The sequence below is a fragment of the Fusarium coffeatum genome (assembly GCF_003316985.1).
Source record: "Fusarium coffeatum strain FIESC_28 chromosome Unknown BRIP53273_contig_152, whole genome shotgun sequence".
Classification (NCBI taxonomy): domain Eukaryota; kingdom Fungi; phylum Ascomycota; class Sordariomycetes; order Hypocreales; family Nectriaceae; genus Fusarium; species Fusarium coffeatum.
The window spans coordinates 1-134,618 of record NW_022157945.1 but is presented as its reverse complement, the minus strand read 5'-3'; the positions used below and the strand labels follow the sequence as shown (position 1 = coordinate 134,618).

At 48.7% G+C, this 134,618-nt stretch overlaps 43 protein-coding genes across 43 annotated transcripts in view; 19 read left to right on the top strand and 24 right to left on the bottom strand.

Annotated features, from left to right (window-relative positions):
- The window catches only part of FIESC28_07073 (translation elongation factor EF-1 alpha), a gene marked incomplete at both ends in the record, with an annotated part of 1,776 nt that extends 611 nt beyond the window's left edge, over nucleotides 1-1,165 (bottom strand). The window contains 4 exons of the mRNA XM_031161215.1: nucleotides 1-498; nucleotides 552-690; nucleotides 931-993; nucleotides 1,094-1,165. The exon at nucleotides 1-498 is cut by the window's left edge and continues 611 nt beyond it. Of these exons, the coding sequence (XP_031014761.1) occupies nucleotides 1-498; nucleotides 552-690; nucleotides 931-993; nucleotides 1,094-1,165 (772 nt within the window). The remainder of the gene's footprint in view (nucleotides 499-551; nucleotides 691-930; nucleotides 994-1,093) is intronic.
- Nucleotides 1,166-5,217: 4,052 nt separating this feature from the next.
- FIESC28_07072 (uncharacterized protein) lies at nucleotides 5,218-6,682 on the bottom strand (the record flags this gene model as incomplete). Its single annotated transcript, XM_031161214.1, has 3 exons — nucleotides 5,218-6,280; nucleotides 6,346-6,557; nucleotides 6,611-6,682. The coding sequence occupies 3 exons, from the start codon at nucleotides 6,680-6,682 to the stop codon at nucleotides 5,218-5,220; spliced, it is 1,347 nt and encodes a 448-aa protein (XP_031014760.1).
- A 1,155-nt stretch (nucleotides 6,683-7,837) lies between these two features.
- FIESC28_07071 (uncharacterized protein) lies at nucleotides 7,838-9,599 on the bottom strand (the record flags this gene model as incomplete). The annotated part of the gene is made up of 3 exons (XM_031161213.1): nucleotides 7,838-8,877; nucleotides 8,928-9,198; nucleotides 9,249-9,599. The coding sequence occupies 3 exons, from the start codon at nucleotides 9,597-9,599 to the stop codon at nucleotides 7,838-7,840; spliced, it is 1,662 nt and encodes a 553-aa protein (XP_031014759.1).
- An 8,930-nt stretch (nucleotides 9,600-18,529) lies between these two features.
- FIESC28_07070 (uncharacterized protein) lies at nucleotides 18,530-20,107 on the top strand (the record flags this gene model as incomplete). Its single annotated transcript, XM_031161212.1, has 1 exon — nucleotides 18,530-20,107. The coding sequence occupies one exon, from the start codon at nucleotides 18,530-18,532 to the stop codon at nucleotides 20,105-20,107; it is 1,578 nt and encodes a 525-aa protein (XP_031014758.1).
- Nucleotides 20,108-20,486: 379 nt separating this feature from the next.
- Nucleotides 20,487-21,182, top strand: FIESC28_07069 (uncharacterized protein; the record flags this gene model as incomplete). Its single annotated transcript, XM_031161211.1, has 1 exon — nucleotides 20,487-21,182. One exon carries the CDS (start codon nucleotides 20,487-20,489, stop codon nucleotides 21,180-21,182), a length of 696 nt encoding a protein of 231 aa, XP_031014757.1.
- An 880-nt stretch (nucleotides 21,183-22,062) lies between these two features.
- FIESC28_07068 (uncharacterized protein) lies at nucleotides 22,063-24,075 on the top strand (the record flags this gene model as incomplete). The annotated part of the gene is made up of 1 exon (XM_031161210.1): nucleotides 22,063-24,075. The coding sequence occupies one exon, from the start codon at nucleotides 22,063-22,065 to the stop codon at nucleotides 24,073-24,075; it is 2,013 nt and encodes a 670-aa protein (XP_031014756.1).
- Nucleotides 24,076-24,603: 528 nt separating this feature from the next.
- Nucleotides 24,604-25,585, bottom strand: FIESC28_07067 (uncharacterized protein; the record flags this gene model as incomplete). The annotated part of the gene is made up of 3 exons (XM_031161209.1): nucleotides 24,604-24,622; nucleotides 24,671-25,448; nucleotides 25,513-25,585. 3 exons carry the CDS (start codon nucleotides 25,583-25,585, stop codon nucleotides 24,604-24,606), a joined length of 870 nt encoding a protein of 289 aa, XP_031014755.1.
- A 1,308-nt stretch (nucleotides 25,586-26,893) lies between these two features.
- Nucleotides 26,894-28,673, top strand: FIESC28_07066 (uncharacterized protein; the record flags this gene model as incomplete). The annotated part of the gene is made up of 2 exons (XM_031161208.1): nucleotides 26,894-28,287; nucleotides 28,337-28,673. 2 exons carry the CDS (start codon nucleotides 26,894-26,896, stop codon nucleotides 28,671-28,673), a joined length of 1,731 nt encoding a protein of 576 aa, XP_031014754.1.
- Nucleotides 28,674-29,822: 1,149 nt separating this feature from the next.
- On the top strand, nucleotides 29,823-30,920 carry FIESC28_07065 (uncharacterized protein; the record flags this gene model as incomplete). Its single annotated transcript, XM_031161207.1, has 1 exon — nucleotides 29,823-30,920. One exon carries the CDS (start codon nucleotides 29,823-29,825, stop codon nucleotides 30,918-30,920), a length of 1,098 nt encoding a protein of 365 aa, XP_031014753.1.
- Nucleotides 30,921-31,237: 317 nt separating this feature from the next.
- On the bottom strand, nucleotides 31,238-32,649 carry FIESC28_07064 (uncharacterized protein; the record flags this gene model as incomplete). The annotated part of the gene is made up of 2 exons (XM_031161206.1): nucleotides 31,238-32,148; nucleotides 32,199-32,649. 2 exons carry the CDS (start codon nucleotides 32,647-32,649, stop codon nucleotides 31,238-31,240), a joined length of 1,362 nt encoding a protein of 453 aa, XP_031014752.1.
- Nucleotides 32,650-33,432: 783 nt separating this feature from the next.
- FIESC28_07063 (uncharacterized protein) lies at nucleotides 33,433-34,286 on the bottom strand (the record flags this gene model as incomplete). The annotated part of the gene is made up of 2 exons (XM_031161205.1): nucleotides 33,433-34,163; nucleotides 34,214-34,286. The coding sequence occupies 2 exons, from the start codon at nucleotides 34,284-34,286 to the stop codon at nucleotides 33,433-33,435; spliced, it is 804 nt and encodes a 267-aa protein (XP_031014751.1).
- A 750-nt stretch (nucleotides 34,287-35,036) lies between these two features.
- FIESC28_07062 (uncharacterized protein) lies at nucleotides 35,037-36,909 on the bottom strand (the record flags this gene model as incomplete). The annotated part of the gene is made up of 2 exons (XM_031161204.1): nucleotides 35,037-36,353; nucleotides 36,406-36,909. 2 exons carry the CDS (start codon nucleotides 36,907-36,909, stop codon nucleotides 35,037-35,039), a joined length of 1,821 nt encoding a protein of 606 aa, XP_031014750.1.
- Nucleotides 36,910-39,222: 2,313 nt separating this feature from the next.
- On the bottom strand, nucleotides 39,223-40,848 carry FIESC28_07061 (uncharacterized protein; the record flags this gene model as incomplete). The annotated part of the gene is made up of 1 exon (XM_031161203.1): nucleotides 39,223-40,848. One exon carries the CDS (start codon nucleotides 40,846-40,848, stop codon nucleotides 39,223-39,225), a length of 1,626 nt encoding a protein of 541 aa, XP_031014749.1.
- A 1,119-nt stretch (nucleotides 40,849-41,967) lies between these two features.
- FIESC28_07060 (uncharacterized protein) lies at nucleotides 41,968-44,615 on the top strand (the record flags this gene model as incomplete). The annotated part of the gene is made up of 4 exons (XM_031161202.1): nucleotides 41,968-42,445; nucleotides 42,500-42,982; nucleotides 43,401-43,544; nucleotides 43,609-44,615. The coding sequence occupies 4 exons, from the start codon at nucleotides 41,968-41,970 to the stop codon at nucleotides 44,613-44,615; spliced, it is 2,112 nt and encodes a 703-aa protein (XP_031014748.1).
- Nucleotides 44,616-44,730: 115 nt separating this feature from the next.
- On the bottom strand, nucleotides 44,731-46,769 carry FIESC28_07059 (uncharacterized protein; the record flags this gene model as incomplete). Its single annotated transcript, XM_031161201.1, has 2 exons — nucleotides 44,731-45,842; nucleotides 45,890-46,769. 2 exons carry the CDS (start codon nucleotides 46,767-46,769, stop codon nucleotides 44,731-44,733), a joined length of 1,992 nt encoding a protein of 663 aa, XP_031014747.1.
- Nucleotides 46,770-47,827: 1,058 nt separating this feature from the next.
- FIESC28_07058 (uncharacterized protein) lies at nucleotides 47,828-48,854 on the bottom strand (the record flags this gene model as incomplete). The annotated part of the gene is made up of 2 exons (XM_031161200.1): nucleotides 47,828-48,643; nucleotides 48,693-48,854. 2 exons carry the CDS (start codon nucleotides 48,852-48,854, stop codon nucleotides 47,828-47,830), a joined length of 978 nt encoding a protein of 325 aa, XP_031014746.1.
- A 4,771-nt stretch (nucleotides 48,855-53,625) lies between these two features.
- Nucleotides 53,626-53,893, bottom strand: FIESC28_07057 (uncharacterized protein; the record flags this gene model as incomplete). The annotated part of the gene is made up of 2 exons (XM_031161199.1): nucleotides 53,626-53,719; nucleotides 53,772-53,893. The coding sequence occupies 2 exons, from the start codon at nucleotides 53,891-53,893 to the stop codon at nucleotides 53,626-53,628; spliced, it is 216 nt and encodes a 71-aa protein (XP_031014745.1).
- A 1,938-nt stretch (nucleotides 53,894-55,831) lies between these two features.
- FIESC28_07056 (uncharacterized protein) lies at nucleotides 55,832-57,250 on the top strand (the record flags this gene model as incomplete). Its single annotated transcript, XM_031161198.1, has 3 exons — nucleotides 55,832-56,008; nucleotides 56,054-56,762; nucleotides 56,811-57,250. 3 exons carry the CDS (start codon nucleotides 55,832-55,834, stop codon nucleotides 57,248-57,250), a joined length of 1,326 nt encoding a protein of 441 aa, XP_031014744.1.
- Nucleotides 57,251-57,440: 190 nt separating this feature from the next.
- Nucleotides 57,441-58,110, bottom strand: FIESC28_07055 (uncharacterized protein; the record flags this gene model as incomplete). Its single annotated transcript, XM_031161197.1, has 2 exons — nucleotides 57,441-58,018; nucleotides 58,074-58,110. The coding sequence occupies 2 exons, from the start codon at nucleotides 58,108-58,110 to the stop codon at nucleotides 57,441-57,443; spliced, it is 615 nt and encodes a 204-aa protein (XP_031014743.1).
- A 686-nt stretch (nucleotides 58,111-58,796) lies between these two features.
- FIESC28_07054 (uncharacterized protein) lies at nucleotides 58,797-61,761 on the top strand (the record flags this gene model as incomplete). Its single annotated transcript, XM_031161196.1, has 3 exons — nucleotides 58,797-58,868; nucleotides 59,004-60,029; nucleotides 60,076-61,761. The coding sequence occupies 3 exons, from the start codon at nucleotides 58,797-58,799 to the stop codon at nucleotides 61,759-61,761; spliced, it is 2,784 nt and encodes a 927-aa protein (XP_031014742.1).
- Nucleotides 61,762-62,118: 357 nt separating this feature from the next.
- FIESC28_07053 (uncharacterized protein) lies at nucleotides 62,119-62,486 on the bottom strand (the record flags this gene model as incomplete). Its single annotated transcript, XM_031161195.1, has 2 exons — nucleotides 62,119-62,241; nucleotides 62,298-62,486. The coding sequence occupies 2 exons, from the start codon at nucleotides 62,484-62,486 to the stop codon at nucleotides 62,119-62,121; spliced, it is 312 nt and encodes a 103-aa protein (XP_031014741.1).
- A 509-nt stretch (nucleotides 62,487-62,995) lies between these two features.
- On the top strand, nucleotides 62,996-66,783 carry FIESC28_07052 (uncharacterized protein; the record flags this gene model as incomplete). The annotated part of the gene is made up of 3 exons (XM_031161194.1): nucleotides 62,996-63,259; nucleotides 63,315-64,869; nucleotides 64,919-66,783. The coding sequence occupies 3 exons, from the start codon at nucleotides 62,996-62,998 to the stop codon at nucleotides 66,781-66,783; spliced, it is 3,684 nt and encodes a 1,227-aa protein (XP_031014740.1).
- A 1,558-nt stretch (nucleotides 66,784-68,341) lies between these two features.
- On the top strand, nucleotides 68,342-70,144 carry FIESC28_07051 (uncharacterized protein; the record flags this gene model as incomplete). Its single annotated transcript, XM_031161193.1, has 2 exons — nucleotides 68,342-69,416; nucleotides 69,468-70,144. The coding sequence occupies 2 exons, from the start codon at nucleotides 68,342-68,344 to the stop codon at nucleotides 70,142-70,144; spliced, it is 1,752 nt and encodes a 583-aa protein (XP_031014739.1).
- Nucleotides 70,145-70,300: 156 nt separating this feature from the next.
- FIESC28_07050 (uncharacterized protein) lies at nucleotides 70,301-71,335 on the bottom strand (the record flags this gene model as incomplete). The annotated part of the gene is made up of 1 exon (XM_031161192.1): nucleotides 70,301-71,335. The coding sequence occupies one exon, from the start codon at nucleotides 71,333-71,335 to the stop codon at nucleotides 70,301-70,303; it is 1,035 nt and encodes a 344-aa protein (XP_031014738.1).
- Nucleotides 71,336-71,747: 412 nt separating this feature from the next.
- FIESC28_07049 (uncharacterized protein) lies at nucleotides 71,748-73,123 on the top strand (the record flags this gene model as incomplete). The annotated part of the gene is made up of 3 exons (XM_031161191.1): nucleotides 71,748-71,942; nucleotides 71,999-72,137; nucleotides 72,195-73,123. The coding sequence occupies 3 exons, from the start codon at nucleotides 71,748-71,750 to the stop codon at nucleotides 73,121-73,123; spliced, it is 1,263 nt and encodes a 420-aa protein (XP_031014737.1).
- A 333-nt stretch (nucleotides 73,124-73,456) lies between these two features.
- FIESC28_07048 (uncharacterized protein) lies at nucleotides 73,457-76,814 on the bottom strand (the record flags this gene model as incomplete). The annotated part of the gene is made up of 4 exons (XM_031161190.1): nucleotides 73,457-74,899; nucleotides 74,948-75,180; nucleotides 75,227-76,470; nucleotides 76,522-76,814. The coding sequence occupies 4 exons, from the start codon at nucleotides 76,812-76,814 to the stop codon at nucleotides 73,457-73,459; spliced, it is 3,213 nt and encodes a 1,070-aa protein (XP_031014736.1).
- Nucleotides 76,815-80,185: 3,371 nt separating this feature from the next.
- Nucleotides 80,186-80,689, bottom strand: FIESC28_07047 (uncharacterized protein; the record flags this gene model as incomplete). The annotated part of the gene is made up of 1 exon (XM_031161189.1): nucleotides 80,186-80,689. The coding sequence occupies one exon, from the start codon at nucleotides 80,687-80,689 to the stop codon at nucleotides 80,186-80,188; it is 504 nt and encodes a 167-aa protein (XP_031014735.1).
- Nucleotides 80,690-80,928: 239 nt separating this feature from the next.
- On the top strand, nucleotides 80,929-81,876 carry FIESC28_07046 (uncharacterized protein; the record flags this gene model as incomplete). Its single annotated transcript, XM_031161188.1, has 2 exons — nucleotides 80,929-81,064; nucleotides 81,119-81,876. 2 exons carry the CDS (start codon nucleotides 80,929-80,931, stop codon nucleotides 81,874-81,876), a joined length of 894 nt encoding a protein of 297 aa, XP_031014734.1.
- Nucleotides 81,877-82,407: 531 nt separating this feature from the next.
- On the top strand, nucleotides 82,408-83,257 carry FIESC28_07045 (uncharacterized protein; the record flags this gene model as incomplete). The annotated part of the gene is made up of 2 exons (XM_031161187.1): nucleotides 82,408-82,534; nucleotides 82,593-83,257. The coding sequence occupies 2 exons, from the start codon at nucleotides 82,408-82,410 to the stop codon at nucleotides 83,255-83,257; spliced, it is 792 nt and encodes a 263-aa protein (XP_031014733.1).
- A 1,873-nt stretch (nucleotides 83,258-85,130) lies between these two features.
- On the top strand, nucleotides 85,131-87,904 carry FIESC28_07044 (uncharacterized protein; the record flags this gene model as incomplete). The annotated part of the gene is made up of 5 exons (XM_031161186.1): nucleotides 85,131-86,717; nucleotides 86,768-86,912; nucleotides 86,964-87,351; nucleotides 87,404-87,828; nucleotides 87,888-87,904. 5 exons carry the CDS (start codon nucleotides 85,131-85,133, stop codon nucleotides 87,902-87,904), a joined length of 2,562 nt encoding a protein of 853 aa, XP_031014732.1.
- A 3,192-nt stretch (nucleotides 87,905-91,096) lies between these two features.
- Nucleotides 91,097-92,623, top strand: FIESC28_07043 (uncharacterized protein; the record flags this gene model as incomplete). The annotated part of the gene is made up of 4 exons (XM_031161185.1): nucleotides 91,097-91,346; nucleotides 91,402-91,844; nucleotides 91,891-92,410; nucleotides 92,463-92,623. The coding sequence occupies 4 exons, from the start codon at nucleotides 91,097-91,099 to the stop codon at nucleotides 92,621-92,623; spliced, it is 1,374 nt and encodes a 457-aa protein (XP_031014731.1).
- Nucleotides 92,624-93,516: 893 nt separating this feature from the next.
- On the bottom strand, nucleotides 93,517-96,254 carry FIESC28_07042 (uncharacterized protein; the record flags this gene model as incomplete). Its single annotated transcript, XM_031161184.1, has 3 exons — nucleotides 93,517-93,699; nucleotides 93,758-95,761; nucleotides 95,811-96,254. 3 exons carry the CDS (start codon nucleotides 96,252-96,254, stop codon nucleotides 93,517-93,519), a joined length of 2,631 nt encoding a protein of 876 aa, XP_031014730.1.
- Nucleotides 96,255-96,681: 427 nt separating this feature from the next.
- FIESC28_07041 (uncharacterized protein) lies at nucleotides 96,682-98,173 on the top strand (the record flags this gene model as incomplete). Its single annotated transcript, XM_031161183.1, has 2 exons — nucleotides 96,682-97,040; nucleotides 97,096-98,173. The coding sequence occupies 2 exons, from the start codon at nucleotides 96,682-96,684 to the stop codon at nucleotides 98,171-98,173; spliced, it is 1,437 nt and encodes a 478-aa protein (XP_031014729.1).
- Nucleotides 98,174-98,928: 755 nt separating this feature from the next.
- FIESC28_07040 (uncharacterized protein) lies at nucleotides 98,929-100,868 on the bottom strand (the record flags this gene model as incomplete). The annotated part of the gene is made up of 3 exons (XM_031161182.1): nucleotides 98,929-98,939; nucleotides 98,992-100,241; nucleotides 100,297-100,868. The coding sequence occupies 3 exons, from the start codon at nucleotides 100,866-100,868 to the stop codon at nucleotides 98,929-98,931; spliced, it is 1,833 nt and encodes a 610-aa protein (XP_031014728.1).
- Nucleotides 100,869-101,269: 401 nt separating this feature from the next.
- FIESC28_07039 (uncharacterized protein) lies at nucleotides 101,270-103,290 on the bottom strand (the record flags this gene model as incomplete). The annotated part of the gene is made up of 2 exons (XM_031161181.1): nucleotides 101,270-102,614; nucleotides 102,671-103,290. The coding sequence occupies 2 exons, from the start codon at nucleotides 103,288-103,290 to the stop codon at nucleotides 101,270-101,272; spliced, it is 1,965 nt and encodes a 654-aa protein (XP_031014727.1).
- Nucleotides 103,291-106,541: 3,251 nt separating this feature from the next.
- Nucleotides 106,542-107,665, top strand: FIESC28_07038 (uncharacterized protein; the record flags this gene model as incomplete). The annotated part of the gene is made up of 6 exons (XM_031161180.1): nucleotides 106,542-106,551; nucleotides 106,701-106,893; nucleotides 106,942-106,984; nucleotides 107,035-107,114; nucleotides 107,171-107,540; nucleotides 107,594-107,665. 6 exons carry the CDS (start codon nucleotides 106,542-106,544, stop codon nucleotides 107,663-107,665), a joined length of 768 nt encoding a protein of 255 aa, XP_031014726.1.
- Nucleotides 107,666-108,831: 1,166 nt separating this feature from the next.
- FIESC28_07037 (uncharacterized protein) lies at nucleotides 108,832-108,987 on the top strand (the record flags this gene model as incomplete). The annotated part of the gene is made up of 1 exon (XM_031161179.1): nucleotides 108,832-108,987. One exon carries the CDS (start codon nucleotides 108,832-108,834, stop codon nucleotides 108,985-108,987), a length of 156 nt encoding a protein of 51 aa, XP_031014725.1.
- Nucleotides 108,988-109,633: 646 nt separating this feature from the next.
- On the top strand, nucleotides 109,634-110,281 carry FIESC28_07036 (uncharacterized protein; the record flags this gene model as incomplete). The annotated part of the gene is made up of 1 exon (XM_031161178.1): nucleotides 109,634-110,281. One exon carries the CDS (start codon nucleotides 109,634-109,636, stop codon nucleotides 110,279-110,281), a length of 648 nt encoding a protein of 215 aa, XP_031014724.1.
- A 748-nt stretch (nucleotides 110,282-111,029) lies between these two features.
- On the bottom strand, nucleotides 111,030-111,626 carry FIESC28_07035 (uncharacterized protein; the record flags this gene model as incomplete). Its single annotated transcript, XM_031161177.1, has 3 exons — nucleotides 111,030-111,211; nucleotides 111,268-111,495; nucleotides 111,554-111,626. 3 exons carry the CDS (start codon nucleotides 111,624-111,626, stop codon nucleotides 111,030-111,032), a joined length of 483 nt encoding a protein of 160 aa, XP_031014723.1.
- A 1,660-nt stretch (nucleotides 111,627-113,286) lies between these two features.
- On the bottom strand, nucleotides 113,287-114,515 carry FIESC28_07034 (uncharacterized protein; the record flags this gene model as incomplete). The annotated part of the gene is made up of 2 exons (XM_031161176.1): nucleotides 113,287-113,994; nucleotides 114,093-114,515. 2 exons carry the CDS (start codon nucleotides 114,513-114,515, stop codon nucleotides 113,287-113,289), a joined length of 1,131 nt encoding a protein of 376 aa, XP_031014722.1.
- A 777-nt stretch (nucleotides 114,516-115,292) lies between these two features.
- FIESC28_07033 (uncharacterized protein) lies at nucleotides 115,293-117,688 on the bottom strand (the record flags this gene model as incomplete). Its single annotated transcript, XM_031161175.1, has 2 exons — nucleotides 115,293-117,377; nucleotides 117,464-117,688. 2 exons carry the CDS (start codon nucleotides 117,686-117,688, stop codon nucleotides 115,293-115,295), a joined length of 2,310 nt encoding a protein of 769 aa, XP_031014721.1.
- A 1,958-nt stretch (nucleotides 117,689-119,646) lies between these two features.
- On the bottom strand, nucleotides 119,647-123,123 carry FIESC28_07032 (uncharacterized protein; the record flags this gene model as incomplete). Its single annotated transcript, XM_031161174.1, has 5 exons — nucleotides 119,647-120,656; nucleotides 120,735-120,831; nucleotides 120,883-121,816; nucleotides 122,384-122,831; nucleotides 122,886-123,123. 5 exons carry the CDS (start codon nucleotides 123,121-123,123, stop codon nucleotides 119,647-119,649), a joined length of 2,727 nt encoding a protein of 908 aa, XP_031014720.1.
- A 2,810-nt stretch (nucleotides 123,124-125,933) lies between these two features.
- Nucleotides 125,934-128,466, bottom strand: FIESC28_07031 (uncharacterized protein; the record flags this gene model as incomplete). Its single annotated transcript, XM_031161173.1, has 2 exons — nucleotides 125,934-126,034; nucleotides 126,090-128,466. 2 exons carry the CDS (start codon nucleotides 128,464-128,466, stop codon nucleotides 125,934-125,936), a joined length of 2,478 nt encoding a protein of 825 aa, XP_031014719.1.
- Between the last annotated feature and the right edge of the window lie 6,152 nt (nucleotides 128,467-134,618).

The following is a 134,618-nucleotide window of genomic DNA, read 5'->3' as shown; positions in this document are numbered from 1 at the left end:
TACCACCAATCTTGTAGACATCCTGGAGGGGAAGTCGGAGGGGCTTGTCGTTGGGTCGCTTGGGGGGCTCGATGGAGTCAATGGCCTCAAGGAGGGTCTTTCCGGAGAGCTTGCCAGACTTGATCTCACGCTCCCAACCCTTGTACCAGGGGCAGTTGGTGGAGGGGGACAGCATGTTGTCACCGTTGAAACCGGAGATGGGGACGAAAGCGACAGCCTTGGGGTTGTAGCCGACCTTCTTGATGAAAGAGGAGGTCTCCTTGATGATCTCCTGGTAACGGGCCTCAGACCACTTGGTGGTGTCCATCTTGTTGATGGCGACGATGAGGTTCTTGACACCAAGGGTGTAGGCAAGGAGAGCGTGCTCACGGGTCTGGCCATCCTTGGAGATACCAGCCTCGAACTCACCAGTACCGGCAGCAATGATGAGAATAGCGCAATCGGCCTGGGAAGTACCAGTGATCATGTTCTTGATGAAATCACGGTGACCAGGAGCGTCTGGAGCACATGTTAGCATGAGAAGGTAATGAGTGTAAGTGATGACAACATACCAATGACGGTGACATAGTAGCGAGGAGTCTCGAACTTCCAGAGGGCGATATCGATGGTGATACCACGCTCACGCTCGGCCTTGAGCTTGTCAAGAACCCAGGCGTACTTGAAGGAACCCTTACCGAGCTCGGCGGCTTCCTATTGTCAGGTGGTTAGTGACTGATTGACACGTGATGCGCGAGACATGGGTTTGTGGGAAGAGGGCCAACGCCTGTCACCCAAGTAGCGGGGTTGAAACCCCACCAAAATAAATTACGGTTGAACCGCAAAATTTTGTCCTCGAGCGGGGTAACAGGCGCATATTCACTTGTCGTAAGACTGATTCGACTGATGGATCGGTGGGTAGAGGGCGTGCGATCGAGGGAAATGGAAACCAACCTTCTCGAACTTCTCGATGGTTCGCTTGTCGATACCACCGCACTGGTAGATCAAGTGACCGGTCTATACAATCTTGTCAGCAGATATCCAAGTTGAAATTACCCCGCCACGAATGGCGGGGTTAAGGACTGCTGATAAGCAGATCATCGAGGGTAGTACTCACAGTGGTCGACTTGCCAGAGTCGACGTGGCCGATGACGACGACGTTAAGGTGAGTCTTCTCCTCCTTACCCATTTTGACGGTTGTGGATGATTTGTATGAAGGTTTTTGATGTACGTGCTGTAAAATTGTCAGCGCCCGAAAGAGACGAAGCGAGAAAGGCAAGCAATAATCAAGAGGATCGTGAGATGTTGCAATAAGGCAAGGGATCCTGACGATGCTCTTGTTCAAAGCCTTGAAGGGTTGGACGTACAAATTCGCAGATCGGATGCTTGAACCGGGTATGCGAGACGAGGAGGGAAGAGAAGAAAAGATTTAAGGGAAGAGGTGGGAGGAGGAGATTTAAAAAGGCCACGGGAGGGAGGAGGGGTGGGGTGGGGTGAAAGGCAGGTGCGGCGGCGCGGGGCAACCAGCTTGGGAAGCCCTAACAGCAGCGAGGTTTTTTTTCTTGAGGCATGTGGGGTCCTCTCGGCCAATGACTGAGCTCCAAAGTGTAATGACGGCAAGTGAGCCAGACCTGCTCAGTTGAGGAATGGTATGAGGAGGGACAGAAGGAGCTTGACAGAGGTCACAATATCAGATGTTTGTCATTGAGAATGCTATGTGTGTAGAGTTCTATAGAGCTGTTACTGGAGTGCATTCTATTGTTCGGGTAGGTACCTAGGTAGCTGGAGGTTTAATGAGAGCTGTCGAGGTGCTGCTGGCGGTTCTCGTGGTTGATATCAGCGTATGAAGCTGGGCTGATACAGCACAAAGGCGATACGTTTGTTTCAACAAGCTTCGGCAGACACTCGAAGAGATTACAGAAAGTGACACCACTACCATGGCAGAAGCACTCAGTAGTACCTCCAGCAGATCTATCACCGGCTCAATAATCTCTATCTTGACTTGATTCCCATGTCTGTCTATCACCAAAAGCATTGTCGACCAGATTGACAGCTTTGTGTGAAGGTACCTCGCATCTGTTAGCAGATACATGCGGGGCACAATTTTTTGCTAATCTTTGTTGTGCGCAGGCATCGCCGCCCAAAGTTTAGAAAAATTCTCTCTTTCGGCCTAAAGAAAAATTCTATCATGGATGCTTAAGCGGTCGAGGCTCGGTGGGTTCTTGCGTGTGGTGGATGCGCGCGTCCTAGATTGTCTGGGGCCCTTTTTGGGTCTGCTACACCACGCCGTGGGACTCTTCTACACATCCCAGCCAGTACGTGAAGGCTACCTAGGATTAATTTTTCCCTTGTGCCCCTCATTTTTGCATCTGTTAGCCCAACGCAACAGCGGCGTGAGTCACCTTGTGATCGTTACTGTTGTTACCTACTATCTTGTTTCTCTTCGTTTTCGGCGAATTTGTCATTTCCGTATAACATTCACAGCTCTCGGGCGCTTTCAACTCAAGTCTGTTGGCTGTGCTATTTTCCTCCAAGAGGGAGGGGAGCTTCAAACTGCCCCTCTTCTCTGGCGCAGTCAGTTTCTGGCTCAGATTCCCTGCACGAATCAACGTCATGCTCCACCAATACTCTTAGCGCCCATGAGTTGCCACCCTAGCCACCGCCGCTGCGCGACCAGTGCACGGAAGATCTGGGCTTGGCTAGGATGTTATGTTGCTGTGAGGTGGTGAAACAGGAAGTTGATTGTCGCGTATCAGAAAAATTTTCCTTATTCTCGTTGGAGGGGTAAATTTGGACCGCACATCAATAGATCTGCCATGACATCAGGAACAAACTTGTGTTATACCACCTGATACAGTACACTCGATATACTGTAATTGCTGCGTCCTACAAGGTAGGAAATTTGGTAGGTAGGTAGGTAGGTAGGTAGGTAGGTAGGTAGGTAGGTATTGTTGACTGATAATGATAATACTTGCCGCAATCTCCGCCCGTTGTTGCATTCTCTTGTTTTGGCAGTGTCTCATGCAACAGCTGTTTACTCATCTCTTGTGCCCCTCCCCCTCCTTCTCAACAAGCCCCTCAGGTGGGTGTCAGAAGAATTGTCCTTCAAGTTAGGCTACAGAAATAAAGTAGCCTACTTGCTAGCCTAATCCTGCATAAGATGGCTGGTTTATTTCGTCTCTTATGCTCTGCGGGGCCAATCCTTCTGACACCCCGAGGCCCCTCCATAAGAGTTCGGTCCAAGCAAAGAAAAGTCCATACTAGCCCAAGGACAGAACGCGCCAGGCCAGGAAAAAACCAACAGGAGGGGCAAAATCCAGCCACTGTGGAGACCGCTGCAACTCACCTTCGTTCGAACTTTTCAGTGGAGGTCGAAAAATGAGATGCTGATGAGCGAGGTTTATGGCGATTTCATGCAGCTTCGGGTGCCAGCTCAGTGTTTTCTCTTGCCTGGTCTCTGGCCACTCTAACAATACTGTACCTTCAGCCATTGAGATGACATACTGTAAAACAGAAAGTGAAAACCGCTGCAATTCATCTGTTAGACCCAGTTGTTAATGTCATAAAGGTGTCGCCATAGCGGCAAATACGATGCTAAATTCGTCCATAATTGATGAGTTGTCGCGATGCACATCATCAATCTCTTGGCTCTGTCTTGAATTAGGCGCATACTGGCATGTTTACGGCGGCTAGACCATGCTCCTCTCGTCTCCATTCTACTGTATGCAAGGTTTTTCTTGCTGTCACATTGCCATTATGGAGAAGCATATCTGCAGACTCCGAGAGGTTTGTCCACTGTGGGCATGGTCCATCTCCTGCATGCTTCGCTTCGCTTCGGTTCCGCCGTGATTATACCTCAATTTTATCATTCAACGGAAGATGTCGTGAGTCTATAGTGGAGGAAACGGCATCTGCGAGAATTGCATGAATCATAGATGAGAAGGGGGGGGGGAAATCTGTTCGTATTTTCAGACCGCTATTGTGAAAATTCTGTTGAGAAAACATCGAAGACTTGCCTTTCATGTTGTGAGTTTAGGGTAGCAGAACAACTTGGAAATTACACCAACCTTATTCTTGATAGCTGGTCGATACCTTCGTTTACTATTATTACCTTGCTAGGCTTGCACAAGCCAGCCAAGCTTCTGTCTATCCAAAGGGGGAATATCTATTATGAAAGTCTATGCAGGTTTATGACCAATAATTGTGAAATTGAGGGTCGCTATCACGTCCTTGCTAAGCTTGACCTATCCTGGCGGCCAAGCGGAGCCATCCCAAAAGCCTTATAAAGTCATCACCCCCCTGACTGCACTGCGTTACACATGGATGTCCCCATTGAGGGCCGTAGGCATGTCGCAGTTTACAACCGCCACTCGAACCTACGTCGAATTGGTCAAAACTACCAATTAGGAGCAATCTAATTAACAGATTCGATATCAGCTATCACTTCACGAACTACGAATACGCGCGGCGCTTTCGACGATAAACCGGATCCACGACTACGAGGCACGATACATCAACTATAAACTACAGCATCATAACGACGAACCAATTCCACAAGCAGTACGACCTACAGCTACAATATATCCTGCGTAGCCACAGTCCGTTATTCATATTGCTTGATCCAATCGCTGTCCGCCGACCTGCACTTTCCCGCCTGTAATTCTGCAGCGTCCCGCCAGCTGTTACCAACAGGCAAACCGCCCAACAGGATATAGACCGAAATAACAATCACCCCCCTCAACAAGCGACGACCGAAAAGACCTCGTGGCCGAACGGTTAAGCTCTTCGAAAGCCCGTATAGAGTAATAGCAACTCGTTGGTCTCCTATATCAGTGTAGGTGATAGCCAAGGATCCTGGTGCAAATCCGGGTACGGGTATTTGTTTTGTACTTTTTCTGCCCTTTTCTTCTAAAACGGAACCAAGATCAGGCTACGCTTTTTGTTGCAAGCAGCGGGATTCGAAGCGCATCCCCCTCTGCCTATTGCCTTGCCTCCTCGTCCCTTGGTTAGGGAGGTCGGAGTGGCAGAATAGCAAGCTGGCAAGCTGCGACACGAAGAAGCCAGGTTGTGTTTCGCCAAACCCATCAAAGAAAAGCCAGTAAACTTGTAGAAACTTCCAGTAGATGTAAAAGATAATGTTCAGTTGTCTAGACGGTTGTACTATAAGGTCAAGACCAGCTCAACCGTAGAGCCCGTTATATACAAAACCCAAAGTCGCTTCAAGCACCACCCACACCAGCCTTACTGAGCCTTGCCCTCAACTTTCTTTCCCTTGATATCCATGCCTTTGGGAGTCTTTAATCCCCCAAACACCGCGGCAGCAACAACCGCAATACCCGTGGCACCCATACCATATGCGACCTCACGGCCAGCCCACCAGTACACGCTTGTGAACAAGATGGGACCAAGACCTCGACCAAGCTGACCCCAGCTTCGTAGCATACCGAGCTTGTTGCCGCGCTCGTCCTCGTGAGCCTCAAAGCTGCTCAATGCGTTCAAGCCAGTGACGACTGTCGCGGATGTAACAGCCAAGCATGTTGCAGCGAGATACAGACCGCCAATCGTGTTAACCTGTCCCAGGAGGATGAAGGACGCGAGGCATGCAAGTGTGCCAACTCGCACAGACATCAGTGGTGGGAGACGTCGCGTTACACCACCCTGGAGGATGGAAGCCACAAGTCCGACGTAGCCCAATAGCCGTCCATTCTTGCCAGAGGTGAACGAGAAGAGTTCGTATGTCATGAAAGAAAGGGAGCTCTCCATACCGGAGAAGAACAGCAGGAAGACGAAGTGGATGGCGTTCAGAAGGAAGTGAGAGTTGGTTCTCTCGACATTCTTGGGCGCAACCTTCTTCGCATCACCCTTGTTCCCAGCACCACGCATCGAAGGCAGCGTCTCTGGAAGACTGAAGTACAGATAAACGGTCTCAGTTACGATCAAAGCCAGACTGAAGCCAGCAGCCGCAGCAAAGGGGTTTGCAGTGAATGTCGAGAACGTGCTCAGCCAAGCGCCGAGTCCAGGACCGAAGGTAAAAGCGATTGAGAAGCACGCGCCAATCAAAGCCATGGTTGCACCACGAGACGACTCGTCCGAGATATCACTGGCCATTGCGGTTGCGAGCTGGACATTGCCTTCTGACAGTCCACCGACGACTCGACTGGCGATAAACGTTCGGAAATCGACGGCAGCTACCCAGAGCAGGACTGATAGAATGTTACCGCACATAGAGGCGAGGAGAGCCTTGCGACGGCCATAGCGATCGGAAAGGGCGCCAATAAGAGGGGAGGCAATGGCCTGAAGAAGTCTGTATAGTGCAAGATTGTCAGCTTGCGTCTCTACAGTTACTAGAAGGGTGTGCAGGGAACATACGAGAACAGAGAGCCCAGAGCTCCGCCTAGCAAAACGATATCATGTCGCGACTCGATGGGGCGGGAGAAGGAAGCCTTGTATCGATGGAGACCGGATAGAACATTCTGAAGGAGGGTTTGTGGCGCATCACTATCGAGAGGAACCTGGCCTTCGCGATCGCGGTAGAACTCGAGAAGCTTCGGGAACAAGGGAAGAATGAAAGTAAAGGAAATCTAAGTCGAGTTTGTTAACAGATGACACGTCTAGCCTCCAATTTTCTGCATACCAAATCGAGGAGTAATGAGACAGCAATGACACGGAGGACTCGCTTCCTCGCAGTAGGATCGAATGCAGCCATGATGGCTAAGGTTTGTGTATATAAGGACAGATAACACAGGCGGTAGAAGATAAGAAAACAAGATCAAGACGTAGCACGACAAATATATACCTAGGCAGAAAATAGGACAAGAAGAAAGAAGGAATCAACAAAAGAAGTGGAAGAAAAGCTCAGGAGACAGTGGACACTTGATCGTCTGACGGCATCGAATCTCAAAGTGGAAAACGTGGTGGTTTTGGTGGCTGCTTGCTTTGACTGGCGCGATACTATGGAGCCGTAGAAGTCCAGTAGCTCCGTCACTTCAAGTTCCCGGCCCTGGACGGTCTCAGGTTGTGTCCGGGTGGCATCCACCATCAGCTATCTTCCCCTGTAAGTTAGGGGCTATTTCTGCAACATCTTGACGACAAGAAGCTCCACTGCTATTTCGATGATTGTTAATTAAGTTAACCGGGTACGTAGTACGTATAATATTTCTAAGCTTTCCATCGTACAGAGGTAGAACTGCCGTAAATGTTTCAACACTAAGCCTGAGATCGGCATTAGAAGCGAGCCGTTATATTGCAGAGTAGCATTCACAAGAGCGGAGGAAACATCGTGTTGAGATAGATAATATCTGTATTTTTTTGGTTCATTCATTTTGTTATTTTTAAGATCTGGTGTTCTTTCCCATAGGTCATATCCTATGAACCAGTTTCCTAGTTCTCGAGATATGAAAATAGGTCAAGTCAAATCTCGTATCGTATTCTTTTGCGATACGACGTTTGCATAATTTCATCCATCGTATCTTTCGTGACGAAGAAGGTTAATTAATCTCTTGCCAGTGCGCCTTCGTTGACGATTCAGTATACCGGGAGTGGTTGAATTCCCCATCTCCAGAAACACGGTAACCACGAGGGCCAAAAGATGACCTTCAATAAAAAAAAGAAAAGCAGGGGAAAAGAAACATTGCAAGACATAGAAAAAGGCACGCGTGTGCCGTATCATATAAACATAAACATGAAACTCATAGCTTTCTCATGACATGATAACGTAGTTGGTTTTCGTAGAAACTCATTTCCATCAAAAGTTCATATAAATAAAATAAAAAAAGGACAGAAAGGCATTGTGGTATCATAAAGCAGAGCAATGGAAGATACCTGTACCTTGTATTCGTAAGAGTGAAGTGCCCAAATTCACTTAATAGCTTTCGAAGACGAAGCGGAAACCTTCCGATCCCTTGTATGGGATGGGCATGAAGTAGTCGGCGTCAACCTCACAGTCTCGGACTCGTGTCTCGAAGATGCTGAGGTAGCCGACATCTCCGACGCGTTGGTCGCCGTCATCGCTGCCGAACACAACACCGCCGCTTCCCCATCTGCGGAAGAGCTTGGCCAGCGTCAGGTAAAGCTCGGCGTGAGCCAGTGCCATCCCAAGGCAGATACGGGATCCGGAGCAGAAAATGTCGAGGTACTTGTCGAGTCGCTCACCATCTTCCACCCAGCGTTCAGGATGAAAACCTCGGGCGTCGTAAAAGATACTCTCATCCATGACTGTCTTGTAAGGGCTCATGCCAACGATGGATCCCGGGGGAAGATTCCAAGCCTCATCGTTCTCACGATCGTGATAAACAAGAGCCTCGTCCGGTGCCACACGTGCGAGACGACTGCTAGTTCCAATGCCGAGTCGCAGGGCTTCTTTAACAACTCCCCGGAGGTAGGGAAGCTTCTCCAATCGAGACAGTGGGATAGTCTCGTAGGCGTCAGGCATAGCAGAAAAGAGTTCGTCACGCAATTTGCGAAGAGTCTCTGGGCGATTGAGAAGATGGAAGGTAGCAAGAGACATAGCCCACGAGGTAGTGAGAGCGCCACCTTGAACAGTAACTTGGCTTTCCTGTGTCTGGCGTGATACACTCTTCTCCCTTATAGAGCGAGACTTGGTCGACAGCATGGTAGGGTGGCCCCCATCCATCCGCCATTTACCGGTGCTCTGAGGGGGGTCGACGCTGTGAATTTGCTCAAGAATATCGTTCTTCATCTTGAGGAAACCGCCCCATCCTGGCATGCATCGGTTCGAGATAGACTCAGGTAGAGCATTGACAAGGGTAAGCACCCAATCGAGTTGTTGCACACATGGTCCCATATGGGTGCCGATGAGAAGGTCGTTGGTGACCTCAGCACCGAAATCCGGTTTTTCGACGAGGTGGTCGCTTCGGGCAAAAGCATATTCGTTGATGACGTCTGGGAATACTGTTAGACATGGGAAATATCACAAGACAGATGAAGCTTACCATTAGTAAAAGCCGAATAGGGATACATGACATCAAGAGGTTGTCCGTTGGATACTTCGGCGTAGTTCGTGAACGCATTCAGAAGGGCTTCCACTCTCTCCTCGATCACCGGCTGCAGTTCGCGCACAGTCTGAGTTGTATAGAAAGGGTTCAGCGCACTTCGACGCAACTTGTGAAGGCTGTGGTCGATGGCAGCAAGAGAGCCTTCAGTCGCAGGTTTGGGACCCGCGAGAGCGGTTGGGTGAGGGACCTGGGTACGAGGAGCTCCGGACTTTGTTCATGTCAGCATTGGGTTTTGTTTTGAGAAGACATTGTGTTTACCTGTTGGGTGTAAAACGTCCACTTATCCCTGCGTCGGCTAGGCCCAGAGTAGAGGTCTGAGAAGAACTCAGGGTCTCCAACATGAACTTCCCAGGGGTTGATGCGAACGATGGGGCCGTAACGTTCATGCATGTCGATGATCTTGTAGGTGTATTGTCCCCCTAGGACAAAGTCGTAATAGAACTCATAGTATTGAGTCAAGGCCGCCAGCTTGGGGCCTGGGATATGGGCCAGAGGACTGAACCATAGTCTCCAAACCACAAGGGCGACGATATAGATGAGCCAGATACCTGCAAGCAAGCATCCGGTTTGCTGCCAGGTGAGGGCAGCAATGGTCTCTTGGACCGCCATGATGGTGTTGGTAGCCATTCATGAGCGACTCGCCCTGCAGGACGGTATTGTCATTGAAGGAAGTAGAATTAAATATGAAATAGTGGAGTGGCCATGGGCTCTCCAGGCTGCAGAGCAGAAGCCTTTGAAAAATGTCCTTCTGGCATGAGAGATGGCGCTGCATTTGTATTTCAAGCATTTCAAGCACAAGCCTTCACCGCATGGACTCTCGATCAGCCGGAGCGGATAGGCTGAGAGACGGGGAACACTCTCCCGGGTGCGCGAGCGGGCCGCGTGGGGACGTTTCGATGGCGGTGAACGACAACTCGGGAACCCAAGACAGGGGAGGCGCCAGCTGTCACCGCCAGTACTGTAATCATCGTTGGTCGAAAGGCATTTGTGCCTCATCCCAACAGTCTTGGTCGCGTGGAGGGCCAATGGGTGGTGCATCCGGAAGCCGGGGAGCTTGCAAGCATCGTCAACGCTTGTCTTGAATGGGAGGCGCCATTGGATCGCTAAGACGTTTGTGAAGGAGTTTTCAGGAACGAATTTAGTTCGAGGCTGGGAACCCCAGGGGTCCAAAAAAGGATTTTGGAAGTTATTTGATGGTTTTTTACGGATAGAGAAGAGTTCGATCAGAGCGAGAGGTTGGCGGTTGTGAAGGGCGAAATAGCAGGTTGCTGATGGAGGTTGGAAGTCGATCGGTGGTTGGTGGTTGATACCTTCCTCAAAGGTTAGACAAACCAATCAGCGCAATACAGCGAAAGCGGTGATGTATGAAGGCCTAATGGTGTTTCTGATCGGTTGCATCCGAGCTAAATTAGATGCAATGCACTTGATAAAAAAAAGTGGGAGATGAGATGATGAGAAGCATTTGACAGCCCAGGCTCGGCCATTCTATGCAATGTGGTGCATACGCAGAAGCAGAAGCAGAAGCAGAAGCAGACAATGGCTCACGGGCCATACAATGATACCTACCTTAGTCCCTACCTAGGTACCTTTTACATGTATGGGCCAACTTGACGGCAGATGCCAACTCGGCAGATGATGACATGCAGCAGAGAAGCTCAGAATAATATGATAGATTGTAATACGCAACAAGTATTGAAAGGAAATTAATAGCGATTGATGAAACAATCTATATTAACCATTTTGGTCCTACAATATCCAAGGTTATACCTAGACGAGACTTTTCACTTGCTGCTCATCTTTTAGCCCCTCCTACCCCTCATATCGTGTAAATGTCCATCCATGCCTACCCTTGATAGCCACCCTATACTCTTCTCCATCCTGTTGCACTAATTCATGTATCTTGACCGACAACTCGGGAATACCATGTGGAAACACTAGAATGCTGAAACAATCGACTTGTCGCGTGTTCTGGATGCCTCGGCAATACTAATCCTTACGTGTAGAGTTGGCTGGTACGACTCAAGGCGGTGTCACTTCATACTGAAGCCATTCACAGGTGACTGACATACGCTGTGTACCAGCGGCTACAGAAACAATCACTGACCAACTTTAAAATGCCCGAAAATCACCGAGCGAGTAGCTCAGGAAAACAAATGATAAGGCCAAAGCTTCCTGTAAATGATTGTAAACCAGCCCCGTTCCTACGCTTCACATGTCAGACCACCCGGGCATATTGGGCGCTGGAGAGTAAACATCACGATGCTTACTTGCTGGAGATAACGAATATGCAGACTTAAGCATGTCTTCGATACTAAGGTGAGACCTTTGAGTCTGGAGCATGGTCTAGCATGTGGTGATGCAAGTGAAGCTCAATTCGACCATCACGATGTTCAGATGATGGATGTTTCGAGACGCTGCACCTATGGCGATAAGCCACGACCTGAATATCCATCAAGATCAATGCTCATATTGTACAGCTGACACCTTGTTATTCGCCAAATACGGATGCTGCATCTGATCTCATGCATCAGCACAAGGTCACTGCATTGGAGGGCAGAGAAGAGCGAGAGGGTTATAAATGGGGTTGAGAAGTTGACATCCCGCGTTCAAATGCTCCACCCCCACATAGAAATCCGGGGTAAATGCCTCCATTTATTATTAGTTCCAGATATGAGGCAGCTAACCTTGCCTTGCCTTACCTTAACTTAGTAGACATTGATGCTGGGTTAACGTTGACGCTGAGAGATAAGAGAGGTGACATCTGCCCCTCATTTTTCTTCTACATGTTTAATTGTAGGGCTGACTTGCCTGTAACGTTTTGTTGTGTCACCTACCTATGTCTCTGACTGGTCCCTGCTTCGGTTGCTTCCGCCTTGTCGATAGCCTCATTTGACTTACACGCTCACAGGCTTACACGGGTAATCACTTCATATCACATCGCATCACGTCACATCACATGCACGGTAGGAGCTCACAGCTACCTGTCAAATAGCTGCACCATTGACATAAAACCCAACCTTCCGTTTTCAGCCAGGCCCTTCGGTACTTCCTTAGCTTCCATTCATATTAAAGTCAGCGGCTACCCCAAGGTAATTACTCTCAACGTTGAAAAGAGGGGAAGGAAGGGTCGCGCATTCCTTCCCTCCAGATCTCAACCGCTGTGGCTTGAAAACGGGTTTCAGATGACACAATTCTCAACCCTGATTTTCTTTTCCTTCATTCCACTTCATTGATTCTTTTGCCACATACCTCTCAAGGGCTTGAGAGAACGCTGCGAAACTGAAATCAGCAAGCAAACTTATGCTACGGATTCCCTCTACCTACTGGGAGGCTTCTCGACAGGGCCTCAACAACGACAGGATTCTTTCCGGGATGCCCCTGGGTTAAACATCAGTTAGCTTTTTCAACCATTACCTGGGTTCCACCAGGTCCGTTCATCTCCACCAGCCCAGCGAACCGGTTCGAGATCACGATAGTCCAGACTATACTCGGTAGGGCTACGACTGATGCAACAACGTTTCTATCCCTCGATTCGATAACCCACAAAACGGTTACACTATTGAACTTAACGTCACGAAGCTGTCAACTCTGATCTGACTGGGCTGGCAAGGCAAGGCAAGATAATGCTAATACTAATAATGTTTCAAATCGTATTCCAATAGGTATAGGTATCAAAATATTAAGTCGGCCCTGAGACCACACGCACTCTTATGTACGTTTCTATAACCATGTTACCGTTTTCCCTCCTCTTCTGACAATCCCATAGATAAGATCATGATCCGAGACCTGAGTATTCCGTCTAATAGTACTTTTCCGAACCGTTTCCCAAAGAAGATGAAAGCATAACTCCACAAACTCCGTCATCCCAGAATCCCTTTTTATTTCGATCGGCAGTCGATATCATCATCGCTAAAGCAGTGCGCATGTCGTTGAAACAAGCATGTTGGTTGGCTTGATTTTACATTGTGGCCCTGGAGGAGGGGTTAGCATTCGAGTTTTACAATCTCGACAACCAGGAATACTGACCTGAGGCACGCTGGCTCATAACAGAGGTCTAACCGCAGTGCTTGCATCGTCTTATTGCTGGCGAACGAGCTGAGGGCACTTCTTTCCCTTTGGGGGCTTGGGCGCATTGGGCTTGACAACGCCGGTAGTGTCGTAAGGTCCGCGAGGCATGTTGAAGGTTGTTTGGGTTGTTTTGTTTTCTGGTTAAACGGTGCAGAAAAACAGGTTGGTTGTCCTTGAAGAAGTCGGGACAAGATGAATATGCTGATAAGTTGGCAGAGTTGTTGGTAGGTTTGTTGCAGGTTGGTTTGTGTGTTAAGCAGCAAGCGAAGAAAGGCAAAGCTGAATTGGACTGAACTGAACTGAGCTGAGTTGAACTGAAAGACAGGAATCCAAGGGCAACGCGCACAACGGGATATTCTTAAAAAACCAAGAGGAACTGATCGCAGCAAAGAAATTGTGACGGGGACCATTTTGTCTTAAATTCTTGGGAAAAGCACCCCCGAAATTTGGAGGCTCGCGTGGCTTCTACGCACCGATACTTTCAGGTCTGGTCATAACCTGGCGGTCAGCGCACCAACACCCCTGATAAGTTGTCTTCCTAGCCCAGCTTTCGAAGACGCCCCCTGTGCCTGGTATCCCAGCAGACCGCAGGCCTAGCTGTTCACTGTTCCAGTGCTAGGATCTGCAGGGGCCGTGAGTCTCTCTGTCAATTAGCACTGGACTGGCGGCGGAACGCCAGCTCAAGTTGCCGGGCCCTGGTTTAGACTGGCCTGGGGGATTATCCGAATGTGGCAATTGTTTGTTACGGGGATCGGGAGTCATGTTTGAGGCGGGATGGTTCTTGAATTGGAGTTGCTCAACCCAGCTTCAATCAACATGACTTACATACTCAGAGGGCCAAAGGAGAGGAAGCTCCAGACTCCAGTCAGTCGATAATGTACCTCCGTACTGTGCTGTGCTGTGCTGTACATACATACAGCAAACGCAGGGCGAGCGAGATGAACCAGATCAAGGGCGTTTGATACAGGCCAGGCCAGGGGTCGACAAAAAAGTTCAAAGTGAAGGGATGGTGGACACCAGACCAAGCTTGTGGGGAATTTCAATCACTATCCTGACCAGGATGAGGCTTGCAACTGGGGACTTTTATTCCAAACAGAATTCTAGAAGAGACGCCACGATGGATTTTGGGCTCAAAAGTCACTATACGTTGGGGCGCAAGGGGAAGCGAAGAAAAGAAAAAAAGGGACGGTGAGCGACTCAGCTGGGCTATGATGACATTCAGATCCAATCTCGGTGTGGGAATATTTGATTCATTGTGACAAGTCGCTACGGTTTCCGTCAAACGACACATCATTCCTGTTGAGACAAGATCAGAAACAGGGAGACAACAAAGGCAAACGCCATTCTTTTTTTTTGGTCAATCAATCCATTAATTTTTTTTAATGAATGGCAAAAAACACTGATTCAATTAAAAAAGCAATAATTAAAGCAGCATGCGTAGGCACGAATTCGCACTTGTTCTGCTTGTCTTGCCCTGTCTGGTGTCCGTCATCATACCACACCGACAGCTGCACATGAGCGTCAAGTACACGTCTCCCCGGCTATTCAGGCGTTGATGCATAGGATTAGGGTCGATAGGCATATCTGTAGGGTCGTGTACATACAGTAGAGGTGACGTCTGTTGTGTGTTGTATTGTTTTGTCCACCGCTTCGGGTAGACCCTAGCCTTGGTACCTTACCTTACCTTACGTTTAGTTTTAGCACGTATCAAGTATTAAGTGACAGTTGGTCGGTCGGTCTGGCTGCACTCCATATCAAAAGAGCCCATTGTGCCAGTTCATGTCGATGTGGACTGCAGACCGAATGGATACATACTGCACATACATACATATGGATACTGTAGTAGTCTAGTAAATGGATATTCAGATGTATCTGTATGTATGTCTGTATGTATGTGTTTTACAAGACCCCTTTCTGTGTCTGTTCTCCATTCTCCCATGATCCATCCATCCATCTATTCTTCCATCACCCAGCCAAGAATCTCCTTCGCACGAGCCAGTTCATTTCGTGAGCCACGTTATTATTCCAAGAACAGGGTCTACTTTTTCCATCCTCCACTTAGACTAGGAACAAGAGCCCGGCCGTCTGTCACAGCCCTGTCAAAAAATCGAACCAAGCGAAGTATCAACGGCCAGTCCTTAACCTTGGAGTTTCCACTACCCGTTGGTGCGGTGCCATAGAACAACAAAGTTCCAGTTCCAGTTCCACGGTCCCGTGTCCTCTTTTTCTCTCTTTCTCTGCCGATCGGTTCGGATGATGCTTCCCAAGTTCCGGGAGGGATTAATTGATTATGATTGTCATGGCTCCGGTGGCAAGGGAAGAGCTTCCCGAGTACGGTAAGTAGGTATCAGTGTCAAGTGTAAGGATGAAGATTATGGGTATGGGCATGGGTAACTGCATTGCATTGCGCTGTAATGTAGCTTTCTGTATTCTTCCGACATTTTGACAGGTTTCGGATGGGGGAGGCAAACAAAAGTGCGACACGTCAAAGGCTGAGATTTTAGGGCGATCGTTTTTTTTGCTGCAGCACCAAGCGATTTCCATGACATACGAGGCTCAAGTTGACGCACAGGAATTTTTGATCAGTATTTTTGTTCATGATTACACAGCATCCAATATTATCTGAAACTCAGTGGTTGATTTTTTATCTCACAATTCATCTATACAGTAAGGTAAGGTAATTTACTTCACCTCGAGGAAATGCCACCCGTAATAATAGGAATAGCAAATTGACAAAATCACCAGGACAAGGATTCATGAATACGAACCACACAACAACTACATAGTACGTATAAACAAGAGAGTTTTTATTTTACAGCATCTTATTTTATTTTTTTCAAACGGTCCTCCGTTGATGAAGAAGGGTCTGAGGGTTGAACATCGCCAATCGGAGCCCGTTCCAGGTGGACGGTCCTGTCTTAGTGCCCTTGGAAATCAATTCCGAATCCTAGACTCCTTTTTTTTTTTGTCCCTTTCCTTTTCCCACCCCCAATCCATCCATAATCCTCTGCCAGCAAGCAACCAGAACAGTGCAGTTGTCCGACTTTTCCTGTGGACTCTGTTGACGTTCCACCGGTACATGGAACCGAAATAGTCGGATCACCGGGCGGATCCTCTATCACGCTCTCTCTCTTCTGGATGGACGGTTGCAAGAATCAGAACCCATCTATCCCTGTTTGCCATGCGATCAGGAGCGCTTTGGACATCTGACAGAACTAGATGCCGTACAAGTGCCGCTTCCAAGGGCTCAAGGGAGGAACACAATGTTGGGGAAAAGGGTGTGCAGCAAGAACAAGTCTTTATGCATAGAGGTCTTATTAGTCGAATGCATGTATATGTAAGTGTCTGCCAGCCATACATCTAGTCCCTTTGCGACTGTACACCTCACTACACACGCTGTCTTCGTTGTCTAGCTCGGCGAATAGTCCTGAGCCCAACCCCAAACCAAGCCAAACCAAACCAAACCAAACCAAACCATAGGAAAGCAAACCAACTGGCAACTGGCAACGGATACGGTACGGTACGGAACCTGGAAGCAAGCGTTGTCCGGACTGCAGGGGTCATATTCCCCGTAGTCGTAAACTCACCCTAACACCCCCGGACGGCGGCAGCGTCAGAACCGTGGCTCCGGTGCCGACGCTCTAATCTAAGGTAGCTTCTAGCCTCGCTCTATGTACAGTACCTACGTATCCGTACAGTACAGTACAATACACTACAATCAGTACCTTAGGCTAGGCTAGGCTAGCTCGATTAGCTGCTGCTGGGGGATTCTTTACCTGGGCAGGGTTTCAGGACCAAAACTCATCCACCTGTAAGCGCCATCGAATCGGCGACACTGACAGCATGGCACAAGCAAGGCTGGCCTGGCCAGGTTCGAAATTTTCGTCTGTGTAGGGTTGCGAAGCCCGTGATGGAGAAGTGAGCTAAAGTCGCGATGGGATCAAACGCCCCCCAGACCGCTACATATACCGGCCGAGCTGTCATGTTAATGGAAGATCCGCTTTGGCCAACGAGGCTCCCAAACGAAGGGCAAGGACCATGAGCACGGTGATTTTCCAGGCGGTGGGAGAAGTTCCAGAAGGTTTCCCAACGAGTCAACCCTGCAACCGAGCATTGCATCAAGGGTACCTGAGCCGAGAAGCATAAATAGGAGTTTTGTCTAGTCATAGAGGCAATGCGCTATGAGGTGAAACGAGTCGGTCTCGACTCACTTTCATAATGCGGTGGGTAAAATGGATGATGTTTCAATATCAGAAAACCTTCCACCGACATAATAGCCTCGGCATAACCGCCATATATGGTCCTATGAATGGGGATGGTGGCTCTTGCTTTGAATCCGATATAAGTAGGGGTCTCGGTATAAGCAAAAGGCATTTGTCGGTCTGGTCTGCAAGCCTATACTGTAGAGGACATCTGTGGATGCTTGGTACACAAGATCTAGTATGGAATATGATCGCTCACTCCGATGAGAGATTGAGTACTCTGTACCGTAGTCTAATCAGGGAATATTGATCGATCTACATGAGACAACTCATGACAGGACAGAGAGACACCCATGTTTCACAAGAGAAGAGAAGACAGGAGAAGACAAAGAGACGAGAGACAAGAGCAATCAGCCATTGTCGCAAAGTGACATGGAAAGTGCAATTGTTTGGCGGCTACTCATGCAGTTCAAGGGTCCAAGTCAAAGCTGGTCCATGATGTCTGCATCTAAAATGTTCCGTAGTCGCCCTGTGCTGTAAGTCGATCTACAAACTGCAGCCAAAAAAGCAATGTTGTTGCAGGAGGCCACGCGCGACCAACAGCCTATCATGTCCCAGGTTTCAGCAATTGTCTGACTGACTCGCAATGTTTCTATAAATTAAATTGAGTTCGAATCATGAATGTTGCAGTAGAGATACTGCCTATCAGAGGAAATATACATCAAGCATACTTGTGCCTGGCAGCTCAGTAAAACTAAACGCGAGTCAATGAGTACTTACTTACCGTAGGTAGACTCAAACTACAGCCCACACCAGAACTACCTACTAAGTTGATGTAGTACTTGTGAGGTAAGTTACAACTCCACCGCCGTCTATCAATCTACCAATCTACATGCTCTCTCTCTCTACTCATCTTGTATTAATCTTAGGAAACCATTGCTTGCTCGTTAATTAAATCTTGTCCTTCTGATATCTACCTTAAGCCACATACGGATACCTCCATACCTACCTATGACATGACTGTTTACTCTTCACGTGACCTATAATGTCTGCCTTCCACATGCGTCTAGCGCTCTCGCTGTGACCCCATCTTGGGAAGGAGCCAAACGCGCCTCATCTCGAAACAGCTCAGCTTCATATTGGAACCTCCACTCTACCTACTGTACGGCTTTAAGTGCCTACCTTACCTTATCTTGATGACACACACAGCAAAACATACATACAGTCACAGTCAGTATCAGTACCTGCTTCCATAAATAAGTTGCTGCAATGCCTGCCTGTCATGGCTGTCGAGTGCGCAAGGTCAAGTGCGATGATGGAAATCCCTGCTCGCCGTGTCGTCAGTTCGATGTCCAATGCATCAGATCGACAGCCCCGAGGAAACGTCAGAACCCCAAGCGAGGGCGTCTAGTAGCCCAGGCCAGAGAAGGCAATATCCAACAGCAGACGGCTCTTTCGCCAAGTGCTTCAGTGTCTCCTTCGGCAGTTCATTCAACGCCTCATGCAGCTAGCGAATGGCCGCCAGGGAGTAGCCCTGGTTCTGCATCAGGGCCATTCTCCCCAAACTCCGAGGCCTTTACCAATGGCTTCTTTCACTCGCTGCTGCCCGAGTTCGAGAAGGTCGTTTACCCTTTCAGTCCTGCAGTTACTCCCGAGGATATCCTTGCCTCAATATCCATGATGCATCATAATCCTGAGGACGCAGCTTTGGTATACGCATATGCAGCTGTCACCACATTTTTGTCACAGACGGCGGAAAACACACACGGTAGTGTTGCAGCGCAAATAAGCAATCTGGTCTACCACAGTCTCGACGCACATCATCGTGCCGGCATCAGTAGTCATGGCCCAGGACGTGTAGATGAGGGGTTGCCTCACAGCATCAAGCGCATCGTTACATGTATCTACCTCGAGATCTCAACAATGGGGTTAACTCGTCTCGACCGAAGTTTCAGCTTCATACGGGAGGCTATATCGCTAATTCAGGTCATGGAGGCTCAGCAACGGACGTTACCAGATCATACGCGGACAACGTATCCGATGGCTCGATTTCAGCAAGTGTACTGGGAGGTGTATATCCACGAGAGATTTCTCACCATTGCCGATGGATACCCTAGCATCATGCCTCCTCTTCATACAAACCTTTCAGCTACAGATGCTTCCACCCCGGAACACATCCGAGTTGGTTTTAACTGCTTAATAGAACTCTTCCTCATTCTGGACGAGACGTTCCTCGCATCTTGGCAATCGCAAAGGGGTGCAATTGGTGGGCTAACGGTGCAATGGATTGAGAGCAAGCAAGTGCAGCTCGATCAGGCTGAGATGAACGCTGCAGCTGCTGAAGCCAGAATGAACAATGCTGGACACGCTGGTTTCACAGAACTGCAACGCGCCGATCTCTTTATCACAAGACTCTGGTTGCGAACATTGCTCTGGCAACTGGCGCTCTCCCAAGGTCTTCTACGATCAGGATCCTCAGATACAACACACGAGGGACTGTCACTGCAATTCCCAGCATCGCGTCTATCAATACAACTTCGCAGCCTCGTTGACAGGCTGGATAGTATTGTGAGTATAGCAACGCAAGGCAGTGGTATCATACAAAAGCTCTTCGAGATTGCCAGCACCATCGCCGATGTACTCGCTCTTCCTGCGGGGCACAGCGCAGAGGACGGACTTCGTTCGCATGTGAAAGATTTTCTTTATGTGGTCAATTTTCTTCTAGAGTTGGGCTTGATGAGAGAGAACCAGAAGGAGTATCTACGTGAGAAATATCACATGTTACAGCCGTTAAATACAGAGGAGGAAATGCCTGCACATAATGGGGAGCAGGCAGTTGCGTCCTAACGTGACAAGGTTCACATTTAGGATATTTGATTATTTAGCCAAGGTAGTTAACGTTATGATTCTGCATGTATTAGTCAAGGCAACAATACCAGGCATTATGAGTTATGATCACCAAGCCTTCTGATTGGGAACGGATAGGTAATTGTCGATGAGAAGAGGCATATTTAGCTTATTAAGCATGCATTCTTGTACGGAAATAATGTCAAGATAAACTGCATGCAAAGTTGACATGTTACATGGATATACAATCGGAAGCTTGAAGCTGCAAGGATTTCGGTCCAGCCTTTAGCGCCACTCAAAAAGTCACTCCACTCACACAACGTCAAACCTTGAAATCACTTCACGTACCCTAAAGCTTCAACTCATTTCAACATCAATTATGCATTTCCAACCTGTCGAGCAAATGACTGACGAACCATATACCGCTCGTCCTCAGAACGAGTCTCAAGCTGTTCATCACGAAAATGATGTGCTAGATGATGTTTGGGGATCAGAGCCTTCGTCGCCTACTGAGCATCGTCACAAGGATGAGTCAGGCACAACTCATTCCTCTGATATCCGTCGCCTGCAGACAGAGCATACAACAGCAGGGTATCGCGAGGGCATTACTGTGTCAAAGGAAAGCAGTATTCAAGCCGGGTTCGATGAAGGATTCAGTCTCGGCGCAAGCGTGGGCCTTAGAGCAGGCCAACTTCTGGGTCTTCTGGAAGGTATCACCGAAGCCGTCCACAGCCTACAAGATGCAGATGCCACCAAAGTAATCGAACTCACAAAACAAGCACGCGAAGAACTCAGCACACAGGGTATCTTCAAGCCCGAGTACTGGGCTGAAGATGGCAACTGGAAGTACGAAGTCAAGCCTGCTGCTGGAGCAGAAGAAGTCGTCTTTGCGGACGTGGCAGATGCGCATCCACTTGTAAAGAAGTGGACAGGGGTTATTGAAGAACAGGTTAAGCTGTGGAAGATTGATAGGCGGCTTTTGGATGATGAGACGGGAGTGAGGTTGGAGAGTGTTATGGATGATACGCTTGGGTCGGGAGCCGCGCCGGCGGTCAAGAAACCGCTGGATTGGTGAGGTTTTTGAGGTCAGGGATGGATATACATTGAGGAAGTATGGAACTCTTGAGACTTAGATGGAGACTACCAAGGTATGTTGTCTGTTTTGACTAAGTGGTATAAGCTAACGATTGTTAGAATGTAACATATTGCGTGAGCCCAGAATCTAGCGCAGAAAGCACCTCTAAAAGAAGTCAATCAGGAGTGACACTGTACCGGTGCTGCTGTGCGAGATCTCGTCGCAGACCATGGCAGCGCTATGAGAATTGCGCTGCGCTGTCTGATATTACGTCTCAACTATCGTCACTTACCAAGGGGCAATTACTTGCTCCGTCCCTTGCTTGGAACAAGATACCTCAGGATACAGTCATGTACGCATCGAGCAAATCTATCACGATCGGGGAATTTGTAGACAAAATAGATGTGGTATCATGGTGATTTGTATTGTATGACTTGTTCTTTTTCTCTCAAATTAACAATCTCATACCCCGGCAATACATTTCACAGTCGATTTAATCTCCATCAGCTCACTAACAGACTGAGGCCATCGCGACCGTCTACTCCGGGCCTTTAATTAAATAAGTTAGATGCTCTGATAAGGTAAGAGAACTAGATAAACTATTTTATGCCAAGGTGCACAAGATTCTTAAGTTTTCATAGAGTAAAAAGTTAGGCTGTGATTCACTGACTTACAAGCCTCGTCTCAGCCAATCACAGATCTAGGTTTATCCTCACCACGAGTACAATGTCTAATTATTTGACTATTCCTCCAGTTCTTTCTTTCTCTTCTCAAATCTTCCTCCTTTATCATCACTACACTCCAAAAGGTACAATTTCCTTACACAAACGTACTGTGCTATCCATAATTAATCTTTATTAACTAAAACAGGACCAGTATCATGCCGGACAGCGAACTACCATTTCGGCCGCGGTCAGGATCGCGAAGACTTGGAGTTGGAGGTTTACCAACTCCGTCAACGACTGAGAGCTCTGGTGGCTCTGGTGGCTCAGATGAGCCACTCATTGAAGTGCAGACCGCTAGGTATCGTGCGGCTTGGCCCAAACTACGACGCACTCCTCTGGAGCTTTCTGCCGATGCTAAGCTTCCTTTGTTCATCCAACCCTTTGTTCAGCAGATCATAGAACAAGCTCGTTCGATTCTTAAAAGTCACCAAGTGACAGACGACGATGAAGAGTCCGATGGATGGGTCGACATCAATCTAGCCAATGTCGAAACGGTTGGAGATCCCCAAACACGTATCCCAACACTAATGGTTTGCGCATCTTGGACGAAGGAGAATCAAGCCAGCTGGGTGAAAGCCGTACACGACATCGGGGTGTACCTGCACAAGGTTTCTGTGGCCGGAAACTTTGATCATGGTCTGATTCAGATTGATATCATCGCACCTAACCTCACTCAGACGATTTACTACGGACCAGTGAGCGACAAACGATACCACTCCTGGGATACCATCAACAACCTTGTGCACCAACGCCTGGAGAGCTTCGAAGCTACCAAGGGCCATACGACTCTGATAGGCCTATTTCACTACGGTCGCTCCATCTGCATTCCTGACAACCCCGTCACTGTATACATTGCGGTGGACTTCGAGTCTGATGAGACACAATGGCTTGGGGTTATTGCTGACATCGAGCGCAACATACACAGCCGTGGATGGACTGGCGTTCAAGTCCACATGGAGCACAATGTCGGCATGGACCATTCTTTTCCTTTGCTGACACCAAAAGGCAACAAGGCAACGATCAGAAAAGAAGGCGTCGCCATGAACAAGCGTATTAAAGGCGACTATCAGCAGTTCGTCAACTTAGGGGCTGATTTTGGACCTGCGGCCGACATCAAACGTACCGACAATGTCGACATGAACCCCGGAGCCGCGACCTTGGGATGTTACGTTGAACTCAAGACAATAAGAAACCCAGACTGGACGAAATACGCCCTCACCAACTACCACGCAGTTCGACCTGCCTTTGATGGCTATTGTCGTAAACCCGGAGTTTTGGGTTCGGAACTTACTGAGCCAAGACAGAACAGTGACCTTCGAAAGGTTGACCGGTATGGTTTTAGCCCCATCTCAAAGGTCCCGTCCATTGCCCTCGAAAGTCCCTCTCGAGCCAAGCACAACTTCACCATCTGGACTATTGACGAGAATATCACCCGATTGACAATTGACAACGTCCGACTCGAGGCTCAACGTCGGGCGGGCAATAATGACCAACTCCAGCCATCGATCGATGAAAACAAGCGCAGGATTCAGGAAGCGAAGAATGAGAAACAAAAGAAGGTTGAGTTCTTTAACAATGGGAAACACATGCTTGGGAAAGTGTTTGCAGGCTCTGGTTTCTTTCGCAGGGCCCCTGGTAATATGAGACTTGACTGGGCATTGATCAGTGTCGATGTCAATCGACAAGGTTCTAATCGCCTACCAACCAGAGACGTCTGGGATAGCAAGTACTCGGATCATATCCCTACACCATACGGTTCACTCGGATCCATTCTTGAAGATCAATCTACCACTATTGGCCCTGGTAATCCGGAACATGTCTGGAAAGTCGGTGCTACTACTGGGCCTACAACAGCAACGTACGACAAACACACTGTCAGAGCCCGCCTGTCTGACGACGTTTACCTCAAGAACGAGATAAAGAACTACCTGTCGACCGAGTACATCTTTCAGTCACACGAAGGGGTCAAGTTCTGTGCTCCGGGGGACTCAGGTTCAGCTGTCTGGGACGAGAACGGAGGAATTGTTGGTTTATTCTTTAGGGGGCATTCAATCAACAAGTCCTTCGATGATGGTTTTGGGTTGGTAACACCAATTGAGCTTGTTTTCGAGGACATCAAGAAGTTTTCAAAGGGAACAATCACAGAGATCAGGGTCGCAAAGAGTTAGCACAGCCAGTCATGGGATATTCACTGAAGACAGTGATAACGACACCTTATCGTATAAAAGGATGTCCGTGAATATCTCCACGTGGCGAATCATCGGCGAAGATACCAAGGTTAATGGTTTAACGATGCTGCTTCGGCATTGGTAGAAAACAGTCTTTTCAAGTCAATTTAGATTCTCTTATCTATAACTTAAATCCCCCTCTTTGTGAGTAAACTAAACAATGTGTGGCAATTACGATCGATCAATCGAACGACCGTGTGTCGATGATTTCCAGTGATGTCTGTAGTCTCAATAGCTTCCTGGGTCCTGGGTCCCATCAAGTCGTACAGGGTGTGGAAGTACATGCTTGACATGGTCAGGATCCGCCTCCCTCAAGAGGCCTCCGCGAGGGAGCATGGGACCAGTCTCTTCGCCGACAACTGCCTTGTTACTGGGTCTACGCTCTCTGCGTTGCCCGAAAAGCACACCAAAGAGCGTTTTGCTCGCGGATCCCACAACTCATGTCGTGGATGAGCAGAAACGTAAAGTTTAGGCCCTTCGGATTTGTCTGGATTGCAGTTATGATTGTCGACTTTCGCTTCAACCGTTGACATACTCCTGAAGCGTCTTGGCCACATCCTCGATGCGCTCGTACTTTCCATATAGCTCCTTGGTTGTCTCCCAATCACGGCCCTCTCTGCCAAACATCATAAGCTTGACAACCTTGCCGTCATTATCCATAACAACTCTGCCGCTACGCTCATCAGCCCAGGAAAACCTGATCTGCTTGGCTTCGATATCTGCTATTCCGACCTCAACGATGTCATCGGGTAATATGGTATCGTCGATTCTGTCATGCAAGCCCAGGCTCCGTCTTAGATCGGCGGAAACACCTAATCTGTTATGATATCGCACGATCTCTCGTCGCAGTGCTCTGACAAATCTATCCAGATCTTGTTGTGGTGGGGTGTCGCTCTCGGGTCGCGGAGCAGGGAGATGACGTGCTGCCAAGCCAGCAATGGGGATTGCAGGAGGGAGTGTATTTCTGTGAATGCGCATGCACTTGGAGCTATAGTACGGTCGGTTGAGAAAAACGTAGTATGGTTGTAGGAACTGGCTTTTGGACATTATTTCGAATCGTAAGCCCAGAATATGACCGTTGTCGACTGCATTAGGATCGGGGTCGTAAACTTTGAACGCTGTGACGGAGCTACAGGAGCGGTAAAGATTTTGTTGCGTATGAGCTTTTTGCTTTTCGGACTGGCTGTGGACTTTGGGGTGGGCGGAATGCTTTCGAGACGAGAAGCCTTTGTTCGATTTTAAGAGAGCCTGCGTCGAAGGAGCCGAGAGAATAGTTGAAGTTTCGATTTTGAGGGACTTGCGCAATGCGGCGGCTGTTTATGTTGGATGCGTTAAGCTGTGTTTTGTTTGAATGCGCCCTTGACTTTAACGACTAACCTTGTTCTTTAAGCGCCTCAATCTCTTGATCGATAATATCGCTTTCCGTCGGAGCATCGACTTCGGACGACATGATGGTGTTATATGTAGCGGGCGATGGGACAGAGCGTGAGGCTGAGACCGAGATTGAGGCTGGTGATGATGATGACGATGTTGTTGTTTTGGTCTGGGCTGTTTACAAACAATGGTTGGCAGTCATAATTGGTGGAAGCTATGACAAGGACGCTGATAAGATAAGACTGCGATAGGTACTGCAGTGCGTCGCGTCGCATCCAGTCCATTTTGACTTGCATACCCCGTAACTAACTAAAATTAGATTGATCACATGGATGGTATTGGTTTCTAATGAGATGGAATTGTAAATGCCACTTGATTTAATGAATGCAGTTCTCTAAGGGTAAAACAAAAAAAAAAAAAAATCTTCTTTCGTAGGTACTAATTACCTAGGTATCCATGATTGATGGATGGACCCTCAATTTGTAACTACCACAGAAGAAAGCTCAGTGACAGATAAGAGAATGTCTCATTGGCTCTGAGATCCTTGAAGTCCGGACCTTCAACAGCGACCGACCCCTGACGCGCTTCCTTTTTGGGAAAACCTCAGTTCGGGGAGTGCTTGGCTTTCGGGGTTGAGCGGGCAGATCTGGACTGTGGTTGAGATACTGACATATATTGTTCCCTCAGTATTCTCTACGCCTTGAAACCCTTCAGAGATATTTCTCACATCATGACAAATCAAAGGATCTCATATGTAATAGAACCCCCCATCGCATTGCCACCAAAAACAAAAACGCCTGCCTTCAAAAGGCCAGCTAAGAACAAAAAACTCCCCCCCATCCATGTCGCTATTCCCATTCAAGATTCTAGATCCATCCCCAGAAAGAAAAGAATCCAATCACATCTCATCGCTAAAAGGCCACGGTAGCGGAAGCCTGCAAGGTCCTCTTTTCCCGTATCCGAAACGTCTACAACAAAGTGACCTTGTCTTCTGAATCGGACTGAGGCGCCCATCGAGGTACCTGTCTTAGTACCTACTTCAATATTTGACAACTTTCCTTCCTCCCTGTACTACATTCCTTCATCAACAACATACTTTCTTACTCTCACTACTAACCTATATTTTCTGGTTACTTCTTTTCAACTGCAGTTTCTTCACTTTTGAACGAATCTTTCATCTCCATCTCCAACTTCCTTCTCCATAAATACGTCACGCAAACGAGACAGATCCATCGAATCGTATTCCGCCCGCATCTGACTTTGACGCTTTCGACGCCTCCTTGTCGCATTTGTTCAACCCCCCCTTTACAGCGCTGTGCGATCTATCAACACCACTTTCTTTAACGCGCGCTATATAGCCTCGATCTTCTTCCCTTCGGCACCTATGACCGCCAGAGCTCGACGACCTCAGAACAATCCCGGCCGGCCGCCCCTGACTATCAAAACTGAATCAGATGCGAATGGAAACGGCTACATCAACGTCAACGGCAGAATGAGCAGCGGAGTAGAGATGCGCCGCAAGGCCGCTAATCCAGACACCGAAAATGTTGCTGCAAACTTCATCAAGAGCGAATCCTTTTCCCTCGACGATCCTGTTCCAAAAACGCCCGCCCTTAACGACCATGGTTTCTTCGAGCTTCCTCGCCAGGACCAGAGAAGTTTCCTTCTCTTGGTACTTTTATACTTCTTGCAAGGAATTCCTATGGGCCTAGCGACTGGTTCGGTGCCTTTTCTTCTTAAGAACCATATGTCGTACAGCGAGATTGGTATTTTCAGTTTGGCCTCTTATCCTTACTCTCTGAAGTTATTCTGGAGTCCTTTCGTGGACGCCGTCTGGAGTCCCAAGATTGGTCGCCGCAAGACCTGGATTGTGCCCATTCAATTTCTCTCTGGATTCGGTATGCTATGGCTGGGTTCCCACGTCGAAGACATGATGGAAACGGCTGGCAAGCCCGGCGGCATGACAGCTTTCTCCTTCATGCTCTGGTGGTTTTTCCTCGTCCTTATGTGCGCCACCCAGGATATTGCCGTGGACGGCTGGGCCCTTACACTTCTGACTCCTGGAAACGTATCCTACGCTTCGACCGCTCAGACAGTTGGCCTTACCGCTGGCCACTTTATGTCTTATACCGTTTTCCTCGCCTTTAATGCGGCTGATTTTGCCAATAAGTGGTTTCGAACTGTTCCTTCAGACGAAGGCCTCCTCTCACTCGGAGGATATCTCAAGTTCTGGGGCTGGTCATATATCATTGTTACCGTTGGACTTGGTCTTTTGAAGAAGGAGGACAAATCACAGAACGAAGATGGCGTCTGGGATGTCTACCGCATCATGTGGGGTATTCTGAAGCTTAAGAATGTTCAGACCATCATCATTGTTCATCTTATTGCCAAGATTGGCTTTCAGGCTAACGACGGTGTCACCAACTTGAAGCTTCTGGACAAGGGATTCGGTAAGGATAACATGGCCCTGACGGTCCTTATTGATTTCCCCTTCGAGATTGGTCTGGGTTACTATGCTGGAATGTGGTCTCAAAAGTACACCCCTATGCGTCTTTGGTGCTGGGGCTTCGCGGGTCGACTGATTGCCGCTCTCTCCGCGCAATTTGTTGTCGCAATCTTTCCCTCTGAGGGAGTTACATCTTGGTATTTGTTGGTGGTCATCGCTGAGCACTTGTTCTCGACATTTACCAACACCATCATGTTTGTCGCCGTCTCAGCTTTCCATGCTCGAGTGTCGGATCCAGTCATTGGTGGTACATACATGACACTCCTTGCAACGTAAGTAGTACGTATCTTGTCCTTTAGTGCACGAACTAACATGTCATAGTGTATGCAATCTTGGTGGTACATTTCCCAGATACTTCGTACTACAGCTCGTCGACAGTTTTACTGTAGCTACATGCCAACCTGGCAAGTCCGATGCCTCTTCATTGAAGGGCACGCTGGTCACTGAGGCCTTCTCATGCGCGGTACAATCCGAAAAGGAGAGATGTGAAGCTGGTGGCGGAACTTGCGAGATGATCCACGACGGATACTACACTGTAAACGTGTTGTGCGTACTGTTCGGTGCTGCGACATTTTTCTGGTACATCAAGCCCAAGGTGTTGCATCTCCAGAGTCTGCCTCTACGAGCGTGGAGATTGACAAACGAAAACAAGCGATAAAGAAAGAGCAGGAAAGAATCGATAACATACCTAGTTCTGGGGACATGTACGAGTAGTAGAGAGTGGGAGCCCGCGCTGCATTGTTCGATACCCGCGGAAATGTTAGTATCATATACTTATAGATGGACGCTTGAGCGAAGATACTTTGTGTGTATGGGAATCTTCTGTATGACGGTGACACTACTTGATACTTTAGAACGAGTTGGCTTTCGTTCCCGACCACCGTGTTGGTCCATGGGTTTTGGTTACCTTAAGTTCTTTGTATATTGGCTGGAGCGTGACCTAATATTACTGAACAGAATGGGTCATATTCTGTATGGCAACAGCGCTCTATGGCACCCGTGCGATGCCTTCGTAGATTACCAGATCTTTCGCGACAAGTAACGCCCTCATCACCTTGTTGACATCCGAGTCTTGCGAAATACGAACAGTAGATGTATTTTTTATTCATCAGAGCCGCATTTAGAATAGAGGATGTACAGTAAGTAAATGATTGATTATAGCCCAGCAGTTTCTTTCACGGTGATTGGTAGCAGTATTCTGGAGGCAAATATTCATGATGATCTGATATGACAAATGAACATAATGAGACATATTTCCGATGTTGGTTCTGATTTATTGCCGGTTAGTAAATGTCTTTTTGACAATCACATCATGAATATGAGCATAAGGTTCGAAATGATCGATGTTTTACACTATGAGATCAACAGTGCTATTCTACGTTGATAATAAAATTTACTTGGAATGTTTGGAACAAGATGCGATAATATGAGCACATCTATGCCTGCCTGCCTAGGCACTCAAATTCAAGCTTCAAAAAAACCCGCCGGGATGATAAATGCGTAAGTAGTATCCGTCACAGTCGAATGGGGCAGCAGCGAGAAAAGAAAACATCTACGCACAAATTGTCCTCAATCTCTACTCTAATGTCCCTTTCCTCTCTCATCATTCAAACTCAACTATTGTCAAAAGCTTCACTTTTGCTCTAGTCTCCATCTTCCGGGACCCGGACGTCATAAACCAACCCCGCCCGACCGTACCTCCGGACCCCCGCGTCCGCACCCACACCCGAATCTCCGTCCGGGGCTTCACTTACTCATCCTCTCACTCCTGGTCATCGGGTAATTACTTGGAATTTCAACCAACAGAATGGCGGCACCTGCAAACACCACCGCAGAGGCCCTGGCCTCGGAGGAAGTCTATTTCTCTCAAAACCCTCCCCCGCGCAACTTATCAGCCCACACAGCTCTTGCTGCCGGCTTCATTTCTTCCCACGCTGCCGCAGGTCGTCGTGTCGTTCTGGTCACATCAGGAGGCACAACCGTGCCTTTGGAGAAGCAGACGGTCCGCTACATTGACAACTTCAGCGCTGGTACACGTGGCGCTACGAGCGCCGAGTACTTCCTTGAAGCTGGCTACGCAGTCATTTTTCTGCATCGACAGTTCAGTCTGCTGCCGTACTCGAGACATTATTCGCATGCTACGGATTGCTTTTTGGACTTTTTGACCGAGGATGCGGATGATAGAATCGCTGTGAGGGGTGAGGTGCAGGATAAGATGCGTGAGGTGTTGAGAAAGTATCGCAAGGCGAGGGATGATAACATGCTGCTCACCCTACCTTTCGTCACTATTGTCGATTATCTCCATGAGCTGCGCGAGATTGCTAGACTCATGCGTCCCCTCGGTCCTTCCGGTCTTCTCTACCTCGCCGCCGCAGTATCGGACTTTTTCGTTCCTCCTAACCGTATGGCAGAGCACAAGATCCAGTCTACCAACGCCGTTGAGCAAAAGCGACCCGAGGATGAAGAGACTTTCGACAATTTCGACTCGTCGCCTTCTGTCCCCCGCTCAAAGCGCCTTATCGTCGATTTGGATCCTGTTCCCAAGTTCCTCAAAAACCTTGTCGATGGCTGGGCGCCAGAGGGTATGATTGTGTCGTTCAAGCTTGAGACAGATCCTGCACTGCTCGTCCGCAAGGCTCGCTACAGTCTTGATCGCTACCAGCACCATCTCGTCATTGGAAATCTGCTTTCCACGCGAAAGTGGGAGGTTGTCTTTGTAAGTCCCGGAAGGGATGATCGCTGGGTGCGTGTGCCACGAGAGGGCGGATGGGGAGAAGCTGAGGGGAGACCACTCGTGGCGGAGGAGCTGCCGGCTCAAGATCCTGATGTTGAGATTGAGTCTCTCATCATTCCTGCGGTGCAGGAGCTACATGGTGAGCACATCAAGGGGCAGAGTAAGAAGTGAACAGCAGCTGGGGTAAAACAAGACACAAATTAGGGAAACAGTAGAAATATCAACAATAAAACTCGAGCACTTTTCTACAAACAACAAATATTACATTTTACTATATAGTGGTATCTTATGTACAAACAACCGTACCATTGAATCGACCTTTTGTTCCGCCTCTTTTTAGTTACTAAAACTCCATTCTAACTACAGTGTAATGCTTTTGTTCATGTCGTAATTTCTGAGTTTTGAGTCCTCATAGTAGACTCTTTGTGTCCAGCCTAGTGTTATTCTCTTGGCTTCTCGTTGAAAATTTAAACCGGTCAGTGAACCGCTCAAAGGGCGGCCTTCCAGTTGCTCCATCCAAGAAGGGTAACCTTAGCCAAGAAGAGTGAGATCATAGATCCTACGTAGATAGCGCCGGTCATGATGATGAGTCCCCAGTACTCGCCTCCATTAGCCTGAACAGTACTGCCACCAATGGGAATACCAATCAGACAAGCGAAAGACACAATTGTGTATGCTGTAGCATAGTATCGTCCATACTCTTGTGTCTTGCACAGTCTTCCAATGCAGACAGGGGCGATCGCAATACTGGTGCCAGAGGAGAAACCGAAGAGTACGGTGAAGATGATGACACCAGCTGTCGTTCCACCGAGAGGGAGCCAAACGCAAAAACAGGCCACGATGGCCAGGATGACAGCAAGGATGCTGACGTTGAAAGGACCGATGACATCGGCATAGTAGCCAGGAAGAATTCGGCCGATGACTGAACCAGCATTGAGAATAGGGATGAGGTTGTAAGAAAATTCCTTGCCAAAGCCCTTATGCAGAGCATACGTTGAGATGAAGCCGAGAGGGATGAAGAGTGAGAATTCGAGTAAGAAGACACCGATCGTAGTGAAAAGGAAAGGCAGGCTCTTAAAGATTCGAAAATTAGGGTGTGCGGTTGCGTCCTTGGCCGGAGGAAGTCGAGATTTGAGGAGGCTGATACCGATCAAACTGCAGACAAGGCAGATGAGAGCAATAACTCGAGTTGCCCATCCATAACCGATCTTATCGATTAGCCGCGTCAACAGGAAGGGGTAGATGATACCACCAATTCCACCGGCAGTAGATGCAACACCAGTGGCCAGGCCACGTCGAGCCTTGAAAAAGTGTCCAACGGCGGCGATCGAAGGGGTGAAAAGCAGCGACGACCCAAAACCACAGAGCAGACCAAAGGCGACTACAAAGTGCCAAAGTTCTAAAGCAGTCAGCATAAACGACACCAAACAAATTGAACCCAAGACTTACGAGTAGCAAAACTCATAAAGATCATGCCACCAACAGTGAAAGCCGCACCTGCAATGACAAGCCATCTGGGACCGTACTTGTCAAATACAGGTCCAATATAGACACCGCAAAAGAAGGCGAGAAAGGTGTAAATAGAAAAGACCCAACCAACGGTGCCCTCGCTATAGTCTGTGAGTTGGTTGTCGAGAACATAGGCCTGAAAGGTACCCAGAGTGTTCATTAGTCCTAGCGAAGCGAATAGAGAGAACCACGAACCAGCAACCACGGACCAGGCCTGCAAGCCGCCCTCAGGGTATGTCTCCTGATAAGAGGCTGTCGATGCGGCGGTTTGGTGCTTTTCGAGATCCGCGCCAGTCTTCACATCGCCGTTCTCTGCATCGACTTGATTCACATGGTTGATGACATCGTCTTCCTCGTAGAGGGCGCGAGAGGTGACTTGGTGGCAATCCATTCTTGATAACAGTTGTCGAGTCGTTCTTGTAATTCCTTCCGTCCCCAGATAGCAAGTTTCTTGTCTCTCTACGGGTACCTCGACATATCAATTAGACGTTGTAAACGAACAATTGGGGAGGCGAAACAAAAGATTCAATCATGCTTAAATATAAACATGATCGGGTTTCGGCGCCGCCCCAGCCAAGAAGAATAAGGCCCGCTTTCGGAGTGCGGCTGGATTAACCATATAGGAAGGTTTTGTCGTGATGGGAAAAGTAATGAAAATTCATCATTTGTTCGTTTGTCCTATCGAGATCCACATGTTCGCGGATATAGACGGTGATTATTCCAATCGAGACATGCCTGTTGGGTCTAAACCAAAACCATTGAATAGTCGACGCCTTCCGAAGACAAGCCAATTGCGCTCTCTTTTCTCCTCGGGAAACGCTGTCGGTCAAGAACGACATCGGTTAACAGTCGACTAACGCACTTGGTCCTCCGTTGGCCTTCTTCTTCTTCAGTTGTGTGTGGGTGGTCAGATGGGCCTTTTTTCCCCAGCTTTTCCCTATGCCGCTATAATAGCCGGCCTCAGCCCACCCCTCGGAATTGTGTCGATCTACCGTATCGCATCGGTGGTGGAGGAAAGCCAAGGACTAATGTCGGATTGAGTCACACTGCGTTGAAATGATGTCGCATTGCTGAATGAAATCGCTACCGGCCAGCATCTGACCAGGAATGTGTATGTCTTATTGTCTGCCAATTTGCATCGATGGCACAATCTCTGAACTAACCTCTGCTCTAATCAAGTCTCCTCATCTTCCACATCTTCCATAGTCACATGCCGTGTTGGCGGACCTTGATCAGGCTGTGCTTTTGCTTCCCGTTCGGTCGTTTTGAGATATCCTTCCTGCTCCAATCGGTCTGCTTCCTCTGGCTCTATCAGTCCACTTTGGCCTTGGCCCTTGTTCATCTTCATCTTGACTGCTGTAGGTACAAACGCCGAAACCGCTTCTTTTCGTAGATCGCGAACAACGGGTTTCGCTTCGTATACAGTCTTAACTTCCACAGGCGTTGTCTCTTTCTTTTGTTGCTTGTCTTCGTCTTCTTGCCTTGTCTGGTTCTCTGCAGCTCTCTTCGCTCGTCGCTCGGCGTACCATTTATCCATAACTTCTTTGGGAATTGGCGGTGGCGTATCTCGAGGCATGGGAATTCTTTTGATCTCATCGGGAACGTCCTCATCGCTGGTCGTAGCATCATTTGAGCCTCTGCGCCTCTTGCCCAGTACTCCAGATCCCGAATCATGATCTCTGTTCCATCCTCGGCTGAATGTAGGTGCCTTGTCGCCTAGTGTCTCTCTCGCCTTCTTCACTGCTCGAAGCTCCTTTTCAAGGCCTTCTAGTGTTTGTTCTTCATGGCGCGTAAGTTTTCCGCCGCCCGATGTGATTTTCTTGAGGTCGTCGATTTGTTTTTGGATGCGCTCAGGATTCTTTCGCGATAGCTTCTCGTTCAGACGTTCTTGCCGTTCATGCTTGCCTGAATGGGATGTTAGTTATGGATTTCGGGACGTTTCTGGATTTCCTAACCTTTCTTGAGGGCTTTAGCCTTGTCAGCTTTGCGCTGAGCCTGTACGGGGTTGTAGTTCTTTTCTTTTGGCATCGCGAAAGTATCGGTGATTCAGACTACGTGCAAGTTCCGTGTCCTGGGGTTTGGAATGATGCCAGCAATATTATGATCCGACGGAGCTTATCGACGATTTGAGATTGATGTATTGAATAGACTGCACTAAATTTACTTGTTGGTTGCGTTGAAGATGAACATAGCTTCCTTGTCGCGAACACAGCGCCCCACCTGATGACTAAGATGCCATGATCAGAAGCACATCATTGTTGCATCCCATGATCAGCATTGTTCCTGTTCCTCTCAGACTCTTTACTCATAGGAAGGGTGAATTACTGCACAAGGAGCTCGTGGCTAACTTATCAGGTCATAAAATTTCGTCAAGGATAGAAATATAAATTGTCCTTATCATGTGCATTTTCCCAGCACGCATTCATACTCAATCGATCAGATAACCTTAACAACTGAAGCCAGAATCAAGTCATAATTATTCATAACAGCAAAGACATCTGCAAAGCAAATCTCAAGTCAAAACCTTAAAAATCTCAAAGCTCGAGCTTAGAAGCCGATAATTGTAGGCATGATACATCAATATGCCCTTAGATAATCCCTTTCTCCTTTCCATGCATTCCAATCCCATCTCTGATGGTGACAAATCAAGCGCCGGAATCCCTGGGTTTTCCGATTCCATCCTTTCTGTTGTAAACGCCGTAATCATTGTGTAGCTGCTTGCTGGGTATGTCGCCAAGGTTTATAATGTACAGCCGGATCTTGTTGGTAGTCTCGGGCTCAAGCCGATAGACCGAGGTGCTTCTCCTGGTTGGGCTGCTTGGATTGAATTTCCACACCCAGCTTCTCGGCAACACAACTGCTGGAGACATCTTTACCCATGTACTTTTGAAGGATGGTGTCGAAGTCGGTTTCGGCCACCACGGGCCCCGTACCAGAGCATTTGGCCTTCTTGGTGAGTTCGGAGCAAAGGCCGTCCAGATCGAACTCGCCATTCTGCGCCTTGGGGCAAGCTTGTAATTTCTCCCTAATATCAAAGTTAGATCGCGTGCTTTCCTGAATTTTGGGAAGTGCTCCGTACCAAAGTTGATTGCAGTTCATGTTCTGCTTCTTGAGAGGCTCATCGTCGCAAGACTCCTTCTGAGCATCGATCTGATCGATCAGGTTGGATGCCTTCTTATGTTGGTTGTTCATCTGAGCACTGGGGCTGTTTGGCGCCATGTTATAAGGGGTGAAGAAATCGCTATCAAGAGCATCATTGAAGAAGTCATCGAACGATGGGTTTGAGAGGACGTTTTCTTGAGGCTCACGGTAATCGCCAAAAAGTTGGGGATCAAATTGACCACCATTCTGTTGGGAAAGCCAGTCGAAGTTGGTGCTGCTGAGGTCGATATTGCCGAATTGACCGGCATTGTTCTGGTTGGTCTGTTCCTCGCCAATGGTAGTCATTGTATCAACAGGTTTGAAACCCATAGGCGATTGGTTGAAAGGTTCAGGCGACGTGCCGCAAGAAGAGCTAGGACCAGTGTTCGAATGTGATGAAGCAGATGGGGAGCTTGAAGCGCCGTTGACACTGTAGTTTGCAGAGTCAACGCTCGCACGGGAAGGATTAGTGGCAGAGCTTGACATGGAAGGGCTGAAAACTCCCGAGAACTTGGCCAAGTCATCCTTGAATTGCTGTGCCGATTGTGCGTTGTTGTTTAAGTTGTTGGAAGAGCTCGGGTATGCTGCCTTCTGCTGGTCCGGGCTTGTAGGTGACGATCCCTGGGTCTTGTTGGTAGGCGGGCCTGGAAGCATTCCGAACTTGGGGAACTCGAATTGGAAGTTAACATCGCCAAGGTTGCTAACTGCAGCACTACCAAAGGGGACCTTTTCTCGAGGCAAAGCCTTGGCAGTTGACATGAGAGTAACCTTTTGTTTATATTGGTTGAGTTCAGCCGTCATGCGGTCAACTTGTGCTCGCAGCATGCCATTTTCATGATTAGCAGCTTGCGAAGCCTTTTCCAACTCCTCAACTTTGGTCTCAAGGTCCTTCAGGTGCTTTTCCTTGCGTTCTCTGAAAGCACGTTGAGCAGCTCGGTTTTGAGCCTTACGTTTCTATTCATGAATTAGTAAGTGTGGTCAACACTAACAACTGAGACAGACATACCGAACTAGGCTCGGATGTAAGAGGTTTACGACCAGGTTTCTTGGGAACCTTGTCGGTGCTCTCGCGCCGCTTATGCTCTTGACCTGGGCTATCTTCGTCGTCCTCATCTTCTGGGTAGCTGCGCTTCTCGGGAGTCTCGGTCTCTGGAGAGTCAGACAACGCTACAGAGGCAGCGTTGTTTGTGGAATCGGCGGCAGCATCAGGAAGGTCCCTCATCATGGTTGACTGATCCTCGCTGGCAAAAGAGAAGTCAAAGCCAGAGTCGCCGAAATCGTAGTCATAATTGTCGAGGAAGGGACTCTCCTGGAAAGTTGAAGCCTGGGCTGGCTTTTGTTGGCCTGCGGAATTGCGGAAAGAATTGGGCGAGATAGAGACAGCGTTGTTCGTAGAAGAACCAGAAAGCTGCTGCTTATTGGAGTTGAGAGCAGCGAAGAGAAGGTTCTGCTGTTGCGGGGTCAAGAGGAAGTTGGGTGGCAAACTGCCTCCAGTGCCGGTAGAAGCCATCGCGAGTGATGTTGGAGTCGTCGAAGGGTATCGCGAGGGATGGGGGAATTATTTGGAATCGGGAGAAGTAAGTGCAAGGACACTGGGTTGGATATCAAAATCCAAGCTCTCTGCCAGTCCAGGCTCACGCAGGAGGGGGGCAAAGAGCCTGAGCGCGTGTAGCGGCGACGTCGGGGACCTGACCAGGACCTAGAGGAGCGGGGCTTTATAATGGGTTATGATTGTTGCATGTATCGGTCAAAGTCAAGTGCGGTGTATAGTATAAGAGACGAGGCAAAGAATTTTCGGATTGGATTCAGGAACAAGGAACTGAGGCTATCAAGATATCAACCAGGATGGAAAGTATGTAAGATGGATGATGAAATTGGCCGCTGGCTGGCTGGTGTCAGTCTGGTCAGGCGGAGCCAAGGATGATTTGAGTGATGGATGGAATGGATGGGAGGAAAGATGAACTGCCCGCCAGGCGGCATGAGCACCCAAGTTAGTACCTACCCATCACCCATGAGAGCGGGGGCAGGCTGGCAGCTGAGCGGGCGTTTGGACTTGGAACAACACTGTAAAACACTGTATTAACGCGTACCAGGGGTCCAATGCGGACCTTTGGTCCTGAAAATTTGCTGCCTGAGTCACAAATATTCCTTCTAGCTGCTTCTCCCATCAGCTCACTAGGCCCTGAACAGGAATTATGCTGGGTGGGACCCAGGGAGGCTGGTACAACTTGATCAACTCCCGACAGTGTGAATAGCATCGAAGTTGCATTTGTCAGCCGGGGCTACCGGTTCCTCGAGATCCTGGCACTAAGATCAAACATCTGACTTACAGTACGTATCCGTACAAGTTCATATTATTATAGGATAGGACATGCCAGAACGAGATGAGCATGTCATTTTTCTGTTTCGTCTTTCTTTTCATTTACCGTCTGACTCATAGAACTGAAAACAGATACCTAGGTACCATAGGTACATCATGATGCCCCGGCTTATACCCGCCTCTTTTCGGCACATAACTTCCATCAATTGACATCCACGCCCTTCGAAGTTGTACAGTACTCGCTCGAATCTCCGAGGCTTCCTCTTACAATCAATTCTTATCCTCTTTTCGGATCCTGCCAGACCCTAATCCATATCAAGCTGTTGCGGAATGTCGTTCATCTGTTGTCATAGGTTGACTGCTCAATCGCAATCAATCCACCACCTTATACCAGCCCCAGTTCTGTTGTATTTTTCGCAAGTGCATCATAACTTGAGTCTTTGGCTCCCAGCTAACAGCCTCAATGACCTCAGATTTAACCAGCTATGACTATCAATAGCGCCCTGTTGTACTCTGTACAGTAGTGCACCTCAATACAATGCTGCATTATTGACTTATCCCCGACCATGCTTCTCCGCCCCCGGATTTAGACAAGATTCGGACTTTGCCACGGCGTGATTCCACCAACTCCGCTGACCAATCATTATCGCCTGTACTTCCCAATGGGTCAAGCCCACTGTCAAACTACCCAGACATGGATCGATCTTGTTATGGATCTCAACGGTTCCTCAAAAAGTTTTTAAATCGTCCGATAACCGTTAAAGTAATCTGTTGACGCAAATGCAATTGAAATCCAGTCAGCCTCGGACTTATCCGTTCAACCGACAAAACTAGACTTGTTCGGCGCTCGGAAGGGACTTCCCTCCAACGTGGCGTATTTTACAAGTCGATCTGACATGCATGTTTTGGAATCATTCAAAAAGACCCTGTTCGCAGCTTGGCATCCCACGTGCTCGGGCTAATACTGAGCCGCCTAGTTAGTACGATCCCTCGTGGCTGAACCGCCAAGCAACGCAACTTATCAATAGGTATTCTTCTTCCAGGTAGTCTAGTCGGTTTCCAAAAAACACAAAGTTTTCCAAAGTTATTATACACTAAGTATTGTTACTGTTCTGCATTGGTCTTGTACCATAAATCTTCAAGTCAGCTACCTTCCTCTCGGCAAATCTGCCACCTGGAATAGTGCTTGGCTGACCTGCACTTAACAATGCACTCCAGGACTGTGAGACATACGGATACCAGCGTCTCTATGACTGAAAGTATGCCAGAGACGGAGGATACATGTACTTAGTCTCATTTTCAAGAATAGCATCAGTTGTTTATTATACTTTTATGTAGTTCTATAGCCCTGCGAAGTGAGCATTGGGGCATCCAGCCAATAGGCATGAAAAAGAAAACGCGAAACAACGTACGGATAGCTATAAAAAAGGAAGTATTGCTTTAAACTGATCTGCTCCGTTTGGGTTCCCCTGTACTATTCTAGGAAATGAATCTGAGAACTCATCACGGGCGTGTGCCGTCTCTGATAGTAAATGTATTCTCGTGCTCGGCATATGCATCGACCTTGTACCGTGAAAACTCGCGAGTCTTGACGTGATGGGCAAAGAGAATGTCGAGCTCTTCAAAGGTCTTGTTCTTGGTTTCAGGGAGCCTGAAAAATGTCCAAATGAAGAAGAAGAAGGAGCAGCCCCCCCAAAAGAATGCAGTCTTTCCTTTCCAATTTCCGGCAGTTGGGTTTAGCATATAAGGGTTGACAACATTGCAAATGATTTGGGCAATGTAGTAAGCGATTCGACTAACACAGACCGTCTTTGATCGCAAGCGAGTAGCACTCACTTCACTTATAACCGCATAACAGATTGGCCCAACGGTCATGTAGTATACGCCTAGCCAAATGAGCATCATGCTGGCTTGGGCATAATTACTACTTTTTGAGTCCCCTGCACCGATGCTGATGAAACCCACAGTCATTAACACCGCAGTGAGCAACCCAAGCCCCCATAAGTATAGCGTACGCCTACCAAAGGGGGCCAGCAACCACCATGATACGACTGTGCCCACAGAAGCAATACCCAGACCACCGACAGACATTCTGAAAGATATTGACTCTGGAAGTCCAGCTTGCACAAAGAAGTATGTGGGTGTTCCAGCCATGGCTGATCCGCAAAAAGGTTGAGCGGCAAAAGCCATGCATGCGATCTCGGTTCTGCGTCTGTCGATTCCACGGAAGCAGTCCATATATGAAGTGCCTTGGTCGATCGATTTCTCGATCTCATCGGTATGGATCATCATAGCGACTGCTTGTTTGGCATGTCCTGGTTCAGTAGAAGAACTCAGTCGTCCGATTGATCTTTCGGCTTCTTGATAGGCACCGATGCGGACATAGTACCATGGCGACTCGGGTGCGAAGTAAAGAACTATGAACAAGGGAATCGGCCAAGCCCACTGGATCGCAAAAGGTACGCGATACGACCATTGCCCAGTCTTGCTCGAGAATCCGGCTTGTACACCAGCCGAAATCAGTTGACCGATAGCCCAGCAGAGGTTGACATAAACGGTCAGATACCCTCTTAATGCCATTGGGCAAACTTCGGAAGCATACGCAGGGGCCATCGTAGCGAATACTCCCCACGGAATGCCACACAGGAACTGCCCAACGAGAAGGACAGGGAGATTGGGCGAGAAGAAGGAAATGAAGATGCAGCCACAGATAGCTATTAAGGAGGCGAGAAGTACTTTGCGATACCCAAGTTTGTGCGTAAAATAGCCATTAGCAAAGGCGCCGATGATGGTTCCAACGCTGACAGCGTTGCTCAGAGCGTTCTGCCAGGAAGCTGTGATCTGCCAGGTATCAGTTGAAGGTTGATAGCTCCCATAATGCTGTCGGAAGGCAGGTTGGGCAAAAAACGATGTTATTAGGACAATATCGTAGCCTTCCATGGTGATTGAGGTCGAAAGAAGAACCGACCACAAGACAGCCTTGGGATACTTTCGAATAGCTTGGACTAATGTGAGACTGTGCTCCTCTTCCGCAGCCAGCTTTGCAAATGATGTATCTTTGGCAGTACCAGAAGCTGGGGCGTGGTCATCTTCACTAATGGCGACCTTGTCGTCCGAAAGAGCAGCCATGGCGAATATGGTCGAATGATGCAAAGAGACTTGATACTTCAAGAGCACTGAGATACCGCATTACCTTAATGATCTGCTAGAGATAACAGCGCCCCTGGCTATATATACCCATGTTGACTGTCAGGTCATCCCTGTTGTCTTGATGTGCTATGAACCTTTGTCCCATGGTACTGTACATATCCAAGGGACCCGGGGTTTGTGGAGAAGAATCTGGGGAAAGAAAGCCAAGGCATTCTAAAGCTCATTATCCTTGTCGCTTGTTCTGAGAATCTGGGGTATGCGTGTGGAGATGGATGTTTGTAGCAGTTTAATCCCCACCGGAGCAAGTTGTTCTATATTCCCTCCGGTGGGGGATGGGCTCATAATTCACCCACCAAAGACATGATGAACTTTGATGTTATTTTTTGCTTCCTTTGTGATGTTGAAGGGGATGCAATGCAAACATGATACAGTCGGTAGTGGAATGTTATTGTGTGGAGTGAAGGTGATTTCTGGCAGATGAATCAAGACTTGACTCAGAAGTTCATGTCTCTGGAAGTTTTGGGTACATTAGTTGTCAAGAACCTGGATGGGAAGGAACGATCGATGTTGCGCTTTGATCGTTCGGTACCTAGCAAAAGTGCCGACTCAAGATGGAAAGAGCGACGACCCCGCAGATGACCAAACTTCAACCCATCAATTTGGAACATCCAGAGACGCCTCAGTGTAAACATCATCCAGCCACTCACTCGATAATTGCTACCGGAGGTGTGCAAGCTTACAGCACTCACCGTTGCGATGCCTGCCTCTCAAGACGAGCATGCACAGTTCTCATGCCAGTTCTGCCCCAGGACATTTGGACGACAGGAGCACTTGACACGGCATATAAGAGCCCATACACGCGAGAAGCCATATAGCTGCAGTCAATGCAACAAGTCTTTTTCGCGACAAGATGTGTTACAGAGACATCAGGTAACACACAGTTCAACTGCAACCATTCGCAATACAGTATCAGCTAGAGCATGTAAAGAATGTGCCGCGGGCCGCATTCGCTGCTCAAGAGAACTCCCATGTGGAAGATGTAAAGAGAGGAGTTTGGAATGTATCTATCCAAATTTCAGGAGACGAAAGACTCGTTCAATGACTCAACAAGGCATCACAAACTTACAATCTCCCACAACATCCACTCCAGAAAGTCCGAATGGAGATAACGAAGCTCATGATGAGATTGGAGCCTTGGTAGCAACAACAGAAGAGACCTCTGCGGTTATGGAGAACAATGCAATCGGTAGTGGTGTCGGTATCGGCTGGGTTACCGACGAGCATCAGTCCATTGCGATGGCATCAAGTGAGGGTCTAATGACTACCGCCTCCCTGCCCGGATCTATCTTTCAGATTAACGACGTGGGCGGCCTCGCCATCGACAGAACTACTGTCGAACCAGCTTTGGGAACGTCCAACATCAACTGGCTAAGTGATAGCCAATATCTTTCGATGTGGGAGAGCCAGTTATCAATCATACCCGATGGCCTTGGATCTATGCCATTCACGTTCCCTTCCGGAATCACCAGGTCTAATTCCTATGCACCTGTGCCTTCAACCGATTGCGGTGACATAAGTGAGACTAATATAGCGAAGGTAGCCCCCATACCGGACCATACACCTAGCTCAGTTACCACCACAAGCCCTCTTCACAGCCGGGCGGGCAGCATTCGCAGCTCCAATGCCTCAAAATCAACCGATGGTGCGCTGTATGTTGAAGGAACTATGGCAAGAGCACCATTTCGTGGGAAAGTGCTGGGCCGGCACATGGAACAATGTCGTGGCTCTACCATGACAGAAGCCGCATCTATCAATGGTGCCCAGGATTTAATTGATGAAGATGGTCAAATGATCTCGGCTTCCGTTCACGTGTCAGAAGATCTTTACTCTACATTGGTTTTGTCTGCTGGCGAGCATATCGAGAATCATGGCCTAAACTCAACAGCTACCTTGATTCCCCCATTAGGGCACATCAGATGCTTTGTGCGACTATATTACAAGAACTTCCATGACACATATCCCTTTCTGAGAAAGAGTGCCTCGATATGGCAAGACACGGGAAACTGGCTCCTGCTTCTAGCCGTATCAACTATTGGGGCGAAGTACTTGGGCGGTACGTGGTCGACCTCGATGTCCAGGCTATTGGAAACAATCTTGGAGCATAAACTCGACGTGAGGTCTAGGGGAAGTAATCAGAACAGCCGCGACACCTGGACACCAGGTACTCTCAAGTCACAACCGCAACTCGACTTGACAACACTCCAAGCCATGATACTAAACTTGATCTATCAGATACATAGTGGTCAGAAGAATTTGATAGAACGTGCGCTGAGCCAAAGATCCATTCTTGTTGAGGAGTGCAGAAGGATGAGGCTCTTGTCTCGGACCCCGCCCCAGATAGATATTGGCGCCGTCAATGACACCTCATTTATCGCAGCATGGTTGAAAGCTCAATCTGAGTTACGAACAGGACTGATATTGTGGGTGAGTGATCATACACGCCGGCCATTTTTCCTTTTTCTAACGTGCAGAGATCCTTGACTCTATCATCGCGTACGAGTTTGACTGTCAATATCTTTTGCAGCTCCATGAGGTCCAGACGGTACTCCCATGTCAAGATGAGATATGGGACCAGCCGACCTTGGAGGGAATGCTTGATTATAGCAGTCGCCAAGGTTAGTCCCGAGGGTTATCAGATATTCATCAATTTTTGGCACTGACTTTACAATGTTGGAACAGCAACAGTACTTGAGGCGCTTCACCTCCTCTACATGAAAAAGCAACAACCAAGCAACTTGACCGAATTCGGGAATGTTGTGATGATTTATGCCGTCTGCCAGAGGACCAAGGAAGCTGCCTACCAATACCAGACTCCTTTATCGAGATGGACTCCAGTTGCCAATGTCGAACCCTGTCCAGAATCGGTTACTGTGGCCGAATCCTGGCCTCCTAACGTTGACATAATAACACGATGGAGAAACAGTGCCTGTGATTGCCTTGATATCTTACACTGGAAAGCAAATGGGAAGGCTGCTAACGCTGGCGGTTCAGAGCACCCGACTATCCTTCTTCTTCACCTTTCCCGGTTATATCTCTTAGCGCCTTGCAAGCATCTGCAGACTGTTGCTACATCGGCGGCATTGTTTAGGGATAGCAATGAAACACGGGACACGGCGGAGTACTTGGAAGCATGCAAGCACCTTCATCTTTGGGCGAATGTTGACCAGTATAAGGCTAGGCTATCTATTGTCCATGCTGGAGCCTTGATATGGCATGTTCGGCGATACAGTAGGAACGGCTTCATGGAGCCTCATGCCATTTACCTCGCCACGCTGTTGATCTGGGCTTACAGCGTTTTCGCTACACAACCGACAGATTCGGGATTTCTACAGAACCACGACGGACCAAATTCAAGACAAAATCCCACGAACCAAGTCCCACGTAGCTCTGATGACGCAGGGGCCCCAACAGAGTACGACGATGAAGAAGAGCCAGAACCGAAATTCATTCATTTAGATCGTCCTTGCGACGACGAAATTGTTCAGACGTTTATCCGCGTTGGACATAAGATGCAGGGTTACATGCAGCGAGTTGGCAATATTTGCAGCTCTGGTGCCCCGTCAAGGATTCTGAAGGAAGGTGTGAGGCTTTTATCATACACGCAGACCAAACAGAATGCGTGGGGGATAGAGATATCTTTTTCTCAAAGCTTGACGAACCTTTCAGATGCTACCAGCTCAAAATAAAGTGAGATAGCAGCAGAAGGCGACATGTTCAAATTGTCTATCAACCCATCTATCTCATCCTTAACACATCTAGTTATCACAATTGGTCACCAGAATCTTGAGTACAAGGAGAAAGTTATCCGCCCCTTACAAAGACCGGCATCTTCGTCAAAGGACTGTCCACCGCAGCAGTTTTGCCCGAATCATGAGACGATTCACCATCGAATGAAGACCACTTCTCACCCTGCGGAAGTTGAGGGAGATATACCTCGATGTTGGTCTGACCTGGCTTGAGGATGGGGCATACAAGGTATTTGTCGCCATACATGTACTGAGTCGAAATACTCCAGCATTTATCGTCGCTTGGGAACTCGTAGAAAAGGGGTCTCATGATTGGTGTTCCCTTCTCGTGGGCTTCCTTCATAAGTTTTCGGGTATATGGTCGAAGTTCTTCACGCATCTTGATGTATTTCACACAGATGTCGTAAACCTCGGGACCGTAGGACCAGACCTCGTTGGGAGCACCACTGCAGCAAGTCGCTCCACCCGTTGTTCCGTGTTGTGGTTGGCGAGGTTCACGGTCGCCATGCAGCCTCATCACGGGGCAGAATGTACCCCACTGAAACCATCGCACGAAGAGCTCTCGGAAGCTCTCGTCATCAGGATCGCCTCCGTGGAAGCCTCCAATATCTGTTGTCCACCAGGGCAGCCCGGACAGACCCATGTTTAGACCGGCGCATATCTGATTGCGGAAGCTACCCCATGACGATGCAATATCACCACTCCATACAAGGGCGCCATACTTCTGGCTACCTGCCCAAGCACAACGGAGAAGGTTGACAATGTTCTGCTGTCCTTCTGCCTCCTGGCCCTCATAGAAAGCTCGGGCGTATTCAACGGGGTATATATTTCCAATTGATCCATTTGAGCCTTGGAAGTACCGATAATTCTCGAAGTCATATGCTGCGTACTCTGGCTCTGCCTCGTCTAGCCAGAATGTCTTGATGCCTTTGGTATAGTAGTTCATCTTAACGGTTTCCCATAGGTACTTTCTGGCGTCTGGATTGGTGGTATCGATATGAACAGTTTGCCCCTGGAAGTCAAGTCCGATGCGAACACCTCGATCGACACGGATCAAGTAACCATGTTCTACCATATACTCATAATTTTCCGAGGTTTTATCAACAGTCGGCCAAATAGAAATCATGAGCTCAATCCCAAGATCTTTGAGCTCCTTCATCATCGCATCTGTATACAGTTATTACTGTTTCTGTGTACGTCTGGAGGAGACTTACCAGGATCAGGCCAGTACTCCAAGTCAAACTTCCATTCACCCTGCTTAGGCCAGTGGAAGAAATCAATCACGATAAGGTCAATCGGAATCTCCCGCCGCTTGTACTCCCTAGCAACCTCGAGGAGCTCCTCCTGCGTTTGATATCGCAGCTTACACTGCCAAAAGCCAAGCCCATACTCGGGCATAAGGGGCACTTTCCCAGTAGCGTCTGCATAGGCTTCCACAATTTGGGCGGGTGAATCTCCTGCAACGATCCAATAGTCAAGAACTTGAGTTGAGAAGGCTTCAAATGACATGATATTCTTGCCAAAGACAGCTCTTCCAATGGCTGGATTATTCCACAAGAGTCCGTATCCAAGTGATGACACAGCAAATGGGACACTTGCTTGGGAATTGCGATGGGCCAGTTCAAGATCCATGCCCTTCAAGTCAAGCCACGGCTGCTGATACTGGCCCATTCCGAATATCTTTTCATTGGGACTAACACTCTCAAGCCGCATGGTTAAGTGGTAGTTTTCAGTTCCAAGAATACCCTTGAACTCACGAGCCTCGACCTCAAGAGCACTGCACTTTGGATCGATGAGATCTCGTCTGTTGCGGCAGTATTCTTCGAGCAAGACATTGCCATCTACAGTCTCGATGATCAGCTTCCCAAGCCGGGAGATGCGGGCTTTGATGTTGCCGTTAGTGATTGTTGCAGAATCATCTGAGATTGAGATCTTGGGTGTTATCTCCTTGAGCTGTTGGAGGGCCCAGTCCTGTTGTGGCATCTTTGCGGACTTGGTGGCTCTCACTCGGAATGCATTGGGGCCCCATGGTTCAATCCAGAGCTCCTCGGCATCGTATCTGTAACGAAGTCGGGTTTTGTCGTCAAAAAACATGATGATAATACCTTTTCAGAATTAGGGGTACACCAACAAAGAAGTGACTGTGTCTATGCTCAAATGCTATGCTTCACTTGAGTCGACAATGCATATATAGTATGGGATAAATACTTGGATCGATGAACCACAAACCCCCATCTTTGAAGCCGTCACTTCCCCGCCGGAGTAATGCAAGTCCTCCAGTCGGGTATTGTTGATAATCCAATGACAGCATCCATAGGAACACTGATGCATGCATCTCCAATTCCCCACCGGAGTTTTGGGGGCGCTGCACCAAACTATATCACCACGCTGCTTTTGTGTGTGTGTATGTACGTTAATATACGTATGGACCAAGCACTACTCTAACTGGTCTTGCTACACGGTTATGGACAACAACAATCTGAACCTACATTCGCGTGAGTTCCTTTGTTGACGTTATTTTCTCCGTGCGATCCATACTAACTATCTTGAAGTTTCCTGGTTCCAAGCCTTAGTGAATATCAGTATAGATAGTCTAAGATTTTCTCTTAATCCTGGGGTGACGTTCCCATGGCGGTTGTTCTCAAAAGAAGCCATTGAGTTTGCTTTAGGGGCCGGGTTTTGGTTCCCTATTTCTTGTGACTTTACATGTTTATTTCAACGTCCTAGGCGAGGTATACCGTAACACTTACAACCAGCCCAACATGAGCTGCTGTTCGATTGGATTCACATCCACAGCAAAAAGAGCAAAAGTAAATGACCTTGCGTAATCTGGGAATCGAACCCAGGGCTCCCCGATGGCAACGGAGAATTTTACCACTAAACCAATTACGCTTTATAGAAAAAAGGTTTGTAAGTAGTATTCATGACTGCTGCAGGCAGCTCACGATGGTCATTACATTTGCGTTCGTCTCATGTGGTCTTCTATATTTGCGGCTCATGTACTGGCATATCATAACATGGTATCGTTTTGGTTGAAGCGTCACTAGCTCTGCAATTTGTTTCGCTGTCGAAGGCTGACAGAGGCCGTATATTCATCCATTGTATGGTCTTTCTGGTTTCCAGATGACCTCGAGAGATGTAAACCACTATCCTTACTCTGACGTCCTCCCTGCCTCCCAAATGTGACGGGCTCGCTTGCTCGGTATCTTAGATTGTTGGGGCGAGCTCTCATCGCTGCCAATATCTGCATTGGATGCCCCACCGTCCCGGTTGATGTTATTGTCCCTGCCTGTCATGTTTCCCTGGGGGCGTGTATGGACCTGAACCCCCACAATTGCCTTCAGTTGATCGATCTGCTTCTGCTGGTTAGAATTTGCCTCTCGAAGCTGTTGGATCATGGCGGACTGTGTTCGTATGATTTGCTCATGCTGCCGTAGCATGTATCCATGTTGTTGAATCGTGGGAGTCCACATAGACACTTCCTCGCCCAGCTGTGAAAGAAAGGGGCGCAAAAGACTTCCGGTCTCGTCTGGTGACTTCTTAAACGCCAATTCAGTGTCAAGGCGCTCACCATAGCGCATTATTACAGCTTTCCAAAGGCCGCTGGCCTTGCTTCTAAGCGTAGCGTACCCGTAGATACCAACTAGGATAAACCACCTTTCGTAAGTGGCATTGATCCATTTCGGCTCTCCAGCATCCTCGTCATACATCTGTAGGCTGAGTTGGTGCTTGAGTGGGCTGCATATCGACTGGTCATTATGTTTGAATTGGCCAGTTTTGAGTAGATGGAGTAACTTGAGGCGAACGCGTGAGGGCATGCTCGCTTGGTGCTGGTTGAACAACGTGCAGAGATTTATCGCACTAGAGCGGTCCCAGACTTCATTGGGTCTCAACGGTAGATCCTCAATCTTCAATTCTGGGAGCTTCTTTCCTTCTCCATTTGAGTCTGCGGTTTGAAACGTTGGGGCCTACATAGATAGTGTTAGTTTCCCTTCGTTTCGTCCCATTCAAACTAACTTTGTGTTGCTGTCTCTGTCCAGGAACGCCTCTGGATCGAGCTTGAAGCTCACCAGGAGTTTGCTTCGTGGTTTCGACTTTGGTCTGAGCGTCGTCGAAGCTGGCGTTCTGACAATCCGGTTCGTCTGATGGCGGAGACATTGACGACATTCGCCCCCGCATCACGTTCGAGTACCATTCTGGTCAAACAATATGTTAGCTTCGCAGGGATAGCTAATTCTCACAAGAACTCTTACGGATCGCCTCTTGGTACCCTTCATCTCTCTCATCCAGCAAGAGTCGGCATGCAGGTGCAACCTTACAGCCGTGTTGAAGCCGATAGTGCTCTACAAGCGAAATAGTGTCAGAGAACCTTTGGGTCTATGTCGGTCAGGTCTCGTTCATGTGCGCATAGTAACTGAAGTGTATTCTTACATTGTTGCATAGATCTCGGGTGATGGGGTGTCGCCATCGGCAGTATAGTTCCCCGGGGTTAAGATGAATGCACCCATCCTAACTCCATTAGCTTTGCATATGTATGGTGATTGACTATCCGTAAACCTGGCTATAGTCGAGTGGTGGTAGTTTGTCGTCAGGACGAGGTCCTACATAATACTCCCGGTAGGCCGGTTCGTGTTTTTGTGTGCGTGAGTGCATCATGTCTGAAGATGCGCTTTCGAGAGCAGATAGTTGCGGGGTTCGATGATACACAGCCAGGTTGAGTAAGTGCAAAGGAGACATATAATCTGGAAGGAGGTTAGGCAGATTTTTTCTTGTTGCCTTGGAGTTCGGACTGGCAGCCCCTTAGAAAACTGCACAGTTCCGCATTTGCACGAGCTCGCAAACAGTGAGTCTAGGTACTTGTGACAATCAATAAAACTCGCTCTTGCTAGGTTAGTTGTATGCAAAAAAAAACAAGGGGACGGAATTGTTTGTTGTATTGATTGGAGTATCTAATAATTATTGTCCGCTGGGTATCAATAGCGCAGTGTCGCCTCCTCACATCTCTCGTAGTGTTTGTCTAGTTCGCCGCTGTAATAAATACATTCAGAGTTCTTTCTTGTAAATTTTTGGTCCTTCCCCTTCTCTGCGGAATGGCGGAATACATTAATTGTACATTTACGTGCAATGTGAACCTCCGCTATTATAGCAATACCGCAAATTTTGACTTCTGTTCCGCTGAGACCTGGACAATAGTAATAGTCATCAAATCAGCGGCACTCCTTCCGATAGTTCATGGCAATGCACTTGATTCCATGTTTGTTGAAGTCTAATAACGTTAGTAAGCTAGAAAGAGGGCATAGGTTATTAAACTTACAGGATGCAATTGCCGCGACGACGACATCGGTACAACAAGAGAGTTCCGGACTTAATGGATTTCCAGATTTATGGTGCTTTGGATAATACAGTAAGAGGACAACTGCCGATCGATTTCGATTTGCCTCGAACTGGGGTATGAGAGGGTAGATCCAACCACAGCCGGGAGGGCACCATTGTGGAACTTGGACAAAGCGTTGGATCTTCGGGATCTTTGGTCTAGAAGGCATCGCATGAGAGTTACCATCTGAGGAAACTTGGAATCAAAAATCGACACAAGCTGAATGGGAGAAGTCCACGCCGCAGGGCCGTTGAGAGGGGTTTTGGGTGGTGATTTCACGTTTGAAGATAGTAGTTCGAAGTCATCAATCAGCTGAGATTCAGCATCAGTATAGCTTAGCTTGTATCATGACATGGACGACAAGTGTGGTTACCTTCCCCTTCGTCTCGATCAACATCCATATCCCCGAACGATCTGCCAACGCCCACAGCAGGGATAGACTGAATCGATTCTCGGTTTGAGAGGTTGGCAGCACGCTTCTGGATCTCGAAGTTGGAGTCTGCCCGTGAGTGCAATTGTGAGACCCTGAGCAGGTACTTTCAAGCTATCGAGGGATCCAAAGTCATTCTCAATCGTCGTGGGAGGTGCCCTCGGGGTCGTCTTCAGAGTCAGAATCATCAAATCTGCCCTTGAGAGGCTTCCTAACGTTAACAGCGGGCACGGGCTGAAGCGGTGTCCGGTGTGAGAAGCTGGTAGAGCGGTCCCGGAGATTGTAGTTGGTGACTGTCTGAGAATCGGCTGAACCTGCGTGGGGTCGGGGCCTTGAGAAGCGTGAAGACTTTTGCCAGCATCAAGACTTATTCTTATGAGCATCAATACGCCAATCTATTGGGAAAGCAGATGACATAACTTTGTTTGTACCTGGCCTCAGGGTATGATAAGAACTGACCGCCAAAAGCATAAGAGACGAAATGATTTGATCACCTTATGCCAGCTTAGGCTAGCATTTAGGCTACTTTATTTCTGTAGCCTAAATTTTGTGGGACATTTCTTCTGACACCCACCTGCCTGGATCTACAGGGTCAGTTTTTGAGCGGCACGATCTCCGAGGTTGACGGCGAAGAGGAGGGTGGTCTTCAGAAGATGGCATAGCGGGCTCATGTATTACAGTGGTGACCTTCAGATAGATGCAGAGACGCGGATTAGAGAGGTAGCGGACTGGGACCAGAGTAGGGGAATCGACGGCTTAAGAGAAGTCAGGAGGCCTGAGTGTAAGATAGGCAAAGGTAGCAGAGCAGAACCAGATCAGAGGCACTTTGAGAGAAGTGGTGTGAAAGAGTTGTATAGGAGAAAGCTTTGCGAGGGACAAGACGAATTTATGCTCACATGCCCTGGGTGCGCACCTGCCTCACGGTGTTGTGCAGCTCCATGTCGAAAGTCAAAGCAGGGGAAGTCGGTACGTTGAAATGGGAAAGAGAGAGAGTGAACGTGTAGGTAGGTAGGTAGGCACGCATCATGGTCGGTCACCACAGCAAATGGCAGACTTTGAAGAATGGGCACTTTAAGTCGCTTGGGTTAAACTTCACTGAGGTAGTAGGTATGCGGGCAGTAGAGCACGGGGGATAGGTAGGCGAAGAAACAAATCGCTAAGGTAGCAGTGAAATCTCAGTACCTAGATCACATCATATTTACCACTCGAATGTGTTTACTACTAAGACAGGGGCGCCTGCCCGCCTACCAACCTTTTTCATGAGAGATCTAACGTGTAGGCATTCGGTATGGAGCTCCTCTGCACAACTACTCAGAGATGAGTGTGTAGGCAATGATCTGAGCGGTGCGATGAGTGATGTGAGTGAGGCGCGTGAAGCTATCAACGATCAATACTGTGGAAGAGGAGGATGCCAGGGTTCGGTTTTGCAGCTTGTTGCCTACCTATGTACAACGAATATTATGAATGCTTGTCTGTTAAATTGATTTGCAATTACTATCTGTCTTGTACCAGTGGGAGAACTTGGGTGACAAATACCCCTTTTCTGCCATTTGAATCTGGGCAAACTCAGAGACACAGGGACACGAGCCATCCTGGGTACGTTTGGAGTTTGATGATGTGCTGAGTTGATGTCTGTATTGCAAACGATATATGAAGGCTAACTGGGAGCACGATATGCGATGTGTTTGAACTGAGTATAGAAATGCGGCACTGCCGAGCCTTTGGAGAAGGAGTGACATGACCCTATAAGTGATGTGATACGGGACTTAGGACGCTTTCAACAATACAGAAAAGACACAATTCCAAGTATACGGGGTAATGAAAGGGCAGCACCAAAGCTTCGTAGTGAGTTCGAGGCTGAGATCATCCGTTTGGAGTGCTTGAGACATCCACATCACTCCACTGACTACTAACCTAGTACGTCTGCCGGCAGTAAAATGTTCTAATCTCGATGTTGCCATATATACCTACCTAGGTAGTACCGCTTAGTCTGACTATTTCATTCATTCCGTCTAATATCATCATTCAGGATAGTTATCCAACTGTTACAGCCATTGATGCTGCGTGAGTTGAATGACATAGTAGCTGCTTCATAGAACGCATCAGCGAAGTGTCGTTCTTTCGCGTGCAGAGAACCGATAGTAAAGCCAAAGGGGAGCTTGAGACGCCAGACTCAAAACCGATTCAGTTCCCTTCCGCAGGGAGTCATAAGCGAATAAAGCTAGATGAATGGGAAAAGGAGGAGATCCGTCTCAATACAAAACTCGTCTAACACCCAGATCGGTTGGCTTTTATCTTCTGGTGCTGCAAGCCCCTTACCAGAACTAGAGCGAGCTGTTGTATCTTCACCAGGCGTCGACATTGGTAGGGGAGCTTGCAAGTTATCATCATCGATCAACAGGTCATTAGTGCTACTGAGCCACGCATACGGGGTCGCGCCGGGCAGAACGGCGCAAAGGTCTCATCACACACTGAACGTCAACACTGATACGTTTCAGCAGCCTCAACTGAGTCATAGATACAACGCCCAAGATACTGTACGAGCGTAGCGCCTTTAACTACGGGTGTGCTATTCGGTTCACCAATTTAATCACCAAGAATGATCGAAGGTATATTTGATCGATGGTTGAGAAGATTCTTTACTAAGTGATCAATCACACCGTCAATGATAATCCGAGGCACTTTACCTTATTTGGTTATATCTTATAGCGATAAGTCGTTTCGATTTTATGCATATACATATAACTCGCGTTATGGCAATGCCTCGAGTTGTAACGACTAGACTCGTCTACAGCATGGCCAACTTCAACTGCAGCCGGAAACACTGCAGTGTTTCATTTTCCCTCGGCGTGAGAGCTGCAATAGTTGATATGTTCCCGTCTCTAAGCTTTTCGTCCAACTGTGTGTGAGTATTGCTCACGTATCCATGATCGAGGGCGGGGCTGGATAAGTGCAGCCGATCGAAAGAGAATCGCAACAACAAACTTCCACGAGTGCATATATAGATTTCACAGGTGTTTCATTGGCCTTATTTGATGTTTGACTGATTGTATTAGGTGTAGGTCTGTACAGCCTATGTAGTCCCAACGCTAGTCCCAACGCCGATTGTTGAAATTGTTTCCAGTATCAATCTGTCGACAGATTCTTTACTGCTTGGCAGCCTCCTTATGGAGGTTAGCAGATCCCTCATGTTGCTTCTCATCCGCCTTGTCGCTGATAGCTGAGCCTGCGGCGTTGAGGCTAATGAAGATGTTAGTATGTTGTTGTTTGGATCGAAGGTGAGGCGACATACCGGGTGGAGATGGGGGCATTGCCGTCCTTGGCGACCTCCTTGTTGGCCTCCTTGGAAGCACCAGCGGTAGCCTGCTGAACAGTCTCAGCGACGTAGTTGACACCTTGCTTGATGGACTCCATTGTGATAGTGGGTGATTTGTTGGAAAGTGGTTGTGGTTGTGATTGAGGATTGAGTTGTTGTGTTGATGATGAGAAGAAAGAAACTTTCCAGGTGGGAGAACTCGGGGTTTATATAGTAATTTAGCATTCAACACATCGATGGCATTTCGGCATTTTTATCCATAAGCAACCGAAAGGCAATTCCTTGTTTACTTCTGTTGACGTCAAAACCTCTCGATCGGCGGATCTTCACGGACAACAATCCCGTCTAAGAGGATCACTTGACCGCGATCGCGATCAGGGAAAAGACCTAGAACGGGCCATGACATGCAGCCAGATGCAGCTTAACGTGTTGGGATTGGCTCTATCGAAAGGGGCATTGACATGGCGTTGAAGCTTGGCTTCTGGGCTTCTCACAAGATGAGCTTGATGAGAGTCATGTCGTCATTGTGCATCTAAGATGTGAGTTTCATCAGCCAATCAAAAGCTTGCCCCTGGATCGTGGATCCACGATAGTCCCCGCCTGCAATGATCCTCAGTCTTCCCGAGCCTCGGACAAGCTGTCAGCCAATTACAGCTCTGCAATCCTCAAAGTAACTCTGGCACGAGGATCCCCCTCCCCAGACGCAAACAATTGTGGGTTTTAGAGGCGTTGACAACTCCTTGGCTTAAGCTCCCAATTTGGTCTTTTCCATGATAGCTATGACGTAGTTGATAAGTACAGTATTGTCCGGACTGTTCTAACATGACAACTGACATCATCTGCGATCGTGATCTCTAGGGCCAGAGCATGCCCCTCTTGTGAAAGGTTCAATTAGATAGGGCGACTGCAGTCGCATGGTGAGGAAACCTATCAAGATGTACGTGCTTGATCGTCCTACCTCAGACGCGCAATCAATCGAAGGATTGGAGCACGTGAGAATGTCGGGTATGTCACGGATTAAGGGTCCTCTACCGCCCCCTCCATGTTGAGGATCCAAGGGTATCAACACCACCTTCCTGTGGCATTAAGATGTTTGAAGCAAGGGTTCCCTCAGCACACGTTGCGACCCTAATCCGGGGCTGCTATGACGATTATCTGCAGTCAGAATGCTTGTAAGCTCAGGGGCTTGAAACCTTGGGGGCCGAAGTACTATAGAGTACAGAAGCTCCTTGTACATATCAACAGTATTCAACCGAAATTGTTGGGATAGTTAGTTCCAAAGGCATGTCCGCTATACCTAGTTCAACAGAGACTATTCCTGCATCAAGACCAATAGACGTTGGTTGCTATTTTGACGATGCCGGTCGGAGGCTACGATGGTATCGAGGATAGAAACAACGCATCGATCGATCGTGCTGTTCTCGGCTCTCACCTCCCAGCCCCCAATCTCTTTCCCCTCTTTACAAGCTTCCCACATGCAATCTAATGTGGAAAATGAAGTTTGGTGGTTCCGGTGCCAGCCGGGATGGGGTAAAACAACACATAAACCGACCTATGCTTGAGATGGAGTGGAATTGAATGTGTGGGATTATGCCAGATGTTCAGACAAAGAACCTTGCCGCCTACAACTAAAGTAATTGGAGGCAGAGGCAGCTTTTTCAGACCAAAAATATAACCAAATTACTCGGAACCCTGGAAAGACTAAATACAATCACTTGGAGCACACAGAAATCCTTGAATTGTCGCCAAAAAGAGAGAAGGTGTCCATCATGACTATCCGAATTCAGATTACAGGCTATAGGTTAGGTGTCGTGACAAGAAGGCAAAGGAAGCATCACGTGAGCATCTTGGCCCGTGCCCAACCATTGGACCCCGCCAGTACAGTCAGGAGAACAAGGGAGATCCAAGTCAAAGACAGGAGATATCGAATAAAGTGACCTTCAACGCATTAAGCAACCAATTCGTTATCGAGATTAAAACTCTGGGACATAGTCTGGAATACATCGACTTAGAACGATACTTCTTAGCTCGCCGCCATGGATCTGGCTTACGATCATATCACAGAGGATGGCTACGCTAAGAAGACGGAAGAGCCAAAGACTACCCAACCCCAGTCAACTCTGAATGAGGACCTCCAGGACGCTTACAAGGCGTTTTCTAACAGTCCATGGGGCGCCAGGATTGGCGGTTTCTTTGGCACTGTAGCCAAGCAGGTATGTCATCCCAGTCCACAACCATAACCCATCTAACATGGACAGGGTGAATCGGTATATACACAAGCATCAAAGGAGTTGGCTGAAGTGGGTGAAGATGCGTCGAAGGGGCTTACAACCCTGCGCTCAACTATTTTGAGTCATACACGGAACCTTTCACTCAATACTGTTACAGGAGGTGAGAGCTCAAAGGATGGAGAGAAGGATCAGGCCACTCCAAGAGCTTCTCAAGATGGCTCCCAAGAAGCGAAACAATCTGAGAATACCCTTGCTCGTCTTCGGGCTGAAGCCGCCAAGAGGTTGAAGGACCTTCAACGAGCTGAGGATGCCGCCGATGAGGCTCTCATCAAGTTTGGTGGCAACGTCCGAAACTTCCTTCGTGACGCTGTCAGCATCGCACCACCACAGGAGTCTGATCAAAGTGGCACTGTTCTCTTTGAAAGCAAGGACGCTCAAGGCAAGCGGGTGATCCATACCTCAAGATTTGATGCTCAACTACATGTTATTCACACCTCGACTGAGAGCTTCACTAAGGACCCCAACAGTGCTGATTATGCTGTTTGGTCAAAGGAGTTTGATGCTGACAAGAAGACCCCCGATATTAATGATGATCTACAGAAATTCCCTGACTTGCGAGCTACCATGGAGAAGCTTGTTCCCGACCAGGTTCCCTACGTTGACTTCTGGAAGCGCTACTATTTCCTTCGTCACGGTATCGAGACAGCCGAAGCCAGACGACGGGATCTCCTCAAGGGTGGGTCAATTATGACATCTCGACAACAATTCACTAACAAACAAACAGCTGCATCTGCCGAGGATGAGGTTGCCTGGAGTGACGATGATTCTGACGATGATGACTCCGACGACTCGGCCGACACCAGCACTCCCGCCAACAAGGACAAGACTGCACCAAAGGCTGAACCCAAGTCCGAGCCCAAGACTGCCCCTACTCCTGCTGCTGCCGCCACCGCTTCTTCCTCCTCCACCACCACCACCACTACCACCACTGCTACCCAACCCCCCGCAAAGACCCTGCCGAAGCCAACTGAGCCTCGCAAATCCAATGATGAGAAGTCACAAGCCGATAGTGAAGCTAGCTATGACGTTGTCGGTGCGGCCTCTGGGAAGACAACTCAGACTCCTAACAGTCCTAAGAACCCAAAGGACCCCAAGAAGAAGACAGAGAGTAGTGACGAGGAAGACAGCGACGATGATTCAGATAGCGATGATGACTGGGAATAGAGCCTAAAATTGGTCTAGTATATGCTTGGGATGATCGGATTTTGCTTGTCCAGCTCGGCGTTCGGTATTTTGTGATTGGCATGTTGAACCAGAGCCTGTAGTTTGATATTGAAATACCAGGAACTCGTGTCTGATATCCTAATATCACCTCCGGCCTACGCCTTTTGTGTTGTTTTCGTCGTCGCTGAATTTATTTCTTCTTGGTGACCATGGTGAAGCCGTCCTCGTCCACCTGGGGCTGGGGCTTCTCCTTAGGTGCCGCAACCAGAGCAGGAGCCTCGTCCATCTCGACATCAGCACCACCCTCATCGTCGTCGTCCGAATCACCACTCTCCCAATCCGTGTCCTGATCGTCGTCCTCAACTCTCTTGAAGACACCCTCGACCTTTGTACCCTTTCGGTTCAACCACCGTGTTCGCAGAGTCTTGACCTCCTCAAAGGTTCCAAGAGTACAACTGGCCCGAGCACGGAGAATATTGGCAGCCACCTCTGTGCCTGAATCGTCGTCGACGTTGACCTCGAATTCGTCAACCATAACTTGCAGGAGGACGGTCTCTATCTCCTCGAGATCAGGATCTTCGGGAGTCTTGCCATTCTTGGGAGGCGCATCGGTGTATTCGGGAAAAAGCTCGACGACGGCGCCGGCAAACCAGTCGCGCTTATCGGCAGAGTCGGGACCTCCCCAGCCGTTCTGGACGGATAGTGTAAGGGCAGGCCAAAGGTGAAGGGCGTATGCGACGGCTTGTTCGAACTCAGACTGACGTTCGGCTGTAGTTTTTGAGTTAATTCAAACTGGCTCTCCTTTCCCAGAGCATAAACTTACCAGCTGGGGGCAGCTGTGCGGGTTCTGTAGAGGCCATGATTGCGGTTATGATTTTTGGCGGGGTTGGAGGGGCAATCTGGAAGATGGTTCTGCACAAAATTTTTGGTGTTTTTTTTTACCACTCACATTGGCCCCGCCTTGGCCTACGATAGGCCCACATGACTGGAACCTCGTACCTTGCGATCTGGATGATATCTATTTTTGTTGTATAAATGGCAATCGAGTTCGCTTGAGAGGTAAAGAAAATTTCCGACTACGGGGAAATTGAATACCGCCAATTTTGACGTTTTTTATTAACATTTCCAAGTTTTGAACAGCTATACTGTCCTGTTTATAGCATCTGTAATCCATTACTTGATTTCTTGGCTAGAAATCTTCCCCACAAAGACGAAGCACAGGCCACTTTTTAATGAAAATGAGCGACTCACTCACTGCATGCAGCAGGTGCAGACTCAAATGCTCCCTTCCGTCGTGGAGTCAGGGGTAAGATTGGATGCATTGACACTCATCCTGAGCCAGGGATAGATGACATCATGAGACCCTGACTAGCATTAGGTTTTGGGTTCAGCTGAGTCGAGCCTGAACGGATTGGACTGGTCTCTTTCATGTCATGTCTTGCTTTTGGTTTTGAATCTGTCAAGCTTCTATGGCAGATGGCGCTTCTTTAATAGCTTCTAAAGCCACCGACAGTCGCGTACCCAGCGATCACGGAGATTCACAGCCATGAACTCGCTCAATACCACGTCCGTCTCATTTGCTGTCACGCCGACAGTTGTCTCTACTTTATTTTCTCATGTAAGTACGCGCTCATCGTAAGACCGATCTGCATCCTTATTGCGGGGACAAACAAAATATTGGATTGGCATTGGCATTCAACCAATACCTTGGGACTGATTGCTTTTCCCTCAATAACTAACTCATTACTTCCAGTATTTCAATAGAAAACCTCTTAGACAGCGCCCAACCGCGCATCTCTCTTACGATGAAGGACTCCACCTGATCCGATCCTTCCTCGAGTATGCATCGCATCATACTGTTGAAGAACTTCAGGCTTTCACGGCGCAATGGGTACCGCATCCTCAATGGGTCAAAGTCGAAGATGTTACCATTCCCGAGGACCATCTGACGCGTGCTGCCGAATCTTTGCAAAAGCAATTGGGCCCCGATGGTATCAAGCAAGTTGGTGGAGAGAAGTGGTGGCAATGGCGGAAACCAGAGACCACCCTCGATGCTGAATGGATTGAGATGCGCGCTGATGCTTACGAGCGAAAGCAGGAAGGGGGCAAGTCGCGGCGCGTCATGATGTATATCCATGGAGGCGCGTACTACTTTGGTAGCGTTGACGAGCATCGATATCAAATGCAGCGACATGCGCGAAAGCTTAAAGCGCGCGTCTTTGCGCCTAGATATCGCCTTTCGCCACAGTTTCCTTTCCCATGCGGTCTTCACGACTGCCTCGCTGCCTATCTCTACCTGCTCACCGTACAAGACCCGACAACCATCGTCCTAGCGGGTGATTCCGCGGGTGGTGGTATGGTTGTGTCTCTTTTGTGTATTCTTCGAGATCAAGGAATTCCACTCCCCGCTGGTGCTATTCTCATCAGCCCATGGGTCGACTTGACACACTCGTTTCCCAGCGTCGCTGGTGACGCACCCTTTGATTACATTCCACAAGCTGGTTTTCACCACAAGCCTTCCAAAGCCTGGCCCCCACCAAATGAGGATGATGTGGCAATGTTGAGAGAGGAAGCTTTGAAAAAGAAGAAGAGTGAGACAAAGAAGACTCCAGGGAAGAATGAACTTAAGGAGAAGCAGCAAGCGCCTGTTGCGAAGCAGCAACCGTCAGATGTCTCATCAAGGTCGGAATGGATCAATGGTGGGGTTCCTGTTAACTCTGAGAAGCTTCTTTCCGTCAGCATCGATGGTAAGCTTGTGAAGCTGAAAGACCAAATCCAGGTAAGCTTGGTAGATGGCATAGTCAACTAGGTACTGACGCGTTTAGATGTATACTACTAACGAGCTTCTTGCTCACCCACTGGTCAGCCCAGTTATGCAGCCTACACTGGGTGGTCTGCCTCCGCTTCTCATTATGGTTGGAGGAGGCGAGATTCTCCGAGATGAACAGATATACATGGCCCACAAATGCACCAACCCTGCGAAATACGCGCCCCCAGAAGGGTCACTGACACCAGAGGGGAAAGCATTGCTGGAGCAATACAAACCGACAGATGTTCAACTCCAAGTATGGGACGACCTTTGCCATGTGGCACCAACACTAAGTTTCACACGACCTGCCAAATACATGTACAGATCTGTGGCTCAGTTCGGAGCATGGGCTCTTGCCAGAGCTCAGAAGCGTGGTATCGAGATTCTCGACGATGACGAAATATCGATTATCTCTGAATCTGGTTCCGATGGCGAATCCCAGAAAAAGCCCCCTAAAACCCCGGAAACTGTAGGATCCGATAGTTTGGAGTCTGGCCAGGTTGGAAAGGCTGGCGATCCTCTGCCACATTTCAAGAACCACATGATCCGACAAAGAGTTACCCGCCATGGCGCAACTTTGCCGTTAGTACCCGAAGCTGAGCTCACAGCATGCTGCGTAGACCCTGTGTCTGTGGGTGTTGTGAAAGAGGGCACGGTGAAGAAATGGCTGGCTATGAAGGACCAGTGGGATCATCGATACGCATCGGCGAAGTCAAAAATACACCAGAGAATGATTTCCGATATGGCCGTAGGCTATCACAACTTCGGCCCTGGCGAATGCCCACCTCCAACGGCATTGGCTGGTAGACGAAGAATTGATTCCAAGCTAGTAGAAGGGAGCAAGAAGCAACAAAAGAGCTGGGGTCTAGCAATGTGGTCTCTCTGGGGTTCCAAACATGACGAGATGACCGTCGAACGAGAGAAGAAGGCATCAGGACAACCAGTGACCCGAGTTGCCACCACTGCTGAAGGTGAGGGGGCTCGTTCCTTTGCCGATATCGAAGAACAAGACAGGCCACCTTTGCAAACAGGCCGATCCAGGAGTAGATCTCATACGAAAATGGTCACCGATGAGAATCAGACGGGCAGCCATCCTATCACCGAGGATACTCCAGTTGCTAATCTCATTGAGCAACGAAAGGAACAAGAAGCAGCCAGACCTAGTCTGCTCAGTCCAGATTATGCGCCAGAAACCGGCGTGGCAGGCAAACGGCCTTTCCTGGATGGCATCGCGTTGCCGTTTAGTCTCAATAAGAATGCCGAGACGGCCAGTATGATGACACTTCAGTCTGATACCACGCCCCTTCCAGGCTCAAGACCCATGAGCCCAATCTTTCAAGATGACGACGGCACTCAACCTTCACAGTCGACCCAGCTCACCTCACAGGATGCGCCGACTATCGAGATTGCAGGAAAACGACCCTTCCTTGACGGTACGGCAGTCCCTTTCAGTCTCAAGAAGGAAGCAGAGACTGCCAGCATGAGAACCTTGCAATCGAATGTTACTGCGATGCCCAGCTCACGACCTATGAGCCCAGCCACCCAGCCAGCAGAACCAGATGAAAGGGTCCAGGAGAATGGTGTATCAAAAGAGAAGAGTGAATTAGATGATGGAGCATCGAGCATACTTGTTACACCATTGGAACGACCCGGCCTAGATACATTTGTCACGGCCCAGGAAGACCTTCCTAGGGTCAAGTAAGAGGAGGGTTTCACGGAAAGGAGTTCATCTTTTGGTGCAATCGGTGGGATAGAGTCAGTTGTACCCTTTTTTGTACAGTCAGGATATCCCGTGTGTCAAAGCACCATCGTTATAGTCGTTTTCTTGCGTATGTAATCAACATCCATAGTCAATAGTCCATATGAAACAGGAATACTCAACATTCATCGTTCTCAACCTGTTGAGTCCATAATCATACATAGTATTACAGTGTATAGGGGTATATACGGCCTCGCAGAGATCCCCGGGTCTCTGGTAGGTACGTCATGTCTTCGTCCTAGATTCGCTTTTGTCTAGAAATCCTCCCACTCCAAACCAATTCTGATCGTTTTGGTTCGCTTAATCCACACCATTGAATCGCTTCCACTGCTCGACGTAGAAGTAAGGATCTTGAGGACCCTTGTCGAGGCCCTTGTAGTCTCCCGATTGCGGCTTGACCTCTCGGCTCACGAATGGTGTAAGCTATTCCACAATTATTAACTTTCCGAAGCATTACGACCAAGAATATCACAGCGTACCTTGAAGTCCTTCAGAGGCGGAACAGCATATGTTCGGACCTTGTTCCACTCGATTATGTAGCCTCCGTACTTTGTGTGTCGACCCATGGAACCAGTGCGGTTACCCTTGTAGAAGCCTTTTCCAACATCCTTGGTGGTGAGTCTAATATGGCGGTATCGACCGACCGAGAGCGCTTGTGTAGGTCTCATCTTGAGAGATTCGCGAGGGAAACGTTCGGACTCGTTTCGTGGGAAGGCGTCGGTCGAGGCGGGGCGAATGGGGGTTTATCCGTGGTCAATTGCTGCTGTCGCTACAATCGCAAGGTTGAATCTTGAAGTTTTGGAGATTCGGCGGTTGGTATTATTCCGGTTCCGGGGGTCAGCTACTGATCAATTGCAGGGGTGCCGTTAACGGCCAAGCGTTCATCTAAAGGTTGCTGAGGCATGCTTCGAATAAATAATGATGTCGTTTTGTCCCAATGAAGTTTGTAACAGTTCCTAGACAGAAAGGTCACTTCTCTTCTATCTGAAATTTGGTATAACGTACTGAGCGGCTTCTTACTTCTCTTTGAGCTTTGTAAGTGGGCTATAGCGCTAACGAGGGGCACATGCGATGGGTATCAACATGGATGGCTAACGTCGTTTGGCTACAGCAGCTCTAAGCCCGGCCAACATTCGCTATAGCGAACTCATGCATTCGCATTCACAAATATTTTACCATGGACGGGTATCCGACGGGAAGTCTGGACCATAATGTCCCCCTTCTAGTGGCTTCCGGTCTCAACAGCGACACGAACGAGCTACCGCTGAGCGCAGAACTCAAGGAACAGAGCATCCTCCTCCGATCAGAGATACCGCCCATCGATGGCAAGAATGCGGAGGCTCTGTCGCAGTACTTTAAAGATGTCGATGCAAGCGCAAAGTCGTGGAGCGCCTTCGAGAGAAGTGAACAGTATAGGTTTCGGGCCAGGACTACTGGGAGGGTAAGCGAGCGCGGGGACATTAGTCGTCAAGCTGCTGTTCTAACCATTTGGGTAGTCGTTTTTATTACCGCCGCGCCGAGCTCGTCTTCCCGAAGGTATCGAACCTCTTAGCGAACACCCGACACTGCATTCGCCCTTTTCGCCTTTAAGTCCCATATCAACATTATATCCCGATGGTCTGATCGACGCGCAATGGATCAAGAAGCACCAGGACCTTGTTCCTAGTGTATACTTGTGCTTCTACTCACTCACGAGCGACCCGAATTCTATGACACTGCAAGACAACCACATCAAGTCCGATATCAATAACATTAAGGGCGCTCTACTACGATCAGGATACAAGACCCGGCTAGCGATAGTTTTGATCGGAGACAACGAAAGCGAACCTCTCTCACTAGCTGAAGGTATCCAGGAGAGGCTAGAGAGCATACGGAGAGGAACAGCTTTGGACCCCAAGTCTGTCTTCTACGTTCCGTCGCAAGACTCGCAAAATGATCAGAAGCAAGTGTTCGACAACATACTAGGGGTCCTGTACACATCAGCTGTGGAATACTACCGCGACTTGGGACGGCATGCCAGGAAGAAGCGATCTCGTGGCATAGCACCCCAGCCAACTGTACCTCCTACAACTGGAACGTCCCAGACACTGTCACTATCGGACTGGAATTTCAGATATGACTTTAAGTCAGCGATCCTTGCAGAATTTCGACAAGAGACGGATGCGGCCCTGCGGTTTTTCGAGCAAGCATATGAGGTGCTCCTTGGGCAGGACGTGCTGGACATTATTCCTAGTTGGAGCCCGCGCTGGAACGAGGCCCGACTTTTGGCGGATGTTATAGCGATACGGTGTTTGAGATGCCATCTGTGGATGGGACAGACCACACTGGCTGTGCGAAAATGGCACTCCCATCGAGAACGAATCGCGGACTTTGTCGATCGCCGCGGGCGGGGAACCAACAACTATGGGTGGCAGGCTTGGGAGGCTCGATGGGCTACAGTCATGGCCAACCTGGTCGAAAGGGTAGGCATACCAGCTTTGGCCCCAGCGGCAGGGGCAATCTATGTTCCCCAGGATAAATCTGTCTCGGGTGAGAGAGTTTCACCATGGGAATTGCTACATCACACAGGCTACTGGTATCGGATAGCAGCACGTCACATTGTCGCTCGTCGGAAACTGGCGCATCAAATACCGGAGGATGATAGACATTCACCCGACACATCACCCGCATCCGCAGTCGCCAGCAAGGCCTTCGCATACGACACGTACATGTGCCCAGAGCCTTATCAAGAACACCCGCTCTCTGGCAAAGGAGTGAACCATGCGCAGTTGGTCATTGATTGCCTCCAGGCGGCCAGCGCACAGTTTCAAGCTCGTAATCAAACAAGGCTCGCTACAGAGATGTCCCTGGAGTGTGCGAGGGAGTTTGCCAACATGGGACAATGGGATGGTGCGATTCAAATGCTACTGCCTTTCTGGGAGGACGTCGCATTTCGATCAGAAGGCTGGATTAACATATCAGAGGACCTGTGCTTGACTATGCGAAAGATTGCTGCAGGAGCTCACCGTCCCGATTTGGTGGTTGCTGCAGACTGGGAACTAATGGGCAACCGTGAGTGTTCCGAACCATTGATATTACTAAATGTACTAATCAAAACCAGACTTCATGCGGCAACCCCAGTGGCATTATGACATTACCAGGTCGCTTGAAGGAATCACTACGGATGAAAAGCCCTCTATCATCTTGAGTGACGGAAAGTCTGGATCGTTCGTTTCAGCATCTTTCGTGTTTCGAAACAAAGAGGGGAAAGCTGGTGAGAGTTGCACCGCGCAACTTGCGATAACCTCACATACGTTTCGGGATGCCGCCCCAATCACCTTTAGCTCCCTGAAAGCCGAATTTGACGGGAGCTTGAAACCGATATTACTTGAGCACGAGGCCTCGGAAGAGGAGGAATCATCGCCAGCAACAGGCTGTTCTATCCTAACGTTGTCTTTGAAGGAAGATTACGCTGAAGGGTCGGAGGATGAGCTACCGACATTGTTGAAGGGACATTCTAATCTAAGACTCAGACCTGGCCACACTCGGGTCTTTGAGATGAACATACCCCTGAGAGAGCCAGGTACTGCGACAGCCGCAGCTGTCACCCTTTCCCACACAAACGATAGTTTCGATCTCGATTACAAATTGAAGATCCGCCCTACAGACCCTGTTGTTGGCTGGTACATTCAGGGTTCATCAAAGCCCAGAAGCACACGACCAGAAGCAGGTACCATACAAATTCAGCCTCGACCGCCCAAGATGGAGATTAAGCTCTTGGAGCCCCTCGCTCAATACTATGCAAACGAAGCAATCGCTCTGCAAGTTGAGGTGATCAATGCGGAGGAGGATTCTGCTACTGCCAAATTGGACATTCATCTGTTCGGAAAGGAGGTGCCCGCAGTCCGAGTTGAGATCGACGGGCATGAAGGTAGCGCAGAAGCATCAACGGAAGAATCCAAGATTTCAGGACTTACGCTAGGTGCGATCAAGAGTACAGCGTCAGTCAAGCTAATCCTGCATATTGAGCCCCCTTCGACTCCCACAACACTGGATCTGCACCTGAGGACGTCTTATCATCTGGATTCAGATATCGCGACACCGATTATGCAGATGCTTACAGTCCAGCTCAACATAGTAAATGCATTCGAAGCAAACTATGATTTGGTCCCACGCCTTCACCCAGGCCCCTGGCCGAGCCTTTTCGACTCCGAGGGGCTCGGAGATACGGAGGAAGGTGTAGCCAGAGGCTTTGCGCAAAAGTGGTGCCTCCTATGTCACTACGCATCATTTGCCCAGGAAGATCTGAAGGTCGTTGGGATGGACCTCAAGGTGGTGTCGTGTGTCGGTGGTGCACGATGCAACGTGACTCAAGGACCCAATGTATCACAAGAAGGGGTAGTCGTTTCGCCCAAGACGATGCAGGATGCACAGTTCGATCTTGTAGCCCAGAAGCTTACGATGGAGGATAGGCACCCTGTCACGCTCGAGTTGGCGTTTGTCATCCGATGGCAGCGCCAGGACCGCAGCGATGGACCAGTTAACACGACAACTATGCCGGTCGGCAAATACCTTGTACTAGGTACAGAGCCGCGAGTGCTAGCGTCTGTGTACCACGCCTCTAAGACAGAAGATGATATTCCAGGGTTACTGCAGCTGGACATGACAGTCGAGAACCCATCGAATCATTTCCTTACATTTGGTCTCGGCATGGAACCGAGTGAGGACTTTGCATTCTCTGGTGCGAAGCAGACGACGCTGAACTTGCTTCCGCAGTCAAGACGGACGACAACCTATCGGCTGCTGCCGCATGTCAGTGGAGTCTGGATACGGCCAAAACTGACAGTGCGAGACAAGTATTTCCAGAAGGTATTGCGCATAATACCAACAGAGGGGATGAAGATTGATGAGGATGGACTACTAGTATGGGTTCCTGGAGAGGAGAAGAAGGAAGAGGAAGAAGTTGAGAAGTCAGAGGAGCAATGATGATTAGCATGGAAAAGGATGACAAATGTTTACGTTTAGAGGTGCGGTTTAGGCTGGTTATAGATGGGAAAGCATAAATGAAGTTATCACGATCAAATGTTAGGTACTGGTGCTAGCATAAGTTTCAACGTGCATGTCAATTGAAACAATGTATTGTTCTCGTGCAACCATGGATATTCATGTATGACGAGACGCCGTGTTAATGTCTTTAAGGAAATGACAAGGTTTGACAACATCAACGGGTAATGGCATGTATAAAGTTCTAAACGTGTGTGCAGTTTCAATCAACGTCAGATATCGAATAAGATTAAATTGAATTTATGGGCGAGGAAATAGAGTTCCTCCGTCTTTTCCGTCGTCGGCGTTATCAGTCGATCCGGAGCATGGCGGAGATAAGATAACGGAGAATGGTGTTGAATCCGAAAACTGAGACGGTCGAAGTACGGTCGAGGGTCTAGACCAGGGCCCAAGTCAAGTCTATGATGACTGATGACCGAGCTTGGCACGGGATGCAGGCTGATGGACCGGGGGTTTGAAGATCGAGTTTGACTCAACGTCTTGTCTAGTCCAGGTAGTGGAGATTGTCATTTAACGGCTGAGGTTGAGAGAAGAGAATTTGTACGAATATTAGGTACCTACTCTGTGCTTTACCTACAAGTTAATAGTCAATATGGTGGTGATATCGTATCTCCATCGACTAGATATGAGATGAGATGAGATATACTCGCTGCATTTTGAAATGATGATCCAGATCAATGACCCTTTTAAAAAGCCAAAAATGAATGAATAAATGAAAGAAACTTCATTCCTTCGGACATCGGCCTTGGAGAATTGTCCGACCCATGCGTAGGTAGTCTAGACATGACATTTCAGTTCAGTTCAGTTCAAACTAGGCCGGCTATCGAATTGAATCAGCCCAATTTTACTGGGTCCTCTAATTAATTGTCTAGTCTGCCTGTCACTTTTTGACTTTGGCTTCAGCTGAGACAACCTGGAAACCTGTGCAGGTACTGTTGCTGACCGGACCACGGACGAATGGTTTACCGCGTCTCCACGATTTCTTTTATGCTCGGATAATATTCAAAGTCGTCCATTTTTCGGACTAAAAAAAGGACGGGAAAGGGGGGGAATATTTGCAGTGCATCAATCAGATCGTAGTTGCCATACCTTGATGAAGCCAATAATTGATTGACACTGACACTGACACTAACACTTGGTATTTATACAATCTTTAGCCCATCTCCAAAATCTTTCCTCTTGTTCTCGTTACTCGCTATTCGCGTTTCCCTCGCCTTTTTATTCCACTGCTAGTTGCTCCTCCCAAACGAGAAAAGCAAACATCTAATAATAAAAGTCCTCCCTTCTCTTCCCTTCCCTTTTTCCTTTCCCTCTTGAAACAAACGGGAGCAATCTTGGTTGCCCCGGACCAAGCCGAGACCGATCTAACGCTACTATCAATTTCTTGAACGGGCACAGAGTACATAAACTAGGATATCCCTTCTTCTTGTTGGCTTTCTTCCTCTACCAACACCAAATCTGTTACAAGAGAACATCACCAATGGCGACAACTACACCCGCCACGGCGCCAACAAACGCCATGGTCGAAGAGACTCGACTCTCATCTGATGAAAAGACTGAAGTCGGCTCTAATAACATCATGGATACAACTGCCGACAACAAAGAGCCACAAGCTGGTGCTGGCTCCATCAACGCTAGCAATGTCAATCCCGCTGAGGGAGAGCCTCAATATCCTGGCGCTGCCAAGCTCACTCTCATTATCTCATCTCTCTGCCTCGCCATTTTCCTCGTTGCTCTGGACCAAACCATTATCGCACCCGCTCTTGGAGCCATCACTGCCCAGTTCCGGAGTGTCAAGGATATTGGATGGTATGGTTCCTCTTACCTTCTCACCACCACGGCTCTGCAGCCCATGTACGGAACTATCTACAAGTACTTCAATGTCAAGATTGCCTATCTTGTCGCTGTCTTCATCTTTGAGATTGGTAGCTTGATCTCGGCCGTTGCGCCCTCTTCTGTTGCCTTTATCGTTGGACGAGCTATTGCAGGAATTGGAACGGCTGGTCTTTTCTCTGGTTCCATCGTTATCCTGTCTCTCATCATGCCTCTTGAGAAGCGACCTCTTGCCTTTGGTCTTATTGGCGGTATGTGGGGTATTGCTTCCGTTGCTGGTCCTCTTCTTGGTGGTGCCTTCACCGAGCATGCCACCTGGCGATGGTGCTTCTACATCAACCTTCCCATCGGTGGTCTCGCCATGATCATCGTCTTCTTCTTCGTCCATGTCAACCGCAACAGCTCCGACAGCGTCAACTTGACTTTCATGGACCGTATCCGCAAGCTTGACCTTGCTGGCGCTGCCATCTTCATCCCTGCCATCGTCTGTCTTCTACTCGCCTTGCAATGGGGTGGTGCCGATTATGCTTGGAGCAACTCGCGCATTATTGGTCTCTTCTGTGGTTTCGGAGCCATGATTGCTATCTTTATCGGTATCCAGTTCTGGAAGGGTGACGAGGGAACGCTCCCTCCACGTTTGTTCAAGAACCGCAACACCCTGGCTGCCATGGTCTTCGCCATGTTCTTCGGTGCTGGTTTCTTCCCTCTCATCTATTACCTTTGTAAGTCCTAACCATGTATATTTTTCAATGCTGCAACTGACAACGCCCCAGCTCTCTACTTCCAAGCCATTCAGGGTGTTAGCGCCGTCCAAGCTGGAATCAAGATTCTCCCACTTCTCCTCGCTACCGTTCTTTGCTCCATCGTCACTGGAGGTCTTATCACCGCTATTGGTTACTACAACTTTGTCATCATCCCTTGCATGGTTCTCTACACCGTCGGCTGCGGCATGCTCACCACCCTCGATGTCAACTCTCCCCTTAAAGAGTGGTTCGGCTACCAGGTTCTCGCTGGTCTCGGTATTGGTGCAGGTTTCCAGATCGGCGTTCTCATCGTACAAACTGTACTGCCTCAGGAGTGGGTTCCCGTTGGTACTGCCTGCGTTCAGTTCGCACAAGCTTTTGGTGGTGCCATCTTCATTGCGGTCTCTCAAACCGTCTTCCAGAACGGCCTCATCGACACAATCAAGGCTGATAACATTGGCATTGATCCTACCATTTTCCTCAACAGTGGTGCTTCGGAGATTGAGGACACTTTGAGAAAGATGGGCCGTCTGGACGCTCTGGACACTGTCCTGGAGGCATACATGAAGGGTCTCCGAGACACCTTTTACATTTCCCTGGCCTGTGCTGCTTGTGCTCTCATTTCTTGTCTATTCTTCCAATGGAAGTCTGTCAAGAAGGGGCCTGATGGCGAGGATAGAAAGGCCGAGCCTGCTGTGCCCGTTTAATCTATAGGAATTGTGGAACAGTTTTGTTATGTATGGAATGATTTGGCATAAATACCCCAGAAATCTCTCTGCTCTTGACTTCAGTTGGCGTACTTAATGATAATATCCATAGACTAGTCAGTTAATCAAAAGTTATCCTGCAATACTTGTATTCGCTCACTGTGTATCGTCTGGGGGCATATCCCATGAGAGTCGCGCCCTTGTAGCTCTTGTCTTGACCCCAGCAGCGGCTCCCACAAATCTGAGCACCCAATCTTTCACCTGCTTGGCCTTTTGCAACTGCGGATGCATCTGACCGCGCCCCGACAACTCCCTAGTCGAATAGAGACCCGATCCGTCTCGTCGCCATAGCAAGCTGACCCTAGTCATGCCTCTTCGCAGACTTTGGCCGTATACTTTGTTTTGGAACACATGCAGGGCTACATTTTGCATGAGAACGACGTCTTGGCGGCGTAGGGCCCTAATCTCAGCTGCAGCAGCGTTGTGTTCTTCGAGCCAGAATGTGACAGCGAATCCTGTCTTTGTGTCGTCGCCGAGTAGAATCTCTACTAGGGATAGAGTACGACCCCAGCGCGTCGTGACCGTTCGGGGTTGGGCGATAGATATTATTCCAGCAATGACATTGAGAGTAATTGTTTGGGGATTTAAAGCCAATATTTTTGATGCAGAAGGTATATCTTCCAAGTCAGAAAGATGCGAAGGCGCGGACTCGGTCGCATCAGCCCGGACTGCAGCAACAGTAGTCATAAAAGAAGTGTCCTCAAAAGAAGTCTCTTCAAAAGCCGTTTCCTCAAAACTGTCAAGCCTTGATGAAGGCAGCGGATTATGCACGGCCAGAGAGTGATCGTAAAACTGCGATAATAGCGTTTCTGCGTCACCTTGTTCAAAAGGCTGAGACTGTGACTGTTTATTAAATGAGACTTCAGCCGTGGTGAAGAACTCAGATTGGTTGGCGAGGTTAACGCTGATATCGTGTGTTTGACTGAACCCTGTATGAAGAGGTTTTCTGTTCAGGGGGAGAGACCGCCATGGTGCGAGGTTTTGCAATGGCGCAGGTGCTGATTTTGATTTGGGAGGGACCAGCCCTAGAAATTGGGCAAAAGAGTCGTCGATTTGAGTTATCGTACATGACTCTGAAGTTAGAGATGAAGATGGCGGTGCGCCTGCGAAGAGGAGCAGTCTTTGTGCCATGACCAGCTCGTCACGTCACGCCTGGCCTGGATAATCTGAAGAGGAGTCTATTTGAAGCATTTCATGATTTTGTCAAGATGTTGTCTCTGCCTAACTTGGACCGATAAAGTAAAGTGAGGTCCAGTTAAGGTAAGGCCAAGGATGGATACAATGCAATGCAGGAAGAGAGATCGGCTTCCACTTCCCGGGCGCAGGTACCGAGGTATGGATTATGGATGTTTTCCCCACCCCCACAACTCCCGCCCCGTTGAGTTTAGCAGTGCTCCACCACCTGGACACGCCTTGCCGAGGTCGCGCTATCTATTCAATTCAACCTTCAAATAATACATCTTGTACCCTACTAGACGAATATCTTAATTAGATCCTACCGATAATTTTGTTTGTGCCATTCAGCTGCATTCCTACTTTCGTCATGTCCTCCTTTCCCTTCACCATTCAAGAACACACAATCGAGGCTTCACATATACGCGAATACGCCCGCGCAACATCACACTCTCAAGATGAGAAGCTCTACCTTCACATAAAGCAATATACACCCAAGGACAACACCAATCCTCGAAAAGGCGATGTAACCATCATAGGCGGACATGCCAATGGCTTTCCCAAGGTAGACTGTTCAGAATATCCATCCATAAGAAATACGTGTTAACTTTCTGCTTCTAGGAACTCTATGAACCTCTATGGGAAGAGTTCTACCATGAATCCAAGCGGCGAAACATCCGCATTCGAGATATTTGGATAGCTGATACAGCATGGCAAGGCCAAAGTGGTCTCATCAACCAAGATGCCCTTGGTAATGATCGTAAGACTCACTCTCCTTCTCACTCAAATCTACACATGCTAACTATCATTCATTTAGCAAGCTGGCTAGACTATGCCCGCGATATCCTTCACATGATAAACACATTCCGTCCACCACCACCGATAATGGCAATGGGTCACTCGTTTGGTGCAAACGCTCTCACAAACGTCGCGCTCCTTCACCCTCGCGTCTTCACATCTCTTGTACTTCTCGACCCAGTCATCTCTCATTTTGCTTCTACGCCTGGCGCCTCAAGCGCAGGCCCTGCGGCAGCAAGTATGTACCGTCGCGAAGTCTGGCCTTCTCGCGCCGAAGCGGCAGCATCTTTCGGTCGCAGCGCCTTCTACAAGGCTTGGGATCCCCGCGTGCTACAGCGTTGGATAGAGTACGGTATCAGTAATGTGCCAGGCGAAGAAAGTGTAACCTTAACCACGACGAAGCATCAGGAGATTTTCACTTTCTTGCGCCCCAGCTGGCAAGCCTACGACGCCCAAGGCAAAGACGTCGTCCATCCCGAACATGCGCCTGATCTCGATACAAGTCTCAATCGGCGCTGGTCAACGTATCCCGTCTACCGTCCCGAGGGTCCCAACACTGTCGCTCGCCTCCCTAATGTTCGACCCAGTGTTCTATATGTCTTTGGTGGAAAGAGTAACGTTTCTCCGCCAGAACTGCAGGATGAAAAGATGGCTCTTACAGGAACTGGGGTCGGTGGTAGCGGTGGTGAGGCACAGGGTCGTGTCAAGAAAGTCGTCGGCGAGAACAATGGCCACTTAGTCCCTATGGAAGATCCTCGCATGTGTGCCACCGCTGCAGCTGATTGGATCAAGCTTGAGCTTGAGCGTTGGTGGGCAGATGAGCGTCAGTTTGAGGAATGGGCGGCCAAGTCCAAGGAGGATAAGACGACCGTCTCAGACGATTTTCAAAAGCACATAGGCAAGCCTGCACCCCGCCCCAACAAGGGCGCCGCAAAGGCCAAAATATAGACACACGGGCGCAATAGCTTGGAAAGCACTTCTTAAATGCAATTGCAATACTACCTCGGTTGTTAATCAATCTATCGCTGCATACTCCTGATTTTGGGTACGAAATGAAAGACTAGAAACTACTTTCGCTATCTTTCCCAGCCTAAACAAAAGAAGGCATAGGCAAACCAAACCAAAAAAGACAGTCAAAGGCTGGTAAAGGATACCACGCTGCTGCATCCAAACTCAAATCCTAACACGGAATCCGACCTTCCCAGAGTACGCCGACTCTTTGCTTCTGTGGGTGGTGTGGGTGACTGAAGAATAGCTCCAGCATTGATATCGCAACCCACTTCAGATATAGTACATCGAATTGACCAAGTTAGTGTGGACCTGCTTTGAACCGCTTGCACTTCCTCCTGGCCCAGCAGTGATGACACTTTCGTCGTCACTGATCTCAAAGAACTCGGGTCGGTAAAACCTCGCTCGAGTACACACAATGTCTGAATAGTAAGCTGGGGGACAGATGCTTACAGCCTTGGTGGCTCGGCCAAACAAGTAGCAGAGCTCATGGGTATATCTCTCGAGTTCGTTGGCTGCCTCGGCTGCGTACTTCGCTCGGAAGACCTCATCTAACAATACAGTGTAGTGCGCAGGGCGAGCTGTGCCCTTGATGCTGGAGTGAGCAGTGAGATAGAAGTCCCAGTATCGAGCTTGCGTGACACCTCGATCCACAACGGTGCCATTTTCGATGTTGTTCTTAGATGTCATGCTCTCGGCAGAAGTGGGATAAAAGCGAGTATGATGCCGCTTGACTGATACAATCAGAGTGATTCTGGGCCCTTTGTTCTTTGCGTACTTGGCATTACAGGCGATGCGAATGCGTGGTAACTCTTTCTGTAGAACTTGAGCAAATTGCCCCTCCGACACGCCGTCACGGAATATAACTATATTCTCGGGCAGCTGTTGGCGGTTGTTCTTTTGCCAAAGATCGAGGCGAGACATGAAAGCTTCAGTCAAAGTCTCGTCTAACATCTCCTGCTTGGACGACTGCTCCCAAGAATAGGCTGGCCATTGCCCCATATCCCGGTCAATGGTGGCTACCAGCCCGACCAAACTAGGAGCAGCATTGCTCTTGTCTGAAGACATATTGGTTGGGTGAGTGACATCGTAACCTACAACCATTGTTTTGCCCTCTTTGATAAGCCCAAACTCATTATGAAGCTTGTGGTTCACGCCACCTGCCTTCAAGTTCCATTTGAGAGCGGCATTAGCGAAATATGCCAGCGGGTTTTTTCCTGTTCCAAACTTGTCGCTTTGAACACAGCAAGTGTGGATGCCATAGGTGCAGTCGCCCAGTGCCTTGATCCTGCCATAGTATTGTGACTCTGTAGTGCCAAGAATCACGAGTACAAACTCGATGTTTGCTCGCTGAGCCCATCTGAAGAAATTCTCCATGTCTCCTTGAAGAAATTCATTCTGGTTAATGATTTCTTTAGGAGGCCTTTGAGGCTCGCTGTTGATTGCAATATTCATCTGTCTCATGGCCTGAGCAAAGTCTTTCACGGTGCTGATCTGAGTAGGCCCGTTTCTGCCTGGGTTGACATTGACATAGGTCCACTGTGAAATGAGCTTGCCGGGTCTGTACACCTTTATGGCTTTCATGTTCCAGGAGCCTTCTCTTGGGTGAACCTGGATAGGCTGCTTTCTGGAGTCAAAGTAGGAGACACCTGGGGAGGCGAGAACGCGTCCCTGGACAGTGAGCAACTGTTTGCCAACTTGAATACCGAAATCGCCCTAGACCAGTCAGCCTCTTTTCCAGAAAGCGCGCATGACTATACATACCAGTTTTTCGTCATCGAGGCCCAAAGCCGCCCGCGCATCAGTGACAATAGACAGGGCATTGGCGTATGTGGATCGGCAAGCAAAGTTGACCATCGCGGTCGATTCGCGGCCTGTCAGCTTTGCCTTGATTGACTGCCCTGGGATGATTTGTACAAATTCTGCCGGAGTGAAATTTGGGTTTGCGGCAGTGCCAAGGTTGAGAAGAGGATAGTCCTGTAAGGTTGCACTGTATTCTGTGAAATTGTTAGGATCGTCTCAGAGTAGGGGATAAGAACGTACTCTTTTTGTAGTATTGTTCGACGGTGATATATTTACCACTTCCACTGCCATCCGATTCAAAGAACTGTGCGTTTCGTGGCCCGGGATAATCGAACCCTCCCGTAAACTTAGGAGGATGGTCCTTCCCACGACAAGCTCGTTCAATCTCAGGTGCATAAGCCAGACCATAGATTGCTTTGGGTCGATGGATTACTTTCCCGTTAGAAAGTTTCATCTGTGTCAACACACGGGTCTTAGGAAGGAACTTGTTGATCAACCTGCATCTCTGCTTGCTTGCTGGCTGAATTCCCAGCTCCCTAAAGATCGTATCGCATTTGCCGTCGATTTTGAAGATACCATGAGTGACGTTTGTGTTCAGCAGAACTCGGCCAGTGCCTAAGCGTACGGACTGGAAGAATCCACGGGCAATCTGTAGGGGTCTCCCGTAGGTTCGCAAATCCTCGACGATACCACCATCTTTGAAAGAAAAGAAGCGGGATCTTCCTACAGCGCTGGTATTGTTGTTCGACCTCGGACCAAACCCGAATATGACGTTCAGGGCATCAACAACGTCAGGGAATTTGGGGAATGCCAGGGCTTTGGCCGCATCGTCACCGTCGATAGATTTATTTGGAGTGTCATTCGAGGCACCAGTGGTCGAGTTGGTGTACTTGAGCATCTCGCTAACTTGGATTTCGGCAGGACCATGCAAAGTCACTTCAAAAACTTCGGTTTTGTCAAGCTTCGTTGCGGATGGGAGGTTCACTTGGATCGAGTTGCCAAGTCCGAGATCAAGCTTGCGCAAAGAAATGAGCTGCGACGCGAATTCAGTCGCAAGGACCAATGTCTGGTCATTCTTGGTGAGCTCTTTCAAAGTTGCCTCGATAACCAGATAGAGCCGGCGGCCCTTGACCTCGCGGGGTGCGGTGTTCTTGGGCTTCCCGTGTCCCTTTCCCTTAGGCTGGGCGACGGGCTCGTCGGCCTTTTCTTCTGGTTCGGTCACAACCTGCTTGATGGACATGGTGTATTTGTAGATGACAGGGATTTTGACGGTGACTTCGTAATAGTTCGCCCACAAAGTGACGGGGCGGCCTTTGTTTCCGAATGCAGGTCGAGGAGGAAACTTGCCCAAGTTCTGCTTTTCTTCCACTCCCAACTTGGACATCTTTGACGTAATTTGGGCAACGGAATTGTTCTGGTTTCTCACCACCTCGTTCTCGAGCTTGGTGATGGTAGCGTCTGGTTGAGGTACACCAGATGGAACCCTGGAAGAGCAAGTGTAAGCAGACAATAATACCTACTTGGTCGAAACTTACGTGAAAACAGGCGGCTCGTTTGAGGGTGCTCCTCCACCACGACCTCCTCTGAAGCCTCCCCTTCCGCGATCATAACCACCGCGGCCACCTCTAGGGCCACTGAAGCTGCCACGGAAGTCACCACGGCCTCCATCGCCGCGTCCTCTGCCGCCGCGAAAGCCGCCATCGCCTCTTCCCCCTCGGCCATCATTATAACCGCCGCCACGCCCACCTCCTCGGCCATCTTGATAACCGCCGCCGCGTCCTCCACGGCCACGGCCTCCACGTCCGCCTCGGTCACCTCTGTCCGCCATGGTAAGAGAGTGTCTGGGTGCTTTTGGTGTGTATGTAGAATGAGATCAAGATGCAAGGATGTGTATTCTGAAGTCCAAGAAAGATTGTTAATAAAAGATAGTTTCTGCTCTTAATGGATGTGTGTTAGAGTAATCTTGATGGGAGAGAGAGGGGATTTGAAGAGGGGAATTTGGATGCCTTTATGTAAAAGCAGTTGTAGGAGAAGGTGCTCGCTCATTCACAGTGCCGTACGTTAAGCAGGGTAGGAACGGTGAATCAGCAACAGCAACCAAAGAGCTGTGTTTGCGTTTGCGGTCACAAAGGCGGAAGGGAGTTCCTGCCTGGCTCTGAAAGTGACTGATCAGTGGAATCCAAGAAAGGAGCCAGTCTGTCACTGTTTCCAATCGACAAAGAAGCAAGCCTCAGCTTGCAGTGGTGAAATGATGGGAAGGTGGAGCGAAGGAACTAAGTGAAGTCGGTAGCTGGGATCAGGCCGGGAGGACTATCTCGGCCGCTAGTCAAGCTCCGTCTCTCTTGGTGGAGCAAAGCCAAGCGAAGACGACAGCCCGTCACCTATAGTACTTAGCTTAGGTACTAACCTTAGGTATCCGTACAGGTGCTTTAATTGATAACGCGCGGGGCAACAGTTGCTGGTTGACAATGAGGGGTCCAATTGATAAGTACTTAGGTACTAGGAAAGGCAAGTTGTAGGTACGGGCAAGTTTTTTCTTTTCTTTTCTTTTTCTGAGAGCCTTTATTGAATGAACAAAGAGAATTAGGCTGGCTATTCCCCTCCCTCTCTCTTTTCTTTCTTTCCACATTCTTTTCTCTTCTACGCGCCCGACTACCTAGGTACCAAGGTAGGTTCTGTTGTGTAACCCTCAGCATGGTCGGCCTCCCAAGCTAGGTAGCTTCATCCTATCATGATTGTCTTGCCTTACGTCAAGTTGCTGGTGAGTTGACATGACGTCTTCAGCTGGCCATATTGAGGGCCGACTTACAATACCTACCTAAGGTAGTTTTGTTTTTGGGCCAACAAGGTTTTTTGTCCCTTTAAGAATGCACCTTGCCTGAGTGTGTTCAGCGCTATTGCCTTTGGCAAATATAAGGCTCTGCAGTAGTCTATGTCTTGCAGTACACCCAGAGTAGAGTTAGGTACTGCGTTTCTTATTATGATGACACGTGCTTAGGTTATGTCCATCGTCCATGGTATCATTGTACTTAGCAACCGATACCTAGAAAGCATCCTTGCTTGCTTCCAGGCTGGTTGCTTGCTTCTTCTTCAGCCACAACGCCAACGCCCAGCATTGGCTGGGCTGTGATGAACATACTGTAGAAAGGCGGTATGTAGTCTATAGCATATCGACCTAGTAGGTACTAAGGTAACTTAACTGCCTTATGACGAAAGTACGTACTTGTTTCGAATAGACGAATGGACAGTCTGATTCAACAATGGATCCTGAAGGAAACGGGCTGGGCAATCAGCCGTCGCGGTCAAGTGCAGACCTCTCAGATACCATTACAATCACTGTTGGACAAGATTGCGCCAACAGTCCCGTGCCTTCCCGATAAGTTGACAAAAGATGATAGGGCTCATGTCTGTCTGGTCCGTACTGAATCTTGGTACACCTGCAATCAGCTCTTCATCCACTTGATTTCTCACATGCGAGACCAGCCCTGCGGGTTCGGATAACCAAACATCTAGCCAACACATGGATTGTTTGAGCTTGAGCAGCTGCAGCCGTAACTCGTCGCAAATGTACTGGAGCCTCGCACAAGGGGATAAGTTCCCTTCAATTCGCCCCACTGCCTGGTGTTTGTCCCGTGTCTGAATCTCCCCATGCTATTCAGCTCAGTCACTTACATGGACCTTTTCTTTGTGTAACCTGAACCGATATCATGAAACCCAGAACCGAGATGAGGCTCTAAATCCCTCTTGCTTGGGAAACTGAAATCGAAAGGTTTCGTAGAGGTGTAGCATCTCCAGTAGAAGACTCTGTGCTGGCTAACCCGTGTCGATGCTGTACTATCGTCGTGCCTCAAGCGATGCTCGGTCCCTTGCATGGTTTGAACAAAACGATACAAAAGGCTGTATTAAATGAGCTTGACCACATCTCAATGGCTCTGGAAGTTTTTGAGTCCTTCGCTTGTTGGTGAATCACAAGCAGCGTTCAAAAAGATATTCCGTCACCCTTATGCCAAACGCAAGTATTTCAAAGCAGATGGACCATCAGGAGATTAGCCCTGTTAACTACACCAAACTACAATCGTATGACGCGGCTCACGGAAGCGCAGACAATCAGAAGACAGCATACCAAGCAACCCTAGATTGGGCGGCACGATAACGAACATAGACCCTTCAGCGGTAACACTATCATGTGTACTGGTCAGAGGGGGTTTTACATCTGCCCTTGCAGATGTACACATTGCCCAAAGAGAGGAATTGTACCTCATAGACTTATCACGCAAGGTCACGTCTACAGGATCGAAATCGACACAATTGCCTGGGACATCTGCGACTGGTGGATTGTGAATGGCCCCCCTGAACAAGTTCTCAACCGGTACCTCAAGCCCAGCTGTCAATACTTCACATGGCACACACTTATGGTTCCCTCATCGCTTTGTCCTGAGTGTCAAGCCACTTGCACAGAGAAGAAAGAAGTTAAGGACGAAAACAGCAGCAGTGATAAGAAAGCGTCGCGGAAGACCAAAGGCAAAACACCAAAGCAGTGATGGATTATATTCACACATGATCTGTCAGTTCTCTTAAGTAATGGCGTATTTCGGGCTTTGAGATCCAATAGAGCATCACTGGTGACTGAGGCCATGAGTCAGGGGCAAGTTCTGATTATGTATGTTCAAGCCATTGTGTACCTTTCCTCTTTGTACTTGGTGAACGTTCCAAGACAGAGAGCTAGAGCAAGATCACATTTGTAATATTTGTCAAGAAGAAGGCTGCGAAGAATTAGACCTGGGTGGTGGTTATAAGTGTAAAGCTGTCAATGGATTAGCACATAGCCAAGGCTATACGAGAAGGATATAGATATACTACATTTAACATGCCACACTTTGTATGTGGTGTATCCGGGGAGCAGAGTCCTATATGTTATGATGCATCTTACAACTCTTTGTCAGACATGAGCCTGCTATATACCAAAGTTACGACCTCAGGTCCAAAGGTAGCCCACTGTCTTTGTTTCAGCTCTCTTGTGAGTCTCTCTGCATTCTCGAAGTGTAACATTTTCACTGCTGTAGTCATGTAATCCACGATTTAGCACAGCATTTCCTCACTTATTTCACCACTACCAACTCCATTGTTCTTCCGATACAGACATGCCATTTTAAATGGCCTACCGACACAGCTGACCCTTCGAGTCATATGCAGCCAACCTTAATCCTTATCATGTCCTGCAGTTGCTACTTTTAGTATGTCATCTTCCAATCCCGACACATGATGGATCTCAATCCCAGCATCCTCTAGCGTCTTGCGACCCGTGTTCTCTCCCACAAAAGTCTCGGGTTCTTGAACGCCGACATAAACTTGGGTGATCCATGACTTTTGGCGTAACACTCTCTCGACGCAAGGTAGCTTGCCGCTCAGCCGCTTAAAGCATGGCTCTACGGTAGTGTAAAGAGCATGAGGGGTGTTGAATACATCTGAGAGGTTCTCTTCAGTGGTTCCATGCTGTTCAGCAAGTTTCATCAGACATGTCTCTTCCGCATGCGTATTTCCAGGAAGTTCCAGAGTGTATCCTTCGGCAATAATGGTGTTGTCGTTAAGGCGCACAATCAAGGCACCCACGCGAAAGTTGGTGGGTTTAGGGGGAGAATTATGTGCCAAGCTCAATGCCCGCTGCATAGCAGCTTTGTGGTTTCCAGGCTCTAATGTAGTCATTTTGATGTTGAAAATGCGATGTGTGTTGTATAATTGAATCCAGATGTGGGATCTTCCGGGATGCTCCATCTCCAGTCGGTGGGGATAAGCTCCGATGACCGAAAGCACTTAAACATCGGCTCCACAATATAATATCAGCGCGTTGCAACGCGTCTCCCACGCCAGCAACGAGCTTGAGCTACCACCAGCGTGCATCTCTACTGATACATCACCAATCGAAAGTCAACAACAGAATCACAATGTCAGATCACGAAGATGTTTTGGAGAGCGAGCCTCCGACCATCGATCCCTACGAGGTCCTGAGCCTTGAGAGAACAGCGACAGGCGATCAGATCAAGCAAGCATACCGAAAGGCTGCCCTCAAGAATCACCCAGGTTTGCCTGATCTGTGCTACAACACAGAAGTAGTCTGTTAATACTTTCTGGTAGACAAGGTACCTCAAGACCAAAAAGAGTCTGCGCATGAGAAGTTCCAAGCCATCGCTTTCGCATACGCCATTCTTTCAGACCCCGCCCGGCGCAAACGATACGACGAGACTGGTTCAACCTCCGAGTCGATCGTAGACTCTGAGGGTTTCAACTGGAGCGACTACTACCGAGAGCAATTCAAGGAATCTGTGTCTGGCGATGCCATCGAGAAGTTTGCCAAGAAATACAAGGGATCTGACGAGGAGAATGGAGATGTTCTAGATGCCTATGAAGACTGCGAGGGTGACATGGATGCGCTGTACGAGAGAGTTATTCTCAGCGACGTACTAGAGGACGACGACCGTTTCCGCGATATCATCAATAGGGCCATCAAGAGCAAGAAGGTGCCCAGCTTCCCAGCTTACACCAAAGAGACAAAGAAGAAGCGAGAAGGGCGATTGAAGAAGGCCCGAGAGGAAGCCACAGAAGCTGAAGACTATGCTAAGGAACTTGGTGTACACGATAAGCTATTTGGCGATAAGAAGGGCAAGAAGAAGGGCAAGGGCAAGGGAAGTTCAGAGGATGATCTGGCGGCGCTGATCCAAAAGAGACAACAGGACAGGTCCGAGAGTTTCTTGGATCACTTGACCGAAAAGTATGGGGCTAAGGAAAGTAAGGGAAAGAAGGGCAAAAAGCGACCGGTTGAGGATGAGCCATCTGAGGAGGCTTTCCAGGCAGCTGCCTCTCGTCTGAAGAGTTCGAAGAGGTCAAAACGCTAAGGGCTGTATGATGATTATTGGCACTCCCCTTGACATGGGATAGTTTGATGGTGTTTGGGCGTTTGTTTCTCGCGATAATACCTTTCATGTTCAATAGATAATCAACCAAGAAGCTTGAAATCTTGTTTAAATCTTGTGTTCAAGTTATAGCTGGTGATGGACGCTGACTAGGTTACCAACTTGCCCCATACATTCCAATAGACCAAACCGGGAGGCGTCAAACTCCCGTGATGAATAGACCAGAAGGTAATTGCCATACCCGAAAGCGAGAAACCATGGATTCAACGCACATGACAACTTCAAATGTTAAATGCTGTTTTACTTGTAATTGACATCGTGATCGTGTCCGTCCTACCCTAAACATACTACTTTGGTGGGGCATGTCTGGGTCACCGTGAATAGGTATCGTCAGGTCTCACTCCAGTTGACTTCCTTCCTTACATGTCGGTTCATGCGAAAAGCACATCAGATCATCGATGATGCTAGGGATGATAGACTTGTCACCTGAAGATACACTGCTATCATGATGCCATGAGCGAACCAGACAAGCCCCCAATCTACCCTCGATACTGCTTTCATCTTGCACCCACCGTGAACCAATGGTGCCCATTCCGCGTGACCGATGTTCACGGTCTTGATCAACACTCAGGTTTTGAAGGTGAACAATACACTACAGTACGATGATGGATTGAACAATGATGGCTGACAGTCTCAAGGTGAAAACTTCTACTTCTATGAAAACCTACCAATCAAGTGGGTGCGCATAGTTGGGTTGGTCGTCGCCATTGACGAATTCACGGGTAGACGCGTCTATACCATAGATGATAGTAGCGGCGCATGCATCGAGTGCACTGTTACGATACCCATCTTTTCAGGGGAATACGATAATGCGACTGCAACAGGAGATGCTGCCTCGAAGAAAGCGGACGCGAACCCGCCACTACCTGCTAATCCCTTTCCGACTATCGACGTTGGATGCGTTGTAGACGTCAAGGGGGGCCTTTCCAATTTCAGAGACGAGCGGCAGCTCAACATCGAAAAGATGACTGTCCTACGGAGCACCCAGCAAGAGGTTGCACTCTGGGAAAAGAGGATTAGATTCCAGTCCGAGGTTCTCGCCAAACCGTGGGTCCTACGAAAAAGTGAAATTCGCAGATGTCGCCATGAAGCTGAGCGAAGCGAAGAAGCAGCGGAGAAGAAACGAAAACGGATGAAAGCGATGGCCGGATCTGGCTCTACGAAACAGGCATCGAGGTCGGCAGAGCAGAATGAGCAGAGTAACGAGAGGGTTAAGCGGGAGCCGAGCAAGGAAACACGTCTGGATCTTCGGCAAATTATCGAGAGGGGCGGAAGAGGCAAATACAATGCGCTGGGATTGTGATGCAAACTATTGATCGGCTTGAGTTAGATAGGAGCTACTAGCGGGTGTTGATGGGCAGCTGAAGGGTCTGGGCTACCTAGACTAGAGTGCTAGGCTGTGCGCAATACAGCTATCACTGCCAAGTACTGATTGGCATGGCCAAGGATTTACGGATAGAAGCTGTCGTGTTCTGGAATGCGACTTCGCAATCAATCAGCGTGATCGTCCTCGTGTACTGAAAAGATGTCCATCACCTAGTCTGAGGGTCCATGGGACAGCCTGGAACGGCTTGGTCACTAGACCGGTCCTGTCCCAGTTTACAACAAAAAGAGTCTCTCTTTCTTTTTCTTTTTGTGACCTGGAGCCCGGTTTTGGGGCAGATGTTACCCTGAATCAAGTACAGGTTGTCTTAACGCCTTTTTACCGTATGGCATTCTGAGTCAAGTGACTGTCTCACATCAGAATCGAACTGCCTCTTTCATGAATGTTGATGTCGTTATCATCATGACCAAGTCATAGAAGAGGTTGGAATAAGAGACAACAAAGACAGTAAAGCAACGTAGCAAAGAAATGACTCGATACTCATCAGCCGTCTCCATCGTGAGGTCAATAGTGAGTTGTGCCAAGCATCGATATTTGGGACAAAGGCATTGCGTCGGGTGAGGGATGATAGTCAGTATCCATGCGAAACAATAACAGCCTCCAGGCGAAAAGCCTCCGAACCATCAACGTTGAAGGCTGAGACTTGATTCGGGAACGAACGCCAAGGACGTTAATGAAGGAGTCAAGAGGCGTAGACTAAACTTAGGACCTAGACTACCTTACCTATCCTCCAAGTCGAAAGCTGAAAACTATAAGCAAATTTGCAGAGTATTAGGCATCTAGCTAGTCTACCTAGGAGTTAGTTCATCGCTACAAGATGTGGCAAGCGAAGAAAACCCCCCTTGAATTTAATCAATCGCGAATCGATAGTTCCTGGAACTAATGCCAGCTTACCCAGAACGGCGCCCGCTAGGGAATAGTTTAGCGCTTGCTACTGCAGGCACACGCGGACGCCACAGACGAGCATCTAGGGGACTTCCCCTTTGAGACCTTCAGTCACATTCTCTTTACCAGGGGTCTGTAGGGTCTGTAGGGCCTGCAGCTGCAGGAACGTGAACATGCGCTCCTGGCACTTGATTCGACTTGGTAAAAAAGACCCTGCCTTTTCTGTTCACGATGCTCTTTCCTTTCCTTCAATGATACCCAAAGCAAAAGGAAAGGACCAAGCTGTATAGAACACATGTTCAAGCTGCCGTTGGTATATTGGACCCTGAGATAGAAGATAAAAATGGAATCATCTCCAGTCATCTTCTCATTCTCTCAACCTCAAAAAACAAACGCACTTCAAGTTCCTGTCAATCGATCAAATAAACCAGCATCTTACTAAACACCATCCTAAAGAATCCAATTTCTCCAATTGCTACCCTAACCTCCATCACTGCTCCCCGTCTGCATCTCACCAGCTTCTGAGTGGTCTGAACCCCTAGTGTAACATTTCTTTTGGTGGTAGATTCTAGCCTTGGTCTAGCCTTCAGGTAAGCCACACTCATCTATGTTACTGAGCTGTTTGTATTCTGTGCCTCTGAGACATGTCCACTTCATTTCATTCTCCGATGCAAGTGCCTGCTAGTCTCATCAGTCGCGGCGCCACTCGACTAGTGGTTTTCCCTTCTCGATGGCGTCCAAGGAGCTTGAGCCTAGGAGCTGGCCCTTGGCCGATTATATTATAAGCTATGAGGCCCCCTTGTCCTTAAGATCTATCTCCAGCTTCGCCCAAGCCTCTATCATCTTGATCTCCCCAAGGTTGTGATCTAGTTGCTCAAAACAGACTCACACTTTGCATTAGCCCAGCATGAGATCTCGCAACATTCTGCCTCTATGGCTTCTTTGGCTAACTCAGGGACAAGCTTCAGTTCTGCCACAAGGCGAACAGAACTCACTCGATTCTTTGGGCGACTCCAACCAAGAGTTCAAACGCGACCTCGAAACATCTGCTTTTGAGTACTTGACAACTTACGACAAGGAAGATATCATCCCGGTCACCGAGACTGTCAAAGTCAGCACCAGCAAGGCCGGCACTACTGCAACGGCTCAGGTTCTACCATCTCTCTCGGACGTTGAGCCTCATACCGAAGGTTTCATTGTCACAGATCTTTACAACCCTTTCTACACCAAAGCTGCTGTCCTGAGTACTTCAATCCCCAGCCCAACAAGCCTTATCAAGCCCGTCAAAACTACTACCAAGAACGCGGAACCTTCCGGACTCGTCAAGATGGCTGCTGCTGCTGATATCTTTGCGAGCCCCATCGATACGAGTGCTCCGATGTCAATGTTTCAAAGGAAGACCACTCATCCAGTTTCCAAGAAAGCCGTCAAACAGAACACCCCTATTGGAACCAACAAATTCTACTCCAACTTCTACCTGGAAGATCAAAACACTCCTGTCTATACATACCCTTATTCTCTCACATGGGCAAAGGGTTCAGGCCCAGCAGCAAGCTGGGGCATGGCTATCTCGCACATCGATGGAGATAAACGTTCGTATGGTCCAGTTGGAGCTAACGGCGCCGTTGAATTTTACTCCAACCCCGTCGGTATCCAGTCCATGATCATCTCGGCCAAGGAACTTGGTAAGAACACTGTTCTGACCATGGACTCTATCACCCCTCATTATGCCAAGGCATACCTCAGCAAGGACAGCAAGTCGGCCGCTACAATCACCTTTCCTCTCTACCAAGGCAGCGTCTTCACAACTGCCTACTTCAGCGGCGGCACACCCTGGATCCAGACTGGCGTCTACTTCCGGACTATGACTCAAGTGACAAAGGACCCTAAATCCAACGTGCGCAAGTATAACTTCGTGCTCGAGGATGGAACCACATGGCGCCTCTATGCCTACAAGACAAAGGGTGATCCTCTTACTCTCAAGGTTACCAACCAAGGTCTTGCTGCCTCAGCCAAGCCCTTCTACGGCTTTATCCAGATTGCCAAGGACCCCAAGGTCGGCCAGTCTGAAGCGGTTCTTGACAACGGCTGTGGGATCTACGCAACTGGCATGACTATCAGCGGCACCAACGTTGGTTCTCAGGGCACTTACAAATTCAACTGGAGCAAAGCTGGTCACTCAAGTGGAAAGCTCTGGATCTTTGCTCTCCCCCACCATGTCGACTCATTTGATGCCACGACCAAGAAGGAGATGAGGACGTATACCATGCAAACCCTCACCAAGGGTGTGGCCACGGCTGTTGGCGGAGATTCTTGGACCATGGTCGAGCCATCGCTTCCCGTTAACATGGGCTTTGCTCCTTGGGATCCTGTCAAGGGCAGCCGCGGTCTATCTACCAATGCCAAAAAGATCATTGCACCAATTGCCAAGTCCGAGGTATCTCAAGATATGGATCAACAGGCCAACACCGATTCCATGTACTTCTCCGGCAAGGTAAGTTGTTATCTCGTGAATCTAAAGGTGTATGAACTAACAAAGCACAGGCCCTGGCCAAGTTCGGATCGGTCGTCTATGTCATCAACAACATGCTCAACGATAAGGCGTTGGCACAAGCTGGTCTCGAGAAGCTCAAGACTGCATTTGCTCGATTCGGTTCAAACAAGCAAAACTTTCCTCTTGTTTATGAATGTAAGTTTTTTGATGAAAGTGCTTCTTACATCGACTAACTGGGTGAATCAGCTGTTTGGGGTGGAATAGTCTCCACTGCATCTTACAAATCTGGATCACCTGGTTCCGACTTTGGTAACACTTACTACAACGATCATCATTTTCACTTTGGCTACCATGTTCTCACTGCAGCCTATATCGGCTCAATGGATAGCAAGTGGCTTGCCGCCAACAAGGCGTATGTCAACACACTCATTCGTGACTATGCCAACCCCAGTACCAGTGACAAGTATTTCCCTCAATGGCGAAGCTTCGACTGGTATCACGGACACAGTTGGGCTCACGGTCTGACCGCCATGTGGGATGGTAAGGACCAAGAGTCAAGTTCCGAAGACATGATGTCCGTTTATGCCATGAAGATGTGGGGTACTGTGATTAAGGACACTAACATGGTCGCGAGGTAAGTTGTCTAAGTAACGAGGGTTGAGGAAGGAAACTAACTCTGGATATAGGGCCAACCTCCAGCTTGCAGTCATGTCTCGATCTATGCAGGCCTACTACTACTACACTACGACCAACACTGTCCAGCCTAAGAACTTCATCGGAAACAAGGTGGCAGGAATCCTGTTTGAGAACAAGGTACACCACACAACCTGGTTCAGTGCAGACATCGAGGCGGTTCAGGGCATTCACATGATTCCCATTCTCCCATTCTCCAACCTTGCGCGAACTGGAACGTTCGTCCAGCAAGAATGGGACACTTACTTTAACAAGGGACGTGTCGACAAGTTCAACAACCTGTGGAAGGGTATAATCTACGGCAACTATGCAACAGTTCAGCCCAAGACTGCATGGTCTTTCTTCACAAAATCCAACTTTGATCCCATCTGGATCGATGGTGGAGCTTCCAGGACATGGTATATGGCGTATGCTGCAGGTGAGTTTTGCAACACTGAAGTGAAATCACAGGAACATGGTAGCTAACGATTGATACAGCATTGGGTGGCATTTAATGCGAACAACAAAGCAATAGTAGTGCTAGCCTAGGATAAGCAGGGTCACTTTGTATAACACTAATTGAAGATGGACAGGATGATACCTCGAAGGGAAGGTTTTCTTTGTACATTTAGAAGGAGGAGGAATGTTGCTTTAAGCGTATAGAGATGGACAAGAAGGAGCGGAGAGAGTCAGATATCGCTGACCTGGCCGAGACCACATACAGATACAGATACAGATACAGATACAGACACAGACCTATAGACGGCAGGCAGTTGCTGGACCCTTAGACTGGGTAGTTCTTAATTTCATCCGTTAATTTCAATATTGCTGCTGCTGCTGCTGCACATTGTTCGATGTGACCCTGACAGGAGATCTAAAAATCAATCAAGGCATAGGACCAACCACGTGCTGAGAATGACAGGTCGATTCAGGTAGCTTGACTGGGGCGCAGTTGTGACGACCCTGAGAGATCCATGTGCGCCAAGGCGGGGGGAATATTCGAGATGAGTGCCAAGATGCAGATTGCTGACACTGCCTCTCAACGTCTCATATTCAAGCCCAGAAAGATGAACCGAGTGACAGACTGACAAAGTTGTTATGTACAGTACAGTATAGTATCCATATCAAGGTGGATCGTTGAACATGGGGGCAGCCAGAGTCTGTCTGTGCATGTTTCGAGTTTGGACCACAAAACGAAAGACTCCTACTGCAACAGACCAAAGGCAATTAATTATTTCTTTTCAAAGCATGTATCAGATGCAGGTAAGAATGCTTTGTTTTGCCTTGCTTGCCAACCGCCTACCCATCTGAGTTAGGAAGTATACCGCGGACCTGTAAGACGACGCCTTGGAGTGATGCGTTGTTCCCTGGAAAATGCAGCCACAGCGTTGATCCCAGTGATTCGGCAACGTCGGACAAAACTACTAGGTACGTAGATCGGATAAGCCTCGACGGTTACGCAAAGCGAAGAAAAAAAGAAAGAAACAAAGAAGCAGAGAAGCAAGACAGAAAAAAGAACGCGTGCTATCAAAGAATCTTGATGGCGGAGTCGATTGAGTACCTACTTTGGGTACTCTGGTAGGTAGTAGGTACTGTATGGAAGCTGCTGTTACCTGGTACAGTAATTACTCTCATACCCCATTCATGACGTTTAATATAGAACTAGAGCTGGGGCTAGCCTCGGATATCTGCCCACAAGAAAGGGGTAAGGCCACTATCCGGATACCTGGATTACCTAGGGAGCAAAATAAAGAGAACCACAAGATGGTCGATAACCCTTTTTTTTCTTCTTCTGCCATTGCACAATTAAAACATCAATTTTGAATTCCTTACAACTTAAGCGCTCGCAGGTTCAAAGTAAAGTTTTAAGGTTTTGCTCAGCCATCAGCTAGACTAAGCCGAAAGCCGCCCTGTTTCTTGGTAACCTACATAGACAGTGGCGCGCGCCGAATAAATGAGCATCAGTGACACAACAACCTGGCAAAGAGCTCGGAGCTTCATGTTAAAAACTAAAAAAGGGTTTAAGTGGAGACTGTTGCTGCACCAGCTCTTGTCAGCGGACGAATGAGATTGGCTAATGGAAGACGTTGATCCTGGGAAAGCCCATGTCCTACGTCAACCCGTACCTAGGTAGCACCTAGCTCTTTCCAGGTTCCCTGCCTGCTTGCCCGTCGTTACTGCCAAACTCGAGCAGTCTTGGGCCCCAAACCCAAAGCAAGGCAAGAGGCCTCCTGGGCAACGGGTTTTCGTTTCTGCAACGTAACGCAACGCAACCATCATCGCTACTAGTCAATATCAACATCGTCACCATCTTCTTCTCTGGATTTTCGCCAAAGGCTGTGTGTATGTGTAGTAGCCCGACAAGATCTCCTTCGTCTTCTTCTTCTTTATCCGCCCGCTTGTTTCTTCTAACTCCATTGAGCAGGGGCCGAGCGTATCGATATTGTCACTGCCTCTTTCCTAACTAACTACAGTAGATTGGATTGGATTGGATCGTCGTCCGCCTCCATCTCAATCGCAATTCATCTCGTCGCGCGCTTTCCTGTTCCATTCCAGACTGATTTATCCGCACATAGTCTACTTGGTACCTACCGCAAAAGACGCGGGGGAACACAGACAAGAACAAAGACAAAGACAAAACACCCATCGCGTTAGATTCATTTAGCCAGAAACAAGTCAAGCCATGGTTTGTGAGTGAATACCTGCTTTTTCCTTTTGTTTTCCTTCAAAGCATCAAGCCAACATCTATCACCATCAACGCCATCCGTACCCACAAGCTCTGTGAATACTTTCAAGTAATCATCCCTGGCCTGGTTTGGCATTGTGGAAAGTCAATCGTCATCTGCCTTTTTCCTTTCGGTCAAACTTCTTTCTCTAGTCTATCTACCCCATCCATATCCATATCCATATCCATCCATCGCCGTCACCCATCCCTGCACAGAGCACAGAGTACCGAGTACCACACACATCCAGAACGAGACAAAGTGCAAGATTAGCTTCTTCCACGGGGGGTCTCGACTGGAGACGCCACTCACGATATTGTGTCCGTATGTAGGTATCTTAATCTAGTGCCCCGTGCCTGAGCCCTTGTCATTTTTGTCCCTCTTCCAACTTCATTCCCACGCCTGTTATTCCTGTTGCTTCCCCTTCGACATCAACAAAGGGACGCGGGAGTACATCCAGTCCATCTGTTCCTCGAATCCATCGAGTATATCGACAACGCGACAACAATTGATACATCCATCCTTCGCCCTCAACTCGAGTCCCTTCATTCCAATGTATGCTATCTGCCTCTCTTTCCCTCCGTTTGAAACCCTGTCATCAGCAAGCGCTGTTGCTGCACATGCGACTCTTCATCCACGCGCCAACTCCAGGCATGATCTTCTCATCATTGTGTAGGAGATGGCGCAGCAGGGTCCTTGCTCCGTCGAGAACAAAACAAGCTCAAAGCAATCGGCCATGGGGAGGGAGCCAAGAAGTCTAGCCTAGGCCAGGCCCAGTCAGCCTACCATGCAGCCTTTCCCAAAGCTAAGCTTGCCTTGCCTCATTGAGCTTGACTGCTTATTGCTTAATTGATCTTCTTCCGCCTTTTGGAGTTCTAACACTAGTTCATGTTCATTATCAATAAAAGCTAGATCGCTGACCATGTCGGTGACTTGATTCACCATATAGCTCTTCCGTCCTTTACCCTTCAAGTCAGACGATCAATGTCGAACAAACCAGCAAACCTCAGAGCGGCCGACGAGACCAGCCCGCTCATCAACGGCGGTGCCTCGTCGGCTCTCCATGATACTCTTGGCCATCGTAATGGAAATGGTCATATCAGCCTTAGTCGAGACTCGAGTACCATGACGTTTCTCTTCGACTCGAAGCACACACCCGGTATCGATAATCAAAATATTGCTGTCAGAAGCTTGGCTTATTCGTGGCACATCGCCAAGGTCACTCTTCTTAGCAGTAAGTTTGCGACCCTTTACGTCCAGGCGCACATGCATCTAACACCATTGTACAGACTATGTCAACTTTCTCTTAGTTATGGTGCCTCTCGGCATTGTCGCTGGCAAGATGGGCTGGAACTCCACTGCTGTATTTACCATCAACTTCTTCGCCATTATCCCGCTTGCCGCTGTCCTTTCGTTTGCGACCGAAGAATTCTCCCTGAAGCTCGGTGACACCCTAGGTGGCCTGTTGAACGCTACCTTCGGAAACGCCGTCGAATTGATCGTCAGCATTGTTGCTCTCCAGCGAAACGAAATCGAGCTTGTTCAGGCCTCGATGCTTGGTAGCATTCTTTCTAACTTGCTGCTTGTCATGGGAATGTGTTTCTTGTTCGGTGGCATTATTCACCGAGGCGAGTCTGGCAACGGAAGAGAACAGGTATTCTCTTCAGCTACCGCCCAAACGACCTGCTCTCTTATGACTTTGTCTTCAGCCTCTCTCGTCATCCCTGCTGCTGTAAGTTGAGCGACTTGATATATGAGAATCGCACTAACGTTTGTAGCTGTATGCCGTTCTTGACCAGAGTGGCTCTAAAGAAAAGGCTCAGAGCATCCTTACCTTGTCCCGTGGTACTGCTATTATCTTGCTTCTGCTCTACGTTCTCTATCTTGTTTTCCAGCTCCGAACACACAGCAACCTATTTGATGCCGAGAACCAACCGGATGATGAGGATGCCGAGCAGGAACATGAGGAGCCCACCATCGGTCCCGTCGCCGCTGTCGCTGTTTTGATTGTCACGACTCTTTTAGTCACCGTTTGCGCCGATTACCTCGTTGACAGCATCGATGACCTTGTCACTACCTCAGGAATCAGCCGTGCGTTCATTGGTTTGATCCTGATCCCCATTGTCGGAAACGCCGCAGAGCACGTCACCGCTGTTGTAGTTGCCGTTCGTGATAAGATGGATCTTGCTATGGGCGTTGCCATCGGTTCATCTATCCAGATCGCTCTTCTGGTCACCCCCTTCCTTGTCATTGTTGGCTGGATCATTGGATCCGAGATGACTCTACACTTTGAAACCTGTAAGTTTGAAGGACCCGGCATTTGTGAGATTGTCCACTTACAATTTTCTAGTTCAAACTGTTGCATTTGCCGTCTCTGTCCTGGTCGTGACCTATACGGTCCAGGATGGCAAGTCCAACTACCTCGAGGGTGCTATGCTTATGGGTCTCTACATTATTATTGCTTTGGCTTTCTACGCCACCCCTTCTGATGTGATGGACCCTGGCAACTAAACTAAGTGCTAGCGCCAGATTTGGTGTCCTTAACTCTCAACAATCAAGTATTATGTTTTTAAACATACCTTTCAAAATTCGTGACTTGTTCTATCAAGTCACTCGAATTGGATATCCACTAAAGCTGCTTCAAATGAGTGGCGTCGACGATACGTTAAACTACGATCAGATAATCGATCAATTTTTCATATTTGTATTACTAAGGAGATGCAGTCTGCTGGACTGGACCGCGCATCTGGAAGTTTCAGACTTCAACAAGCTCGGAATTAAACAGTGGAAAGAATGGGGAGTCTCAGTCGCATTCGCAAATTTTCATTGTGTCAAAAGGAATAAGGGGTGGGGATATGGTCACGTCTCACTAGGCTGGTCTAGCAGCAAGTTGCAATATGAGGGTTTCTTATTTATATCATTGGACTGCAAGGTCGGAGAAGGAGTGGTGAGAACAGGAAAAGGTTGGTTAAACAGTGAATTAATGTTTCGAAGTTCTATTTGTTATCCAAGAAGGCTCCAAGCCTTACACTTGCCTGTCGTGCTGATACCAATTTGGTGGTGTCAAAAAAGCCTTGTTTTCACATTGATGTCCGGTTCCTTGCTAATATAGGTTTCAAGCCTTGGTGATAAACACCTACACATGACCAAACTAACGTTCGCCTGGTGATATGTCTTTAACTAGAAGTTTATGCTGTTTGACTGGATCGTTTCACATTATTAATATGAGCTGGCTTCAGTTTGGTTCTCAGGAATCTGATTCCGAACAAGCAACGTCTTATTACAGAACTATTCTCGTGCACTAAAGACCCTATCAAATCTACACGAAGAGATCGATAAACCAAGCCTTTGATTCTCAACGCCAATTATATGTACCTGTATATATTTGCACAGTATCCGTATTTTTAAGTCATGGGCTTGGACATGGGCGCAATGATGCCCTGCTTCATGAGCACACGAGGCTTGGTGCTCTCCTGGAAAGTCTCCTTTGTCTGCCATTCAGGCCCAACAGGTAGACGCAGCGAGCGCTCGTACTGTTGGCGAGACTCGAAGGGGAAAGGGAGCTGGGATGCGAGGTAACGGTCATTCTGAGAGATGTTAGTAAATGGCTCCTTTTTCGACGTCTGAAGATGGAGAGTGCCTTACCTTTTTAATGCGCTTCTCGTTGATAATGACCTTGTCCAGCTTGGCGTCCTTCCGATCCTTCTTCTTGATACCGTCAACCTTTGTTAGGAAACGGCCTTGGTGACGCTTTTTCTCCTTTGCGCTTACACCATCACCAACCCACGATCCCCAGCCAGGTAGTGTGTTATCAATGACTTTGTCGTCCTCTTCATCGGCGATGGCCGTCTTCTCGGCCTCAAACTCTCCTACAACATCTTCTCCAGCGAAAGCACGATCAAGCATTTCTTGATCACGGATCGCCATAGGGAGATGCAGATCTGTCTCGGACTCAACATCTGAAGCTTCATCGGCAGTCTGGGCTTTCGACTTGGGCTTGGACTTAGGTTTGTTGAAGCCCTCTTTGAGCAAGCCAGCGGGTGTAAGGTCGATGTCGCCAACGCTTGTGGCAGACTGGCCCTTCTTACGGCGCGTGTCGGCACGAGCCCATGGACCTGCAGTTCCTGAGGTGGCGGGCCCGGATGAGGTTGTGATGTTAGGAATGGCAGGGTTGCTAGCAGCACCGTCGGTGGTTATAACAACTTCGTCATCACTGTCCTCTGACCTGCGCTTCCTGGGCGCTCGGGATGATGTTTCAAGAGCTGGCTTGAATGGCTTGCCATCTGCTGCACCGTATTGTCGTCGACCAATTTCTTCCAATTCGTCTGCAGATCCATCAAACTCCTCGCCATCAAGTTCTCGTCGAATCTGCTTGATAAGAGCATCATCCTTCTCCTTCTTAGCGGCATCTGCCTTTTGCATAAATTTCATGCCCATCACGCCCTTTTGAGGCACACTCTCCTCTTCCTCAAGGGCTGCGAGGTGACGACGCAAAGATGCCTCACCGCCATCGGAATCGCTGTCAGAATCAGATGTCGAATCGTCGGAGCCACCAGCGCGGCCTTCCTTTCTTCTACGGAGCTCTTCGTCCTTGCGAGCCATCTCGGTCAAACCAGCACGGAATTCGTCATCCCACACAGCTCGCTTTGTTTTGTTGCCAAGCTTGGCCCACTTACTGTCCTTGTGTCGCTGACCAACACGCTCTAAAGCACGTCGGCGATCTTGGGCTTCACGCTCTGCTTCGGAATCAACTTCGCTATCCTCCTCCCCTTCGCGCTCGCGCTCACGTTGCTTCCTGTGTACACGGTGGTAGGCCTTGCTCTTGATTTTCTTGATGCGCTTGGCTCGTTTGGCCTCTCTTGCGGCCACCTCACGGTCTATACGCTTGCGGGCTAGAGCCTCCTTGCGAGTAAGCTCGTTGCCTTCTTCATCGTATTGCTTGGGTTTGGGCTTCTTTGGCTTATCCATAGACAAACCGCTCTGCTCCATGATAGACATGATAGCAGACTCAAGCTCGTTACTTGGGTTCGAGGTGGTCAATGGTCGTATTTCAGTAGTGTCGAGGCCAGCTGTATCCGAATTCTGGGCGAGAGGGAACATGAGATGCTCTGCTCTTCGGTTTTGCTTAACTGTATCATTCCATCGATCCAAAGTCTCGTTGGTTTTCTCGTAAGCTGCGCTTCGGTCGAGACGGTCCTGCTGTCTCCTTGCCAAAGGCACGTCCAGCTTCTTGGAAACACCAGGGCGCTTTTCCTTTTCTTCCTTGCTCATAAGCTTCATAGACTTCTTGATATTAGCGTCGTTAATGCCGATCAGTCCAAGGTCGCTCAGGCTAATCTTGGCTTTGGCCTTGGGTTTGTCGTCTTCATCGTCTTTTTGGCCTCCAAATTGCTTAATCAGGTTCTGCATCTTTTCTGAATTTCCATTTTCGCCGTCCTCGTCGTCGTCCGACTCGTCGTCGTCATCCTCATCATCTTCTTCCGATTCGTCAGAGGCATCGTCGTCAGATTCTGAAGATCCAGGTTGGTCCTTCTCCTCGGGCTCGTCGTCTGACTCTTCGAATTGATCAAGAGCAGTTGCTAGGTCGATTGCGTCTGCGCCAAGGGTTTCGCCCTCATCGTCTTGAGAATCGTCCTCAGAATCGTCGTCCTTGGGGTGTGTTAGACTGAGATCAGCCAGTTTTCATAAATCAACATACCTCGCGCTGTGTTGTCTTGCTTCCTCGAAATGCGTAGCCATCGAACTTGTCTTGGTCACTGTCGCCAAACGCATCGTCACTCTCAATCTCGGAGTCCTCGTCATCTTCTCGTAGTCCTCCTAATTGCCATTCGTTTCCTTCGCTGTCGCTTCCGTAATCGGCATCATCTGCCGGTCTGCTGGGTCTCTTGACCTTCTTCCTTTGGGGTTCCTCCTCTTCCTCTTCCTCGTCATCTTCGTCATCGTCTCGGCCATGCTTTCGCTCTATCTCGGCGTCTAGCTCTCTCGCTCGAGGTGTTCGCTTTTGTCTGGGCGCGAAGTTTTCCTGCGCAATGCCAAATGCATCGAGCGCATTCTTTTGAGCTCTCGCCTTTGACTTTTTGTTGGCGGCCTTGGCTTTGGGGGCGGCCACAAGGGACCTTCCGTGAGCCTGTCGTCCACCCATGATAATTCTCGAATGTCGTTGTCCAAAATGTCGAGAGTTGTGGTGGGTTTCGCGGACCTGAGTTGCGACGTGAAATGGTCTTTCTCACGGTAACACTTTTTTCCAACTTTTCTGCCGCGTAAAAAAGTTTGGCGGTGAGATGACCCTTAGCGGGGCATCCAATGGACGGATCATGGCGTGTGAGATAAGCCTATCATGATCGCTGTAAATTGCTGATTCTAGTGGGGTCCTTTCCCACTGAAGCGGACCTAGTCCTGCACCGAATACCGAGTCACATCGGATCAGATGTTGACCTCTCCACTAGATATTTTATTGAATAGCCGTTGTTCTGGGGTCGTATGATTTATAAATGAGCCACCAACTACTTCTTCTTCTTCCTCCTCCCAATTGATCTCCTTTACTCACCTTTAGAATATTGGCTTCAACCATGGCGTCCTCTTTCGCCCCCGGGCTCCGGAGGTTACTCTTGCAGACCTCGATTACAGCATCCGGGCCTTCAAAGTTCTTCTTATGCAACCAATGTCTTCGAACTGCTCCCCGGAGCACGCCCTCCCGAGTCCTTAACACCGTCCGATCACGGTCATATGCTGATGCTGCTGTCAACAAGTCAATTGGATCAATCGCCGAGCAGGCTTCTGCTCGTGCAGCTCCCTCTATTTCTCAAGCCGCCAAGAAGGCATGGCCTGAGTCGAACCCTAAGGGTGTCGGCCTCTGGCTGATTGGCAGCGCTGTTAGTGTTTTTGGTATTGTCGTTTTTGGTGGTCTGACACGATTGACCGAGTCTGGGTACGTTAATTCGCTCTCTTGTGACAATTGAGCAAACCAGTTAACATCATGATAGCCTCAGTATTACTGAATGGAGACCTGTTACCGGTTCGCTCCCCCCCATGTCTAAGGAGGACTGGGAATCCGAGTTCGAAAAGTACCGCGCCTCGCCCGAGTTCAAGCTTCTCAACCCTCATATGAATCTCGACGAGTTCAAGAAGATCTACTTTATGGAATGGTTTCACCGTGTCTGGGGTCGTTTTATTGGCCTGACCTTTGTCATCCCCACTGCCTACCTAGTCGCCCGTCGCAAGGTCACTCCCAAGATGGCCCTGAATCTGGCTGGTATCTCTGCTTTGATCGGTTTCCAAGGAATTATTGGTTGGTGGATGGTCAAGTCTGGTCTCAAGGACGATCTGTTCGCGCCTGGCTCCCATCCCCGTGTCTCCCAGTACCGCCTTACCACTCATCTTGCCACCGCTTTCGTCTGCTACTCTTGGATGCTTCTCTCTGGTCTAACTGTTCTGCGAACTCGCCGCTGGCTTATGAACCCTGAGGCAGCCATGAAGCAGATTGGTGAAATGAGTCAGCCCGGTCTTCGCACAATGCGCCGTGTCGTTTTTGCCCTTGCTGCCCTGACCTTCACTACTGCCATGTCTGGTGGCCTTGTTGCTGGTCTCGACGCTGGATTGATCTACAACGAATTCCCCAAGATGGGTCTCGGTATCTTCCCTCCCAAGCAGGAGCTCTTTGACAAGTTCTACTCGCGAAAGGAGGACCAGTCTGACCTCTGGTGGCGCAACATGCTTGAGAACCCAAGCACCGTCCAGATGAACCACCGAATCCTTGCCGTGACTACTTTCACCTCCATTCTTTCACTCTTCATCTATGCCCGCACCCGACGTGTTAAGGCTATCCTTCCCACCAACATCAAGAAGGGTGCCAACGGTCTTTTCCATATGGTGTCACTTCAGGTCGCTCTTGGCATCAGCACCCTCATCTATATGGTCCCTATTTCCCTTGCCGCAGCTCACCAGGCTGGTGCTTTGGGTGTTTTGACCATGGCCCTCGTACTGGCGCACAGGCTGCATATCCCCAAGCCTACCCTCCGTCTTCTTGAGAAGCGATTAAAGGCGGCGGCTGCTGCTAAGTGAACGATTTGACGAAGTTGTAAGACCTAGAAAGAGGATATGTAAATTATTATTGTACAATATGGTACCATACCAATAGCATCAATAGAATTGCGAAAGAGGCAGCTGGTTCGCGCTGTCTGGGCGTTTGTAACAACACCACAGAACTAAGTACACAATTCTCTGATTCATTGGCTTGTTGGGATGTTATCGAGCTCAAGCTTATAGAAGCTACTGTTTTCCAAGCTATTTCACTAGCCCTACGTTTGCAAAGTAGTATCTGACCTCGTTACAATGTTGCGTTCCTGTAAGGTATCTGAGATTCCGGGCCTGATGAGGGCTTTGTTTTGGAGTGAAACAGGCTATGCTCTTGTGAGAGCTTGTTCAATGCCGCATGATTCACTTGAGATTTAAGAAGCAGATTGAGATTCTTCTATCTAAGGCTGGAGGAAAGCTGAACTTTATATATAGCCCAACATAAGCATCCAGAAGGTTCCTTAGGTTTACTCTATAGGTAACCTACATACAAACATTACTAGTAAATAACAGAGGCATACGGGTCTGTCTAACAGATTCATAGTCGTTGTGCTCTCCTGACAGAAGTTTGAGTGGAACATATCACGAGTGCCGTATAGAGATCAGATCAACTGTTAACAAGCCAAAGGCATTTCATTTTTTGTTTCAAGATTGAACCTTTGTCCCTCTTGTTATCAATGTCCTAACTTTAAATCACACTCTCCAACTCATCATATAAAGCTTACAATACTTATTACCCAGTTTTACTTGTGGGCTGTTACATAGTTAGCTGTGTCACCATAGCCAAAGAAAGTACTAGAACTTACCAATGCCCTCCTCAGGCATGGGCTCGATGCCAGCAACCTCCGCAGCCAGCTGCTTCTTCTGCTCTAGCTTATCATCCTTCATGAAGGGGAAAGCGAGGACCTCACGAATGGTGTAGTTGTCAGTAAGGAACATGACCATTCGGTCAATACCCATACCCCAGCCACCAGTAGGAGGTAGACCGTACTCGAGCGAGGTACAGAAGTTCTCATCAATGAGCTGAGCCTCGTCGTCACCCTGGTCCTTCTGGCGGGCCTGCTCCTCGAAACGCAGGCGCTGGTCGAAGGGATCGTTCAACTCGGTGTAGGCGTTGGCGATCTCCTTCTTGCACACGAAGGCCTCGAATCTCTCACAGAGACCGGGAATCTCGCGGTGGTACTTGGCGAGGGGGCTCATGACCTGAGGGTGACCAGTGATGAAAGAGGGGTTAACACACTTCTCCTCGATAAACTCGCCAACCAGCTTGTCAATCATGCGGGCGTTGGTCAGAGGAGGTGTACACTCGAGGTTCATCTTCTTCAGGACCCTCTTGAGAAAGTCATTAGTCTCTTGAGTGTGAAGCTGATCACCGGGAGGGAACTTCTCGCCAGTAGCCTCCTCAAGAGTGGGAATCATCTCATAACGAGGCCAGGGCTTCTCCCAGTTGACCTCATACTTCTCGCCGCTCTGAGTGTGGAAGGTGGTCTTGTAACCGCCAGTGAGGTACTTGACAAGGCCGGAAATCATATCCTCAGTGGTGTCCATCAGGTCGTTGACATCAGCGTAGGCCTCGTAGAATTCAATGGTAGTGAATTCGGGGTTGTGGGTAAGATCAGCACCCTCGTTTCTGAACTGACGTCCAATCTCGTACACACGGTTGAGACCACCAACGACGAGCATCTTGAGGTACAGCTCAGGAGCAACACGCATGAACATCTGCATGTCGTACTCGTTGTGGTGAGTGGTGAAAGGCTTAGCGGTAGCACCACCAGCAATCTGGTTCATCATGGGAGTCTCAACCTCAACGAAGTCACGCTCGTCGAAGTATCGGCGGATCCAGGTGATCATCTTGGATCGGGTGACGAAGACATTGCGGGCCTTCTCGTTGCAGATGAGATCGAGGTATCGCTTACGGTATCGCTGCTCGAGATCCTTGAAGCCGTAGTGGTCATCAGGAAGAGCGTGCAGACAAGGAGTCAAGAGGACAATCTCAGTAGCAAAGATGGACAGCTCACCCTCCTCACCCTTCTCGATCTTGGTCTTGGGAGCAGTTCTACGATGATGTTAGTTCAGAGGCTTCTTCGATTGACATTTGAAAGTTAACCTACCGGCCAGGGTATCCAATGATACCGATGATATCACCACGGCGAAGGTGCTCATGCTGATCCTCGAAAGAGGGAGCCCCCTCACGGACCTCCTGGGCCTGACACATGATCTGGACCTTGACGCCCTCAGTTCGAACATCGTAGAAGAGGAGCTTGGAACCGGATGCTCGCTTTCCATGGACGCGGGCGCCAATCTGGATGATCTTGTCCTTAGCATGCTCGCCAGACTTGAGGTGACCGAACTCCTCAGTGAACTTGCGCAGGTCGTATGTGACATTGAACTTGTGGGGGTAGGGGTTGGGGCTCTTGGTCTCGCGGAGCTTGTTGATGTTCCTTGATCGGATCTCGAAGTACTGGTTTGGGGTGAGGTCCTTCTCAGCAGCCTCAGCACCACCAGTAGCCTTCTTGGGAGCTGGAGCGGGGCCACGCTCAGCAGCCTTCTTCTTCTTTTCCTCCTCCTTCTGGCGGGCCTTCTGGCGCTTCTTCAACTCGGTCTTGGAGATCTTCTCGCCAGTTACCTCATCGAGGTGCAGGTTGGCGACCTGCTCGGTCGGAGGGGCAGCAGCGTCAGCCATGATTGCGTCTCGTTTCGCGGTTAAGGAGTCGAAATGGCAGGATCTCCAGATCAGGCGTCGATACCTGATATAAATCTCTGATGCCGGCAAATTGAGTCAAGCTGATGTTGTGAGTCAGTGGAACAGTCAGGGCATTGGAGGGGCAGAAGAAATGGTGGGCGCCACAATCGCGGGGTAAATTTTCTGTCTACGATTCAGCCACATCCGAAATCAAAGTATCTACAGCAAAGACCGTCGAGATGAAAGCATTCGTGGATGTCATTGATGTTCACCATGTTATGTTGTTGCATTGTGAGCAAACACGAATTTAGCTCGCTCGAATTCTTTCGTCATTACATATTGTTTTTGGCGGTAGCCTCCCTATATCAGCGATTGTGCTATAAAACATGAAAATGGATGTATTATTCCAGAAACATGGCATCGCCGCGAACTCCTTGCATTGCCATGGCCATGTCTCCTCCATGCATACCTCCATTTTGCATAGCCATATTCATGTTAGGCATGGAGCGACTCATGTTGATTGCCGCCCGGTTGGCAGGACTTCCTGCTCCAGTGGGCATCATGAACTGTGGATTGCGTTGTTGTTGTTGCACAGGCCGTGTACGTGGCACTTCAAGAGTTGCTTGCTGCTGAATAGGTTGTTGTGGCTTAATTGGAGAGGGGTTAACCATGGCAAAGCTATCATCGTCCTCCATCTCCGCATCAGCATCTTGATCACTGTTCTCGGCAGTGGAAGACGGGTCAGTTGTGGCGGTGGAGGCAGTAGCATGTTCGCTGAGCGCCCCGTTAATGCTCGTTGTTGACGGACGTTTGGAAAGCTGAGGTCGCTGCTGCTGCTGTAGTTGCTGCTGTATTTGCTGTTGTTGCTGTTGTTGCTGCTGCTGCTGTTGAAATTGTGGCTGTGATGGCGTCTGAATTTGTGGCGTAGGTTGACTGCCGTTAATGGCGGTACCGCCAGAAGCTTGACCGGATTGGTCTAAAGGTTTTTGAGCATTCATCCCGTTGGCATTGGCTCTCGACGAAGCAATGACGCTCTTCCAGCGCTCGATAGACCTCGAGACAAGTGTTGGGAGGTCAACCTGGCTATCCTCAAGCGAGAAGCCAACAGCTCTTCCACCCTTGACGGCCTGTTCATAAGAAATGGCAAGAAGTTCTCGTTCCATTGGGATCGTAACGGGCGGCGCAAGCCTAAACTCCTTGGGTTGCTGAAGCTTGTTCAGTTGTTCTATCTGAGACTTGAGATTGGCGTTCTCTTGTTTGAGTCTGTGATGCTGTTCCTTCATCTTCTCAGCCTCCTTGTGTTTTCTCCCCACACCACGTGCCAACTCTAAGATCCAAAGCTCTTGCTGGCGTTGGAGAGGTAAAGTTCCCCATACTGCGTACGCTGATTGTAGGTGCTCATCGACTTGTGCCTCCAGTTGCTCTGCCATCTTCTGGGCTTTGCGGACTGACTCTTGGGGGTTTCGGAAGTTGTTTGCTGAAGGAGGATACTTAAACTCATCCATGACGGCGGTGGTGGCAGCAGTGCAAGTCACCTTCCAAGTCTTGAATTGTCCTGCGAACCAAGCTTGTAGAGCCTCGAATTCGCGTTGTCCTGGCGATTGGACAGACCATGATGTTGATGTAGGATGCTGCGTCGACGAAAAGAGGGTAGGAGGAGGTTGTAGGCATTGAAGGGTCAATGCAGGAAAATCGAGAGATAAAGGATCAAAATCGAATGGCATTGAATTGTTGTCAAGTTGCACCCTGTCAAAAAGTTAGCATCCGATGAACGAAACCGACTCAAAAGTCAAAGCACATACTTGGCCGCCCTCCAAGAGCTGAGAAGCTCTCGCAATGCGAGCTCCGCGGCACGTGCTGTATCCATGGCATCGGAAAGTTTCTGTTTGACGTCGAATTGAGCTTTCTGGATAGCTTGTTTGCTGGCGGTCCGCTGCATGCCGGGGCGTTTCGGTGGCTCGGGTGCGGCGTCGCTTTCCCAACTGCCTCTTTTCGGGATATCGTTCATAACGCCAGTCGCCTCCCAGGTAGGTTGAAAAGGAGGCGCATATTTCATAGACTGGTCAACTACAAGCTGGTTGTTTTTGGAGATAACAGGCGATTGATAATCCTCGTTTTCAGGAAGAGACGCTTCTTTCATGACAGGTGCCTTTGGTGTTCCCACAGGAGTCGAAGTTTCCCGCCTGCCACCCATTGAACCTCTGGGCTGTCGCCTTGTGATACTACCACGGAGCTTCTTGATAGCATCGACATCGTGAACACCATCTGGTGGTTTCGGGTTCTTCTCCTTGATGTAAAGATCGAGATGGCGACCGAGGGAAGATGACGTGAAGGCCTGGCCGCAAAAGGGGCAATTCTTGTCTTTAGGGGCGCCAGCTTTGGGGGTTCCTGAATCGGCGGTTTGGGGCGTTGAGTCGGGCATTTTGAAGGAGGTGCGAAGGATCAAGTTCGGGGAAAATTAGGGGGATGCGAATAGCTTTGTGAATACGAGCGCCGAGAAGGAAATACGGTGGTCTCGATAACTATAAGAGTGTAAAAGTCGACTACGGCTCCAATGGGGGAGCTGTACAGACGTTAATCATAAGGAGCGAGCGAAGTTTGAAGTGAAAAAAGAACGAGCGTATTGGGGCCGAGACCTCCGGATGGAAGAATAGTATAACGGACGGTTATGAAAGTCTGGGCATGGGGTTTAGATGAATTGGATTGTAATGTAAAAAGAAAAAAAGAGGACGAGATGTGAAGTTTCGGTACGGACGAGTTGAGAGAGCGAGCGAAGACAAAGGCGAGAACGGGAGCAAGACGGGAGGGAAGAAAATGAGAGACTCGAAATGTTAGCTAGTTAAATTTAGAGGCGAGCGATGAGAGACTAAAGGGGAAGCCAGGTCTCTTAGCATCGCTGGGTTTAATTGTTCTTTTGGTTTTTTCCCCCTCTCCATTTTAAAATAAAGCCTCCTCTCAGGCCAGGTCCAGGCTATTCAGGGGCGCAACCAATCCAACCAAGACCCCCGAAATGGACCCCCAGATTGGCGCCACTAGCACTAAGCAGCACCCATGGAACCCCTGACGCTTAGTGGCCGTCCCGCCGTCTGGATGTCTCTCCCGCTGCTCGCTTAGCGCTGATCGGGCTTCTCTGAGAGGTCCGGTTTAGTGCCGTCGGGACCTGGAGCTACCTGTCGATGAGATCCAATCCATCCATTCCATCTATTCATACCAACCCGCAGGGTGTCAGAAGAACTGACCGCTAAAAGCATAAGAGACGAAATCATTTGGTCACTTTATCCCATCTTAGGTTAGCATTTAATCTACTTTATTTCTGTCGCCCAAGTTTTAGAGGACATTTCTTCGGTTATCCACCTAGCCAACCTACCTACATTTCCTACAGTAAGGCAGCCCAGGCCGTTGAACTTGGGTATTGTGCTTAGGATTTTGTAACGGCGACATCTCGATTCATGATGTAATTGCTACCTAGGTTAGTAACTTCATGGCCTACCAAGACATTGTCGAAAGAAGCACTTCTTAACAAAGACTTGTCTACGGACACCGACTCAAGACAGCTCGTAACATAAGTTTGGACCGGCAATTGCAGTTGATCGGCCCAGGGTCGCCAAAAGGGGAGGAGGATAAGCAGCTATAAATACAACAATTTCTCATGCTAAAATTAAGCTATGGATATTACACGTTGTATTAACAAATTCGCTCCCAACTCCCTCTTCCCGTCCTTGTAATGAGATGGAGTTGTAGCCCACTAGACAATGTCGGTTATGCTGATATTACTAGGAATCCACTCGCGCTGTAGTCAATCAGACCCTTGGAATCTATAATAGTCGTTGGTTCCGTTAGATTCAGCTGCCACGATAGCCGCATATACGAGGATTGTGAAGCGAAAATAGCTGTCCGAGATTTACAACTCAACGACCTGGCGTCAACTAAATAGTGTCCTTTAGTTTCAACTGTTGACCACATTTATTGATTGGATGCTCAGCGGGTTCTGATCACGCCTCAAACGTGCATATCAGAGCCGAAGAGGCTTGGTGGCTGTGCACCAACGTGCGCCCCTTTTATATGAATGTCTAATAGGTAAGTAGGTAGGTTCATCAAAACATAAGTTCTTGCAAACGGCTCATGGACCAACGACATATCATCTTCAACCCAATCATAGAGAATGTGACCTGGGGGAGAGAACAGCTGTAAAGTGTAATCCTCCCGGCAGTCTTACAGCGCTATACATCACCTACACTGCCCGGACAAGATTGGCTTTGGAGCGCAAAGCATGGGTGGCACCGACCACGGGGTTGTTCTTAGGCATTGGATCCTTGTCCGAGACATGGTGAGCTTCTGCATGCCCCTTAACCACCGCAGCAGCACTATCTCATAAAGAGCAGAGAGGCAGTCAACACCGCATCTGCTTAATTATACTCTGCAGCTGCTAAGTCCGTCAGATGCAAAGGAACTTGCTTCTGTGGGTGGGTTTCCAGTGGCTTTTCCAAGTTTTCCAGGTGAGCGCAGTACTCGGCAGGTCTATCCGTCCTTCCGCCCTGGGTTTTCCGTGCCGAATTAAGAGTGCCCATTTGTCCGCTTGGCAAGAGGTCGGCCTCCTGTTCCACATTGAGCAGCTCGGAGATGCATACAATAGAGTACTGGCAAAAAGGACTGGACGAGAAAGAAGGATGTACTACGTAGTAGAAGAAACTTGGTCCTCTGTAGTCCGTTAATAAACTTTATACCTAATACCTCTTACCCCTGAGCAGAGCCGCAGCCAGCGCATATCGTATGGTCAGAATACGATAATTAACGTAATTGAACTTGTGAGGCTACATAACAATAGCCGCCGGTGGGAGCACATGCCTGTGCATCTAATTCTTTGCTAGCCGTCATCCACCATGGTTCATCAATAGCATTGTGGGAAACGAGACTGAACATCGCCATGCTTATTATTTAGGAGGAAACAAGCATGAGACCTTGTGGTGGAAAAAGCAAAGTGATATGAAATAGTTTGTCTTCTACACCGATAGTCGAGACTGCTGCTACTCCAACGCATTTTTGTCAAGAATTTGTTGACGCTACGGTTTTTGGCATGCAACAGTCCAAGGCAGATTGCGACTTCGTACAGTGACTTTTCAAATCTTTGCTCTTCAGGAGGTTAGATCTAAATAGACAGCCCAGGCCCCTCGTCAGTAGGTATCTATCATTCATGCAATTCACTATAGCATCAAACAAGGGGTCGGACGACTGTGGAAAGCCGCAGGCGACGGAAGCTTGGTAGAACAAGCACAGCCGGTATGCAAATCAAAGGGACACAGGAACAGAACAGTCCAGTCGTGAGATATGTTTGTAATGTGTGTTTCTTTCCCGTCTCAAATGGTGAAGAACCCTCATGTGATGCTGAAGAGGCGCCACAGCCCTGATCAAGCCACAACACCGCCCCTCTAAGATCGGGCAGTACCTTCCTAGGTACCTACGTAGGTAGGTAGGTATCGGTCGGCAAGCTGCCTGCCTGTACCTACCTTAAGCTACCAGTCGACGCGACTTGCAACCTCCACTTATCGTCGTTTCTTTGCCGAATCAAGGAGCTTCCATCACTTGTATAAACAGCCCTATTCAACAGCATAGCTTCTGTTGCCCTCGTTTTGGCAGAACGAGACAATATCTGCGCAACTACACCCTGTCCTCAAAATGCCTCCTGGTATGTTGCTAATCACTTGAATAATTCGCACAGTCGACGCCTACCCCATGCGACAAACGATGGCGCATCACGAGCGCGTCTCGCCCATCCCAGAAACACCACTTTTCGTCGTCGCAACATGTATTCGACAATTGCTAATTAATGCGCAGCTCTCAGCGATGAAGAGACTTCTGACGTTGGTGAATTCGCCACGCCTCCACCAACTACCAGAAAGAAATCGACCTCAGCTGCGGTGTCGGATAAGTTCGAAGATACCAAGCCAGAAGATGAATCAGATGGGGATGGGGATGGGGATGGGGATGGGGATGGAGACGAAGACGACGAGGACCTTGACGAGGACGAGTAAGACATTAGCTCAATGATCAAACGAATAACACTGATGCGCCACAGGTTTGTTGTCGAAGCGATCAAAAAGCACTTTGTCGATGAAGACGTACGAGAAGTCTGCATTGATTGGAACCCACAGACTAATCGTAGTTGCAGGGTACTTTGAAATTCCAAGTGAAGTGGGAAGGATATGAAGCCAAGCAGGATATGACATGGGAACCAGAGGAGAACCTTCGGTAGGTAAAATATCTGCTTCTGACTAGGCGTTTCTTGTTTAACGTACCTTTTACAGAGAATCTGCTCAAGAAATCCTTGATCAGTATTTCGAGCAATTTGGAGGGCGAGAGAAGCTTTTTCAACAGACTGAGACCGCTGCCAAAACTAAGAAGCGCCGCCGAGCGACCAACGGCACGCCCAGCACCGCTACTCCGACGACCACAACAAAGCGATCCCGACGAGGCAATACACATCCTGCCAACTCCACACCACCTGCCACGTCCAAGCCGTGGAGCCCACCCGCCGGGTCCTGGGAGGATGAAATTGAATCAATTGAGGTTGAGGAGGACGAGAACCGAGGCAAGATCATTGTCTACCTGAGATGGAACAATGGCAAGAAGACCAAGCACGACACTGAAGTGGTCTACAGAAAGTGTCCGCAGAAGGTGAGTAGGCAACGCAGTTTGATCTGGACATGTACTAATGCGACGCCATACAGATGCTTCGCTTTTACGAACGTCACCTTAAGATCGAGAGAAGTGAGAATAAGGCCCTTGCTGAAGGAGTTTAGAATTAGATGCAGCAGACAAAGACTTGTGCTTGGCTCCGAGGGACACGAGATCAAATTGAATGGCGTTTGGCGTTTGGCGACTGGCGACTGGCGACTGGCGACTGGCGACTGATGGGGGATAATGCATCCTACATTTATGTTTTACTTTTACAAAGATACTCGAGCAATATGGACAAGCAGTAGCTATTAGGCTGAAAGTGAACTTCATTCCAATTGGGAGATCTAACCATCAAGCATATGTACAGTATAAAAGTTGCAACTCGGCATCTGCTCAGGACCTTGATGGACCTCGATCAACAATTGGAATTGAAAGAAATGCATGACATGTGAGCGTGTAGAGAGTGGTACCTTGCATATTCACGGGCCGTAGTACTAAATCAGGTAGGCTGACTTCTATCCATGAGGTGGGAGAGGTAGGGTCTCACCTCAGGTTTCTTCCTTGGCTTTTGAGTCCTGACGCGCTTTAACGCGACGATATACGGATAGTCTAGCGCCTAAAAGATGATGAGGTGACGTTTTATGCGAGGCTGGGAAAACCTCAAAGCTGTCCAGCGTGTCAGAACCCCTGAAAGCCCCCACTATAAGACCCCTGGTAGGGCAGCTTCTTCGCTCCCAGCCTTGCCATTTAACGCGTCGGGTCCAGATCCAGAGTCGTACCCTTGAGCCCGGGCATTCATTAGGTCGCTTTACCGGTCTGGTCTAAGCTGTAAGAAAAAAGACGGTGGCGGGGCAACGACTTATAACAGAGTGACTGACCATGTGCGATTGAGAGAGAGAAACTGAGACTTTGCATTCCTGCTCCCATTTTATCTTTAACTTTTGAGAAATAAATCTAACGATTTAATATTCTTGGGTAAAAATAGAAAGACAATTGCAGTACGATTACTTTACGACACTATCTATTTGTATCACGAAGCTTCTGATTGGTTGACTTAATTGCACCACGTCTTTGACTCGACACCGACTTCAGCTCAACACTTTACTCTACTTTCCTTTACTACCTTGCATTTTTGACTGAGTATGTCAGCTCTATACTTTTAGCATTCTGCTGCAAGAATCTCAACTAACTTTGTATCAGATCAAGACATTCTCTCAAGCATCAACACTACTAGATCTTTGGTCTACCTTATATCAAACACTCCCCGCTCAAATCTCCAACCGCCAAGATGAAGAAGAACGACGTTATCGCCATCATCATCATCATTCTCTTCATCATTCTCGCCGGTGTCTCATTCGGCATCTGGAAGCTTGTCTCAATGGCGAAAAACCACATGAGCGCAACAGGCTCATCGAGCAGAAGCTCTAGCGAGATCGCCGACTGATTCAAAAACGTCCTTTCTCTGAATCATGATCCATCGATCTTCAGGGCTCTCATGCCTCCTTCTCGATACCCCTCAAGCACAGAAAGTGCTTGGCCTTTACTTCCTTGTTTATTCTTTTTTGGGCACAGCGGTTTGGCGGTGAATCTTCATCACCTTTTTCTAACCTAAAATCATGGTGGAATGTGGATGGGTAATGTCTGGTTGACTGTGATTGACCACGAGTCACTCACGTTCTGGGTTACGGCGCAATGTCATGGTGATTTCTGATTACGGTTCGTGTTGGGCTGCCGGTTATGTTTATGTATACATGGATGGATGGGTATGATTACTACGCAAGATAGACTGCTTTTACGATTTTAGGAAGTCAATTATGGCATGAATGATAACAAAACGGAATGGATTCTATGGCAAACATGTTTGTAACCCTGAATCTCCTCAGTGACTGTACTCTCATTACCGATGTTGTGAGCCTCAACAATGATTCACTCAACTTCAGATAGCCTGTCCGTGACAGGGCAGGTCCAATGGCGTATATAAAGGTCATGGAACAACCGACTTTGCATACACCAAGCAATCTGTTTAGAACAACCCTAGTATAACAGCTACAAACGATCATTGGCTATACTCTTCTCTCACTACAGCTACAATGGGAAAATTTGGCATAGATCTCAGCCTCACTGGCCTGGCCACCGAGGCCTCCAAGCTCAATCTTAACAATCCAGAGGCCGAGAAGAAACCAAGCAGCACTGACCGCTACCAGAAGTATCCCTTTTCTCGTTTCAACATGGACGAGACCCAGCCCGATGTCCTCGACAAGAACAGCCCCCAGTACCGCGAGCGTGTCATCAAACTTCTCGACGCCCTTGATGAGACCTACCAAAAGAAGTATACCGAGTATCTAACCCAGCGGGCCAGATACATTGCGATGGTGGAGGCGGACGAGGAGCGAATCTGGAACCGTTATATTCTCAATCCGTTCGACAAGACTTTGATGGTCAGTGACCTCAAGCTCCACGACTTTAAAGCCATTGACTTTGAAGATCGCTTCATCAAGATAAACAATCGCGAGTTCTTCTATCTACGAGACCTGCAGCTGGAGCTCTTCTACATCGGAAGACTGGTCAGGACCGGGCGTCTTGAGAGGGCCCGACTTGAGGAATCTGACACGTTTATTCAGCTTCGTAATGAGTGGGCCGACATGCTCGGTGATTACATTGACGATGATTCTGTCTGCAGTGATGAAGAGGGTCCTTCTATCTGTTGGTCCTCTGACGGATCAGTTATTGAGGACTAGGGTGAAGAGATTTTGAGCACCATCTCCTTAGTGAAAATAGCAGAGGTTAAAAGAGAAAAACAGCCATTAGCTACTATTACCGGTATTTTCAATCGGGTTCATTAGGTAATGAGAGTTGATTGACAGAGGTGATCAACAGAACAATTGAAGCAATGGCTGTTGTTCAACTTATTAAGTTAGATTAAGTCACCTACGCCGTTCTCAAACCAACTCTTACAACTCTATATATATACTCACTCAGTTACGGTAGGATCAATGTCTGCGTCTGTATCTTAGCGTTGAGAAAGCTTTAGATAGAGCTTACCACAAAGTCAAATCCTCTCTATCCCATTGGGCCAATCGCTCTGCGTCGACTCAAGAAGGCAGCCAAATAGAAGTGAGGATTATCTAGACTAATACCTGAAACTGATCGAACCCAATGAACTTTTATGAGTGCTCTACTTACGTGACTTACACTTAAATCTAGTCAGTTTACGTTCCAATTATAGGACCTACAGTATATAAAAGCCCAACCTTTCGTTTTGGTTCACGTTAATATCACGACATAATAAGTCACCATGTTCGAACTAGACTAGAAGAGTATTGAACCCAAATAAAGTATGATTCCTTTCACCGACTAGCGGCATTCTATCCATATGTATAACAAGAGAACCCTAGTCTATCCATTCAGTTCCTTGTTTCGCATCCTATTCAATGTACAAGAACAAAAAAAGAAGTAAGCTCATTCACGTCGTCGTGTTTGACGTCTTTACTTCCGGACAGCGGGAGTGGGAGTTGGGACCACAACGGGCTCCTCGGGGGCAACAGGAGGAGCGACAGGAACCGCGGGAGGAGTGAAGACGGGAGCTCCATGGATGGGAGTAGGGACAACGGGAGGAGCAACGGGAGGAGGGGTAGGGACAACAGGAGGAGCAACGGGAGGAGTAGGGACTAATATGATCTGTTAGTATCAAGGTCCTGAGGTATAGACTTGTGGTGTAACTTACCACCTTGACCGGGCTGGCCTCCAACGGGGGGCATAGGGGGCATGGGAGGGGGAACTGGCAACCAACCACCAGGACCTCCGGGAGCACCAGGAGCACCAGCACCAGCTCCGGGACCGCCAGGACCTCCAGGACCGCCAGGGCCACCAGCTCCAGGGCCACCAGCTCCAGGACCAGCTCCAGGCAGAGTACCGTTCATGGGAGGGAAGAAACCTCCAGGGAATCCACCGTCTATACGATATGTCATTAGTATCCCATGTATTCGGGAGGGTCAAAGAGTGTAACTCACTGGGAGGGAAAGGAGCAGCCATAGCGAGAGGAGCCGCAGCGGCGACAACGAAGGCAAAGATCGCGGACTTCATCTTGACGGTTGTGTATGAGAGATAGTGACAGAAGATGTGTTTTTGATGTTGTTGAATAGAGACAGACAGGATAGTAGTCTTTTATAAACGAACGAGACCAGCTCAGAGACAAACAACAAGGATACAGTAAAAGATAGACAGACAATGGATGGGTCTTAGACCAGGGAAGTTGTTGTTAAGAATAGAGAAAAAGAATGGGTTGGGGCAGGAAATAGAACCTGTTTTTGCAAGAGAACAAGACCATGACTATATACTAGAATCTGTATCTGTGGCTACGTAGTCGTAGCAGGTCCGCACACCCCTTGGTAGCCTTGCAAATCCCTACTTGGATGGAAAGATTTCTCCGTTTCTAGTTTCTCAAACCCTTGAAAGTGATCAACCGGCAAAAAACAAAAGGTACAGTATCAGGTCGGCTGTTGGACTGGATGTACATTTGGGAGCGAACCAATAATGACCCATGAAGAGTCGGCAGATAACTGGACTAGATCAGACTAGAGTATCGGTTTGATGAAGCTTACAGTTTAGAGTGAAAGTGCAGGGGGTGGAGGGGAAAAGCTTGTCTTGTCTTGGGTGTTTCCCTGTTGAATTTGAATGGTTGGATGAGGCTCACGAGTAGGCTGCATATACTCTATTCGCAACCCTATACTATATTATATCAGCCATTAACTCACTAGGTAAGGTACCTAGGTAGGTAGTCTAGCTACGGAGTAAACTCTTTTACCATAGCACCTCATCTTTATTCCAACCTCTCTTGTTCTCAATCCAAGTTTCTATCAACAATAATTTAAAAATAACCTTGACGATCATCCATTATGACGCTCGGATTGTTCCTTTGGGTTCAACGAAAGTCTCCATAATTAAAAAAGGAGTCGGAAGTCCACAGTTTTCTAACAAACGACGCGTAACCAAAAGAAACATTGATTCCTTCTCCAGCCAAACAAAATTCCCCACAACCCAGTTCCTTGACATCAACAGTTTCACGTTACGCCTTGTTCCTGTTTCTCCACCCGCCGTTAGACCAAACTCAGGCAAAAGACAAAGACAAGAAAGGAAGGAAAGGAACCCCAACTACGTATCTACAGTAAAGTACAGTATCTCCATTGCAGATCCTTCTCCAACAAGGTTCCTTGCTCCATATCAAGGAGGGTGACGACGCGGCATGCAGAGACTGAGATCCAGTGGATTGCCTCGATGCACGGGGAGATAAAATTATAGGATGGATACAGAAGGACGATCTGGAGGCTTGCAAGGCTTTGTCTCATCTCTATATCTCTCGTTCGTTTTCTCATGACAGCGTCGAGATGTGAATGGTGCAACAATTCAAGAGGGTTACATGTTGCACGACACACGGAACGACTTGCTCCATATGGTATCCGCAATGTCTATCCATAATCAGATAGATGAGAGACACGACTCTCCTGTAATCACTCTCCATCTATGCAGCGTAGTCTTTGGCACTGCCATAGTATATCGTATACTCTATCTCTTTATTCTATTTCATTCCCTCGTCTAAGTACGTAAGTAAACTCACACCTGATTGATGTACACAACTTCCCCATCCAAAGATCAACACTCTCCTCCCCAGAACCGTAAGTATCGACCTCTTCTTTAATTCCTTATCTTTTATTCAGAACAATGGTCCCTATCACCCTGTTGCTTCTCACCAACTCATGACTCCTCTACCGCGGTCGAAACCGCCTCGTAGCTGACGCTCAGGCTTGACGACCTTGCCTCTGAGGACAGTGTATCGGACTAAGTTCTCGCAGTCCTCGGGCATGACCCGAGCAAGCCAGATGCCCTGAGCTGCACCCAGGCTACCCTCTCCCGAGCCGTTCTTCTCAACGCCATTCATGCCATTCTGCTTCTCTGTTGCATCATCCAGACCAAACGCATTCGGCCGTCGGTAGATCATGACATTGGCAGAGTACTTGTGTCCTCCTACATGGCTGATGTAGTAGATACCGACACCGCCGGGTCTCTCATCATGCAGATCCCGATACAGACCTAGCGGCCTTAACTGGCGCTCAAACTCCTTCCTCAGAACAGGAGCGCTTTGGGCACAGCGTACATCGCGTGTTCGATGACTGCACATGAGGATGACGGCGTTGTGAGGACAGTCAACCAAGGTCACGCCGGGAATACCAGCGGCCGGATCTGGAGATGGCAAGGAAGCGGGCAAGGGCGTTGGTGTAAGTGGGGATGTGCTGGTAGGGGCTTGATTGATGACCTCTGCGATGATCTGAGGCACACTGAGAGGGTGAACATCGCGGAGGAGTTTGAAAGCTGGTAGAAGCAAAAGTGTTGTGGGCTCAGAGTAGTCATCTGTGTCATGGGGAGTAGGCATGTTAGAGGCCGAAAGTTTGAGTTTCTGTGAGTTGATTGTTAGTGGTCGCTCATTCAACTAAACCAAGCATGAAGGAGTTGGTATATTTGAGAAATACCTTCCCACACAAGTTAAGGACTCACCCCGTTCGAAGGCTCAACTGCTTTGGAAAAAGCCTGCATGACACTGCCCTCCTCCTCTTCCACATCTCTCACCCAATCCGTCTTGCCCGTCCCAACAAGAACATGCGTACTCCAAGCCGCGACTTGACCATATAGCACATCCTCCTCTTCGATCTTGAAGCCCCTGGGATATCGCGCTGAGCAATTCTCGCAGTCGTGCAGACACTCGTCACCATCTACCTTTGGGTCCGTCTTGACAAACAACTCCGAGGCCGATGGCGGCTTATCATCCTTGGCTCCTGAGCCCAGGACTGAGCTGACGAGGTTTTTGAACGAGAGGGCCATTCTCTGCTTTGGTGGTGGACGTGGAAGCCAAGATGGAGTGGCGGCTGTTGCTGAAGAGGAGAAGTTGTGATGTTGAGGGTGAGTGGATAATAAAGTCATGGTGTAAGAGAAGTCAAGTCAGTCGGTAGATTTTAGGGCCGTCCACTTCAGATCCCGTAGGTTCGGCTCGGTTGCCTCAGACTGATTGATTGGCAGTACGGAATCCACCTGGATAGGTAATTAATTCATAATTAATGGATCCGACAGGTATGCGATTGGATTTCCCCAAACTTTCTACTGATTGATAATCAAATAATCAATCAGTTAATCAATCTTGGGCTGTCAGGGATCAGGTAGGTAATGGAACTTGGCCAGCCGACTTTGGTACTTAATTACCTCAAACCAAAAGAGGAATTACTCTAGGATTAAATACACAAGAGGAAGAGTGTTTAATTCATATACCGCTGAATCTCGCTATATTCCTTCCTGTCGCGTCGCTCTTTTGCTTCGCTCTATTGCTTGTCCCGTTGACAGCAAATCAGAAGAATTGGCCGCCGAGATCGCAAGAGACGAAATAATTTAGTCACTTCACACTAAGCTAGACCATCATCTAGGCTATGTTATTTTGGCGCCCTCAACCTTGAAATCTCTCAGAGCTGGCGGTAGAGCTGGAGGTGGACCCAATAATGTACTGTACTGTAAACCGTCTAACTCCTATCACCGAGGACCTCGTCCACTGGCTTGGCACGTCATTAGGTGCAGAAGGCATCTTGAAATCATTCTTCAAAAGTAAGAAATACAATGCAATGTATTGACGCTACTTAGAATAGTACAAATGTCAAGTTATGGCTACTCGGCGCCTTCCAGGCTCGTTACAAACCATTTTCGTCCCAAAGATTATGCGTTCTTCTTTCTAGCTTCGTCGTAACCCTCCTCTTCACTATCGTCTTCTTCATCGTCTCCATCTGTTTTCTCCTGATCTGTCTTGTGTCGGCGATGCTTCATCGCTTCTCGAATCTTGCGACTCGCTTCATCAAAGCCACCACTCGAGTCGAGTGTAGTGAATCCACTGATAGGAAATCCACCAGATCCAAACCCACCTCCGCTGCTGCTTGATCGCGACCTGCTGCGGGCTCTGGATGGTGGCCGTGTAGAGAAGATGCCAACATGACCAATGTTGCTGAATGAGTCGTTGCGCGGAAGCGCACGGCTGGATTGTGTTGTGCTTCGTCGTGACAGAGCTGGTGGTGTCTCAGGCTCGTAACCAGTGCTTGACTGGTCGCTGTCTCGTCGTCGGTACGCCTTGGGAGATGTCGCGGCACCACCCTCAACCTTGTAAAGATCGGGAACAAGCCGAGCCTTCTCAAAATCGTCAAACATCTCAGGCCCAAGAGTGTTGATCACATCCGTCACCTGAGCGCTCAGCTCCGCTCGCCTTAGTCGCAGTTTGTGGATGTTGTAGTTTGAGGTTGGCGTCAAGCAGAGCAGGAGTGGTCGCAGAGACTTGAATATATCGATGCCTACCTCACCAAAGCGCAGAGACGCAAACGTGATGCCAACCATAAATGGCCACATAGCGAAGTAGATCAACCACAGTGGCACGCCCTCGGGGACGTATCCCCACAGACGATCCTGCCAAACCTTGAACGTAACGATTCCCGAATAGATGTGGTACAGTGTGGGCGCAAGACCGATTGCTACAAGAATTTTCCATGTCGCCATAACATCGCGACCACGGATCTTGACAGTTGAGCCGGCCAGAGCTGTCTTGGCCTTTTGCCGACTGATGATTTTGGTTGCGACGAAGACAGGTGCGAAGAGGATCAAGCCTGGCAATGTGCAGATGAAGAGGAAGAGGAGCTTGATCGATCGATAGATGAAGAGGAATATGACCTTGAGCATGTTCATCTTGGCGTATTGTACTTGATGATCTTTCAAGTTCAGGTATCGTAGTTGTGAGTTGTACTCCTTGACAGCAGCAGACAAGGACGTGATGCGCTCATCATTCTTGTATCTCTCATAGCCCATGCACAATCTACGGTTTAGCTCGATAACTACTGGTAGTGGCAGCTTCTTGCCCGTTGGATTATAAAGTCGCCGAGCAGCTTGAATCACCATGAGCGTGTCGTAGTCGGGGGCGGAAACAGTGACCGAGTTGAGAGCCTGGTATACCGTGTCTAGGACTTGACCAATGGCTTCACGACGTTGGTTATTGCAGTAAAGCTCGACGAGATGGCGGGGAATCTCGAAAGGAGCACCGAATTCAACAACAGCGCGTGAGCGGAACTTATGAGCATGGAAGTAGTTCATGCCAACAGGAACGATCTTGAGACCACAATCAGGATCTTGAGCCAAAGTTCCCAGAGCCATGATTGCAACACCAGCCTTGAGAGGCAGCAGCTCGGTGCGATCATGACTACCACCCTCGGGGAAGATACCAACACAGCCACCGTTACACAAACGGGAAAAGACAGCCTCGTAAACCTTAGTCTGGTCGATATGAGGGGCCATCTTGAACTTGGTGCCCTGGTAGCCTGGGGCAGGTCCTTTGACATCCTTATTGGTGAAGTTTCCATCGGTATCAATGTCGTCACGGCCTGTGAGTTGCGACAAAGCTAGCTTGCCCTTAAAAGGTCGCTTGACACGGATCTCCTCAGGGCCGATAATCTGCGAAATATCGACACTGGCGCCATTTTGGCCCTTGATGGACGGCAGAAAAAGCATGCCCTGAACTTCACCTTCGCCCTGGCCAAATTTGGTGCCGATACCACGAACTAAGGTTGGGTCGTTGATAGGATCGGGTAGGTAGATGGTTCCGGTTGCTGGCTTGGCAGCATCTTGGGCGCGACCGACGGGAACTGAGCCGACTTGCCGGGAACCCCAACCGATAAAACCGTGAACTGACTTTTGGGCGATAAGGAGAGACGCTCGTCGTTTAGCCTCGTTGCGCAGAGTTCGCTGAAGGATGATGGCATCGACAAACTATTGTAGGTGCTGGTAAGTTTTACTGTCCAATGGCAACGCCAAGCTGTTCCTCCGCCTTCTTCTCTGTGTGAAGCACAACTTACCTGGTTGGCATGCGGCGCAGCGACGAACAGGACGGGACCAGTCTGAGGGACGCGCCAGGCACCTCGAGGCACGACCTCTCGGAAGAACATATCGACAATGTTACCGACGGTGTAGAGAAACATGTCATATTTCCAGTTCACCATAGGATAGAGCTCCTTCTGCGGGGTCGGGTTCGTCGCAGACTGCGGCGCTGCCGCGTCCTTGGTGCCGGCGTGTTTAGACATGGCGGGCGAGCGAGGAAGAGACCAGCGCTCCTGAAGCAGGTGATAGGAACAGTATTTTGAAGTCCAAGGGTGGATATTGATGTTGTAAAAATCTTAACAGAGCTAGACAAGCGAGGTGTAATCGATGTGAGGGGCGGCGGGCCTCTGGATGGAGCGAAACGAAGAAAGGTCGAACAATACTTAGGTCGTTAAGTAAGTTAGGTAGGTAGTGAGAGATATGAGATATATTATATTAAAAGATGGACGCTATGAGCTGTTTAGGTTCCTCAGCATTCCTGCGCAGAGACAGGATGAGCTGGGGAAGAAACGAGACAGGAGGTAATGAAGATGGAGAAATAGCTGGGGTTGGGGACGTTCTCTTGGTAGGAGGGGGAAATGGAAGACTGGATGAGGTGCCTTAGGCGCGGGTAGTACCCAGTAAGTTAATAAGGAAAGGTCCACTTTAGAGCTGTGAAGCTACAGTCTTAGCATTGAATCATCACTGAATCTAGTACCTAGAAATTCAACTTTATCGAGAATCTTCGAATTATCCTTTCCTATCAGCTTCCTCTTCGGTGATTCTCGCTTACTTGTGAGCCGCTTCTACTTACCTACCTACCTACCTAGTTCATGACCGGGGATAATTATTACTTACACGTCGTACTCGCTCTCGGCGGTTTTGCCCTTGCAAATACTGGTCTATCACCCCACTTAATATAAGGTCCAGGTACATTGGTGCAGGATGTACGGATACAGAGGTATTAAACTTATCTGCTGCACAATCAACAAGATCAGAGACATTGACGAACCAGACTACAGTACAAGCCGCATAACAATAGCACAATACAGTAGTAATGATCCATAGTGATATATGCAACCGGAACCGTCATTCTCAGCGCATCGTGTATGCATGTATCACCATCTATATACTACGTAGTATATATCATTACAATTAGTACTTTGTTCTTGGCTCATCTCACGAGTACGTAGTTCTTAATCACAAGTTCACTCACACCACCATCATCACATAGTAAGTACCTAAGGTATTCAGCCCTCTCTACGGACATTAACACCTTAATCTATTCGGACCCCGGAACCAACCACTCCATCCCGCTACAGCTAAGTATCCATCATGGATCCTCTACGAATTTCCGAGAAACAACGACAAGGAAAACAGATCCCTGCACCCGGGCTTTCACATGTCAATTTCGTAGCACGTAGAACATTCGAACTGTAGTAGGTACTGTACGGATAGTATTCATTATCTTGGTTGGATCCTAGAAGCCATATGTAGAAACAAGATCACTCTCGGGCTCACGGCTTGTCAATAGAAGTCAAGTCCCAACAAAAAGCAAAGCGCCAACACTGGTCACATTGAATGTGGTTGAGACTCTCCGTAGTAATGCGCCATCAAAACTACTAAGGTACTAAGGGAGGGGGAGGGGTACACTGCACTTCGCTTTACAGTACAGTACTAACTTCACTTTATCTACCTCATCTGTACTCCGTCAAGCGTCTCCGTATCCCGAGGCCGAAAGGATCCCCAGATTTCTGCAGATGTTATGTTGGGTTGGGTTAGACTTGGGGAATGCAGCTGATATGTTGATTTATCAAGCCCTTTTCAAAACCCCCCTACTTTTGCATGTGCAATACTCCATTATGCTACAAGTTAATTGTGCCGTAATCTGTACAAGGTCAGTCAGTAACGATCTTGTGCATGCTGTACCTAGACACAAGGAAAGTGGGTTGACTCGGGCGTAATACCATATATTTATGCAAGATTGTGTTGATTGCTCGAATTGATAAGTTTGTTGACGAAGCTGTCATGAGCTCCAACTTTCAAGCTATTCCAACCATTCAACATTCCAGGCGATAATAAAACCAATGCCGCATGAACTCATGAACTTCGCGGATGCGCTATCCATATTATCTAAGTGACTATTCAGAGATGTACGATGCGATTCCGCCGTGCGTCTTTCTCATCGCTTTCGTCGCCGATTCTTCTTCTCTGGTATGCTCGCGCTACTTCCCTCAAGGTCAACCTTGCCTTCATTCTCCAACTCTTTCAGTTTTTCCTGTCCAGAGATAAACATACTCAAATCCCGATTCATCTCCTGTAATTCGGCGTTCTCTGTTTTGATCTTGTTCAGCTCTTTGGCCATTGTTTCGTGGTCGGTATTGAGATGTTCGATACGCTTCATCAGTCCTTCGTTCAGTCGTTTCTCTTCCTGAAGAGATTTGCCAAGGTTGCGTGCCAACATTTCGCTCTTGCTTGCCTTGTTGCGCTCTCGTTCAAGCTGTTTCTCTAGCTCGGGAATTGTTGCCTCGCTGAGGGCTGTATATTTCTCCTCTAATAGCGCCAACTTCTCCATGGCCTCAGAGGCTTGTGCAGCAGCATTTTCAGCAGTCGCAGATGCCTTCGAGGCTTTATCGACTGTCTTGCTAATTAGTTCTTCATAGTATGCCCGCTGCGATTCGAGTTGACTCGTGACTAGGTGCGTGTACTCGAGGCCAATGCTTTCGAGTTTTGCCCGAGGTACGACATCTTCTTCTTCTAAGTGACCAACTGATCTGTTTCTTGATGGGAGCTCCACCACTTTGCCGTCGCCTTTGTCCCGTATAAGCCGATGCACCCACATGTCACCGGCATAGTCCCAAACATGCTGTGTTTCTAGTTCGAGAGCAAAGCAGTGCGCTGTCTCTTTCCAGTGGTCTTTGGCATGACCACCCTTATAACGGCCACAGCCTACGTGGCCGCAAATCAGGCAGATCCACAAATCGTCTGTGCAATCACAGACGGTGCAAAGGTTTGAGGCGCCGGAGCCAAATGGCTGTGTATGAGGATTTGACGAGTCCGAGTCTACCTTAGGTGACGTGTTCGTGAATCTGCAGACCGGACATCCGGCTCCTTTCCAATTCTGAAGGCATGTGCAGTGGAAGACATGTGAGCAAGGAATAGTCATCAACCCGTTTGTTTCATCCATGCGCTCTAAGCAGACAGGACATGTAGGTAGTTCTATCAAGTTCGGCGTTGGGGGAGGAAACGGTCGAAGGCTACTCGACATACCAGCTGAGGAGGTTAAAGTAGAGAGGGCAGCGCTCGATTTTCTTGTCGGGGTTTCGAACGTTATGGTTTTGACGAATACAACATGGCATATCTGAGGCTGAAGGGTGTTAGCAAGCATGCCTTCCTATTTCATTAAAACATCACATACCTCCATGGTGTTAAAAACCTTTCCGTCAAATTCTTGACGCCATTGTTTCGCTCGGAAGTTATCTCGAAATTTTAGGAGAACGAGATACCTGTTCATCCGGGAGGTCATAACCATACGACAGTGACTTATATCACTTCTCCATTTCTCTCCTACGAATCCCATAAGATCACCTGGTGACATGTAGGCAGGAACTGCCGGAATGCAAAGAGTGGTGCAGTCGTTATCTTTTGAATCCCCAATTCCGTTTTCTGGGCCCCCGAATTCCACAAGACTTGGTGTCTCATCACCGTCTCGGTAGAAGTGCACAACGCCCCATCCAAGTTCAGTATTCTTGGTCTCGAGTGGAAGGAAATCGGCCTTGGTTGCCGTACCGGCCCCTCCGAACGTTGGCCCTAGAGAAGGGGCTGCGGATGGAGTAATTCGACTGGCCTCGCCCATGACTGTATGTCCGGTTCGTAAATCGACCGTTTCGAGACTAACACGACCAAACCTCCAGTCTTTAACTGCGTTCTGTGGGTGTATTGCGGCGCTCGAGTTCGGTGGTGGGAAGCTGTTGGCTCTCTCAAGCCACTGTCTTTCCGACAAAATTTCAATGTTCCTTTCAGATTCTTTTGCAGGCGGCCTAGTAGCTGCACCACAGTCGATTATACCGAGACTTGAAGTAGATGAATTTTGTCCTGCAGTTGTGTATGGAGATGTGTGGTTCGCAGAGCTGTACGAAGGAGATTCGAGAGCGTTCGGTACTCTGTATATTGTTCGTCGATCGGGTCTTGGGTGGGAGGGAAAGTCGTCAAAAACGCTCGCTTTGGATAGTGGAAGCCAGATGTCCTTATGGTCTGTCGTCTCTTGCGCGGCGGCTACTGGGTCGGGCGTCGGATAGAGCTCGAATTTGATGTGATAGAAGTAAGACGGCATAGCCTGTATCAGCCCGTGGCTGTACTAGTTGCTCAAAAGTTGATAAAAGCACAAGTCTAGTCGTAACTCGGACTCAAGAGATAACCGACGAGTACGACTCTGATTACTAAGGAGGCAAGAAAATAAGATGTTGGTGTTTGCGATGTTTTAGAATCATCATATGATATTGTGGAAAGGCGTGGATATAGCTTCGCAACTTTGAGTTCATGAGTGTCATTATATATGTCGGCTGCCCCACTCGTCATGAGCTGGGCTGTGGAGCATGAAGCCGGGCCTGAGAGTACCCCACCCATAATTAAGCGCAACCTCACTTACAACGATAGGCTGCCGACACCATGTCAGACATCGAAATCTGAAAGCATGAGACGAAGGAACGTAATTTCATGTCCAGCTGGGATTGGCACTTGGATGATTTTATGTTGACGCCCTAGCCTTACGATTTCACACGGAATGTTGAAGTATAATGCAGACTTTAATTGAGTCTATCGTCAGAGCATGAGTATTGCATGCGAAAAACTACATAAGGTACGATCCCGGTTTCAAATGAATCCCCAAACGCCATCGTTAACCCACGTAAAATATCTACTGGCCGCCGCGAAGTCGGAGGACAAGGTGAAGGGTAGATTCCTTCTGGATGTTGTAGTCGGACAGGGTGCGACCGTCTTCCAGCTGCTTACCAGCAAAGATAAGACGCTGCTGGTCAGGAGGAATACCCTCCTTGTCCTGGATCTTGGACTTGACATTGTCGATGGTATCAGAGGACTCAACCTCGAGGGTGATAGTCTTTCCAGTGAGGGTCTTGACGAAGATTTGCATACCACCACGAAGGCGGAGGACGAGATGAAGGGTAGATTCCTTCTGGATGTTGTAGTCGGACAGGGTGCGGCCATCCTCAAGCTGTTTGCCGGCGAAAATCAAGCGCTGCTGGTCAGGAGGAATACCCTCCTTATCCTGAATCTTGGACTTGACATTGTCGATGGTGTCGGAAGACTCAACCTCAAGGGTGATGGTCTTGCCGGTAAGGGTCTTGACGACTGAGGATGAATGTTAGTAACGAGACCTGTAGCTGTGATGTCTGGATAACTTACAAATCTGCATACCACCACGAAGGCGGAGAACAAGGTGGAGAGTTGACTCCTTCTGAATGTTGTAATCAGAGAGGGTGCGGCCATCCTCAAGCTGTTTGCCGGCGAAAATCAAGCGCTGCTGGTCAGGAGGAATACCCTCCTTATCCTGAATCTTGGACTTGACATTGTCGATGGTGTCGGAAGACTCAACCTCAAGGGTGATGGTCTTGCCGGTCAAGGTCTTGACAAAGATTTGCATGGTGGCAGTGGTATGACGCGAATACTCTTTGGGTTGATGGTATTTCGGTTGATGATGTAGATGAGTCTCGAGCGCGTGGTGATGTTTTGTAAGAGAGGTGTTGTGGGAAGAAAAGAAGACGAAGTTGAGAAGAGGCGGAGAAGGTTTAAGTAGGTAGGGGGGGGTATTGTTTGATAATCAAGGTGCGAGGGGGCGCAGTGACCGGTTTACGCCTGCCAGTGACGAACAGTAGCGACAAGGCAGGCAGGCGCTCTGGTTGCAGGCAGTGGCAGCCCGAGCCAGACAAGGAGAAGGAGCGCAGCTTCCGGGGGCGGATGATTCATAATAGGTACCTAGCCAATGATGGTGATGACTAGGTAGGGAAGGCTCCAGAACCTGGCCAGGCTGCAGCGCGCCACAGCAGGTTTCGAGTACTTCAATCATCCACTGTCCAAACATGCAAGGCGAAGTATCCGAGACATGTCACTCATTATCATGCCAGAGTGGGTCCAGGCAAAGCCAAAGGCTGAGAGTCAGACTGATGTCAAGAACGTGCTCGTTTGACGTTTCTACTCTGGTGTTTTCTAGCAGAGTCTAGAAGACTGTATGAATAAAGCCAAACCAAGAACAAGCAGTGGACACATATATGCGTCGCAGCCTCAAACCTGAGACTTTCCTCAACCGAAAGCGCATAGTGTAAACAACAAGCACATAGACCATGTTGTACCCGTCATGGGCGGTCGCATTCACTTGCCCGTCACCGTCTAATTCACGACCATTCACCCATCAGCAGCTCATGCACCAGAGCGGGGTGGCGGGGTCTGGGCAGCGGTATGTCGCCACTTTACCCCGGGAAAGGCTCTAAGAAGCAATGCTTGTCTGGATATTATTGACAAAGGCCATTGAACCAGAGAAAGCGATATCGAAAACAGACGATCTCTCTCAGCTTTATACAGCAGATCACAGTTGATCGTTACCCTAAGCCTCTGATGGTCAAGTCTTAGGTTCAGGAACCACGAGTGCAACGCGCTTTGGATCAACTTCCATTGCCGAGATAAGCTCAGAGTGGAGATGCCAGCCTCAGCAACACTAGCAAAAGATGGGGAGACTCTACGCACCTGGACGGACACCTTCCTATAATCAAGGCTTGTTTATTCCAGTAATCAGTTGCGGCCTGCTTCGCTGACCGTCTCACAGTAGAGGAGTTGACGATAACTCAAACTTCAGTTGATGAACGACCGACTTCTTCCCTCCGCTGAATCCGGCCGTATCGGCCTTTGCAACGTCATCAGCCAACAACAGGCTTGGCCCGTGAGGACCCTACCTTGAAGACCACCCTGTTCGCATCAACTTGTTGAGCTGGATGCAACACTAATTACGAGGCTGGTCAGTTTCGCACTTTTATAACCAATGTGTCCCCAAGCAATAGTATTGTATCGGCACTAGAAGATCCCTTCTTGTCGCTTGTCATTCGTCACGGTGTCAGAAGAATCGGCGGCTGGGAGCATAAGAGACGAAATAATTTGGTCACAGATTAGGCTATCACTAGGTTATTTTGTTTTAGACGCCTAAGCCTTAGGGGACAGTTATCATGTCAACCACCCACCTGCCATAACAACCCGCCTTCAGACATGGATATGACTCGATGCCAAAGGACCGTGTGGTCTTATCGTGACTCCGCCTTTCGTGGTGTTGGCTCGGTAATACCGGTAGTTCAGGATTGGCTACCCTGGATCGAACCGTCACCAAAAAGTGGTGTATGTATACAGAACTTCTGCATTCATTGCGTAAAACCAAGGGCACGTAACCGTCAGGTACACATGATTTATCACAATATCTGTCTTTGCAAGCGATTGATTGAGGTATTAAGCTACCTAGTGGCATCAAACATCTTGCGTTTCGTTTTAACTGATGCTGTTGCTGGTTGCTTGTCGCACCAATTATTAAACGTTAACAGGGCATGACAAGTCAGATAAGAAACCTGTGTTCTTCCAACAAGACACCATCTCAGCTGCTTCTGACCATGGTCTGCGTAAAGCAAACCACATTAGATTGCAGTGAAGTGGCAGTTTCGTTTTTAATGGATCGGATGAGCAGACGAGGATCATCACACTGCACAGATTCTTCGTCCAACATTGGAGACAGGTTTGCGGGTTAATATCAATTCAATATACTCGTGGCGGTGCTAGAGCGCTTGCCTAGCATGAAGCCTTTTTTTGTAACTACCCAAATATCCCTTTGTCAAACTGCTATAAAAACATGATTCGCTCTGCTCTTCTGCTCTACTCTGTCGACCATGGCTTGTCGCGAGTCCAGCCCACTTGAGCTCACCAACGCCCTCAAAGATATAAATCACTCAACCTCCATATAGGCTCTTCAGCCATGCAAAATCAGTCATCTCAAATGCCAGGTCGTCAAGCATGATCCCATAATCACCACAAAGTGGGTGAGGTTCGCTCTGGATTGTATGATATGTTCGTTCTCCTCCGCCGCCAAGATTTAAAAACAAAAAAATATGATAAAAAGAACTAAAACGCTCTGTCTTCTTCAGTCATACATTCATAGAAGAAAGTCATAAGAAGGTCATAACACATTTTCCCGTGTCAGGTTGCTTCGTGTTGTCGGACGGTGACCAGCCGTGGTAGAAGGTTAAAGCCGTATTCGTATGCTCAAAAGAACAATTCTGGGGTCGCTGTTGACCAAGATCGAAACGGCCTTGCCAACGCTGTCGCTGTGATAAAAACAATTGTGACAAAGGAAAAGGCGGGCGCCTTAAGGGCCCTATCATATGTTTTGACGTATTCATAGCAACTTGAACAGGCTAAGCTATCTTAGTTGGCCCGGATAACAAGCTTAGAAAGGAACTTGTTGGACAGAGAGTCGAAGTCGTAGCGGTCGAACTTGGACTCCTTGCGGGTACGGAGATAGGCCTCTGCGTCAGGTGTTAGTGGTGTGATGCGAGATAAAGCATTGGAAAGGATACATACCGTGCTTGATGACATGCTGTCGCACTTCAGTCATGGCCTCGCAGACGGAGGTGTTGTTGTGAAGCAAGTGACCATGCTTGCGGGTGTCCCAGTCGGTAAAGGCGGGAAGCTTCTGAGAAATGGCGTGGAATAGACCCACAATGACACCAACAGGCGTTGTCTCCATGTCAGTGCAGAACTTGTTGACGGCGACAGGGTCGGGGACTCTGTAGTGGCAGTCGAACTGCATCTCCTCCCAGACGGCAAGGAGGATGGAGGCAATCATGAAAATGGTAGGCCAGTTCTTCATCTTCTCACCGCTGTAAACACCAGAATACAGAGCCGAGAGCTCCTCAAGGATGTCCTTCTGTAACTCACGCCACATGTCGGCAAGGGCACACTTGATCTGGAAGTTGATCATGACAGGAGCGACGGTGCGACCGTAGTACTTGGAGTCCTCGTCATCGATCTGGCCATCAAGATCGACCTCAGATCCTTGGTTCTCGACCATGGTAATGTGCATGGTCAGGTTGTAAGCAAGGACGAGCTTCAGGGACTTGCGGATGACGGGCATCTTCTCCTTGACATAGAAGCGGTGAGCAGTCTTGAGGATCTCCGTAATGAAAGGAGTACCCTCGAAATGGTCGTCAATGAAATCCTCGAAAGGACCGTCAATGTGCTTGTCGAGGTATTCGGACAAAGCATCAAGACGAATACCCTCGGCACCAACATCGAGCTTCTCGGTGCGGGTTTCAAAGTCAATGGGCTCCTGATCAGTCAGAGTGGACTCGACCCAGTCGACGGAGAAGCAGCTGTCGTCGGCAACGAAGACCTCGCGGACCATAACGGGAAGTGCGAAACCGTAGCCATGAGTGATCCACATAAGAGTCTCCTTCTGGGCGAATCCCTTCACGTTGTAGACCGAGACACCACGGTCCATGTGTCGCTCGTAGTCAGCCTTCCAGTCCTTCATAAAGTAACCAATGTCCTTAATGTCGATACGAGTGCAAGGAACCTGCCAGAGACGAGCATGAGAAGGTTGGCAACCAGCGCAGGGCTCTCCCTTATCGCAAGTCTTCTTGAGGAACTTGCATCGCAAGCAAGCTCGGAGCTTCCTGATCTCACTGGCCTGCTTTCTCTGCTCGGGCAGAAGAGGTCCCTTTCTGCGACCAACCTTCTTCTCGACGGTACCATCTTTCTTGCCGTTGGAAATACGGCGAACAACGCTCTTAGTAGTGCTCTTAGCAATGGGGCTCTTGCGAGGACCCGAATTTCTACGGTTTGTGCTGCTTGAAGACGGGGATACGGATCCGGCACCACTTCCGGGGCTGTGACGGCTCGAAGAAGGTTCGGACTTGATGGGAACAGTGGCAACAGTGGTAGTGGCGACGGGTTGAGGGCTGTGATTATGGGTATGGGCGTGATTGTGGTTGTGGCCGTCGTTGGCGAAGCAATTGCGGTGGTTACCAGCATCGACATAACCGTCAGACTCGGGAGAGAAGGGGGAGTAAGGGAAAGGCGGGATCTCCTCGAAGCTTCCAAACTCCATAGAATTGGCGCCGTCGGATGAATCGGAGTTGGTTCTCAGGTGAAGGGTCTGGGAAGGGTTGAAGATGGCAGCACCTTGAGCGTGAGCCTGCTGGAACTGATCAAAGTTGGGCTGGTTCCAGTCCACCATAGCCCAGCCTTCGCCCGACGAGGAAGGAAGCGACAAAACCTCGAGATAAGTCCCGGTAGGCGAGTTGCTCCCGACACTATCCAGACGAGGCATACCATCCATCTGCAGTGTATTCTGAAACTCTTGCCAATTCTCCATGCCGGTGCTGGGCCAAACTGTTTGGGTATGGTCGTCCATAGTAGGAAGGCCGCTGAATGTCGATTCGAGGAGGTTGGCCTGGAGAGCAGCCTGGGTGGTCGCAGGAAGGTAGTCAAGAGGGTTTGTTGGCTGGAAGTTGTGGGGGAAGGCATTGAAGCTCATAAGCGCAGCATCCTGGATGAACTGTGTCATATCAGCAGCAGCCAGGTGCTGCTGCTGCTGCTGCTGCTGTTGCTGCTGCTGTTGTTGAAGGGCCCAATCTGTCAAGGGGTTCACGCTTTGCTGGAAGGGCGATTGTTGAAGCGGCGAGTGCTGGCTATGAGGGCTGGCGGATTGCGACGGAGGCGAAGAGATCTGGTGCTCCTCGGGACTCATAGAGCCATATCCGTGAGAATGGTTTGAAGACATATCGAAGGGAACGGCCCAGTGCCGGGCGTCCTGTGACATGATGTTTGAAGCAGCTGAAGGACTCGAATGGGTAGTGGCCGTCGAGTACGTTTGGTAAGCAGCGCGGTTTCGATTATCGAAGTTCGTCAAGTCGAGATAGGCATCACCCCCGCCGTTGTTGAAGTCGTAAGTCATACTGGGCAAAAATCAAGAAGGAAGCGGAGTAATAGATACGGATGATCGATAATATTGTAGGAACTCAGCGGACGACACCGCTCTTTCGTGAAGTCCCTGTTGAGGTGAAGGGAGAAGGTTTTGGAGCAGCTGGAGAAGGAGAGGGACTGCTGGAGAAGGTTTAACGGGTAGATCATGGGTTAGTCTCGCTGCTGTGGGCGGTTTGTCGATGGGGGAAGAAGCGGTGAAGCCGTCGGGACATGCAGCCAATGGCCAAGCCACCTGAGATGGAGGCGCCCACCCACTAAACTGGCCGCTACATAAGCCTATCCGCTGGCGAGCACACCCTCGAACCCTTGACTACTGCAACCTTCCTGCGCCTCTCTTGGGGGGGTAGGGTATTGGCCAATTGGAAAAAAGATTAAGGGGAATCGGTTCACCTGTTAAGAAAGACTAACAAACACTATACAAGCGCAAACAGATCTACCCTGAGTCCAGCCAACCACCTCTGTAGCCGCGACCGCCGCCGTCACCCGAGGCCATGATCAAGTCCGTCAGTATCCTGATCCAGTCGAGTCGAACCAAGAATTCGGCCTATCGCCAGTCCTCAAAACCCTGGTCAAGGCCCAAAGCTAGAGTAGAGGCCCCGTAGTCCAGCCATCTCCATCCTCCAAAATAGCTATTTTATCCTATGCCTATGTCTATGCTGTTTATTTCCTGGCTTTGTGTTGGAGAATCACGATACGGGGCGGGGCGTTGTGCCAGCAGATCCATTGTGGCCATAAATCGTGCATGAAATCCAGGCACCTTGTTCTAGCAAGAGCTGTTCCTGGATGGGGACCTATTGATGGATAGCTCTAGCTGTTGAGATGAGGTTCTAGCATATTGACATGTCCATTGAACGTCGATTTCCTCAAGATGAGGCGGTTTGGAAATGCTCAGATCTACTTTACTTGCGCCATCTTATTTCTCTAGTCCCAACCTTGGTTGAGGCCCCCGCCGCATTGGCTCCATCAAGTTTAGCAAGTGTCAAAAAAACCTACCTAAAGTCCAGGATCTTGCACAGTGCATATAGTTATCGTTGGGTGGGAAGTTGGAGCACACACAGTGCATATCCGACTGTCTACTGTAGGAGACCTGTCATCCACTGATATTCCACCCACCAGCTCACCTTGCAGCAAAATATCGTTACAACGCAGCACCGTTGGTGGTTGCATTGCTACTCTGTAAGCAAATGGGAACGCATCGTGGCGACTACGAGATATCAGTCTTACGGCACATAGTGTTCTAATATCACGGAATACCCGTCTAACCAATAGTCGTCTTTGCCTCTGGTTCAGCTGCAGGTTATTTCCTGTCCTGGCTTCGAGCTTCCCGTCTGCACGTCTTGCGTCTTGTCTTGATGCTCCGAATGCTCCACTATCTGTCTCTATGTGGTGCAGTTCTGCTACATTCGAGACAGCACAACTTGCCGCTCGCCCACTCCGATTTCGAGATTCTCTCCCTCTCCCTCTACTGTACGGATACATACGATAAGACGGCCGCCGCAAAGGACAAGCTCCGGTCGGTTACGCAGAGTGCAGTGCAGTGCAGGTCATCCGCTGGCGGAAAGCTACACGCTGGTGGTAACACTAACACGGCCATGCGGCCAAATGTCTCGAGGCTTGGAATGCTGCAACATAATACTGCACGTGCGAGGGTTTGACTTAGGTTGTACCCCAGTACCTCTGAAGTGGACAGTCTAGGATATGTCACGCATCGAATCTGTTGTCTTGTTTGGAAAGCATCGGGTCTGCAATTCCGTCTCGATTCGAGCCTCAGGGTCCCGTTCCAGGAACACTCTGGATTCGATCGACAGAGTAACTATGAACAGGAGATATCGCCTGTTTGTTGTGCGACTTGTCGAGCGGTAAACCTCATAATGGATCATTTCAGCCATCCCGCCAACCATCAAACCTAGAAAAGCGACTGTCAGCGGCCAATGCTCAACCCTTGTCATGGCCTCACTTACAAGAGACCATCGGCGAAGCACTAGCTAGCTTAGACTCCACCGCAGGGTCTTGCAAGGACATGTTCAGTTAGACCGTCGATCCCGCTCGACTTCTCAAACGCCCCATCCGCTTGTCTGTCTGGCGAGACCGATGCTCGTGATTGCCAGCGAACACGTCAAGGATTTATCCCAATATCTCCATCAAAGGCATCACGACCAATAGACAGCCTTAAATCTGCAGAATCTGGTCTGCAAATCCTGCTCGGAAAATGCACGATATGTCCGCGCACATAAGTTGATGCGATAGATCGTTCCGCAGCTTTAGCTCTCTACAAGCTCGTGGGTCATGCCTCACTTGCGAAATAGCTGGATCATTGATCACGATCATGAGGCACCTGCCATCGTCCATTGTTTCTTTCAAGCTGTTTTTCAAGCTGGAATTATTGACTGCAAGGGTCAGTATATTGCAATTGAAACAACTACTATATCTATTAGGCGTTTTTCGGTTTGCAATGAGCGATACAGCTCACCAGCCTCTAAATGCATACCATACTTGCGTCCGCAAATGAGGGGGTTACCCAGGCTTGCATCTTCGCGAAGGCATATCGATATGGATGATCGAAAAGAACCTAATGGGCACATGTTGCAATCGTCGATCGAGGGTTCAATTGCATTAAATGCAAACAGGATTGAATGCCTTGATTGTTAGTTAGTTGAAAGACTAGCTATGTCTTGCGTAGCAAGTGTCTTCAGGCGCGCGAGCATTGGCCGCAGACACCCACTTCAGGTTATCTTGATCTGGCGTGAAGAAAATCTCCCGCGCCAGGCGTTACATGGTGGATGGAAGAGACAAGGAATCACCGGCAGTGCAATAGAATAAGCCCAATAGGCCAATGCACAGCCTGCGTTGTGTCTTGTAGGCGGCCACGCAACATGCTGACCAGCCTCCCCAGAGTTGTGAAGCAGAGGCCACCTGGTGTCTGTGTGTGATGTTTCTCAGATTTGTAGCACGCACGAGGGTTGAAGACATGGCGCACAGTCACGTCTGCGACCCTGCTGTCGGACCGCTCGTTCATGCTGCGAGACTAACAATGATGTCAGCAACTCCTTAAAGACAATAAGATGAGACAATCTCTAACATCTGAGTCTTGAGTCTCAGGAACGCATAGGACACACTACACAGCAGCTTTGTTCGACCCCTTCTTCAGTTAAGATGTCCCAAGTTAATCTCTGACCTCCCCTTGATATCTTGACCGCATCTGATGTTACAACCAGGGATCTCCCGCAGTATCCTGGCCTAGCTAAGCTGTTTTCCGTGTGCACGTCTCACCTGGTGGTAGTCCCCCCTTTGGTTCTCCTTCTGGACCACGACGAAGAATGATCTGCGGTTTCTGTGTACGGAGAATCGATGATGCGAGGAGCGATTCATGCGGAAAAACTAGCAATTCTTCCCAAGTCTCAACAGAATGGCATGGCCTGCCGCAGTTTCGATACGCAGCATGAGTCAGGTCGATGAGCGCGCTAACAGCTCCCTCCAATTATCTAGGTTCACGTTGTAGGAAACCCTGCAGAGACACACTAGGTGCTAATGTACTATATGCAAATACGGTACGTACATGAGAATGCCATCGAAACAAACAAACAAACATGGTGTTACAGCAAGGTGGGCTCGGTACATCCTCCGGCTTCCTGTTGGGTCTTGATCTTGGCAAACAGCTACAGTGACAGCCAAGCAATGGTCTAACCAACACGAACTGTCAAGCCAGAGAGGCGAGATAGACTTAACGGCGGTCGTTCTGAGCTCGGCATAGTACGTACATGGATGTCAGCCGCATCGCATCTCGCTCCACTGCCGATGGATTCTCTCTGTGCCGGCTATTGGCAACTCTGTCGCCATCAGACCATTCTTGACGCAGGGGGTAATTTTGACGCTCAGTTCTTGGATTTCGATTTCAGGGAACAACCGCCGGCGGTCAAGAGACATATGTAGACGGGTCAAGTCAATTGGCAGACTGAGAGGCGATTTAAATTAAGGAGTCTTTATTTTAACGCTCCATAGCCGCTTGACAAGCTCTTTTTCTATCTCTCGCCCTGCTCCGGCTGGCCGATCTCCATATAAACTCGGCCTGTGAGCCTCCGCCTCACCTCCACAACAACTCCGAGACGATCAGTCTCCGCCGTGGGGACGCAAGGAACGAGGGGTTTTGGTCTTATATATCCGTACATACTGGAGTTAACTTGATAAACCGGAATCGACGGGCCAGGATGCGTATCGTGCGTACGTACGATATGTACGTCTGCACTATCGAAATGTCGTGGCTGCTGTATGTCGATCGCACTTGTTTCGTGGTCCCTTGACTATGGAAGTGAGGGGTGATTTTGAGCTTGAGCCTGAGCGTGTGTCTGTGTCTGTATTTGCCCGCTATGACCATGGATGAATCCGGCTTACTAGTGTCGGGGATGAAGCTGCGACAATAGGCGGCTTAACAGACTATTGAGTTATAGTTGCCATTCATTCCAGAGAATAGAAACTTGTCGGTCTCTCATCCGCATGTTACTATCTCTATCTGAGAGATTGATAGCCTTTACCGTACAGAGTACCTATACTATCGACGTCTTGGCGTTATCTGATGATTGAGTTGACTTGACCTCGGATGCACAGTACATGTAGCTGGAGGGATTTCGTCATCATGGACTCACTTAAAGGCCTGGCCAAACCGATTCGAGAAGTTGCACCATCTCACTCACGAGGCGCAGTCAAGTTGTACAAGTGTTCAGAGATCCCTTCGTCTGTGGACTTATCAAGAACTCACATACTGCTCCACCATCGCCTAGTTAACCTTTTTGTAAACCTCAACAGTAGTTATTGGATAAACTCGGCTTCTCTAACATGAGAATCGTACCAAAAGCCTGCATTTCGACCCAAAGCAACTTGACGTGCAGAACTCTCGCTCTCACCTTGGGCAGCCGTGCAGAAGCTCGCATATGGTCAATAATCCGGCCCAGACTAAATTCATGCACATGATTTCGAACCGAAGCATGCAGCAAGTAGTGAACGGACTTTTCTGGGGATGCGTGCCATACATGCAAGTATGTGTTGTTTCATGCATAGTCGGCCACATCGTTTCCAAAACGCTTGATGTATGATGAATGCTGCGCTTTGTTAGCAGGCGAGACGCCGAAGTCGTCGAGCCTCTGAGTCACAGTTATCTGGATGGCGAATTTCCTCTACAGAGAAGGGGTTCATTGAGAGCCACTGTCGACTTGAATTTCTATGTGAAACGTAATCTTAGGAACATACGTATTATTCGGTGACTGGGTGGCAAGTATTGTGGCTAGAGTATTGGCTATTTGCATCAGCTTGATCAGGCTTCTTGTGTAAAGACTGAGACTTATACGTCACTATAAGATATATCAGCTGCTATCCAATCTTCCCGATGTCTCCTACTTGGACTCGGCAAGGGATAACTTGTTGTAAATGCCATGAAGGGTTATGTGAGTCAGCAGACTCACAGGTTTCTATATCGTTAATACAGGCTATTGATAACACCTTGTTAACCTGTCCGAGAACTAAGGATATACAGTATCCGATCCTTTCCCATATCTGGTTTGGTGCTTCTATCGACTCATGGTAGGGTTGAGTTGAGGACTTCTGAAGCTTCAACCATATAAACCTATTGGTCAAAGTTATGCCATGTCCTTGATGAGCGACTTGCCCCTATCTTAAACAGTACATGACTTTGGTCATAATGCTTTAAATATAAAAACATTCTTCAGAGCGGGTAGGGGAAAGTCTGGTGCTGGAATGAGTTCAGCGAAGAGTCGGGCAGTTCTTTATATACCCCCTTCTTGTTGAGGCCACTGAACGATTAGCAGCTTTAACACAGAATGAGGAGAAACTAACGAAGAATCAATGGGAGTTTAAGTCACATATGCAAATAGATGTTCTCTTGTGGGCTCAGGCAAATACCAGTTTCTGCCATCAGTCAGGCTGTCCAAGTTAGTATGAGTTAAAGAAAAAACATAAGTATCACCCATGCTAAAACAAAAGCTATGTAGTTTACCAGGCAATCGTATATACCCACAAGCAGATTGGGGACAAACAAGCAGCTCGTTCGTAAAAGGATTTTCAGTATTGGCAGCTATTACTGGGTATATAAGACGCAAAAAAAAAAAAAAAAAA